Source organism: Crotalus tigris, unplaced genomic scaffold, assembly GCF_016545835.1.
Source record: "Crotalus tigris isolate CLP2741 ecotype Arizona unplaced genomic scaffold, ASM1654583v1 scf7180000017625.6296891, whole genome shotgun sequence".
Taxonomy (NCBI): domain Eukaryota; kingdom Metazoa; phylum Chordata; class Lepidosauria; order Squamata; family Viperidae; genus Crotalus; species Crotalus tigris.
In genome coordinates, this window is record NW_024096520.1 from 3,866,965 (window position 1) to 4,011,143 (window position 144,179).

General features: G+C 38.9%; 3 protein-coding genes across 8 annotated transcripts; 1 reads left to right on the forward strand and 2 right to left on the reverse strand.

Annotated features, from left to right (window-relative positions):
* Positions 1–1,322: 1,322 nt before the first annotated feature.
* On the reverse strand, positions 1,323–21,845 carry RBM5 (RNA binding motif protein 5). 4 transcript variants are annotated; one of them, XM_039333842.1, is made up of 25 exons: positions 21,694–21,845; positions 20,940–20,994; positions 18,748–18,958; positions 18,152–18,313; positions 17,132–17,201; positions 16,617–16,690; positions 14,554–14,637; positions 11,464–11,524; positions 11,247–11,312; positions 10,370–10,530; positions 9,866–9,963; positions 9,357–9,444; positions 8,672–8,749; positions 7,395–7,458; positions 6,917–7,008; positions 6,428–6,506; positions 5,935–6,026; positions 5,298–5,459; positions 4,739–4,885; positions 4,585–4,653; positions 4,252–4,431; positions 3,668–3,742; positions 2,865–2,962; positions 2,653–2,782; positions 1,323–1,959 (listed from the first exon to the last, which is right to left on the reverse strand). In XM_039333842.1, exons 2-25 carry the CDS (start codon positions 20,954–20,956, stop codon positions 1,834–1,836), a joined length of 2,484 nt encoding a protein of 827 aa, XP_039189776.1. In that variant the 5' UTR covers positions 20,957–20,994; positions 21,694–21,845; the 3' UTR covers positions 1,323–1,833. The 4 variants fall into 4 exon arrangements, with proteins under 4 accessions (XP_039189776.1, XP_039189759.1, XP_039189768.1 ...); XM_039333825.1 differs by having other exon boundaries at positions 18,748–19,015; XM_039333834.1 differs by having other exon boundaries at positions 21,667–21,823.
* Positions 21,846–33,558: 11,713 nt separating this feature from the next.
* Positions 33,559–119,966, reverse strand: RBM6 (RNA binding motif protein 6). Of its 2 annotated transcripts, none has more exons than XM_039333865.1 (21): positions 119,865–119,966; positions 114,135–114,217; positions 92,550–93,855; positions 91,848–91,937; positions 90,507–90,576; positions 72,576–72,649; positions 49,319–49,393; positions 48,177–48,252; positions 44,413–44,703; positions 44,128–44,288; positions 42,436–42,533; positions 41,684–41,726; positions 40,995–41,052; positions 40,319–40,410; positions 40,075–40,224; positions 39,698–39,787; positions 37,755–38,009; positions 36,315–36,389; positions 35,378–35,475; positions 34,623–34,752; positions 33,559–33,821 (listed from the first exon to the last, which is right to left on the reverse strand). In XM_039333865.1, exons 2-21 carry the CDS (start codon positions 114,176–114,178, stop codon positions 33,696–33,698), a joined length of 3,402 nt encoding a protein of 1,133 aa, XP_039189799.1. In that variant the 5' UTR covers positions 114,179–114,217; positions 119,865–119,966; the 3' UTR covers positions 33,559–33,695. The 2 variants fall into 2 exon arrangements, with proteins under 2 accessions (XP_039189799.1, XP_039189790.1); XM_039333856.1 differs by having other exon boundaries at positions 44,413–44,709.
* A 3,211-nt stretch (positions 119,967–123,177) lies between these two features.
* On the forward strand, positions 123,178–136,682 carry MON1A (MON1 homolog A, secretory trafficking associated). 2 transcript variants are annotated; one of them, XM_039333887.1, is made up of 6 exons: positions 123,178–123,692; positions 128,905–129,066; positions 132,122–132,589; positions 133,465–134,230; positions 135,997–136,144; positions 136,411–136,682. In XM_039333887.1, exons 2-6 carry the CDS (start codon positions 128,946–128,948, stop codon positions 136,549–136,551), a joined length of 1,644 nt encoding a protein of 547 aa, XP_039189821.1. In that variant the 5' UTR covers positions 123,178–123,692; positions 128,905–128,945; the 3' UTR covers positions 136,552–136,682. The 2 variants fall into 2 exon arrangements, with proteins under 2 accessions (XP_039189821.1, XP_039189812.1); XM_039333878.1 differs by having other exon boundaries at positions 123,180–123,692; positions 128,926–129,066.
* The last annotated feature ends 7,497 nt before the right edge of the window (positions 136,683–144,179 follow it).

Here is a 144,179-nt window from a genome sequence, read left to right on the forward strand (position 1 = left end):
TTAAATGTGGTTCAGTGAGTATACATGCATTCAAATGGCATGAAGAGTGCCACCAAAGGTTAAAGAATTTTTGTTTCCTCCCTTCTCTAGGGAATGCCTATGTAATGCTTATTAACATAGTCAAGCTGCCTAATTCTATTCCATTCCAGTCAGGGTCTATGCCTTTAGATTCAGCCTTGTTTTTTTATTGCAGTTTCACTGTGCATTTGAACATGGATCAAGCTAATAGTTACTTCTTGGTAATGCAAATACGCAGAAAAAGTTGAAATCTCATTTCAAAACCCCTATATACCTTAAACTAATTATTAGCTACATTTCACGACTGAATAAGTTCATGGGGGGGCAGGGGGGTAAGGGAGTAGCAGAGTTACCCAGAACAATTTTTAAATAAGAGTTTATCATTTTCTTTTTAGCATTATTAGGATTTGGAAAGTAAACAAAGCACAAAGTAAATAAATAAAATGAAACTTTTAGTTGGCATAAACCTGAAATGGTGATGTTCTATAGAAAAATATTTGCATTTTTCTTTCTGTGTCATCAAAGTAGTGTAAGCAAAGTAATTCTGATGTTTTGGGGTGTGCTGGAACATCAAGGGTCACTCAAATTGTTATAAAGCTAGATAGGATACACAGGATTCGTTTCTCCCACATTAACCATTGTTCAATCTTGTGCATATCATGAAGACCTGTGCATTCCTAAACCGGCTCAATACTGGAACAGAGCTTTTCCTGTACTACAGATACTACCTAGAGTAAAAATATTGTAGTTTATCATTCCCCTCTCAAAACCCAAATAATAAAACCCAATCATCCAGAAGCCAAAAGAGGCTTTCACCCTTCCGATAGGAAAATAAATGTAATTTTCTTTATTGAACTACAGTAATCCCTTCTAGCAACTGCATGTCAGGAAGGACCACACTATCTCCAAAAAGAGAGTGGGGATTTCATTGCAGACTCCAGCTCAGACTAAATGAATACCCTAAAAAAATGCTGTCCTAAATTTCCATCTTTTTCCAGAAGGCTATCATGCTGTGCCAAGCAGATTCAACCTATTTGGCAACCCTACATCTAAATTTTTCTACAGAGAAAGCAATTGTATCAGACTCTAAATCAGATCCCACACAGCTCAGAGGAAATACAATACATCTACTGTTACCGATCTCTACATGTAATTTTTTATGACTAAAGTTTCTATCTAGTTTTATTGGTTGAGCACTGTATTTTGTTGCACAGACCAAGCCAGTTCCCACTCATTCCTGATTTTCTACTTATGATTAAATTAAACTTATTCAACCCACATCACAAAATAACCCACATTCTCTATGAAGAAATCAAGCTTGGTTTAGGCTTTATTTCTTTTCAAAAGAAGTCTGGACTGGCATCTAGAATCAAAATCTTCAAAAAATCTATACAAATACGTATCTTACAAAATGTACAGGAAACTGCCAAAAATGAGAACAATACAAAGTAAGCAGAGAATAGCAGTGTCAAAATCATATTAACACTTCCTTAACTGCTCCACAGGACAGAAGTGGTTTTTAGAATACACAAAGCTCTGAACACAACACATTAATTTACACTATTTACATAAATGTATAAAGATGCAGTATCTTCTTTTTAACTTGTTGGGGTTCTTCCAACATGAAGCCACAGTGCTTTGCATTCTATGATCTATCATGTACCAAGGGAAGCAATGCATGCTGGAAGGAAAAGAAAAATTAAAATAGAAGTGATTCCAACCCACAACTAATATACTGCAATGCCTCCAAGGCCTTTGAGGTTTTAACAGTCAGTTTGGAAGAGTGAAATCTTGTGTCTCCAATATGGACAAAACTTATTCCATTTCGGTGAATCGGGCAAACATAGCTTTCCGTACGGCATCTTTGTATGAGTCAGCTGTAGAAACACCGTAAGAACTACCTTTTGCTCCAAGCCCAGCTCCCCTCATTCTCACTTGAGCCTGCAAAAGAAAATAGGTATTTTAGCAGTTTCAAACAGCAGTTGAACACTGTTAGTTTTATCTTGCAAGCTTCAAGACATCAATGTTTGAAGGTGGCATTATTTAAAGTAACTAGAATCTATTTTTTTCAACATTAAGATCTTGCTAGGTCAGTGTCTTCCAGCCTATGGTTTGGAGACCATGCACAGTTGCAAAAGCTAGCTTCTGATCTAGGCAAAAATAAACTAAATTGAAAAGTAACACTATCTAGCCAAATGTAAAGAAAATGAAATTTTACTAGATTTTACTGCAGTTATTTCAGTCACAGTACCTACAAGTGTTATATTGCCAGAGGCTTTGTCATATTGTGGCCATCTAAGCAAAGAAAATAAATGGGAACCACTATTCTAACAGTGCATTTAATGTGTGGATTTTTATCAAGTATCTGGAATTAGAAATCACATTTACTGTCAAGATGTTCCTAAAAATGGTATGAGTGAACAAATGAAAAGTACTCTTAAGAGTAGATTCTAGATTAGGTAATTTCACTGTTTTTCATGGGAATTAAAACATTTCTGTTAAATTATAAGACAATCTTCCACAGCAGTAGCCACCAATCTGGCCGCTGATGGTGGCACCCAGAAGCCAACAATTTTTTTTTTCTAAAATTTAGCACATAATAAATTCAGTGTTCCAATATAAATTTATGCTCACCTCAATGGGGGCTGTGATGCCTTGGCATTTCCTTCCTAATCCTGAACCTTCTCTCCACCCCATGGCCTGCAGCATTTTGTTGCCAATATTGCTATGGTCAATGCCATCTTTTGTGGGCTGTTCATAATTCCTGTAGACAAGCAATAAATAATTAAAGCTAAAAAATGGGAAAAATATTGCAACAGTAATTGTAGTATCCTTCGAATACATACACTGTGCCGGCATCAAACGCTTTTTTTCGCTTTGGTTCTGGTGGCTCTGGGATACCGTATTTCTCACGTCTTTCAGCTGCTCTATCTCTGTATTTCATCTGAAAAATAAATTCCATTTTATCATATTGTTACTCTATTGCTTTGATGTAAGAAAAACATACTGATAACTGAAGAGGGAAAGACCATGTTCGGTAACATTTACTAATAGGAGGAACTTATTAGTACACTAAAAGGGCTGAATTAGAAAATTTTGAACACAGCAAACACAGCTAAGAATAAGGTAAGGTATTTTTTATTGTCATTTTTTACTATGAGCACACTGGCCCACGTTAAAAATGAAATTCTGTTGCCTGCTCTCAAAAGAAAGTATATATCTACCCATACTCATACATAACACATATATACATGCTATATACATTATACACACATACACACATATAAATATTAATCACTGTCCATTTTGATTACATAGCGGAAAGAGGAAACTTGAGAGTTTATTCATTGCACAGTATATAGAGCAGTGTATAGAGCAACCACATACCAGCTTTTGATTGAATAGTTCATCTAACATCTATACCACAAAATACCAGAATGTGTGGTAATATTATCTTTTGCATATCCCAATCAATGCCTAATAGCTCTAAATGTCACAGGCAAGAAATCTTTCTTCTACTTATTTCATGTATATTTTAAGTTTCAGCTCTGAATGTTTGTTTTTCAAATCTATGAATTGTAGCAAAGTTTGTATGATTCTTATGCTTTGAAGGTAACGTCTTTGTATTTATGCTCTTTATGATACCAACCTCTCTCTCACGCATTTCCAAGGCTTCAAGTTCTTGCTCCGATAGCCTAGATCTCCTGTAAATATCCATATTTTGCTAGAGAAAGAATATAACCAATGAACATAAATTAAGACTGATTTAGATAACTAGAAACATTTCTGATGGAGAGTACTCAGACAATATAAACTTGTATTATAAATAAGATAAATTGAATAGTCAAGATCATTAATCTCCACCTATCTATTTAGCAATGTTTTCTTTACTGGTACAATACAATCACGTGTGTAGACTTCTGTGAGTTGCACCCAAAGACTTTCCAGAGCCACAAGCAGCCCAGGACTTCATATTGTGCATTTATAATATTCTCTTCATTCTATAAATGTTGCTTGTTCATTTTATATATTGAAGAAAACTGCAGGGACTTGTCCAGGCAGTGTTTGAGAATCGGAAATGATTGAACCTATCACCATCACTACTATATTCTAGCTGCCTAGTTGCTGAAGAAGTGGCACAAATATAAATCTGTATGTACATTAATAAATACATGAATACATAATGTAAATTTTCTGCAACATAGGATGTATTGATTTGAAATAAGACATTACCTTATGGAGATCAGAAAGCTGCTGATGCCTAACGAGAGCTTCCTTATTGGGAAACTGTCTTCTACATAACAAACATGCTAGCTTTTTCCAATCTGTTAACTTTTCTTCCTCACTCTCCAATCTCTCCAAGAAATCTTCCTCATTGTCACTATCCCCACTGTAAGCAGCAACTAAACCACGCTGTAAAATAACATTGAACATTTGCAGTTAATAAATTACTGAAAGAGCAGCAGAAGGTAAGTAGATTGCTTCAAAGAACAACACAATATAGGATTCCTATTTTAAGCAATTAAAAAAAATCACAAAAGTGAGTGTAGATTTCTGTACACTCACTTTTAATGGATTGTCATCTTCACCATTCTTTATCACTTCTGTTATTATTTGTCTCTCAGACAAGGTGCCCTAGAAAAAGAAGAAACCAGTAAATCAAAAATCTTCATATGATGGATTTCTCTTGCATTTCTTGAGCTAGCAGTCAACATTTTACCTTTTTCTCAAAGAGAGCAAAACCAGCATCTGCTGCTGCAGATTCTCTTCTTTCTTCTTCTCTTGAATTCAGAGGCTGAAAGCTGTTCTTGAAGTTCTCCTTCTGTTTGTTTAAGCTCTTAGCCCAACGTTCCATGTCCTTAGCAATCTGAACATGAAGAAGAGTTTTAATTCAGACTGTGTGTATATTAAACCAAAGTTAACATTTCCACTCCATATATTTCTTTTTCTACCATCATAGCATTTTAGGTTATTTCCACAAGTGTTCTTTGTAAATTATCTGGTGAAAAGACACATATTTGGAAATCTCTACCATAGTAAACTTTTCAACACATGGTTAGAAATAAAAACTATTTTCCTCAATTCAAACAGCAGTATATCTAGCAATTAAATAATATAGTGTCACAACTTTCTAGCTACTCATTGATTGCTTCTCTTTTATTTTACACAAATTTTCTCTTCCAATCTTTTATACTAAATAGCTTTCTATGACTCTTACATAAAAATGAGTGGCCAGTTATATCAAACAGAATATTGAACTTAGCAACTTTAATTATTACCTGTTGAGCAGTTTTACTCTTGGGTTTCTCTTTCTTTTCTTTTCCTTCTTTGGCTGAAGATGTGTTAGTTTGCTGATATGTTGTACCTTCTGCTGCAGGCATGTACGTCTCTTTCTCACCATCCCAGTACAGATACTGTTGTGTTACAGCATTGTAATAATACTGAAAGAAAAAGCAAACTATTTATCTTTCATGCTGAAAAAAATACTTTTACTTTCTAAGTTGAAATGAAGTTGTAAGTTACATTAAGATTGTAATTTGTAGCAGTAATATCTACACCTAAAATGCTACATGAATTCGTATTATTATCTCTACATAAACATGAATTCGTATTATCTCTACATAGATTTAAATTACTTCCGATAATACTCAAAATTAATTTGATGCTAAAGGTCTACTAGTTAAAATGATCACACTGCATCTTTGAACAAAAATATATATTCAGTACAGCAAACAAATATGTCAGAGTACATTGGTTCATGTACATTCTAAACTGTCCAGAACAATGACAGATATGCAAAGCAGATTCTCCCTATTACTAGATCATATAACATAATATATTGACATTTCTCAAGTTTCTGCATTTCCAACTCAAGAGTACTTTTATACTTAAGAAAAAATAAGGAGTGTTGTATACCTGAGAATTTGGGTCATAATATAATCCAGTCACAGGATCATAGTAGAAACCTGATGATTCGTCATACTGATATGTTGAAGTGTCTGGAATGGCTGTAAATTGAATGGATAAATTACTTGGATTAAACTATTGCTTTTCTAAAAAACCAAAAATGTTATCTTGAATTCAAGAATATGAGGAGATGTAACTAGCAGGCGCAACAATACCGATCTGAATGTAGGACAGAGAAACCATTGCCTTAGAATTCTGTAGATTACTGAAACAAATAAGCAATTTTTCTTTACTTCATCCCTCCAATGTCTATTTTACTTTTAGGAAGTAGTTTAATCCTACCCCCCATACTTTCCCCAATCCTTCAGAAAGTAAGAGTCACCCTTCTGGATTTACATTTCAGGGAAACAATAAACTGAATAAATACAAATACTGATTGGTAAAAGGAAGCAACAGTTATTTTCCACTATCCAATGCTTCATCTAGCAGTAGTTAATCTCACCATACTTGGTGCCAGGAATTATACCAGCTGGAGAAGTGGATGAAACTTGAGAACTAGTACTTGGCTGTGCAGCCTGCGTCTGCAGAAAGAAATATCATAACTTAGAAAAACCATAGCATTTATTCAAAAATACATACATTTCCTTAAAGACATTTTAAAGTCAGAATAAGCAATTTATGTTTGTGTGTGTTATTCAGACTTATTGACACTTATGCAAAAATCATTACATTGCAATAGATCAATAGTTTTTAAGTAAACTAGTTTTGCACACGTTAAGACCCACGGTTCAACTTCTACTCAATTACTATCTCAGGCAAGTCAATACATCTTATTCCACAAATCAATACCTGTGCCACCAAGTAGGCAATAGTTATAATTAGAATAATGCTAAAATTAATATGTACATTCATTAAAATGATTTCACTCTGTATTCATGCTTTATTGCTCTACACAACCAATATTTTTACAATAGAAGATGACAGAATTTACCGGCGTATCAGCTGAAGTAGTCTGTTGATTATATAACTGAGGACTCTGGGAAACAACAGCAGCTGTAGTTGTACCAGCAGTACTTGGACCACCTGCCAAAACACAGCTCATTGGATATTCAATGAAAACCTCAAAATCTAGAATAGTACTGCTATTCTAGAGTGCCTAGAGTGTTAGAGTGCCTTGCTAGTAACAGAAATAATAATAAATTTAAAATGATTAGCAATTTCAATTCCTGGGGGGGAGGAGATTACCATTAACTATTATTGAGTACCTGCCATAATACTTCATGCAGACAATTAAAATTAACTCAAATCCCTTAGTTGGGATTTACCTGAAAGATGAATGCTGCTCTAAAGACACTCATAATAAACTATCAATTTACTATTCAAGCCAGAGCTGAATCAAGCCAAGATGCCCGTACAAAATTATGAAAAAAAAACATGTTTGTTTCTGTGACACAAAGAGGAAAAATTACCAGAAGTTGTAGTTGTATCTGTGTCCAATGTTCCCGCTTGATTCTGATAAAACTGCTGATAATCCTGTGAATGTCATGCAATGAATTAAGGTAAAGTTATTGTTTCATGACATGGGATCCTTTAGGAAGTGGGAAAATCCTCATCCCCAAAACAAGTTACACACAAGAGTTAAGAGAAAACATAAAAGCCAAGCTATCCATCTAGAGAGAGGGCAGCAGAGCCCAGGAAAATCAGATGATAAACAACCAATCAAAATAACCCTTCTAAGGTGAGCTTTTAAAAGGAAGGAAACCAGTATAATTTTTGACTTTATTTATGCTTTTCTCTCAGGTGAGAAAAGTTGACTCAAAACATGCAAGCATGCGTCAATTTCTAGAGACTTGGGAACTGGAGATCCAAGAAATATATAGCAACTTAAGAACTACTGTAGTGGAAGTTCAAATTAGACATTTCTCTCTTTTCTAAGTGACAGTTTACCTTGTAATGTTTCCCCAGGAGACGTGGAATGGTAGAAAAAGGTTTTAAAAGGCAGATCTGCAGCACCCCTCATGGGCATGAATATGTAAGCACATCCAATTAAGAATTCAAATCGAGAACAGAAGGATAGTTTCTCCCCCCAATAGATCCTCCTCTTCCAATCATTTTTTTTTTTTAAGTTAAAAGGATGACTATCAGAAAGAAGGCCTTTTTAGTTGTGATCTTCTGGACATATAAATCCACATAAATTCACAAAATACCAACATCCCATTCATGTCAAGCTAAGAGATCGTGATGGTCATCATCATCACCACTATCATCTTGCCTTTTACATTTCTATCATTTCAACCTATTTTTGTTCCATCTAGTTTAGCTTTTTATTTTGACTGGCTTTTATATTGCATTTTTTCATGCTGACTTTGTACTGTTCCTTGTTGGTGGATTTAAAATGTTGTGTATTTTAATAGTTAATACATTTCCTCTGTATTAGTTCTGTATTAATAGCTAGTGCACTTCTGAAATTAACAGAATTCGGCAATCATGTCATACATATAGCAAACAAATAAAATTACTCTGCTAAATTCTCAAAGTTATTGCTATATTCTCATTAGATTGGATACAGGAGAAATTATTTTAAAACATTTGCTCAATTTTAGGAAATTTTACATTGCCTCATCTGCCCAAATTTTCACATGTCGCCATGTTATAGTCCAATCCTCCTAAGAGGTAGTTCAAAGTGTGCAAAACTCTTTCCTCCCGAGAACTTCAAATCCTAGTTTCTAATACTATTTACACATACCTGGGTGTATTGATTGTAACCATCCTGCCCAAGTTGAAGGTAGTTGAAGTCAACAGAGCCACCTTCTCCACTCTGAGGCTATAAATGAAAGAAAATGATTAAATAGTAGATGGAGCAAAGAAATTGTTCACATGGATGCTGCTATTAGTACTGAAATCTTACCTTCCACTAGCATAGAAATTCCTACGTTTTAAGATAGGCACATTTTTAATTTTGAAAACACAGTCAGCATAAAGCCTTAAAGACACCCAATTCTTATCAATTAAAAGGCAAACTGATGAAGCTGCTCTCTAACAACTAGTCTCTCAGGATGCTGAGACCTCAATTTAGCACTTCTATTTCCCTTTTCTTTTCCTAGATATATTTGTAAACAAGCACTGAGCTACAACCCATTACCATATTGACTAAAAAAATGAGATATATTCATATTCAAAGCACTGGTGGATATAATGTCCCTGAGCGAAATGGATGGTTTAGAAATAGGAAGAATGAATGAATGAAATTGTATGTTTGATTTTATCATTCTGTTTTATAGCATGCTAACTCTCACTTTTCAAAAGAAAATAACTTTTGAAAATTAAAATGCAACCAAATAGACCTCATGGGGCCTGGAAGGCCAAGAGAAGAATCTGTAGATGCTATACTGTAGACTCAGGAATCAGGAACTTTATAAACAAATTCCTACCTGGGTTGATGACCACTGAGCAGCAGCAATAGCTGTGCTAGCAACAGAGAAAGCACTGACACGATTGCCATCTGGGAGAAGCAAGTCCCTGAAGAGAAAAAAAGACAGTTAAATCCATTTCATAAACCACATTACTAGAAATCATGAGGAGCTTCAAAACAAAATTACAAGCAAATTACAATGTGCCTCAACTGTTGATAAACTCATTGCACCAGTTTTCCCACTCTATATTTTCTGGCAATCAGAATAGTACTACACAGAATAAGATAAATTGAAGATTTTTGATTCCATTACTTATCCAAATAAATGTTTAATTCCAAACACTTAGCTGAATTTAAATGCTATTACTAAGAAATAGGATTTATACTTTTTAATGAATACACACACAGAAAGACATAAAACTGGTTTTCTTTTTAAAGCTTATTAAGACTGATAAGCAATAAAGCAGCAATTTAAATTCCTAATTGTATTCCATCTGAAGATTTGAAAGACAACTTTAGTATACTCACTTTCTAGCACTTTTTGCAAAATCCACACCAATTGTTTTGCCATCTATTTTCAGAGGTGGCTGAAGACTCTGCAAAATCTGCAACAGCTGAGAAGCATCCTAGGAAAAATAATTGTTGGTATGAGACAAAGTTTAAATTGTTATCTACAACCATTGTCAAAAAGGAATTGTAAGAAAAAAATTCAACTACCAAAAATTCATAAAGAAAAAAACCAGTATAATGTTCATTTATTCATTCAATTCAGGTAAGATTTTGTATAAAGGGAATTCAGAGCTTGACACTGAAAAACACATCAAGATATTAACAATTTTATGATCATAAATTAATAATTATTACACCTATTAAATAATGTACTTATCTTTATCAGGACGATAAACGTTAAGATATTTGATTTCATTACTTATGCAAATAAAAAAGGCGGCACACATCTAAACTGAACTTGAATGTTACTACCAGGAAATACACACAAAATATAATAATGAAATACAATAAAATATACCTCACCATGGCTGAAGACAACTGTACAAAAGCAAAGCCTCTATTCTGCTGGGTCTGTTTGTCTTTAATAAGACGGATATTATTTACTGCCAGTGAAGCATATGGTGACAAAGCTGTCATAATTGATTCCACTACTGTATGAGGAGCTATATTTCTCAGAATAAGGGCTGTGGGAAGATATTGTAATCACTTGTTTAGCCATGATACAATAACATAGAACAGATATACATAAAAGTCTCTAATGCATTGTAAGTAAAGCAAACAAAAACTACATATTTATGAAATTCTGAAAAAGGCCAGATTTACTGATATAATGCAGTTATGTATGTTAGATTATCTACCATAATTCATGGTAGTGCAATCTTTTTTCACACTTCTGAAAGCACAAGTGGGGAAGGACAATCATTTCAATTTAATTAAAATTTTAAAAGAATTAACATGTAACTTTCTTCTCACAAGTTTAAGGTAAATAAAGATGCTCAAAAAACAGTAAACACTAAACACTAAAATTATAAGGAAGGCCTATCTGGTGCAGCTGCTGATTGAAAGAGGAACAAGAGCAATGCTGGGAAGAAATGAAAAATATACTCCAAGATGTGATAATAGAAGCTAATCAAAAAAGAAAAACAAGAGGAAAAACAGATGTAACTGCAGAATTCAGGCTGAAGAGAGAAGTAGGATAAATCAATGTTCTTCATAGACAGAAGTGTCATACTTCCCATAGTCAGGCTACTCATTTCTCCAGCAGCTTTAATTTGATCTTTATCTCTTGTGAATTTGAGTTGTAAATAGCCCCTCTACAAAAGAATCTGGGTTGATTTTTGCATAACACAAAGACATACCTATGGTAACCCATTTTACAATACAGTAAGAATTAACTTACTGTCACAGTAGTAATCCACAGACTGAACAGCTTCTGGTCCTCCAGGTGGCACTTCCTGCTCTGAATCTTCATTGCAAAACAGGTGGAAAAACAAGCTTAATAATCAAGACCTTTGTGTTATGACATCAATAGACCACTACCATGTCAGAAATAGAATTACATGCAGTTCAATTGTCAAATAAAAATGTTTAATATAACTTATTCAAACAGAACTTACCAAATTTATCTGCTCCACAACGGAAGCATTTTAGTCGCCTCCTGAAGTTGTAAAGGCAGCACTAACAAATAAACAAACCCATTACATTTTAGATTATACACCTGATCAAACATTTTGTAGGACAGACCATACCTATATCACTGTTTTTAAAATACCCCATGATGGTGGTTTCATGTCATTACTGAATAAAACTATTAATGTCCATTACCCAATAAGAAATTAAAATAAAGATAACACATTTGGAACTTAAAAGAGAGAGTTTGCTTTGGCACCCATGAGCATGATATCAATTCAACCTCAGTCATATCCAGGACAATAGAAAGAGTAGCTAAATAAAATTAATAGCAAACACCATAGTATCTGGGAATGCTTCCATTCCCGGAGCTACAATTTTAAATATTATGCTCTGCATATTTTTAAGGTCTTCATTACCCAGGAAGCATTCTGAGATATGAGAAATGGTATTACAAAACTATTCTATTTCTAAATTCAATACTCTGAAAACACCTGCAGTATTAAAATAAAATTTCTGCATAAATGGAAGGAACTGGTGTAATGAATTTTAAAGTCTCTCAAGGTATTACTGATTCTAATGTTTTAGACCTTACCAGACCTTAAATATTAATGGTGAGGAAAATGGTGAGGAAAGAGAATTAAGAACTATAACCATGACTTTGATGGAAAACTGGGTGTGAGCTGATCTTTAAGCAGGAATTTATACTTGCAGCAGGAATCCATGCAGCAGAAAAATGTTTCATTCCTGGTTCAAAGTTCAGAAGCTCTTTTTTCTCTACCATTGTTATTCAGTTGCAATACTGTTCATTTTAACTGAAGGGTAATGGAAAGGCTGATGTTTCCCTTCTATATGTGAATGTAAAATTCTAAAATGCTGACCTTTGTAAAAATGTAAGTTATTGCTTATATCTGCTGTACAGGAAACTGAAAAGTTTCTTCTATTCCTTTTTATTTTTTTTCTTTATTGTCAATTCATAAATTTGGGATCAACATTAATCCTATTCATTAAAATCTATTTAAAAGTATATTTAAAACTCTAAGCATTTTTCCAGTGTTCTAAGCTTATAGGTGGGGGAACTTTGAGCTCAAGACAAAATAAGGCACTTCTCTGAATGCCATTTCAAATGTTTTAGCATCTTTTGATTTGCTAAAAAAATATTACAGACCATAGGACGACATGTAACTAACAGAGCAAGTTAAGTTCCATCTTTGGTTTCATTAGCTAAGTAATAATGAGATGGCTCCATTATTGTTGACATCCTTTGCTTACTTCTTACTTTAGCCCAGCTTTTAATAGTTTTTGATACTTTGTTAATAATTACAATGGTTTTTAGGTATTTGCTGATTGTTTAATGTTTTATATACTGCCCAGGTCATTTATTTTGTAACCAGTGCCTTTGTAATTAGATAAAATAAATAGACAAAGGGAAAACCACTTATCCCTATTGCCTATTCATCCACAAAAGTATATTCATACAGGGTGGCAAAGGCCAAGGCAGTCCTTGGAAAAGGCTGGCAGACTGTGTAAATTGGAGGAGGCCAGGGAAAAAAGCTTGGTAGACTTGATGCAGGCCAGAAGCACAGGGGATGGTGGATGGCTCAAGACAGAAAGTGCAGAAACACCCAGGATGAATGGCACGACACGGCACAAGCACAGGGAGGCTGGTATGTGGATGTCATGGTATGAGTGCAGGAAGACCAGGGGATGGATGATGTGTAAAAGAAAGCCCAGGGTGAATGGCACAGCACAAGTATAGGAAGGCAGGAGGAAATTACCACAGCAACTTGCGACTCTCGCTGCCAGCTTCCCCATTGATTTTGTTTGTAAAAAAGTCAGCAAATAACTATCATGATTGCAGGATGCCAAAACTCTAGCTGAGAATAAGCCAGATGCCAAGTATTACATGACCCTGGGGGCACTAGACTGGCTGGCACTTCAAAAACCAATTTTAAGTATCACTTGCTCAGCACCATCAGTTAATTAACAAGCTATTGATAAGCAGGGGCCACCTGTAGGCAAATTTACGGAATTATTTTTCCTCCACTGCGGAGAAAATAGTTTGTGGGTTATCCTATTTGTTGTACTGATTTTACTGATTGATTCCCAAATACATGTACATTATAGATACTAAGATCTGCTGCAGTTTTCAAACTGCCAAATACTACAACTTTGCTTTTTCAGTGTTGAAGACAAGCCATGAGTATGTAGATTTAAGAAGATACTTCAAGTCAATACAACGAGAAGTGTGCTTTTGTTATAACATCACTCATGGGCTATAATGAAGTAAATCTATTGCTGTTATTTTAGATCTGCCACTATGCAGAAAAGCTCTCCAAGCTAATAAAGGATATTCAACTACTACATCCGTTGATGTTATGCAAAATGTAAAATGTTTACAATTTATTTCATTTTTTTATTTGAATGTATAAGCCACCCATCTCCCATGGATTTTTATCTTTTGTAAATGTTTCAATAGTTGACTGGTTAGGTAGCATTATGCAAAAGAACAAAAACAGAACAGCAATTGGTTATTTCAAATTCAGAAGATCAGCATCTTTACTCTAAATTAGTGGTTCTCAACCTTGCTAATGCCGCAACCCCATAATACAGTTCCCCATGTTGTGGTGACCCCCAACCACTTATACATCACCGGGTGCCAGGGGCATGGCCAAAGAAAAGGGAGAAAAAATGGCGGACAGCCTTGTTTGGCGACCCCTGTGAAATGGTCGTTCGACCTCAAATGGGGTCCCGACCCACAGGTTGAGAACCACTGCTCTAAATGAAAAGTTCTTATTATTTTAAAATATCATGCTACCTATAATAATGATCACAATGGCTATTTCCACATTGACACACGTTTTTGTTAAACAATATTTCTTTTCAGCACTTCTTATAAATTGCTTCAGGCTAAGTTTTTTAATATCTGAATTTCTGATATTTTATCCGTTAGTAGAAGTGAATAGTATAAGAATGGCTAATTACAATGGAATCTGTTAAAGCACATTGAGGGAGATGGGCAGTTAGTAAAAGTGTGTACGTGTGTTAAAAAAACACTTTTGCAAACACTACCATACCTTGTTACAAAGCCAGTCTTCAAATTTAGGTCTGGGATTGCTGTAATGCATTGCAATTTGTTTCCCTTGAACCAGCAGTTTTTTCTGCAAAAAAAACACATTTAGTTATTCCACTATCACAGAACATGTATCGATTTTCCCATGGTAGAGCACACTTCGGAGGATTCAGTGCTCATGAACTAAATGGACAAGATATGGGGAGGATGCAGAGAACCAACCACCGCCTCCTACACTCTGCCCATCCAATCCTGCAGGACATGGGCAGTAAGAAAATGGGATGTGCAGTGAAAGCAAACAGAATCAGGGACGGTTGATCAAGCTGCCAAAACTAAGTGCTGACATGGAACCAGGAAGTGTCTCTAAGGAGACTAAGATTTTTAAAGACATAGCAAAACACTGTTTTAAAGTATTAAGTGATTGCTTCACTTCTTTCCCCAAGACTAGAATTTTATAACTTCAAAACATATGAATTGTTTTCAGTTGTTTTCTTCATGATGTGCTCTTGAAAGTAAAATAATTCTTGTCAAGATGCCCTTATACTTCTAAGAAGCTAAATTAAGTCAAGAACTGAACATGTGTTCAGCATGTTTTCTGACTAACATATTGTACAAAAACTTGTTTGGAAAAAACTACCATGCGAATATGAAGATACAATATCCTAATATTTAATAACCAATTTGGACTGCCACTGACTTTTTTGCCAGTACAGTAATGGTTTGTTTTGCTTTTGGTGCCCTTTCATACTTAGCAGAGTACTGGATAAGCTACTTAAATGTATAGAAAGAAGCCAAGTTTCTGAATTCTAAATTTTGTTCCTAAATATCCAAAACCTGTATCCCCTCTAAATCCTGCAAGTCTTTTACAGCTCTTCAGAGAGATGCACCTTCAAATGTGTCCAGGGGTTGTGTATGTTGAGGAAACAATGATCTAATCTTAAAATGAGAGCTGACTTCAGTAAGTCAAATTCTAATAGAAATAGTATTAAGAGCTTAAAAAGATAGAACAGGCCTATGGTGCAAATTTCAACTTTTATTGCTCACTAGGAAAATGAGAAAATGGCCCAAAACTGGAATATGCACACAAACAAAATATGTTGGCATATTTACAATATATCATGTTTGTCTGACAGTTAACAGCAACAGGGCCAATAGGGAGGCTCAACTATTTTTTTCCCTAACACTAGTGTGGTTATGTTGGAGTGGATTTGAAACAGGATTCAAGATGAAAATTGACATAGCTTTGTATATATTAAAATTGTGATTTCATAATTTGCTACCCTAATTTGTCCAGGCATTCATTCATGGACAATTGCATGCTATATAAATCATACAGAACACTTGTTGCATGCAACAATTAATTATTCCTTCAACTTGTATGGTTGGTCATGATATGAACTTAAGAAAAAGACAAAGTCTGAACATTTAATAATAAAAAATAGTAAAATTCACATTAAAATCTTTTTCAGATTTTATAATAAAATAGCTAGTTTTGCTCCTTATATTTTTAGTTTGGTCCAGCAGCAATTCTAGCTTGATAGCAATGTAGTAAAATAGTACTTCTGCTATGAACTGCTGAATTAAAATACCAATATATCAATATCTTGGAAATATACATTTTAATTCTTTAATAATGTCCATGTTTCTTGTTTAGATTTTAAAAGCCGTCCAATGCCTTTTAGAAACATTTTTGTTACGTCGTACTGAAAATGTCTTTCCAGTTAGTTATCTCTATATAATCTGTAAGTTTAATTTTATAGTTATTGATAGCATACATCAGAAAAGTCTTTCTGGCTCAATGCATAATAGGTTTTAAAGAAATAAGTCAAAGATCAATCAATTAGAGATAGCAAACTTTTTATAGAAGGTAAATGGTCAAACTGTAGTTTGGAGCAATGTTATATAATTTTAACAAAATTTTAATATACACAAAGCATTCCATTTTAAGGAAGTTATGATTTTTTTTAAATCAAACCACTCCATTCAGTTTTTTATTTATTCCTTTTTAAAAACTGTACAGACTTGTTCCATGTTCAGGAATTATCTAGACTTTGTGAGTGAAGCAACCTGATTGGCTTCCATCCAGCTGGTAGCATCTTGAAAGTGATAAAACTCCACGAAGGCGAAACCACGGCTTACACCTAGAGACAGCATTCAGATATAGACGGGATACTTGTGTTAGTCAGTTCCTTTAAAACAGGTGAATCTCTCTCCAACTGCTTCATTACTTCATGACAAAGCAGTTTTATAAATGCGACGTCAACTCTGAATTTGCTTCTTGTTTTGCCATGGCAAGGAAACCAAGCTGCATTAATAGGCTACTTGAACGAGATAAGATAACCATGCAATGGATTACTAAGATTTAAGAATCAAATTCATGGTGTTACTTACCGACATGTTTAAATATATATAAAAAATGAAGACTTCTTCTACTACCTATAGCCTTTCAAAAGGCTAAATTCCTTATCCATGGCAAACCTTTCATTTTGTTTTGTACTTGCAGGTGAAGGGGACTTTTGGAAAATGTTTTAGGCCTGGGGAAGAGGAAGGCTGTGCCAAAAAACTAAGGTTAATGCTCTCACCTGTCTTTCTCTTCATCAATCTCACATCTGCAGGCCGAGGGCCTTCACAGGATTCAATGATCTCTCGTATCTATATGCAATTTTAATAATACCATTACTACTGAGCAAAACTACAGAGAAGGAAAACAATGGCCTGGTATTAACATGACTTCCAAAATTTATAATTATTCTAAGTAACTTAGAATCTGAGTTAAGAGTAAGCAAAGATTTCAGAATTAAAATAATCTAGAAATTCTTAGGAAACAAAATCTGTTATGCCATTGTTATATGGTTCAAGATTTATAGGTGCCAATCTTCAGCTATGTAAACTTATCCTTTTATATAGATCATAATCATGCTAAGTGACCAAGTTCAGTATAGTAGTTAAGGAATTAGGCTAGAAGCCACTAGACTATGAATTCTAGTCCCACCTTGGGCATAAAATCGATTGTGTGACCTTGGGCCAATAAATTTTTTTAGTCCTATGAAGCTGGCAATGGCAAATGACTTCTGAGAAAGTTCATCAAGATTACTACAGGCAGTCCAAGAACAGGACACAGCTGAAAGGGGGGGGGCACATGTTGTCCATCAATTTCTAAGATATTTTTAAACAGAGATTTTAGATTTTGACCATATAAATTAGATGAATAAATTCCAGAATGTATGATGCAATGCTCTTCTTCTGAACTTCAATTCACAGCTGCCAAAATAAAAACTTCTAAAATGAACAATCCTGTGAAAATATTGGGAGTGGGGGACTATAATAGGATTCGCACAAAGGATTTCAACAAAACTCTTCCTTTTAATCAGAGGAGTAGGTACCAGCAAGTCTTCAGTTTGGGGGAGGGGAGGAGAGAAGAATCATCATACCTCCTAACTGCAAAACAACTATATGCAAGGCATGGATACTACTTTAAATAATAATTGTTAAACACTCACTTCTGAAATATGAAATAATAAGACACTTTCAGTACTGTACAGACTCTTTAAGAATTATTCTGCAAGTTAAAATGTTAAAGTTAGCAATAAAATGTCACTTACATCATAGTCTGTAACAGTAATAGGAAGTCCACGCAACATGATGGTCTTGCTTTCTTTTTCATCATTTATGTCATTTCTATAATCATGTTCTCCGTAGTCTCCATCAGAATGATAACCATCTTCTGATTTATCGCTATTACGTCGCTCACGTTCATGCTCTCTCTGTTAAATAAATCCAGCAATTATAAGATAGTAATGTAAAACTAACTACATAACTTTATTTTAAAAAATTAAAGATTTAAATGTCGTTGTATCAATATTCATACAATCAGACTAATGTTATAATTAGAAAATATTGTTTTGGTCTACAATGTTTTGTAAATACTTTCTATGATTCATTTAAATATAAAATTTTGACAATGTCATTTCTATACAAAAAGTAAAAACTCCCTAAACTCAAACATGATTGCTAGTGATTATATGAAACATTTCTGTGTAGTCTACTTGGCAACAAGGAGATAGTTTTGTCACTGCTTTCTTCTTCTACTGCTTTCTGGTTAAATCCAACCAGGAAATACACAACTGATAAATTTAGCAAAATAAGGGTATATACTTATTTAACCAAAGTAAAAAAACATAGTAATCAGCTATCTCACCTCAGGGCTGTCATAATCTCTACCATCATAATCTCGGCCATCATAATCCCGACTATCATAATCCCGATAATCATCGTATCTGTCGTTTCTACGCTCCTCACTAGATCTTTTATAGTCAGAATCCCGACGACGGCTTCTGGAGTCCCGTTCATCCCGATCTTCTCTATCTATAATAGATCCATATCTTCCACTCCTTTCAGTTCTGCTCACGCTGCACACAGAGTTTGTAAAGTCAAACAACTCGAAAATTGCAACATCCATGCAAGGACTGTATAATAAAAACAGACAGTCAAAGAGTACTGTATGGTAAAATGAAATCATCATATAGTTGGAAATATTTGCCATTCTTGGAGTATTTAATTATATTTTTCTGTGTTCTATATAAAATGTTTAGCTTTCAAACAACCAAATATGAAAACAGTGTGAATTGTACAAGTATGTGCATCAGAAATAAGCCACAAGCTTGAGAATCTATTTTGTCCATAGTTTTTATCACAATTATTTTATTTGTATTAATAAAATTGCTGATTTCATTAATTTGCATGGGATTTTTTTAAGAGGCTCAAAAAAGTTATTTCCTTGGCCAATTTTTTTACAGTCAGAATGGTTAAAAGCACTCTTCACAGATTATCAGCTCATTTACAATTTCCTAAAAATGAAAAATGTAGGACAAGACACTTATTTATATTTTCTATTCTCATGACTAGGCATTCCAAAAGTAGGAGTGACTTGCTCCATGTTCTGAAGAATCTTTAATATTTTTTAATTCATGCCTTGCTGAAATGGTTAAAATCATCCAGTGAATTTTGTTTTACTGAATATGTAACAGATATAACATTAGCTGGCATTTCCTTCCTAAAATACATGTACCTGTGATATTAAAAGCTTTAGTCATATTTATTAACTGTCATGTTCAAAAGGTATTAGTGTTCTAAACTGCCATGTGTCAGGAGCTTGTGGGAATAAATTTGAAAAATAAAATCCCAAATGACACTTGCCATGTATTTCACTGAATATATCAGAATTAATTTCCAAACATCGTAAGTCCATAATACTGAAATATTATTTGGACAAAGTATCAATGAACAGTCAAAATGATTCTAGAAAAAAACTCAAAATGATTTTGTTCATATCCTTTTATACTAGTTTCATATAATTCTCATAGGCTCATAGTTCCTTGTTAAATACGTGGGTGTGAAACTAAATATATCATTTTCTGTTATCCCAAAGTAATTAGAGGTAGACCTTGACTTACAATCATTCATTTAGTGACTATTCAAAGTTATAATGGCACTGAAAAATAACTGATTTTTCACATTTATGACCACTGCAGCATCCTCATGTAATAAAAATATAGACACTTGGAAACTGGAATGTATTATGATGGCAGCAGTGTCCTAGAGCCATATGATCAACTTTGACAACTTTCTCACAAGCAAAGTCAATGGGGAAGTCAGATTCATTTGTCAGTAACTTAATAATTATAGTGATTCATTTAACAACCATGGCAAGTAGGTTTATAAGGGTCATAAAATGAGGCAAAACTCATTTAACTGTCCTAGCAACAGAAATTTTGGGCTCAATTGTGGTTGTAAGTTGAGAGCTATCTGTACATACATCCTTAGCCAGTATTTCAGCAAGTATGAAATATGCATCCATTTATCAATAACAGTATTACCACTTTATCTTATTTACTCCAATGTATAGATTATCAGCTATTTGTTCTCTTTACTTTTGCGAGATCAATGACGTATGGCCCAAAAGTATAAAAAGCTTTCATTTTTTGATTTATTAAAAACACTTGTCCTTTCCCTAACGCTAGCTCAATGATCTGAGAAAAAAAAACATAAGGTGCTCAGACTGAGAAGAGTTAATGCTCATCATTTCAATGGGAAACATGAAGGAAAACTACTCACTGATGTTGCTTCTTTCAGACTAAGGTAAGAAAATGGGCAGGATATGTTATACTTTTCTCGTCCTGAATTTATTAATACTGAGCTCCTCAATAAGGCTAGAAAGTTTGAAGAATTAGAACACTATAATCGTGTTGTGATGGGAGGCAAACAAATTTAATAAAAATAAAACAAATAAACACTGCAGTGCAAATCAGAACATCAATGCTGAACTATAAGATTCCAATTTTATTTACCAGACTGCCTTCAAAATATAATCTTAAGATCAGTATTACATACCGTTTGTCGGAACCCATCCTCTCGTCTTCAATTCTTGATTAATTAGAATATCAATCTAGAAGTTGTTAAAAAAATCAATGAATAATTCTTTACATAACCTTGCTTTGAAAAATCGTCCCTATAACACCATATATGCTAGTTAAAAATGGCCGTCCATACTTTAAGCCTATGCTGTCTCTACGAAAAAAAAACTTAAGTCAATGAAACAAATTGCCTATATAAAGCAAATCCAGATATGCTCAACGTTTACTTAAGAAGCAGAAGCTCACATAAAAACAGACACTGAGCAAATTAACAGAGAAACAGCCTGTGGTATTACTTTCTACACAAAGTGCAGGGGGCATTTAATGGTGGCTGATTCTCCTCTGCCAAAAATACAAAACCAAAGCACCTAACAAAGACTGGTAAATGGGAAGACAAATATGCGACTTGGAAAGTAGATATGCCCCCCTAGCTTCCCAAGCCCCGAACAAAAGAGGATGGGCGAATCGCCCTACCGATGACTCATCCCTACTGACGAGATCGAACAACGGCGGGACCCGCCCTCTGCAGAAAGTGGACGCGGGCCTTCTTTAAGCGCCCTGGGCTTCTCCGAAATAGCTTTTTTAAAAGGGTCCAAAGCTAATTAAGAATCCAATTGCGTTTTAAGAGCAAATTTATCGTCATCGTTTTGCCAAACACCAAATACCGATTCCTTACAACCTTAGTACTGAATAGCCTTTCTCACCTCATAAGCTTCAGGTTCGGGACTCACCGTGAAGAGAATAACGACTCACTGCCACCGCAGCAGCCGCAAAACTACAACCAAAAAGCGCCACAGTCTCTCGGAAGAGCTGTAAAATGGCGCCGGCGTCGAGCTCACCGTCTTCTACCCACAATTCTCAGCAGCTGCTACCTCCTTCTCCTCCTCCTCCTAGAAGCTTCCAGCAAGCAGCGTACGCAAGCGTCAATCTTTCATTTCGCGAAGCATTCTGGGAGATGTAGTACTTTTGTTTTACCAGCACACCAACGACTGCTAGGGGAAAAGGAAGACCCCGAGAGTAATTGTGATGTTGGTCTTATGTTTGTTTTTGTTCCGTCGGCATAAATCCTTGCCCCTTCATTCTGTCTCAGTATCTGTGCGGTCGCTTGCCAGAGCCGGCCAGGCAGACAACCATCTTATGAGACTGATCTTGCTGGCAATCTCGGCCATTTCATAAAGTTGGCGACGTAATATGAGAGGCCCTTGTGGTAAACAAAGGCATACAGTACTAGGGTGTGACAGATTCTCAACTTGCTGGTTGGATGGTTTGGGCTGTAACTTTTTTTTTTTTATTACAACCATGCGCATTATTATTTGATGCCCGTTTCACCAATGTTGGAACCTCGTTTTGGTGAAAATGAAGTGGCCAACTTTTGCTCATGGGCACAAGCGTTTTTTCTGTTATCCATAGAAACTTTTTAACTGCGTTCAGTGTGGCTGGTTTTTACTATTGATAATTATAACTAGAGCATGACTGGGGTTTTAACATTTAAACCTAGGTGCAGAAACATTTTTTAAAAAAAGTCTGAAAAACTGAATTAATGCCACTCCATGCTTTTGTTACGTGCTCCTGGCTACTTTCCTTCGTGACCAGAGGCAAGCTCGCCTGACCAATAACCAGCCAAGACACAGTGAAGGCCTTTTGTTTCGTTTATTGCAATAAATGGGGAGAGAAGCTATCAAAGCTTGGTTCTCTCCAAAGTTTTAACCCAAAATATCTCCTTCTTTTATTCATCCCTATCACCGGCCATTACAGCCCTCCTCTTTCCCCATTGGCTGAGGTAGTATGAGGTTACACTCTTTCCGTCCGCCTATACACGTTTCCTGATAACACACTAAATCATATTCACATATACAATAAGAATAAGAAAAATTATTTTCTTATGGTTATTTTAAACTCAATATATTTATGTCCCTATTTTAAACAATAAGTTCTTTTCCTGCTTTTCAATTCCTCTCTTCTTATCTTATTTGGCATGGTTTCCTGCTTTCCTATACTTTCTGGCTAGCCATTTCCTTAAAAAACAACTATTTATCCATTTTATTACTTCCCTCTTCCTTTCTCAGACCCAACTATTTTTACCTCTATGGTTTATCTTACTTCCTTAATGTTATCTCTTTCTGACTCTCACCATCTGTATTTTTCTTATTCAATTAGTTTCCATTGTATTGTAGGTTTTAACTGACTGAAGATTTATCATATTGATGTATATTTATCAATCCCCCCTGTATTTCTGTATACTCTGATGAATCTTCATTTTTGGCTATATTAGATAACATAAATTGAATCTGTACATCTTCTCCAGAGATTTTTTTCGCTACTGACACCAATGTTTTGGTGCAAAATGAAATACAGCAGGGTATACATTGGAGACAGACACAACATATAATACCTATCATAACTATAAACACTAGTCCTATAAATATTTGTTTTAACCATCCAAAATTGGGAAGCCAATTTGTTAACCAACTCCAATCACCCCACATATTTTCATACTTTTGTTTAGGAGCTTTGGCCACATTCCTGATTCCTTTTGCAATATCCATTCTGCTTCATGATTGTCATTTACCTTTAAATCCCACAAACAAATTTTTACCTTTATTTCCCAGGCTGTTCTGGTGTGTTGTCTTCAGTAATATTAGAAGTAGAATCCACCCCTCATGATTATTACACAGTATTTCATACCCACAAATTGATCCACAATTACAACAGTAACAATAACAATAATCACTAGCTATTACAGAGGTAACACATCTACCACCTAATTCTTACAATGTACAATTCTACATTTTCAGTTTCTAATGGTATGACTTCTGACTTAGTTATTCATTTTATTTGTAACAAACAACTTTTATTTCTCTGATGAGTCACCACCAACATCTTTGTTCTTCATCTGGGGTCACCTGAAATTCTAATAGAGATATTCAAAATAGATAGGGGTTCTGGTCCACTACCCATTCAAGTCCTTTTAAATGTGGCTTTCAGTCCTTGTCCTGGAATAACCGTCCACCCTTTTTCAGGTCCAGTCACCACCTTTGCTCATGTGTAGTGAGTCCAACCCTTCTCAGCCCTCCGGACAGCAGATTTAACATCAGGAACTTCCCTTCTTTGGTTGTAGAAGTTCCTCCTTCCATTTACGATTCAGCACACACTGTCCCGGCTGGATCTTATGGATTGGAAATTCCAAAGGAGTTGTTTGCGCCATCAAGCCTTCCTGTCAAAGAGAAGACAGAGACCCCAGTACTTGTTCTACATTTAGCTATTTGTCTCCCTCCTTTGGGAGCCTTAACCCTTTATTAACCCTTTTACATATCAAACATCCCTCTGTAGCCCTTTGGGCTATCCCATAAATTCCAAGGGTAGCATAGAATTTCAAATACATTTCTACCTATGCTTTAATTCCCCAATGTTTCCCCTCATATAGTTTTTGGATCACCATTCTTGCAGTACCTTGTGATAACCACAGAATCCCCTTAAGACCATTTTTGTTGTTTGGTAATTATAAATCTACTATCCTTAATCCTTTTACTATCTATTTTCCTTTCCCCTTCAATTATAATATATTCTAGATATTTTACCTCCTTTCATACCAATCAGGCTTTATTTGCTAAACACCCTCAATCCTTTCTTCTGCCAAAAAGTTGCTTTCCCATTTCTTTATAATTCCCAGAATAAGTTCTTACAAACCTGGGAAGCTACATAAAAATGTATTTGCTTTCACATCTTAAAAGGGGAGGAAAGAAAAGAAAGAAAAAAAAATCATTTGTCCTGTATCAGATAGACTACACTTGTCCATGGAAGCTCTATCAAAAATTGTCACATTTTTCTTTCTCCTCCCCCTTTCACCCTGATTAGATACCATGTTACAAAAATATAACTCAATAAACTTATTGTAAATAACATATTCAGGATTCTAAAAGGTAAAGCTCATAGGCTCACCAATTAGCATTGGGCCAACATTTCTGGAATGTCTTTTGTCTCAGGCAAATAACATTCAAATCACTCTTGTGGCAGCACATCAAAGAACACCAGGATAGCTAAGAAGACAAAAGATTGTCTCCCCCTTCCCCCATTCACTAAACCAGACAGAGTAAAAATTTATACAAAACTTTTGCTTGAAACAGCCCTCAGGAGGAAAATTGCCATAACATTTACAGAAGTGGCTTGCCAATACCTCCCTCCTAGGGCTAAAAATAAACCAGCCCCAAAACACTCAACCAACCCTCATGGCTAAAGCAGGATTTGAACTCAAATCCAGCCTTGCAGCCTGTGGCTATAACCCTGAAACCAAACTGATTTTCAATAAAGATTTCCCTTCCCCTCCTTGGCTCCAAGGAAAAGGAAAACAAATTGGACACACACAGTATGCAGCAATTAATCATCTTTTCTGCAGTAGCAAGGAATCCCAAAGACACATATTTATCAGATGTTAAGTAAAACATCATAAGATTGTTCCTTTGACAAGAATACCCTCAAATGCATTATTAAGGATAAATCCAAACTAAAATGCAAAGGAAAATCACTGAAGCATGCCACACATACAAAACAGAATATCAGAGTTGGATGGGACATTAGAGGTCCTCTAGTCCAACCCCTTACTGAAACAGGAAACTCTATCCATTTCAGACCTTATCAGTTTCTAACCTCCTCCCAAAAACCTCCAATAATGAAGCATCCACAATTTCTAGAGAAAATTATCCCACTGATTAATTATTCTTACAGTCATGAAATTTTACCCAATTTCTGTTCTTTAAAAAAAACAACACATACACACAAACAAACATGCAGACAGAAACTGCCTCCCCCCCCCCTTTTTTCTTCTTCTTCTTTCTTCTTCTTTTTCTTCTTCTTTCTGCATCTCTTACTTTTCCAAGGCAGAAATTCTTGGGTTAAAAAAGTAATAAACTAAACATGTTTAAAAGGATTGCTCAAAAATTTCACCCCCCTTCAATAGCCCTTCCACCATGGGCTTTAAATCCATTCTTCCTTCCAATGTAATGTTATACTGTTTCTGGTGAATTACTTCACCAGGGTTCTTTAAAGTCACATTTAAAGGATCCATGAGTACCCCTCTTCTATTGCCCTCTTGGGCCCATATAAGAGGGTCCATTTTTCCTTGAGCTTCCTCACTGAAGGTCATAATATTTACCATTATTTCCCTTTCATTTCCCATAATAACAATCCCCAATTTACCAATTAAGTACCTCCTGGCCAAATTGCAGCTCCCTTTAACCAATACAAAGTTCAGGTCCTTTTACTACTGTCTGGGCCATAGCTGATTTAAATATTGTTGCTTCTACTTCATGTCCATAATTCCCTGATCCTTAATCTTCCCTTTCCCAATTTGCATTCCTGGAGGTAAAAGTTCAGGGTAAATCTGGTGGTCCAGAATCCACCAAGTACACCCTTTCCTCCTCCAGGGATCCAACCTTTAAGGTTTATCAGGGGTTCCTAAAAAGCTGAACCAGAAAACAGATTAGTCCCCTGACACTTCTAATCCTCAAAATTCACCAAATTTGCTAGTTCTTCCCCCTCCTTCCTCTTAAGGTACCGTACTCATTTTCCCAGTGTCCTTCCTCCTTACAAAAGACACATTTTTTATTTATTTAAGGACTGGGGAAAATTTTTTTCTCCTAGAGATTTATATCCCCTGGTGTCAACTGGCTGTCCTCACCCCCAGCCTGCCTTTCCTAATTACTCTTCCCCATCCTCTTTGCTGGCCTGTTTGCAATAATTAAGCCATGATTTTTATCTTATCTTACGTTTATCTCTCTCCTCTTCTCACTTCGCATATACTTTCTGAGCCTCTTTTACCGCTAATAAATCTTCTATTGTTTTAGTTTTCCATCTGTCTAATTTCTGCATTTGTACCCTAATACCTTCTCATGCTTTCCATTGGTCCTAAAAAAATTTCTAACCTGTTTTCCTACTTCAATAGGATCTTCTATTAGTTTGGGCAATTCTTTCCTAGATTGCCTGATTTCAAAAGCTGTTAGGGGGGACAATTCCCCCCCCCTTGTCACCTTCCAAACTATAGGAACCTCAAGAAATACATAGCTTTCTACTTAACTCTTTCACACAAAATAGCAGATCAGAGTTCTCGCCTTTCATCCTGGCCAGGCATAAAACTTCACACAGCTCCTTTCTTTCTCTCTCTCTCTCTTTTTCCCTCTCTTCCATCTGATTATTTCCATTCTTATAACACCTTCCATTGTCCTTCTAATTACTAAGAAACTACCCTTCTTCACCCTTTCTTGCTTTTACACCAGACACAAAAAATTCCAAATGCTTCACCCCAGGCAAAACAATCATTCTTATTTTCAAGGAACTTTTTCAAAGCCAATGAGCTCCATTTCCCAAATTTTCCTTTTGGAATAAGACCTTGTTGTTTTGTATATTACTGTTAGAGGGTCTCTCCCTCCCCCCCCCAGGTCTTTAGAAATGAGTCAATACAATCCCCAAACACACAGACCATTAAACATAATTTCCAGACCTTTCCACTTTTACTCTTTTTAGGGCACTTGTAGCTTGTTCTCCAGGCAGTGGAGAAATGCAAGGAGCGTTTCTGATAGACTTTAACCATGCCTATCCATTCCCCATCGCTCTAAGCTAAGCTGAGAAGCCCAGTTTAATTTGTTGGCTGGCCAAACATGTACTTAGGCCAGATATATACTGTAATGTATCATCCTTTTCTTTGTTCAAATGCCTTGTTTAAAGCATTGACTTAAAACACTTCAACATTCTCCCTAAGGGATTCCCATCTCCCTAAGGGGGTTCATTCCAGAATGTAAATACCTTTCCTCTTTTTCCTTATTGGCCGTCACACTGGCCGGGGAGGCGTCCCTCCTCTTCAAACTCTTATTGCCCATTAACACCTCTCTGATATACAGATACCCCTCTGGTATCTTACCTGTCAGGCTGAGTTGAAGTCCTTCCTTAGGTCGGCCGACTTTCCCTTAGGTTTTCACTGGGTCCTGGCTTTCATCTCGGGATCTCCAATTCCTCCTTGTTTGAGCAGGGGCAATCCGACCTTTAGGGCTGGGAAAAACTTACCCAGGTGCGCACTCCCCTTTCGAATATCCCCGGCTGCCAAAGATGGAACGGATGCAAATCCCGGACGAGCCCCCAAGGCTGTTATGTGCTCCTGGCTACTTTCCTTCATGACCAGAGGCAAGCTCGCCTGACTAATAACCAGCCAAGACACAGTGAAGGCCTTTTGTTTCGTTTATTGCAATAAGCGGGGAGAGAAGCTATCAAAGCTTGGTGCTCTCCAAAGTTTTAACCCAAAATATCTCCTTCTTTTATTCATCCCTATCACCAGCCGCTACAGCCCTCCTCTTTCCCCATTGGCTGAGGTAGTATGAGTTTACACTCTTTCCGTCCGCCTATACACATTTCCTGATAACACACTAAATCATATTCACATATACAATAAGAATAAGAAAAATTATTTTCTTATGGTTATTTTAAACTCAATATATTTATGTCCCTATTTTAAACAATAAGTTCTTTTCCTGCTTTTCAATTCCTCTCTTCTTATCTTATTTGGCATGGTTTCCTGCTTTCCTATACTTTCTGGCTAGCCATTTCCTTAAAAAAACAACTATTTATCTATTTTATTACTTCCCTCTTCCTTTCTCAGACCCAGCTATTTTTACCTCTATGGTTTATCTTACTTCCTTAATGTTATCTCTGTCTGACTCTCACCATCTGTATTTTTCTTATTCAATTAGTTTCCATTGTATTGTAGGTTTTAACTGACTGAAGATTTATCATATTGATGTATATTTATCACTTTTTAGCAATGGTATTACTGAAATGAATCGCCAAAATGGGTGTTTTAAATAACACAGTACTGTGAAAGGGCAGTCTGAATCAACAGTGGTTCACGAGGTTCTCTTATTCATTTATATAGCAGCTCAACTAATAAATATGACTGCAGTAACTAATAGAGAATGTAATGAACAAAATTAACATACCAAATTAAAGCAATAAAGCCAAAATAAGATCAAAGACAAACTACAATCATATTTACATTCTCAACCATTGCAAAATGGGCTAATCCAATGCCCTTGCCCAATGCCTGCAGAAGGAGCCAAATTTTCAGTGTTGTACAGGCCAACAGGATTGGGTCCATCCAAATCTCAGATATGCTAATCCAAGGGATAGGCATCATTACAGAGAAGTTGCATCTTTTTTTTCCATATATTTTATTGTTTTTTTAAACAAATCATTTAATAATTGGTAAGCAGTGTGTTGTCTGGGTTTACATTTGTAAAGAAAAATCATTAACAATTGTTTTCTATAATCCATAATCCACGTAGTAGATTTAGTTGATTTCCCTTTTTCCCCAAAATGTCTTTGCAAACTTTGAATTAATACAGTTATTATTTTGATAAATAATAGTTACATATATGATTTTTACAAATATTCCTAAAAATAATGATCACATCAATATATTTCTTTTCTATCTAATCATTCTGGTTGCCTCATCTTATATCCTGTTACAGTCCTTATTTAAATTGTTTCTCCCACAAAGTTCAAAGTATTCTTGCTGGTTAAGATTTTCTCAACAGTTAATTACATTTAAAGATTTAAATCCATTTTTCCCATATAAACCATCTCAACACTTTTACATTTCTTAAAGAATAGGTAAAAACAGTAAGAAAAAGAGCAAGAGTAAAGAAACATAAAAAGTAAAATACTACTTAAAATATATATTCCTCCTAAGCTAATATATATTCATTCCCAAAATTTCTTATTTTTTTTAACCATAATTAAAAATATATTTAATCTTTAAATATTCCATTTAATGTGTCTGGTCATCTAATCCTTTAATTCTTATTCAAAACATTTTCTTTTTTATACATTATAATTTCCCTAAATTCAAACACATTTAATTATCTAAAACATCTCCATCTAAGTCATTTGAACAGTATTATATTACTTATATCAAGAAATAAAATAAAAAGGGGGGAAAAGCAAACAGTATTATTTAAGGAATTTATCCCTCTTAGAATGACATATATACGGTATTCAAAATCTTTACTATTTCTTTAACCATATTCAAACAAATGTTTCTTTTTTAAATATTCTCTCTGGTAAATCCCATCATCTATTTTCTTAATTTTCACTTTAATCTTTTTCCTTTGACCAGTGTCTTTCTTGATCAATGTGTTTTGCTGAATCAAAAAGTTTTTCCATATATTCATGACTGTTGCTGTAGGTATAAGAAGTAAATCGAATGAAGTGTCTTTTATGAGTCCTTTGCCTTTCCATGTTTCTTGAAAATCTTTTTTTTCTTCTCTGCTTCTCTTATCATTTCCTTTCTCTCCGATGCTTTCAACATCTCTAAATTCCATTTTATCCAATCTGTTTTTTTTTGTCCTCAGATTTATTTTGTAGTCTTAAGGGATGAGTTGTTTTTTTTTCATTTCTTGTGGATTTTTTACCACTAGGATTAAACAATGTTTTCTTGCTTTGTTAAGTTCCATCTTTGAGTCTCTATTTTCAATTTTATGCCCACTTATTTGTTTTGTCTGCTCCTTCTCTGTTGTTGTTTCCTGGAAATTTTTTGTTGTAGAGTTAACTTAGAAATAGATTGATTTATATTTTCACATTTATTTTGGATTTCTTTGTGATTTGAACTTGTTGTTTGAATTAATTGCAATATACTATATATCTCCTCCTGAGAGGTATTTATGTTTTCTTGGTGTGTTTTATCTACATCTCTGATCCATGATGAGCAAAAGTTGAAGTTTTCCTTCTTTTCTGCAAATAGCTTTAGTCCTGGTTAAATAGATATTAGTAATCCAAAGAGTTCAAAAAAGATTTTTTTTCCCCTAAAGTTTATAATTCTCTCTTTGTCTGCAACCCAGATTGTTGTCTTTTTTTTGTCACAACTGTTCTTTGTTATTAAAGCTTTTAAGGTCACAAACACAGATTAGTTTTTCCCAGGTTTTGGCAAGTTCTCTATGGAGATCATAACTGTCATAATCTTCATCCACCACTAGGTGCCAGCATCTATTTAGTTTTCAATATGAACAATGGTCTTTAAAATGAGAGTCTTAACCATTCAACAATTTTAAACTTATCCAAAATTAAATTTTAACTTTCAAGTTTATATATTTATTTCACTACATTTGATCCTCCATGGAAATTTTAATTCGCCACTTCCATTAGTATAAGGGTGGGGCGGAAGACCCTCTCCTTCACTTTCGGAGGTATTTTGCTTCTTGGGGATTTTTTCCAGTAAATTAAGTGTAGAATAGAAAAGGGAAAATCAGATTCCTCACCCAGTTTCAAGCACGCTGTTTACTATTGTGTTAGTTCTTTTGGACTTCGGTTGCAAGTAGCTTGGGCTGATCGGTGAAATACACCCATTCTTCTGTTGGGTTAGAAGGCTTTCCCCAAAATGAACGGAACGACCACCGTCATTCCAGAGTTGCCGGGGCACCCTTCTTTCTTCGCCGCCTCTCTGGGGCAGCTTGGACCCATTAGGGTCTCCAGGCAGGAGAAAAATTAGCTGCGGGGGTGCGGTGGTCCACAAGCCTGTGACCAGTCGCTACCGCGCAGGACTGGAAGTCTCAGAAGTTGCATCTTCTGAGACCTACTAAATGACATAATATCTGGAACATGCCATCCGTACTGAATCTTGTAGAATGAGCAGAAACCATTTTAGATATGCAATCCCTAAAATAACCTGGCCATGTCATAAAGAACTTTATAGGTTGTAGATAGCACCTTGAATTGCATCCAGAAGGTAACTGGGAGCCAGTTTTTGAAATAGAAGTGTTACATGAGTGTATTGTAATGCATTTTAACTGTTCTGGGAACCAACTGTAGCCACCAAATATTTTCAAAGACAGCACATTACACAATTTCAAGAAGCTGATCAACGTATAAGTGACTGAGAGTAAGGCTTGTGATCTATAAATGGCCACAATTAATGCACAAGACTTGATTTTTGCAAAGGCCCCTATTGGTCACAGCTTTTCCTTAAGGAGAGACTGAGGGTCTCAGTGCCCCCCCACACACAACTGCATAACCATTTTGTCTGGAGGAGTATATATAAAACTAAAGATGGAAGGGGTTGAGATCCAGGAGATCTAAAACTCATCGCTATTTAGTCTTGCTAGGTTTAAGTCTAAACTTGTTTTTCCACTTCCAGCTTCTAGAAAGTCGGAAAGTATATTGACAACTTTGTTTGACCAGGAGTAGTTTAGCTGAGTATCATCAGTGCATAAATTCCATGCAAATGGATGGCTTCATCCAGCAGTTTCAAATAGAAATTAAATAGGAGCAGAGAGAGCTCTGACGGATCCCACAAAGAAGAAACATATAGTTTGAGCTTTCTCCTCCAACCCACAGCAACTGAAGCCTACCCTGGAGAAAGAATAACCACAACACTGTGCTCTCCCACCCTCAACTCTGAAAGTCAGTTCAGAAGGATACATGAACAATATTATCAAACATCACTGAGAGATAGGGAGAGGCAGCAGGATGGATGTACCCCCCCCTTCAATCCCACCACAGTTTATTAAGCATTATCATTGGTATCTCAGTATTATATCCCAGTCATCCCAAGTGAAAAGCATCCAGATATTATCCCTTTCTTTGTTATAGTATTTTTCCCACCAAATGTATGATTGGTGGAGATAGCAGAATATAAACTGAATATAAAACATATCTCTCTCAGCATCTGTTGACATCATCAGAGTTCTAGCCAGGATTGAGAATCACATTCTTATAGTCTCTGTAATGCCAATTGTTTGGCTAACGAGCATGTTACCGGTCTGTTCGGCTCCTGTCCTCCCGTAGTTAATTGCTGTTTCTATCGCGCTTGTTGATAGCTGTTTGAATTTCGGCACTCTGCTCCTCTCCTCGCGCCCCGCCCATGTGGAGTGTGCGTTCTGCCGCACGCAGTCATCTCGTCGCTTTTCTGACGTCTCCATACATGATGCTGTCATTTCTGCTGGTTGTTCTTTCTTGCTGTCATCATCCCTATCCATGTTGGTTCCAAGTCTTCTGCTGTCACTCATCGGCGCCATCTGCCTCCTCCTGATCATTTTCTATGACACTAAGTCTGTTAAGGAAGGGTTGTGATCCTGTTGACCTGTTCATATCAGTGGGGATCTGTGGCTGTTTCATCCTTGCTGTTTTGTTATTCAAGGATATCTGCCAACAACCAGCTGAAATGACAGCATCGCATATGGAGATGTCAGAAAAGCGGCGAGATAACCGCTCGTGGCAGAACGCACATTCCGCATGGGCAGGGCGCGAGAAGCAGAGTGCCAAAATTCAAACAGTGTCAACGAGCACGACGGAAACAAGAGAGCAATTAACCACAGGAGGGTGGGAGCCAAACAGACCGGTAACATGCTCATTAGCCAAACAATTGGCGTTACCGAGACTATAAGAACGTGATTCTCAATCCTGGCTAGAACTCTGACGATGTCAGCAGATGCTGACAAAAGCTAAGTTTTTAAATAAATTATTCAGTCTCGGTGATCTGTGTTTTAGTTTTTTGAATATGAATATACTCGAGACTCGTATCTTCAAGGCTATTTTATGGAAAGAAACCACCAAGAAATGGGTTTGGTTTTTTTTTTCGGTTTTATTTCAAAAACAAAAAACAAAACACACTTCAGCAGCAAAAAAGAAAATAATTACAAAAAGAACACAAAGAAGGGGCTGGAAGATACAAGATGTATGGTGTGATTTCTTTCCACATTTATTCAAGTTCCTTGTAACGGGCAAACATGACTCTCCGCACTGCATCTCGATAGGTTTCATTAGATTGCCTTCTACTGGGCCTTCCTTGGGTTCCTAAGCCTGCTCCCTTCTTCCGATTTTCTGCCTGAAAAAAAGATACGTGAATCTCATTGAAACAATTGTGCTTTTATTGCCACAGAAGAAATAGGTTTTTAAAATAATATTTCACTCTATTTTAATTGTCTATAATTATTACTAAAAAAAATTAGTATTACTTCCCTTGCCTACTTATCTGCAAGTGAGGAGAATTTTAACATATAATGATATTATGCTTGCTTCATTCTAGAGTTTATTTCTGACATGCGAGATCAATTTGGTACCTGCACTGTCACGCAGATTTTAACATAGCTACTCCATCTTTCCCTTCAACTAAGTCCTCAAGATAGCTATTCTTATTAAAACAAACAGGCAAAAACCCCAAAGACCCCAGAGCCATTAATCCAGAGTCAGCTAGATGAGGTATTTTCTAGACAGGAAGATGTTGCAGTAAACTGTACCAGATCAACTTCCTAGGGCAGTATCTTGGATGCTGCAATTAGGATGGATTTCATGTAAAGAAAAGAAAACTTGCTTCCTGACCTCAGTGATCGGGAAGTAGGGAAAAAATCCTTGAGATAACCATGCCTTAACTAGTTACATGGGACCAGTTGCAAACAAATCCATAGAATTCAATATCTTTTTAGGAAATGAGGCAGTGAGATTGCATCTCATATGCTCAGGTTATGAAAAATAACTTTTGCTACTTCCACTTTATAACTATGCATATTTCAAGTAATATGCCTAATTTTATCATGATGCAAACAGATTACTTAGCTCTTTGAATAAGCCAAAGTTATCTAGATGCTGCCTGTTCAGTAAACATTCATTTGTAAAGACAGGAAATTACCTCTACTGGTGATGTCATGCCTTGTTCATTGCGCCCTAGCCCTGAACCTTCCTTCCAGCCCATAGCCTGCATCATTCGGCTTCCTTTGTTATTGCTCTCCATTCTTCCTTTATCTGTGGGTTTATACTCGCTGCAAACAAATACATGTTGGGACATTTTAAGCACATGTACAGCAGTACATTTTGTATACATGCTTATAGTTAACTAGAATCTTAGGAGCCAGGCTGTCAGGTATATTTAGATTTTTCTTTCAGCACAGGCATTTGCAACTTCAGGCTGAAAGACATGCATCTGTAATCTAGTGTATTTTAAATTTACATAACCAATATAAGAGAATCGTAATGCTTAAGAAATAACTTATGTTAAATAATTTTGGGTATGCAGTTTCTTACATGAGTTACCTTGGATCAAGCTAATTTTTGCATCACTGCAAAAAATCCAGTAACTAAAAAGGCTATGTAATAAATACACATTTTCTCTCAATGTTATATTTTCATTTTTAAAGTAAAGTAACACATTAAAATATCATTATAGTCTACCTTTGTGCTTTAGTTGTTTGTTTTAAAAACATATATCCTGTTTTATCATTAAAATTCCAAAGCAGGGCTACAATTATCACAAAAACAATCCCAGTACTTAAATTATATAATTGTAAAATATATTAATTTCAAATACTGATTTTATCACAGTCTCATGCCATTTAAATAGACACAGAAACAGCTGCAAGGACTTATTTCATGAGGCTGTATCATTACCTGTCAGAACTTCTGAAGTATTTTGGCCGTTTTCTCTCTGGAGATTCTCGTTCCTCAAATCTCTCTCTTCGGTCATTTCCCTTTTCTTTAAATTTTCCCTTTTTATTAGAAAACAGAATTACTAAAAATACTCTTACTGATGTTCCCTTCCTCCATGGTAGGGAGCCTTAACTGAAAGCCCATGTACGGCCCGTTTTTTCACCCTGTGGCTGAGGCGCTAGTACAAGTGTTGCCTGCATTTTAGGATAGGGCTTCACTTGTTGCACGGCCCAATTTCTAGCATGCTGTGGACCCGTGCCAGTCCACAGATAGGGGGTTGGGGATCCCTGATCCAGGTCATTTATGAAGATGTTTAAGAGCATTGGACCCAAATCAGAACCTTGAGATACCACACTGCATGCTTCCCTCCACGAAGATGTAGTTCCATTGAGGCTACATGCGGAGTGCACTTAGTCAGCCACCTGTGAATCCATTTTGTGGTGATACTGTCTATCTAACATTGTTCTATCTTACCAAGAAGTGGGCTGTGATCTATTTTGGCAGTCCAAATGCTATATTCAGAGCATTTCCTTGATCTATTTAGTCAATTTAACTAAGAGGACAATAAGTTTTATCAGGCTGGCTTTTAGTGACCTCTTTGTTCATTTCTAGGTGCTCAGAAATCTGTTGTTTGATTATCATTACTATCCTCATTACTGTCCTTATTACAGTAGTGGAGGGGAATGGAGGCAGCTTAATTGATCACTCTTTAGGTGCACTGGCACCTACAGTAAAAACATTAGATTTACACAGTGGATGTTCCTGCCTGCATCTAAGGAGATGAATACATCCAACAGATGGGACACACACAGATTTAGTGTTTTGTTCATTTATAAAAAACCTGTTTCCTCAAGCCATGTTGCAGCATATATAAGGCAAAAATAAGTATTTTACTCACCTCTCGCTCTCGCTTCTCCAAATATGCCAGTTCTTGCTCTGATCGTTTTATTTTCCAGTGAATCTCTAAGTTTTGCTGTAAGAAAAAGCAAATCCCTTAGAATGTCTCAGCATTAGGATTAGCAATAGATATTTGAGAATAATGGAAACTCAAGAGCAAATTGTAATACCAAAGGCTACCAAAGTTCTACAGAATGCATAGGACAATAAGAGGAAATTTATATCAAGGTATTCCTTAAAGCAGCTATATTTTTCTTTCAAAAAGAGATCTTAGTCTGCTCTCTTTGTATTTAGCTGTTAATTTTAATTAATTGAATTATATGAATGTTTTGCTGGAAGGAGTCAAAATCAGCTATTTTGGGATTCTCTGATAAAGAGCCCCACATATTTCCATCTAAATATTCTGATTTTCTTAAAAACTCAGATATCTCTGTAGAAAAAGAGATAATTCTTTGTCATACTTTAATATTTTGTCACTTAATACTGAAAACAGTAAGAAGCAATTTGATTCAATTTACCAAGTCAAGATGTACATACTACATCTGAAGGAAGCATTTGTGAAATACGGAACTTCATTTTTTCCAGTTTCCAGTAACCATTTAATGTTCCACTAATGTTCTACTTCTACTACTAAGAAAAAAATTCTTATAGAAAGTCCGTTTTCCCAGTCATTCTAAATCTTGTGTGCAGGAGACAGTTTACATTTCTTAATTTTTTTAGTTGACATAATAAAAATATCCTCAATTGTGAATAGTACAGCTGTTTTTTTACTGAAGGTTCTACGTGTTCCTATATGGCAGTGATGGCGAACCTTTTAGAGACTGAGTGTCCAAACTGCAACCCAAAATCCACTAATGCATCGTCGAGTGCTGGGTGGGTGTGGCCCATTGGCTGGGCGTGGCCCATTGGCTGGGCGTGGCTGCGGTGGTAACGGCAGACTGAGTGGGATTAAAAAGTTCAGCCAATCAATTCCAACTTTGCAAGATCTTTTTTTTCCCACGAGAAGTTGAAATTGACTGATTGAACCTTTTTTTTTTTTTTTTTTTTTTTGCACACGGTGGCAGAGGCCTAAAGTAAAAAGATTTTATAAAACCCAGCTGAAGGCCTAGGACTGGGGCAACGGCACACGTGCCCACAGAGAGGGCTCTGAGTGCCGCCTCTGGCACCCATGCAATCCGAGTTTTTGCTCAGTTATCAAAGCCATGTTCTTAACAAATTAACTAGAATAGTCCAATCTATTAATTTTCAACTGCAGGTGTTTGGGTAGGTTCCTTCACTACTTGCAATGTTTGTGTGGTAGTATGGTTCGGAATTCAGAACTGATATGCTTTATCTGAAAAATTGTTTAATGTCTGGTTGTACTTCTGTCTAACTTGCCAACTAAAACAAAATTACTAAATGTACAATAGAAGCTCTCAGAATATATTGCTTCGTTTCTTACTTTGTGAAGGTTGGATAGTTGTTGATGTTTAATCAGAACCTCTTTATTTGGAAACTGCCTCCGGCAAAGTAAACATGCTAATTTATTCCAGTCTGTCAGCTTATCTTCATTGCTTTCAACCTTTTGGGGCCGTTCCTCTTGCTGGACTACTGGCCTTGATGGCTGTGGCTGCGGCTCCTCCTCCTCTTCTTCCTCATTGTCACTATCCCCACCATATTCCCCCAAAAGCCCTATCAGAGGATTCACCACCTTCGGCTGTAGAAAAGGGATAAAAGAATGAGAGTCACATGTAGAACTGAAGCTAATCCAGTCACTGTGTTTGGATGCCTCAAATGACAGCAAGGATAATATGCTTCAGTCTGAGCATATAATTAATGTATTATATAGAGTAATAAATAAATGATACATTAGAAAGAAGATCCAAATTCAAATTTTACTTTACCATGAACTAATCCAATGGCATTTCTCTACTATTTGTAACGGATGTAGTCATAATGACTTGAAATCTGAAGTGATTATGCAATTATGTAAAAACAAATGCAATAATTTCTAAAATACAAAAGTTACCTTTTAAATAAAGCAATGCAATAATAGAGTTACAAATAAACTTGCAATAGTACCATTATTTACCCTTTACATCTTAATATACTAGCTATGCAATTACACAGTGGGGGTCGTGTTATCATACTACTAAATTTGAATCCAGATCTTTCCTATTCATTAGTCGTCAAAATTTATCATTTTACCCGTTTGTTCTCAAATTTATCTGTATCACTCTCAAAGCTGAAATTTCACTGTGACTTGTGTGAAAACTATGCTAATGTTTCTCTGTGTAAATATCTTTTGATAGAAAAACATGGGTTTTTGCTTTTTTATGGGTTATTCAAAAGGAGCATATTTTAATAATTTCTACTTTATCTTATTTTACCTTAATCTGTCAACATCAAGTTGCCTATAGTACCATATAATATTGAATAGATTACAAAAATAAAAGGCAGCTCCCTTCTTCAGTAACATGCAGACATTATTAAGCTATATAAACTGAAGAGATGAATGAAGCTATTCTTCTACTAAACGTCTAGGTTAGATGAAGGCTACCATATATGAGCTGCAAAACAAAAGGTGATTATCTGGAAATGGCATACAAAATATACAAAACTGTATCTAGCACCATCTGGATTTTTACAGCCCAGATATAATAATCACAGGCTAGATTCAGTAACTTGTGTAATGTCTCCAGGGTCTCTATTCCTTAAATATACTGAATCTGCCATAAGTCCTGGACTGAGAGCACAACCAAAATTCAACAACCAATTCAAAAAAACTAGGCCTAAAAGGACAACCATATTAAATTAAGTCACCATTCTTCCTCGCTCATTTTTCTTAAATTCTATTAGAGGTCTGTCTGAGATGAGACATGAACCATGCTTTACATTTAGCATCTCAGGAATGAACACTAAGTGAGAGTCCATTTACAAGAAACAATAACACAAGGGTTGACGTATCACTACATAAAATAGATGGGTCTTTCACCACCTCTGTACTTTCTGACCATTCCACTATTACAAGCAAAAAGATGAAAAATTCAGACAAACTACAAAAAGCCTACCGTACTTTCTAAAGAACATATAGCTTTAATGAGAAAACGCTTGAAGAATTCAAAGATTTTTCTTGCTTTCTAAAATGTTTTGCTTTGAATGTGCTCTGCCATAAGCCAGACAGTAAAATAGTTATAAAGTGTACAAATGTTGTTACTTCACTACACCCAGAACATACTACAGCCAGCTCTCCTGAACTCTTAACTCTATCCAAAAGCATGATGGAATAAAGAGTATACACTAAAGAAATATGTATAGGGTATTGTCAGCAGCATACTTTCTAAAATTTAGATAGAATTAAATTTTAAGATAAATTATTGCAATAGTTAAGTAATAAATTCTTACTGGAGGAGTACTTTCTTCTTTTTTCAATATTGGAGGTAGTGGCTTTTTAAAGACACCTTCTGCAGGAAATCTGTCCTCTTGATGCTCATTCTGAATTAAGTGACAATTAAAAAACTTGTTTACAATTCCATTGCTTACATAAATATTTTTGCTTGCTTCTCTTTCTCTCCATTGTTCCTACTTACAAAGACAAGTACAAGAACAATATAGTTTGTACTTGGCTATTTCATTTCCAAGAAAAAAGACAAGCTGGGCAAGTCTGTTATTAATCCACATTGGCTGAGTAGAATTCAATCCTTTTTCACTTTCAGCATTTTATACCTTAAATATATGCAGGTCACAAAATTCATAACAGTGTTCTCATGACCAATAACTACCTTGGCTGATTTACTTCTGTGTCTTTCTCTTCTCTCTCTATTATCTCTATTGGATGTCTCATCTCTTTCACTTGTCCTTTCTTGGCTTTTATAATGCCTCATACTAGATGGTGGTGGTGGTGATGCTTCCCGACCCATTGGTATTTCTCTCTGCATAGGAACAAAACATGATTTTTTTTTTTAAAAAAAAACAATTCATAGTAATGAAAAGAGAAAAGAAACTCATTTATGCATACAATCTCACCTGAGTATTCGGATCATAGTATACTCCACTTATGGGATCAAAATAATTTCCAGTATCTGGATCATAAATGAATGTAGACACATCAGAAGAAGCTGAAAGATGTAAAACATATCAGGGCAATTGTTACAACTTATATTTGCCTAGAATTACTTGGGGATTGTAGTAGTTTATAAGTAAACAGACAGATAAATAGATAATCCTTTAAATAATACAGTTATAATCTAATATATTCTGGTTAATGAGATTGAAGGTCCCAAAGATTCCATATAAGGTAATAAATATATTTTAAACTATTAAAATTATAATTTCTTGCCCTTTACCACCAACACTTGCCAGTTGAGATATATTGGTCAACCTTAAAAAGAAAAAGATGTTCTAATTTTAAGTGAGCTATCAAAAAATTCCAAAATATGAAAAGATACTATAGAGAGTAGATGATTCCTTCAAGAAAATTGAAGTCTATTTTCTATTCTCATTTATGGTTGCATTTTGGGTTTTTAAGATATTTATTACTATGGTTTTTATATTTGGATTTGCTATTTTTATTATTTATATTTTATTTATTGCTTTGTGTTGCCCAAAGTCACCTTTGGTGAGTTGGGCGGATACAAAAATTTGGTTAAGAAATAAATAAGAAAAATATTTTGTACTACAATCAGATTAAAAGACAACCTACACTCTGATTTTCGTTTCTGTATGTCAGTGCCTCTCCTGTCATTCATGCCTCGTTTGCCCTGAAATACAAACAAGATTTTAAAATAAGAATTATAAAACACAAATTTGCACATACTAAGTGATAAGACCTAATAAACTATTATCAGATATTTATCAGCCTAAGACTCAGAAAAATACATCTGTTGAAATCAATGCACTCATTCACAGAATGCCTAAAAAGGTCTAGTTTTCTCATATTTGCAAAAGGCAAGGAATGCCTTGTCCTTTATAAAGACAGCAAGAAGAATGGAAACTTGAAATCAAAATCACAGTGTATTGTAATGGCATCTTATGGTAATGGTACATCTATCCTAGATTTATCACCATTAACCTAGGAATCTTATTAGAACTTAGGATATAGCCATTATTCTTAAATTTTGGAAAAGATTATTTCTACCTATACACTTTTATTTTTATCATTTAAACACACGCACATGTCGGACAGTGGTGTGTATATAACTTATTTATTGTTTTGAGTTGGAGGAGGAATCAACTGTGAAGTTAACTGATCTTGTATATTCCTTTTCTGGTTACACTCACTGTCATAAATTAAATATAAAAATATACCTAAGTTTAGGCAAGTAAACATTTGAAATGCTGGATGGAAGCAACCAATTTTCTTCAGGTGCTGTCATAGATTACAAACATTACCTGGTTGAAACGAGAAATATCACCTTGGTCTCCATATTCATTTCTAGCAACAGAAAGAAGACCACCATCAAATCAGTTTAAATGTTCCAAAAATACTACATGCAGTTAGCTTAGTATGCTTCACGAAAACTCTCACAATTTCACGGGACCTGTTGTACTATTAATAAGCTGAATAAAAATACAGTATACTGAAGCTTTGTTTTTTGAATCATAGCTCAGTGCACAATTTGTGACCTTACATATCTTCCATACAGACATTAACTCAATAATTAATCCAATATGTCTCGAGTTGACCATTTTAATTTAAATTAATGTTGTTACTACATCATCTAAAGCCAGAATTCATTGTCAGTATTACGAATTACCCAGAGATTCACATAGAAAGTCCAGATCAACTTTTTGACTTTGCTACAGAGGATATTTTGACACGAAATTTCCGTGAACAAAATAATATTGCCATTAGAGTTATATCTAATTTTTCATTCAAGCAACTCTATTCTTTTTAAATTTACTCTCAAAATAGCTTAAATGTGTTGTATGCTCATAACAATTTCTTAGAGAGATATTATGGTTTAAACATAGCACCACTTGATAAAGACATTCAATTCTGCAAAATCATAATGTAAGTGTGCTAATTTATGAAAACTTGATTGCCTAAACTTTCTTTGTTTGCATATTAAAGTATCTGTCAAAATGACAAAATTCACAAAATGAAGTCATGTCAATAAATGTTTTAATGACATCCCTATTACCTCCTCTTTCCTGTAGCTAGGTTTACATCCACAGCACGGCCATCAATGCTAATTGGTGGATCTAGGTCTTGTAACACTTTCACTAACTGGCGTGCCTCCTGTAATAAAAAGAATCCAAGAATAAGTAAAAAAAGTAGGGGTCTGGATGGGGACAATAGGTTTCAGCTGAACCCTGACATAACAGAGTGGCTGTGGGTGCAGGGGACCTCAAAATCCAGTTGTTTATCATCTTTAATTCTGGATGGGGTTGCACTACCCCACACAAACCTGGTGCACAACCTGGGAGTTCTCCTGGACTTGCGACTCATGCTCAAAGACCAGATGGCAGTCATGGCTAAGAAGGCTTTTTCACAACTTTGTGTTGTGTACCAGTTGCGCCCTTATCTGGATCATGAAGACCTGCATACGGTCACTCAAGTCCTAGTCAATTGTTGGTTAGATTTCTCCAGTGCATTCTGCATGGGGCTACCCTTGAAGAGTATTCAGGAATTACAGCTGGTGCAGAATGCAGCAGCGTGCACAGGTCTAGAGGCTCCTAGGGTGGCACATGTGGCATTGCTGTTATACGAGCTGCATTGGCTGCCAATGCAGCCAATGGTTTGCTTCTGGGTCCAATTCAAGGTGTTGGTTATTACCTTTAAAAGTCTTATATGGCATGAATCCAAATGAGCAATCTCACTCCAATGAGATTAGTCAACCTCTCTCGCACCAGCTGAAAAGGCCTGCTATGGGCCTTCTGCTAAGGAATTCCGGCAGGTGGGGTCAAGAACAGCCTTTTCTGCTGTGGCCTCATCCCAGGCATGTCAAACTTGCAACGTCACACGACGTATCAGGACTTTTTCCCCATTGCCAGCAATGGGGTGGGGGCGGTTTCAGTGTGACGCATCCGGCCCATGGCCGGCAGTTTGACATGTCTGCCCCAACCCTTTGAAACACTCTACCATACACTTGATATACACTTGGTTTGGGATTAGAACAGTGCATAAACAAAGCCATTTTCTTCTTTATTGATATTACATCACATCTAAATGTTAGTAATAGCACTAAGCCAGGGGTAGGCAACCTTGGCTCTTTTATGACTCGTGGACTTCAACTCCCAGAATTCCTGAGCCAGCATGGCTCAGCTTGGAAACGTCTCTCTTTCCCCTCAGCATGGCTGGCTCAGGAATTCTGGGAATTGAAGTCCACGAGTCATAAAAGAGCCAAGGTTGCCTACCCCTGCACTAAGCCTACCCAGTCAATTTGAGTAAGTTATCCTACACAATGGCCGCAATTCAGCCACAATTCTTTGTGCTTTTTTACTCCTTCCTCTCCAGTAAAGACACAAGAAGGAATTTGAAAATTTTCTTTTCAGTAATTTACTATTACATCTAAGCAGTTTAGGAAGCAGGTTTATAGTTTGAATGTAATACTGTGCTTTAGGAGATGGGAAGGAGAAAGTACAAGCCTGAAGCTTGCAGAGGCTTAGTCTTACAATGCTAAACCATTGTTAAATGTTAGGTGCAAATGTAGCCAGTTTGATAGCTTTGGATACAGAAGCATGAGGAATACATTTTAAAAATGTAAACTCATAATTACACAGGACACTGTAATGAACATAGACTATCATAAGAAAGTAACAGCTTAACATTTCATCAACGTTAATGTTAATTAATGAAGCTGGGAAATGAAATAAGGAGAATGTCAACGTACAGCATGAGAGTCGAGCTCAATGAAACCATAGGTGTAGCCCATCCGACCAGCTTTGTTCTTCATTACCCGCACACTTGAAGTAGAGAGACGGACATATGGTGCTAAAAGTCCTACAATCACTTCTGGTGGAGTGAAGCGAGGAATGCGTTTTAACATAATTGCTGTGAAAAGTATAGCATGGAGAGAAAAAAATATCATCTATGAACGTCTATTCAGCTTACACAAATTTAAATCACCGTTTTAGAAATAAATTAGACACTAAGGCCATAAATACCATCAGCTTACTTTTACTCTCATCCTCCTGACGCTTATTTTCCACAGTGTCTCTCCTTGAACTACGGTCTTGATTTTCTTTCCGGGGTGGATACATTTCAGGGTCCCTCTTCTTTTCTTGTGTGAGCCACTCTTCTCTGTTTTTATCCTTCTTCTTGGGTTCAAATTCTTGAGGCAGGCATTGCAGCTCAGAATCTGGCTTCTGAGATGGCAGCTCTTGGGGTGGAGCAGGGTCTTCAACAGATTCCCCCTTTGGGTTTGGTTCCTCAGGTGACTCTCCCTCTCCCTTTTCAAGTTTTTCTTCTGTTACTAGGAAAACAAATTTAATGAAGTCATTTCAGAAAAAAAACACTCCACTATGTTAACACTATTTTTCCTTACTGCATTGTACAAGAATATTTAAATAACTTATTTAGATGATTATGCATTATAAACTTTCCACTTGAGAACACACAAATTTTAGACTTGTACTAATCCATGAAATATGTAAAAATTTGTCATTACCTCTCTGGGTCCCTACTTTCTTTCTTTTTTCATGTGGCAGTACTTCCCTAATACTATAATATCACTGAAAAGTTTCTAGTGGTCACAATATTATTCTTTTAGACCAATACACAAAGAAAAGCATCAAGAAGAGACATGCAGATTGAAGAGCTGTTACAAATCCAATCCAATGGACTATGAAGGTCCATTTTCGTCAGCAAAATCAGGATACCTGAAAGTGAGTGTTTTCACTAATTCCTGAGGCATTGTTTAGAGCTCTTCTGGGACAGCCCTTTTGGCAGGAGAATGCTACAGAAAATAACTCCTATTTGGAATGGTTTAGCAGTCTTACAGGTATCTCCCGGGAGAGTCTTTGGGATGAAAGTGCCAAGATGATTATGTTTTGAGTGAAGGAGCCAGAATTCATCTGCCATCTTGTGTCTACAATTTTATTATCGGCTGTTTTTTAAAATGGATAATTTTAATGTTTTTCAATGTTTCTATGCTATAAGCCACCCAGAGTCATTGGACACAAGATGGGCAGCAAATAAATTTTATAAATAAATAAGATAAACTCCCTATGAAGGAGGTTTATTCTGTATCTTTTAGCTAATTTTGATGCATGTGTTAATCCACCTGGAAAATGAGGCTCTGCAGCCTGGATGAGGTGACAAAAATATACTAGGAGGCTCTCAGAACTGTTGCTCTAAACTCTCCTGTTCTACTCAGGAGATACTGACAATTTGCCTGACATCTAGTTTGCACGTTCTTTTTTAGGCGAGTTTTGGTTTGGGATTACTTTCTGCACAAAATATAAATCAGATTCAGCTTGAACATAAAGGTTTGTGCATGGTTTATGGTTGGGTGATGCCAAACTTCTTCCTACAGACAGCGCTTCTATTTCTGACACTTGCCTGGCTGTAGTAAGTTCAACATGGTGTGAAAGCAACAAGTCCCTTCTTTTGGAGATCATTTCAAAAGCTATTACCTTGAGAGAATTTTCTTTATTGGATCACTTCATTGCCTCTAGCGCTGCTGATCTGGAATCTTGCTCAAGGTACTGAGTTTGTCCAAGTTATCATTTGTCTTTGAAGACTGTCAAGGATCAAGAGATATGGACGGTTGATTCAAAGAATATATGCAATTAGTTTTTAGATGGTTGCCTTTCTTTGTTTTGATGAGATCAGACCATTTTCTGTCTCCATAATTGATTCCACGTCTTATAAGATGTGCACTAGCTAAAAACTGTTCTTCCCTACGTTAATCAGAAACCCAGATTCTTAAAAATTAATATCACGGCCAAACATCTTTCTTTCCCCTACTCAGTTGAGGACATAAAATAGGGAACCATCCAAGAAAGTGCTTGTGTGTATTTCCCAGGAAATCAAATGGCTGATTACGGTCACCTCCATGAATACACTGGGAGTCAATGGCAGAATTAACGAAAGGACATGTACTGATAGAGGACATCCTACAATTTGAATCTCAGGAACTTCCTCTGTGAGTGGTGATTCAGGTGTGTTCCTTTCTTAGGGGAATGCAATGATAATTTTCAGAGTTTCAATATGAGTTTTCCCACTTGAGTTTCAGAACAATGCATCAACCTTTGTTATTCTTAGGAACGATGGAAAAGTAAACCTCTGGCCTCACATCATGAGACGTGTTTGATCACTGTATGCTCAAGAGGTAGTTATTGGCCTTCAGTACTAGTCAATGTTCAACTCATTTGCATGAACTACAATCCTATCAGATTGTCTTTAAAATGCATGTATTTTAACATGACACATTCAGCTATGGGCATTTTTATTAGCCTTTTGACCAAGAATGATTGTCTATTTTTTATAGGAAAACATTCGCTTTTGGTTGGAATTGAGGATGCCATGGTTTGTCCTGAGATCTCTGCCTCCAAGATGCTCTGGATTACATATAGTCTTATGCTGCTGGCAAGTACAGTGGGGCCTATAGGAATGGCAGTTCCGGTTCTTCAGGCCGAGAATCTTGCAGACTCTCTTGATATGCCTGGTGGATTCAGGACTGGTTGTCATTTCTCTTTCTCATGTAGGGATATCTGTCCCATCTTTCTCATTTATTAGTCCTGAAGGGAAGTATCTGAGTTGTATGCCAGAGAAGGAAGGAACTGGGTATTTCTCCCCTCATTTGTTGGTATGACACTGTAATCCTGGTCCTTATTTTCTATAGTAGAAACAGGAATTCTCTAGAATAGAGGGACCAAGAATGGATGTCTTTCTCAATTCTTCCTCCTCATTCTTCCAACACTGGCTGTCCAGCTGGAAAGGAGAGCCGAAATTGGTAGCATTTCCTGTCTCTCCCCCCCCCCCCCGATAGGGTACATAGCCAGTGTATCAAGGTTCAAAACCTAAAGGGCATGGCTTGACTGTTATCCTATGGTTATCACTGGAGTTCTTTCCTGGCATGTGAAAATGCATGCGTTCCTCAGGGGAGAGATATTGCCTGGTACAGCCAGTAGAATAATTCTTGTGCTACAGTTCTCATGGAAGGGCAGTGAGGGAATGGAAGTCTAGCAGCATCGACTTCTGCTCTTCTTGTGACAGGCCATCTAGCCTATGAGAGAAGAAAAAATGAGCCTACTAGAGGCTGCAGGCAACTGGCACCAGAGTCTCAAAAGAGATAGCATTGGTTGTATTTCCATGCTGGCTCTCTTACATGGTCTCAGATGTCACAGAAATCTTCTGATGTGTCCATGAACAGCGTTTCTTAGCAAGGTTTTTTAGAAGTACTTTGTCACTACTTCCTTCCTAAGGCTGAGAGAAAGTGACTGGCCCAAGGTCATCTAGCTGGCTTTGTGCCCCATAACTTATGGTCTCCTGATTTCTAGCCTAATGTCTTAACCATTACACTAAACTGCCTCTCTATGACGCCTCTAAATTCTACTAAGTAAATTAAATAAGCTACTAAACAAATTAACAAAGATCCATTTATACTATGATAATCCTGGCCACATGACTGGCTGGTAGAGCTAGTGGTTATTTGAAGTAAGAGCAGAGTTGGAGAAGAGGAAGTGGACTCAGAGGAGCTCTAAGCCCAATCTCAAGAGCTAGTGAGAGAGATACTCATTTCAGATGCTGTAGTTCTGCTATAGGAAAAGATTCATTCATTCTCTTGTTTATACCATTTAAAGTTAATAATTTGCATTAAAAACAGAATTTGATCTAGTACTAATGAAAATATATCGCTGTATACACCAAAGATCTTTATTCACTGCAAATTAACACATTTATTTTGGTACCAGACAATAACAAAAGTAGGCTCACCATCTCTTGGGAGTTTACAGAAGTAACAAGATGAACGATACCCTTCTGAATGAAACCCTACTGTGCGCGCTTTACACTGCAAAGAAAAAAAAGATTATATAACCTTTGTCTTTTGTCCCTTCATGCAACTCAACTTATCAAAACAGAAGCAGAAAGGAAGCTTAGTGTTTTATTAAGACTCCAGCTATGTGTTAATAACACCATGTGAGCCACCCATTTACATCTGCAAGATAATAAACTGAAAGTAGCATGCCATGACTTCAAATCAATGTTCCTAAATAATGGAAAAGGAAGGAGGAGGACAAAGACATAGATTTTCAACTCGTATAAATACCTCTGAATTGCGTGATTCAGAATTCTCTATTCAGGTAGACTCTACTTTATGAACATACCTCTCTTCTACCAATGGGACACATGCGACTCCAAGATATTGGTTTGGGAAGAATCTACATTCAAATCTTTAACTGAATAAAATTCAGTGAGTTGTATCTAATGTTAAATAGGCAAGACTCCCTCTGGATTGAGGTTGGGGTAAATCTCATAAATAAAGCAAAACAAAATTAAGCTAATTAATATACAACAAACAAACAGATTTCCCTATATACAGTGGATCTTCCATGTGGAAATACAGAGGGCAAAATATAGCAGCAAGTGCAGGGGACAAACAAATCCATATCACCAATGGTTTCAGACGGAAAGAGAGTTGACTATGACTTATTTTATCCACAAAGGTAAGCTGTGTGCATCCCTCAAGAAATCTTAGTGCTATGAGAGTCCACTTGAAGAATCAGCAAGTCAATTAGAAATATTTTCATTAAGCTATTCCATTTCTTTCAAACTCTCTACAACAGAGGTCCCCAATCCCCAGGCCGTGGCCCACTACCAGGCCGTAGCCTGTTTGGAACCAGGCCGCACAAGCAGCAGGTAAGTGTCTGCACACGCAAAGCTCCATTTGGGCAAGCGACAGGCGCACTTGCTTACAAAGCTCCCGCTCACACAAATGGAGTTGCACTTGCTCATGCATGCACTTGCCATTCACACGGAACCACCACCCCCTCCCAGGCTGGTCTCCCAAGCTGGAAAGGTTGGGGACCACTGCTCTACAAGTAACTTTTCATAAAGTTGTTCTTCTACATACTTACACGCTTGCAATACCAAAACTCAGGGTATGGACTATATTCAAGTGTGACTTGTTTACCACCAATCATAAGATGTCCCTGTTGAAATCAGACAGAGAAAATTATTAGTGTTTTTTTTTTAAAGCAAAGCAGAAAAAAATAAAGAGGGACTTACTAGGAATAGTGTCATCTATCTGACAAGTATCTGAAATACTGGTAATCAATGAAAATGCCAAAGAAAGGGACTCTTGCATTCTAAGCACATATGCCTTGGATTGCTACGAATCTGTAGGGCAAAAACCCAGGCCCTTTCTCTGTAAAAAAGGTCAAGCAACAAATTGCCTTTTAGAATAAAAATACATGAAAAGCTTACTAACATGTCGGAAACTACTGGGAAACTGGAAATCAGGTTAAATTTTAGATGTATGCAGATTAAGCTAAAATACAACAAAATTAATGACAAGGATTATGTCATACTCTCATCTTAAATCATTAATGTATATCTGCTTAGATTTGATTTCACTGAAATAACATTGCAATAAATGCTTGCATAGCAGGCAATGCGTTTCATGATATAGGGCTGGATTATTAGTATTCCTTATTCTAAATTTATCTGCTAATATAGTGAGCTATTAGGTTGTTTGTGTAAGTATTTTCATAGACTTTGATGTGTGTAAGTTATGTCAGTATCTGGTATTTGGCTTCCCTACTTAGTCTAAAATGTGCTCTTCAATAACATCATCATAACCTTAATTCACATCTGTAATAAAACATTATTATTCTAATAAAAGCAAAAATAAATTATTAATTTTCCAGTTTACAATTGTTTTCACTTTTTCTTTATTAAGCTTACACAAAAGAAATTTTTTTAAGGTCAATAACTTACACAAGATTTCCAAGGCTATACGAACTAGGTTAACAAAATTAAAATTGTCCACTATAATCCATAAAAGAAAAGGGGGGAAAGTAAAAGTACTGTAAGCAAATCATGATTTCCTGTGAAACAAAATTTCCTAGTACTCTGAGCTATCACAATGAAAAATCAGACATATAATAACTTAATGGAAATATGTATTCACCCAGAAACCAACAGCCCTTTCATTATCTGGCAGAGATACAAAAATCTGATTCTCTAGAAAGCTCATTTTAGATGAAAATAAAGAGGTGGCACCCAGGTAAGCAGTAGGACGTATCCAACCTTAGCTGATTTCAAAAAGGAGATTTGCACTTGGTTAATACTCAACCAATGAAAAATCCAGGAATAGTATAATAAAATATTTTTAGTTCAAAATTCCAAAAGCAAAATAGATATGAAAATATCCATTGACACTATAAGAAAACAGTAGCCACAAACAAGCAATATTAATTTTACTCACTTCAGATGTATACAGATATACTAATAAATATATTTCAACTTGTTGGCATAATCCTTCCCTTTTCCAATGTAAACCCAAGGAGAAGTATTAAAGCAGGAGCTTTGGCAGATACATGGGAAGCAAGTAGTGGGGGCTGAAGAGAAGGAAAATATCCAAGCTAGGGAACAACATGGCCATCACACTTTTTTGAGGGGAAATGTGTTTTTACACCCCAGTTATTGCTTAATATACATAAATAAATTCCATTAATTTGAATATATTCCACAAACATTTCTGTTCATTTAGGAAGTACTATGCTCATGTCCCCCAATAATATCCCTTGCTAGACAATGATAGCATTAAACATTATGTCTAGAATATAATTTATTCTGTAAAATAATGCATACTATGTTAATTTAAGATAGGAACTCTTCTCCTTACAGGTCCAAATAAATATATTAAGCTTTCACTTTCCAAAATTCTTGACTCTCTCCCCAAGACTAAGAAACCAAGCAAAAATCACTTAGTAATATTATGTATCATCAATCATGCTCCCATAGGCTTGTGAAGAGAAAAATACTGATTTTTTAAAAGTAGTCCTTGGAACTAAAAAGTACTATATTAGCAATTCATGTTTCAATAATTATTCATTTGGGACAAAAAAAATCAGTAGATATTTCTGGTAATATGGTACTACTATATTACCAGTTTACATTTTTTCCCCAAGAAATGTAACTGGAAGTAATGAGAATTTAGGCAGTCTGATTATCAACTAAAGCTAATTTCCCAACTGGGGCTTTGCTTCCAGAGATCTGATATTTGTGTATACAGATATATATAGATATAGATCACGCATAGACATTTCAAAGAAAAAATTAATAAATAAAAATGAAATAGGAATGTCATATCAAATACTGTGCTCTCAGCTCCTGAAAAAAGTCTGCAAAATTAAATATATTTGAGAAGCAAATTTTGATCAACTTTAAAAATAACTTTCTAGCAAGTACGCTTAAAATTAAGCAAAGATTGGAGAGGGAGGTAGAAGGGTGTGTGTGAAAAAGAAAGCTGTCAGGAAACTAAAACTGAGCCTACCAGAAATGTTATTCTGGATAGTTTTCAAGTTCAAATTGTGCATAAGGTGTTTAATGTTCAAACTTGCAAGATTTTTTTTAGACTCTACCTTCCTATTACTCCACAAGAACTACTAAAATGATTGTATGGGTTAAATGTATTAATTTATTGATTATTATTTTATTAAACCAGAGTACAGGCATAGTCATTAATACATGGTTATCTAAAATCAGCTCCAGCCACCATGGCCAATATCAAAAAAGGAGTTGCAGTCCAGCACCTTGACAGCTACTAGACCAGTGATGGCGAACCTTTTAGAGACCAAGTGCCCAAACTGCAACCCCAAACCCACTTACGCATCGTCGGGGGCTGGGTGGGTGTGGCCCATTGGTGGGGCGGGGCCCATTGGCTGGGCGTGGCTGCGGTGGTAACGGCAGACTGGGTGGGACTAAAAAGTTCAATCAATCAAGCAAGACTTTGCAAGATTTTTTTTCCCGCGAGAAGTTGAAATTGACTGATTGAACCTTTTTTTTTTTTTTTTGCACACGGCAGTGGAGGCCTAAAGCAAAAAGGTTTTATAAAACCCAGCTAAAGACCTAGGACTGGGGTGACGGCACACGTGCCCACAGAGAGGGCTCTGAGTGGCACCTCTGGCACCCATGCCATAGGTTCGCCGCCACTATACTAGCCATTCTTGTAAATTTTATTACATTTTTCATAATTTATAAGTGGTCTATTGTAACTGCTTTCTACCCAAATAGATATTCTGACTAAAAAAATACATATAGCCAAATTCAAAACTATCTTTAATTTATGTCTATGGAGATTCCCAGTCATCCAGGTCATGGTTGTCCTAAAGGTGCTTTTTCAAGAGGCAACTTGCCTCTGGAAAAAGCATCTTTGGGACTATCTTTGACTTCCTACCAGTATATCAGAAAGGGATTAAATACATTGCCCACTTCAACTTGTTAAGTCATTTCTCCCAGTATATCTGAGAGTAACTGTTCGCTGTCAAGTCCTTGGGCACTGCTTAATTGGCTATTTCGGTCATAATCCCAGGCTCATGTGACTAAGTAATTAGATTTATATACCCACTAAGGTTATTGAATGAATCCTTCTTCTGTATGGAGTCTTTTATTCAAACCCAGTAAACTTTTCAGATTTCTTCATTAATTTTTCTCACTGCCACCATTTTAGAATAATTATACTTTCTTTCACAGAAAACATTTATTGGGCATTCACAGTAATTTAGTCTAGTGTGCTTATTGAAGGCTAATGTTCTACTTAACAGAAAAGGAACAAACAGAAAAAGGCTCCTGAAGCAAGAGTTCGTATCCTGAAGCTACAGGCAAACATGTATCTATATCCCCAAAGTAATGAATGTGACCTCCAAAAGTTGCTCAACTTCTCATTTCAAATGCAGTAGAAAGAACTGTTACATACATGAATAATTACCTAAATATAATTAATTTTAATTTCCATTTGTTTTTATTGTTTGAATGTGGGATAGGCACATCACTCTCAGTGTGGTTCTCAGCCTTAAAATAAGTACATATTTCTTACCCAGAGTATAATCCACCACAAATCAAATCAAATATGCCAATACAGCCTCAATAAAATACAATACCTAAGATATTTTTTTCTTTTCACAAAATAGAGTAAATTGTGAGTCTTTTTAAGAAATAAAAATTTCCACGATGGGTATCTTTTCACACTTTCTGCTATATAAGAACTATAATGAAACCTAACAGAAGTAATTTCTTTGTGATAGGACTTAAGACTTATATACCACTTCACAGTGCTTTACAGCCCTTTCCAAACAGTTTATACAGTCAGCATATTGCCCCCAACAATCTGGGTCCTCATTTCACTGACCTTGAAAGGATGAAAGGCTGAGTCAACCTTGAGCAGCTCAGAATCGAACTCCTGGAGTGAGCAGTAAGTTAGCCTGCAGTACTGCATTCTAACCACTGCGCCACCACGGATCAACATTTCTCAGTTAAAACTGTAAATTCCATCTTCATGATGTGGGAGCAAGAATACTGCCTTTAAATAACTAATGTAAATTTGAAAAAATAAATCAAATATATCTTTTTACCAGCCAATTTTATTATCCAGCTATTCCAACTCAATAAAAAAGTAGGAGCACTTCTTTGTAAACAGATTTTTATTGAAATAAGATCAAGGCATATCATACATAGGTAATCTACCAAGATTAATGTTGCTAGTTATCATATATTCATGTATTCTGTTTCCATGTTATTTTTATACATATTTAAACTGTGATGTGCCAATTTAGTTTCTTGGCTTTTTGATCTTCATGTTTTCCTATATGGGAGGTGGTTTCCAACCTTGAAACAGCCGATCTCCTGAAAGACAAAAAATATTAGGGATAATATAGCCATTTTGTATATTAGCTTATTTTAAGTTAGTTTGTATTAACAATCATAGTTACTACTTACCAGATGGCAGTCACCAGCACCAAGCTTTTCTTTGTTTAAAAGAACTAGCTGTGTAATCAATGCTGTATTGCTCATGGTTCTCACATTTTAAGAAGACATCAATTCCATTAATCACTCATCAATTTCTCACCATAGTGAGTAGTCCCAAAGTAAAATACATTTTTTATATTTTGAAAATCATTTACTAGTTTTAGATCAGAAAGTTAGTTAAATACTTATTTCAGCAGTTTAACAATTGACCATGCTGGTTAAAGTTAACATTTTTAAGTTATATTTTTATATAGCTTTCTGCTTCTACCACTAACCTAAGGAAGCAGATTTTTTCTTGGTTTTTCTTAGTTCTCTTTCCTCATTTCCAGAATTGTCTCCAGAGATTTTTGAAACATATTTCAGAAACTGTATTTTGCTTTTAATTTTCAAGTAAACATTTTGGTAATGATAATATTCATGTACATATTTCATCAAATGGCAAAAATAATTACTAGACAGTAGGCTAATCTCTAAATTGTCAAGCATTAGTCTTCATACTTCACTGCAATGTATTAATGTCAAAATTTATCCTTCTCCCATATTTTAGAATTCAAACATTAAAAAAGCTAATCTTCATATGTATTTCTTTGTATTTGTCATATGCCATCCTCCTTAAAGAGACTATAATGATTCTCAGAAAATTGCTTTCTTTGAACCCGTTAGACAGATTCCTATCAACATCTTCACAATTAAATATGTTTTCAGTGATCATACTTTTAGTCAGAAGAGCTAAGAGTGTTCTCTAAATGCAGAGAAAATATGTGATTAAAGAAAGGGGAAACAAAATATTGCATCAGAACTGAATTTAAAATATATTAGGCAAAATATTATATTCTTTCTATCTACCTACCTACCCAATTTCTATACTCATCTCACTTGCATGACTTTGGGTAGTTTACAAATAAACCATAAAATCGTATAACCAGGTCCCACGGGCTTTAAAGGTGATAACCAACACCCTGAATTGGAGCCAGAAGCAAACTGGTACCCATTGCAGCTCATACAGCAGAGGTGTTACATTCACAATTTTAAGGTGCCCAAAACTGTTCGTGCTGCCACCTTCTGCACAAGCTGCAGATTCCGGATACTCTTCAAGGATAGCCCCATGTAGAGATCATTACAGTAGTTAGTACAGTAGGAGACTACAGCATGAGTGACTGAAAGAAGATACCCTCGATCCAAGAAGGGGCATAACTGGTACACAATACAAAGTTGAGCAAAGGCTCTCCTAGCCACAACTGCCACCTGCTCATTAAGCAGGATTTGTGAGACCAGGAGAACCCCCAGATTATGCACTGGATCTCTCTGGGGCAATGCACTCCATACAGGACCAAAAACCAGGATTGAAGTGATAGGCAACCACAGCATCATTTAGTTCACCAGAAATGAAGATGTACAATTGGATATCATCTGCATACCGTGTTTCCCCAAAAATAAGACCTATCCTGAAAATAAGCCCTAGCTTGATTTTTACATGTACACCTAATAAAAGCCCTACCCCAAAACTAAGCCCTAGTTAAGACCATGCCCACTCTATCCCATGGTCCGGTTGTAGGAGGTGGGGCAAGATGCATGCGTAAAAATCAAGGCAGGGTGGGGATGGGTGGGGTGGAGCTGTCCCAAGTGTGCCGTACCCGTTTACCTCAGGACCCCTGCAGCTAAGCCTCCCACACCCCAACACCTGCCTTGCCTCACAGCGGCGGCAGCAGCAGCCCCGTCTAGCAGGAGCCTGCATGGCGCTGGCCCACTTCTTCTGGTTGCTGGTAGCTGCTCGCAGGAGGCTACATGTGATGCATTACACCAGTGCTGCTACTCGGGGCAGGATGCCATGTGACGCATTGCACCAGTGCCATCACTCACAGTAGGACGCCACGTGGTGCGTTGTGCTGGTGCTGCCACTTGCAGGATATCACATGGTGTATTGTGATGTGGCACACGTGAGTGGTGGCGTCCTGCCATGAGTGGTGGCGCAATACAACGGGTGGCATCCTTCTGTGTTGTGCCATGGTGTGTGCAAGCGGTGGTGATGCAATGTGCCACATGGCATTCTGCCGTGAGTGGCAACACCAGTGTGATGCGACATGTGGCATCCTGGCGCAAATGGTCAAAGTTGGACGGCGGCGCAACAGGTGTCGAGGCATGGGAGCCTGGCTGCAGTGGTTCTGAAGTAAGCAGGTAAAACATTCCCCAAAAATAAGTCCTAGTGCCTCTTTTGTGGTCAAAAAATTATAAGACCGGGTCTTATTTTCGGGGAAACACAATACTTATGATACTTCATTCCCTGGTGACAGATAATCTTGCCCAGCTTCATATAGATGTTAAAAAGCAGAGAGCACCAAGTCCTGTGGCGAACCCACAAAACAGGGGGCATGGGCTGGACCTCTCGCTCACTAACAGCACCAACTGGGATTGACATTGAAGGAAGGCAATGAATCAGCATAGAACCATGTCATCCTCATCGACCTGAAGCTGATCCAAAAGGATACTATGCTTGATGGTATTAGCAATAGCAATAGCACTTAGACTTATATACTGCTTCACAGCCCACTCTAAGCAGTTTATATAGTCAGCATATTTCCCCTAACATTCTGGGTCCTCATTTTACCCATCTCGGAAGGATGAAAGGCTGAGTCAACCTTGAGCCGGTGGGAATCAAAATGCCAGCTGGCAATCTGCATTCTAACCACTACGCCACCACAGCTCCTAAAGCCATATTGAAATGATAGCCAGAATAGATGCACCAACTCCATCCTGTTACCACCAGAGGTCATCCCAAAGAATGACTAATGCTGTTTCTGTCCCATATCCAGGCCTGAAACCTGATTGGAAGGGGTCAAGATAATCTGTTTCATCCAAGTACCTCTGGAACTGCAGCACAACTACTTTCGCAACCACCTTCCCTAGACTGGATGAAAAATTGTCCAGAACAGTGGAGTTCACCAACAGCTTCTTGAGGAGATGGTGCACTAGCATCTTTTTAAATGGTGCTAGGAATAACTTCCTCCCTAAAGGATGAGTTAACCATCACAAGGACCCACCCATATGTCACCTCCCAGGTGGCCTTGACTAACCAGGAAGGGCCTGGATCTAATTCACAGATTGTTGAAATTACGGACCCAAAGACTCTGCCCATTTCTTCAGGTTGAAAGGATGAAACTGTTCCCAAATAACAGGGTAAGTCCATTCCCCAGGCATTTCCACACACGTCCACGCTTTGTATCCAACTGAGAAAGATCTGAGCAATTTCATCTATGAGGTACAACGAAAATTCCTCAACACAATCCTGAAGGTAAACCTCCGAGACCCTCAGGAGGGTCCGAGTAATCCTAAACAGGGCCACCACGTGGTTCTCTGCAGATGCAATAAAAGCAGAGAAATATTGATGTTTCACCGCTTGCATTGCCAGGAATTAGCTTCAATAGTAATTATAATTTGTGATTGTTGGATTCATCTTTCAACTGCTTTAGACATCTCTTGACTTGTTTCAGCTCCCTCAACTCTTCCATGAATCATGGGGAGGGCTGTGCCACGATTGGCTACCCAGGCACGATACTATCCATGCCTTCCACCTATACCAGGCAGCAGCCAGGACCTCAGCCAGACTATGCAACAGACCCTCAGATAAATTTACTAGCTCCCTTTGGAATATCAATGGGACCATCAGTTACCAGAGGCAGACCAATCTAATAGATCCTACCACCCTGCAGAAGGAGGTAGCCTAATACTGATCACCCTTGAATATTAGTGTCACAACTCCAGCTGATGATCCCAACAAAGCAAACACACTTGAGACACTGCACTCTCTAATGTCAGACTTTATTAGGATATGCATGCCGGCAGTAATGAACTCCAAGTCTGCTCTGATTAAATTGGTATGAAAGCAGTATATTCAAAGCACAGCAACTCCCTTCCCCCCAACAGTGCAGGTCACATTAGCCAATTAAGCATCAGACAATTATTATGAGAAAGAACCTTCAGTTTCCAAAACAATCCCTACAGCTGCAGATACAACCCACATTCCATCCTTTCCCTCCTGTCTATTGGCAAGTCAAGGAAAGAAAGAAAGAATCTGAAACAGCATGGAGGTTTTTTCCCCGAACTTGACAATTAGTTCCAACAATTATTTTCATTATTTGTATATGACAAATTGATGGTAACCTGGACAAAGATGTATCATGAAAAAGATATTAATGGCGTAAAAACTGAACATTTTTTTCTTTTTTGTGATTTCAGAAACATAAATAGATTATCAGATAAATATTTTCAAATTATACATAAAAAAAGGAAAAATCCAAATGATTTCTTTATACAGCAGACATGTCAAACACAAGGCCTGCGGGCCAGATCCAACCCGCAATTGGTCCACATTTGGCCCACAAAGCCGTCCCGGAAATGGCGTGGGACCGGCCCCTATTGTCACACCCAGCCAAGGCTGCCCAGGCCCAGCAGAGATGGGGGAATGAGGCATGTGATCCTGGCTGGGCCTGGGTGGCCATGGCGCAGATGGGGATCCGGCTTTCCCCGCTCAGGGTGGCCGTCTTTTACCTGCTGGGCCTGGGCATGATCTACCACCTCTACTCAAGCTTACTAGCTGGGCGCTTCACCTCCTTCATGCTGGGCGGGCCTGCTGATCCGAGAGAGCCCTGGCAGCCCTAGTGGCAGCAGTGGCCCACAGCAGGGCCAAGGTATGTCAGGTGTGTGAGGGGAACACGTTCCACATGCAGGCCAAGGGCAAGACCCACGAGGGGATCGAGGAGATGACCAGCAGTGACCTACTTTCCAACAAGCCACAGATGGAACAGAGTAGGCATACCCGGTGGTCTGCATCACATGCCTCCCACCCTACTCCGCCTGCTGCTGGTGCCGCCACTGTGCCTGCTACTTGGAGGGCCAGCCCGGTGGTGGCAGCGGGCTGTGGAGCCCCAGAGTGGTCAAGTGGCCGGCAGGCTGTGACTGTTGACGGACACTGTTGGCCCCCATGCACTCACTGCCCTCTGTGCACAGGGCCCAATGGGGTCTGGCAGCAGCCGCCCCATCTCCTACCTGACCTTCCCTCACCCCGTGGTGTCGGCACCTACCCCCTGCCTCACCTCACCCCACTGGACAAACCTCCTGCCTACCACTCCATCTGCCAGAGACTCCTGGATCCCAATCCTGCCCAGCCCCCACAGGCCACATCAAGGTGGCCATGCCCACCCCATAGGCCACGCCCACCTAGTCAGCCATGACCCCCCCCAACCCCCCCAAGGGCAACCACAATGCTGATGTGGCCCTCAATGAAATAGAGTTTGATACCTGTTATACAGTTTCCCCTATGCCTGGCATATCTGCCCCCCCACAATAGATTAGAGAAGAAGGGATTGCAAGAGAGTAAGCAAAGATAATTCACTGGCTATTTGTGAAATGTACTTGCAGTTTACAGACCTGAGCGTGCTCGGGGCTGTCAGAGACACTGATTTCCTTTTAACATGTATGTCAATAGACAAAACAACCAGCCTTAGAACTGACAATGAAGTTACTGAAGCGGTAGATAGTTTCTGCCTTTGGGGATCAACCATCAACAGTAAAGGAACAAGCAGTCAAAAAAATATACTGCAGAGTAGCATATAAGACCAGTTGTTAAGGTCCTAGAAAGCATATTCAAATGCCCTGATATACAGGTAATTCTGGAGTTACGAGTATTCACTTAACGCTCATTCAAAATTACACATTCAGCGCCCCCTAGTGTTTACGAGAAAATACCAAAATTACGAATGTTGCAGCACCACTGTAGTCATTCACCCTTACAAATGACTGCAAAGGCTCTGCAACATTCACTCTATTCCCCCCACCACCAGCTCCCACAACTGCTTCCCCCTACTTTACTGCCGCGCAGACTCACTTTTTCTTTTTAAAAGAAGTTTTATTAATTTTCCAATTTTACAAAGCTCCAGATATTAAGGAAGCAACATGGTGGTTGGATAATCTATAGTCCAATAACAAGATCTTTCATACATGTCAGATTACATCATCAAAAATTTCCTCTCTGTTTCCCTTGGTTATTATATCCTATTCATATTAATACATTGCTAGTTATAACTCAATCAATTGAAACATTTATCAATATCTTTTGATTGATATGCCTCCATATCCTGTTTTTAACTTTTACCTGATTTCAGTTACAGTATTCCAGTTGGCTTTATGTCCATAGTATTTAGGTTTCTGATAGCCCACGGTTCCCTTAGTTCATTACAAGATAGTTATCACATCTAAAATACACTTATTATTTATTCAGATAAATTCTTACTTTATTTCACAATCATATTCTACTTCTCATCCTAGTATCATCACTTACTAATAAAATAACCTTTATCATCTGAATCTACCTTCTATATTATAATTCAAAACTATTATTCTAGTAACTAATTTTTATTTCCCTTATAGTCTAAGTTCTAAATATTAAATCAATTAATGTCTTTTAAAATCTCCTTAGCCCATTAAGTGAAATTTTAGGCTCTTCCATTAAAGGTCACATTAAAAAAAACCATTTTTTAAGTCTAACTGACCTTCCTTTTGTGCCAAACAGGCTTCCATAGCAGAGCCTTTAAATCCTCGGGTGGATCTCCCTTCATTCCTACATGCCATTTGAATCAAGGGAGACCGTCCAGTTATCAACTTTTCAAGGAAGCTAGTCCCTTCATAGTCATTAGATTGTTGGCCTAATAATTTGAGTCTCCATATTTGGCTTAGTATATTTGTCGTGAGTTCAGGCTGGTCTTCTTCTTCTGGTTTCAGCTGGTTTAAATAAAAAGTCATATTCAGTGTTGTAGTTGTTATTTGGTCGTCTGGGTTATCTAAATTCTCAGTGTACTGTGTATGTAAGTCTTCAGCACCTTCCGTCTTAGTGTTGCTTTCTTCAGTTTCTATTGCTATTAGAATTGCAGATTTTTTAGATGAAATCAAGGTTTGGTATCAGGGTTCTGAGTAGGTTGTAGCTGGTATTCTTTAAAATCCACTTTAGTGTTAATTCCTTCTTCTTATGTTGCCTTTTGAGCTGTAAGTTCATCGGTTGAAGTCTAGGTTGCATTTTGTAGCTTTAAGGTGGCACCTTTATCTTTCAGTCTGGAATTTATTAGCTCAGTAGCCTCTAGGATTTTTTCAAGTATAAGTTTGTAGTTAAGTTGTGGGTGGTATTCCTCCATTTTTAATAATAGTCAATAAATGTCCACCTCCACTATAGAGAGTTATTTTCACCACCCAGCTGTTTCAAGTTCTTATCTTTTTTGATAATGTCAAGGGCAAATCTTAGTCTCACAAGTCTCCCAGTCAGAAAAAAAAATAATTCACTTGCTATACCAAATTTCGCCATACGATGTCCCCGTAACATGTAAAGTTAAGCTTTTATCCAGTTCAAAGAAGGAAGGAAGAAATATTCCCCTTTTTTCCCCAGCTTAGCAAATACGTAAAATAATAGGTCTCTGTAAGAATAAAAAACCTTTTGGGAGCCCAGGTATCCAGAAGTCCAAATATTTAGTCGTTTAGTTTAGTTCAGTGGTTTTCAACCTTTTTAATGCCGCGACCCCCAATCGGCCGTAAGTCGAGGACTATTCAACTGGTGCAGCACCGTTTGCAGAATGGGACTTTTGGAGGGCTCAGCAGGGCAGAGACAGCCTGGACAATTCCTATTGACTTTTGAAAGCCAATAGAATTAGACTCTATTCAAGAGAGTCTATTCTATTGGCTTTCAAAGGCCAATAGAATAAAAGGGAGTAGCACAGCTAAGGAAAAGGGGGAAAAAATGGCGGACTGCATTGTTTGGCGACCCCCGTGAAATGGTCATTCGACCCCAAATGGGGTCCCGACCCACAGGTTGAGAACCACTGGTTTAGTTGTTCTTTTTTTTCCCCTTAGCTTTAGATTCACCATACTACTCTAAGAATTTTGCAGAAGAAATAACAGATCAGATGGAAGAACAATAAAAGAAATAAAAAGACTAAGTGGCAATGGATTTTCTTAGTTAAATTACTGACATATCCTTCTTTGCACAATGAAAAAGCATACAACAATTAATTCAATAATGCACCAATGTAACTAGATTATAATGTTCCTTTCAAAAATAGGTATTAACAGACCTTAACAGATCCCTCAACCCAACTTGGCAGCTTTCATCATCATCATCGTCATCAAGATTGAAGGGACCTTGGAAGTCCCCTAGTCCAACCCCCTGCTCAGGCAGGAAACCCTATACCATTTCAGACAAATGGCTGTCCAGTCTCTTCTTAAAAACTTTCAATGTTGGAGCATTCACCGCTTCTGGAGGCAGGTTGTTCCACTGATTAATTGTTCTAACTGTCAGGAAATTTCTCCTTAGTTCTAGGTTGCTTCTCTCTTTGGTTAGTTTCCATCCATTGCATCTTGTCCTGCTTTCAGGTGCTTTGGAGATTAGAATAGAATAGCTTGACTGCCTCTTCTTTGTGGCAACCCGAGATATTGGAACACTGCTATCATGTCCCCCCTCATCCTTCTCTTCATTAAACTAGACATTCCCAATTCCAGCAACTGTTCCTTGTATGTTTTAGCCTCCAGTCCCCTGGTCATCTTTGTTGCTCTTCTCTCTACTCTTTCTAGAGAGTTCTAGTTTGTGGGATTGTGAACGGCATTACACAATCTTGGTACTATCAGCTTTTAGTATGCATCTACCATACCACAGCATAATACAGAGACCAGCCTCCCATACTTTATAAAATATATTCATACCTTTAAGTATTCTATGGGATTCAAAAAATACCAACTTGAATTAGCCCAAAAATAGCTAACTACAGAAGATAGTTCCTGACCTGAGTTCTAGCTAGTGTCAGATTAATAACAAGAGGCACAAACAATTAATATAATGGAAGCCAATACAGATAGTCCTCAACTTACAACAGTTCATTTAGTGTCTGTTTGAAGTTACAGTGGCACTGAAAAAAGTAATTTATGACTGTTTTCACACTTACAATCGCTGCAGCATCCCTGTAGTCATGTGATCAAAATTCAGATGCTTGGCAACTGACCCATATTCATGAGAGTTGCAGTGTTCAGGGCTAATGTGATCACCTTCTGCTATCTCCTGATAAGCAACAGTCAATAGGGAATCCAGATTCTCTTAACAACTGCAGTGATTCATTTAACAACTGTGGCAGGAAAGGTCAAATTCGCTTAACAACTTTCTCACTTAGTAACAGAGATTTTGGGCTCAATTGTGATCATAACTCAAGGACTGTCTGTATCTTAAAGCACTGCCCTCACACTATGTTTAAGCCCACTGAAAAATGTATAATGTATTCATAAAAGATTTTAATTCTATCAAATAACTTGTTTTTTTCTCATTTACTTTCCCAAAAGCCATCTGTTACCAGCTGATTCATCTAATTAGCTTATTTCAGAACAGGGGTTCTGAGCTTCATAAAGATTGAGAATAATTTTACCATTCTTTACCTCATCCTTAATTTTCCACCTTTCAAAGCAAACTAAATACATGTTCTTTCTTTAAAGAGGCTAGAAAAAAGAAAGTTTCTAATATTTCTTCAAATTTATGTTTCTTCAAAAATACTATTATTTTTCTTCCATTGGATATTTCAGTACAAATAAAACCATTTATGCTTCAAATTCCTCAGGACATTGAAATACTAAGCTAAATACAAATACGATGCATTGTGTCTATTTAATAATTTAATACAAAAATTAAATTATTTAATTAAAATTAGTTCTTCTCAGTGTAAAATGAAGTATGTCCACTGGATATGATAGTATAGTAATGCTCCCATCTGGATGCCAGCTAAATATGCGTGCAATTTAATGCAGGCAGTTTACAGAACTCATGTTTGTTTTTCACTGGTACTGCATGTATAGAACAAATCATTCTTAATGATGCATTTTCACAACTGCAGTTCAATATGATCAAAATATTCATGTCAATACATACACACAAAATTAGAACTGGAGAAATGTTTGCTATTTTTATGCTGGAATCTAAACAATTCCAATATCAAGTTTCTAGCTAGATATTTATTATCTGTAAAGTACTTTTTTCTCCTAATAAATGTCTTTCAGATAAAAAAAATAGATCATTTTTATTTGGATAATAACAAAAAAATATGTGTTTATTCCAGAATGTAAATACATGACATCAAATCTATTTGAAAAACGGACACATCTTTAGGAAAAAAAATGTGTGAAAACTAAGTAAATTACAGAAGTAATTTCCCACTTTCCCACATACATGGAATCCCAAATATTTCCTTGGGCCTGAATCTTTGGTGCATATAAGACGAGAAAATCTACAGGAGCTGCAGCCAATCCTTCCACTTCCATCTCCTTCCTTGGGGCTCTTTTTCCCTTGCGTCATGATTGGCTAAACATGCTCTTACTGAATCAATAATCAATAAACTCCAATTATTTTATTGAAAAAAATATTATCCTTGCCCACTTTGGGGTTGGTATTCTATTGGGCTGACAGAAACACAAAATAAACCTAGCAAGAACAATGACCAACCATTTCTCATAGTTATGAGGAAGTTTTCATTAAAAGTCTTCTACTGAACCTTTATGAATTATGATTCAAAGACATTCAGTAACCCTTACTTATAAGCCACATTTTCTAATGCTATAGATGGCAGAAAATGCTATTTACTGAATGTATATGTCACATAATGAAAAATGTGCAATGAATCAAAAATGGATCACCCAATCCTACGATATATACTCTACCAGCAACAGAGCTACAATTTCATCTACTGCATTTTGGCAAGTTTCTCGAGGCCTATTTTCAACATAATATGTACCATGACCTATAAAAACATCCTTCAATTCTTGTAAATTACAATTAATTTGGACTTTATAACATAGACTGAGCAATAAAAATGAACATAGAGAAACCAATACTGGAAATATTTTCATCTTCATGCATTCAGCCAATTATGAAGTTTCAAGGACTGAGCCCTTGAGAAGAAAGATGTTTATAAACAGCATGAAATTAAAAGTAGTCTTCAACATGGCAGGTTGTTAGCGATCATCTGAAGTTATGATAGACTCCCAAAAGGTATTATGACCCAGCTCTGAAGTTCAGAAAGCCAATCCCCACCCCCACCCCATGGACACATAGCTGCATTTCAGGCGCTTAGCAACTGACCTGCATTATTTTATGTATTACAGTAGTGGCCAAAATTGTGGAAACCTTTTGGAAAAAGTGTATTTTTGAGCTTTGATGGCTAATAACACCACTTTTTTTGGAGTAGTATCATAAAATTATATATCAATGGAAAGATAATTTAATAAAGAATGTAATGCAACATAGTTTGTTCAGTTATCTGTACTGTATTCTATGAAAAGTTATAGCCAAATAACCAGAAAAAGGAAACACAACTTGCTTAGGTTGATATCAGGTAGCTTTCCTTCATCTGATTGTAGCCAATGAGCATGAGTGTTTAGAGAGCCAATCAGCTGTCATCTTGTTTTGGCAATGAGCCAATCAGATCACAGTAGGATTCAGTTATTGATGTCATGTATTGAAGCTGAGAGGAGGACATTTGTCAGTGTATTATGTCAGCGCTATCAAGTTGGTTGGGTTTTTTTTTTCTTTCATTTAGTGAGCTTGTAAAACATAATAAAATTAAAGTAATGGTGCAAAGACTTGACTGGTTGCCCAGAAAGCGATGTAAAATAGTATTATTAAGTGAACAAGGCTACAGTTATAACCAAAGGCAGCATTTCTACTGTACACGTTTCCCAAAGGGTTTCCACAATTTTGGCCACTACTGTAAACTGATGTATTTATTAAGTTTGTTTGCTGACTATCTCACCATGAAGAGACTCTAGGAGGCTTACAACATTAAAACAATAAAACCATAAAATACATATATATATTTAAATGCAATTAAAATATGGATTATGGTTAAAAGGTTGGGAGGGAGGGTGCAGAACATATGAGGGTGGGATCAACTTTTAATCCATCAACCACCTCCAGCATGATCCTGCCCCGTTGGGGCTCCAAGCCAACTGGCAGAGCCAGGTCTTTGGGGTCTTGTGGAAGGTCAGAAAGGAGGAGCCAATCTTACATCAGGGGGTAAGATCTTCCAAAGGGCAGGAGCCACGGCAGAGAAGTTCTTCTCCTAGACCCCGCCAGAATTCCCTGACCGATGGGATCGACATCATGCCTTCTCTGCCATTTATGGATATTTGCAGCATCCATGGTCACATGACCACAATTTATAATGCTTTTGCTTCAGTGTTTACTTCTAGTTTTCAGCAAAAATGCCCTGTAGCAAACAATAGGTTCTCTTAATGACTGTCGATTCCCTTAATAATCATGGTGATTTACTTAACGACTGCCACAAAAAGAGGTTTCAATATCGGATTGATCATATGATGACCCACTTTACAATCATAATGGTTCATGACTTAATAGGCAGGCTCTTTTAGTAGAGGATTATATGTACACAAAAGGAATAAACAACTAGTTAGCTTTTTAAGTCTTATGTTTCCATCCATTATCTTAACAAAAATACATCAATGACTTGCCTAGTCATATTTTTAAAATCTCATTGTGGGAGTTAATGTTTTTTCCTAAAGATAAAAAAAATCACATGAAAGAACCAAATGCCTTCAGAAAAAAAAGCATTCAATAATATTAATTTTAATTAAGTAAGTACTATTAAGTATTTCATTTTCAGAGCTGTTATTTAGCAAAGAATTGAAAGAGTTAGATATTAATAGGTGAAATTGCTTACACGAAACATGAATTCCACTTAATACATATTGAATCATACAATATTCTTGTACTTTCTCCCAGTAATTGATTTTAAAAACTGGTATCTTGCAAACATATTGATACGGAAAAGTAACCCCCCACAACCAAGTAAGAGACAACTCAAACAAGCTATCCAATGATAAACTTTGTACAAATCCTTACAAAGAACACAGGATGCTCAGGAAGTTTGGTTGAACATAATATATGTATAACAATAAAGGCACAGATACCATTTAGAGTTTGTACCATTTGCTTCTTCACTCTGCAACAAATGATTATACTATTGCAAATATCAAAGCCTACATTTCAAATAATTCCCTCTATTCAGCATAACAGTAGCTCAGGAGAAATTTATTATTTTTAGGTTTTGCATTTCCTTCATTGCTACCTTTGTTAATGTAGCAAAACACTTTATAGGTTTCTATCACTTGAAAAACATTTCTACAATGTTCTAAAATGCCAGGGGAAATTTCAAAGCTCAGTTTTAATTAATTCAGCTAAAACACACCAAACTGCCAGAAAAGTTTATATTAAGCAAATTTCCAGAATAAAAAAAGAGTAATAAATATGGGGAACAGAAGTTTTATATACAAAATAAAATCCCCAGGAATCTAAAACATTCATATATTCATGGAGAAAATCTATGGGTTGAAAATGACTTGATGGCATATAATTATAATCACTCCCTCACTCACTTCAGGGTCACTGAACAAAATCAGGATGGACCAGGTCAATTGAGTTAATAATCAAAACTCCACAAAATTTAATGGCAATACAGTACCCCAAAAAAGTGCTTAGCTGAAATGCTTATTCCTCCCACCACCCTTATCTCTGAGTTAGTTATTAGAAAAAGATGGATGAACTTCCGGTTCCGGATCGCGGCGTTTTGAGCCGTGCAGAGACTGCTCTCTTCGCCGGCTGATTCTCCGCTGCCGGTAAACCCTTAATCGAGTCGAAAAGGAGGCCCTCGTCAACCGTGGGAGAGCGGCAGCTTCTTCCACGGCCCGAGATTGCTCCTTTGGGCCGACAGTGGAAAGATTGGCCAGTAAAATGGCCGATCACTTTGCCGCTGTAACCAGAAGTCAGAAGAACATCCAAGCGCAGGAACCACTATGGCTGAGCCAGGTGAGACTTTTTTCCCCCCTCTCTTGGTTCTCCTTTCTTTTTTGTTGCCTGTAAAAAGCATCTTTGAAATTATTTCCCTGCTCTAAGAAAGCGGCATTTGTGAGTGTAGGAAAAGAAGCTTAAATGGATTGAATTAACTTAAACTGATTTTTTGTTTATTTTTATTTTTTTCTTTATTCACTTTGGGGGTATTGTAAAAAACTTTTAATATTGAATTTACTACTGGACTTGGTTTACATGTGAAGAATTTTCTCTTTTTTGCTTTTTCTGATCTTGTCAACGTCATTCCTGATGTCTGGGAGGAGATTTTATAGTCTACTGAGGACATTTTGTGGAGAAAGTCAAAATTGCAACTGTCTTTTTTTTCTGATGGTGAGATTGATTTTGACCTTCAGATTACTTTAAAAAGGAAAAGACAAAGAAACTTCACAGCTGTACTTGTGGGGGTGGATACTGACTAAATGTTTTTTGAACACAGCCTCTACTAAAAGATAACAGACTGTTTCTAATTATTATTGAAATGGAGAAACCCTATTCTATAGTAATAAAAAAGAAATTCTGCTTTGAACCTACAAACTGACCTCCAGATTCTATCTGAGCATTCTATAGACCAAAAAACAACAGAAGCCAAACCAACCAATATTAAAAAAAATTCTACTTTACTTCATACCCAACCTAATGAGATTTCTGAGGAACAAAAAAGGACTGTAATTAAACCATTCATAATTTGAAAACCAAGAGAAATGGATATACAAGCTCAACTAATCAAGAACTATGATAGCTTGGATAAGCAACTATTAACTACAAAGTTGGACATAACTGAGTCTGCTATTCAACAGATCCAAATGTGGAGACTTGACTCTTTAAAACAACAAGGGACTATTTACAAAGGAGTCAGATCTCTAAAACAGAAAAGGGGACACTTTTGCTTGACCCAAATGACACTACAAGGCACAAAAAGAGACTTGTTCATTGATTAGAGGCGTTGGTATGGAAACCTATCTGGCACAAAAAGAAAGGTAGAATAAGATTTAAGAGTGTGATTCAAGGCTCTATATAACGAGTTTAAAAGGCTAATTAGATATGGATTGATTTATGGTTTAAGATAGTTAAATAAGATGTTAGATTGAATAAAAATTAAAGATTTGAATTTAATAAGAAGATGTTTGTTTGTGTATTAACATGTTTGTTGTGGATAGTAATTTTGGGAGGGGGTTAAATGAGTTTGATATAGATATTGAGGGATTGATAGATCATAAAGTATAATAGAGTAGAAAGGTTTTTTTTTTAACTAATATTCTTGTTATTAGAAATGATAGTTATTTTATAATGGAAGAAGAATAAGAAAAAAGAAGAAATGATATTAATAAATGATTATTGATTATGTTAAGGAAAAAGGGAATGGAGAGACACCTGAAGTGTTAATTTTGTATTTACACTAGCAAAATGGAATATAATAATTGAAATAGTAAAGCTTAACACAGGATTTGAACTTATTTAGATGAAATGTTATTGATGATTGTTTTGATTGACTTAGTTGTATTGAAATACATTAATTTGAATATAATATATTATCAGAGGGAATAGAGAGGGGGTTTCTAATGATTTAATCTGAACTATATAAATATGACTTTGCTTTTGGACAATTGATTACCCTGCCACCACGTTGATTCTTAAGCACTTGTTTGTAAAATGAAAAAACTAATAAAACTTGTTTTTTAAAAAAGAAAGAGATGGATGCAATATGTTTGTTCACTTGCAAAGGAAGCTTAATAGGCTATTGTTAGACTATTCAACTGAAAAGAAGTCACATATTAAATATTATTGATAACAACTGGTTTAGGCCATGCCTGAATAAAAACTCAAATATCTTTTAAAGTGTTCTTAATTTTTCTTAATTTCTCCACAGAATTAAACACTAAGCTCAATCTTTTTAGAATTCACCTAAAACAGAATTGCTCACCATCAATAAATCAAGCAACAAAAGTTATTGTTCAAATTAATTATGGCTCCAAAACCATCAAATCATAAGCTGCAGATGGTAGAAATACTTTCAGGTTACTAAAATGAAGTGTGTTATATCAGTGATGACGAACCTTTTAGAGACCGAGTGCCCCAAAACCAGATCTGCCCCTGCCTTGCCTGCTCCATCATCCTCTGCTCCGCCCGCCCGCAGGGCCACTCACTGCCTCAACAGCCTGCCACAGATTGCCCAGATTGCCCAGCAGTGCCATGGCGGCCATGCCCTCTGCCCGTACCCCACAGCATCAACTGCATGTGACGGAGGGTGAGAGCAGAGTCCTGTCCTTGGCTGCCATGTCCTTGGCTGTGCTCCTTCGCGTGGGCCACACTTGGGGGCAACTCTCCTCCGGGGAGCTGCTGATTAGGAGGGGGCCGCAGGGCGAGGCGGGGCTGGGGCGACGGTGCGCATGCCCACAGAGAGGGCTCTGAGTGCCGCCTCTGGCATGCGTGCCATAGGTTCGCCACCACTGTGTTATATCATAAACTAGAAAGAAAATGAAGGAAGAAGAGGCTGCTTCCATTTTTTGACAGTTTGGTGATAAAAATGGGTACTGAATGCAAAACTTTGTTAGTTCTTATCAGTGAAAGTTTTACAAAACACTGTCACATTAAACATAAGACAGTATTTTCTTTGCTGGTATTTATATCACATTTTAAGAGTTCATAGGCAATTAGCTGATGGTCAACTGAAGTACATTATACAATTATTTTGTATTTCTCAACATTTAAACAAGAGCCAATTTGGTGTAAGGCACCAGATGAGAAACTGGTAGACTATGAGCTCTAGTCCCACATTAGGCATGAAGCCAGAGAGATAACTGTGGGCCAGGCACTCTCTCTCTCAGCATAGGAAGAAAGCAATAAGAAATCAGTCTTGAAAATCTTGCCAAGAAACCTAAGGGCCTAGTTCAAGCTATTGTCTAGACTCAACATATGCATATTTAAACAAACAAAAACACATTTAAACCCAGTGTATGATCAAGAAGAAATTAATATTCCACTTCTTTTACAAAGGAAGCTTAGAATTTCAGTGTTAAGTTTCTTTTCAAACTGCTTCAGAACTTTTATACATGGAGAAGATGTAAAAAATAGGATGGGCATTTCATCATTTTAACTGTTTGAAATTAAATATAACTGTGTATTTTCTTTTAATTCTACTGAAGAACTATATATTACAATAAATGAAGAAGAAAAACAATATGCCCATTGAAAAATCTAGCTGGATTTCATAATCTATAGGAACAGCAACTTTATAATCTACCTTTTTTTAAACTACCAAATCTAAAATTCTATTTTAGTTTTGATCATTTGAGCAATATAGGGAAAAACTGTGTTAAAATGGGGTAAAAATATTTAACACTGCAATGCTTAACTATATTATGATTGTTTGCAGTTGATGAAGTTTCAATGTGGACAGTGATAAAATTGAGATGTATGTTGACAAAAAGATACTCTGACAATGAAAAGCTGGTCTGATTTATCTCAGTCACACTTGATTTAATTATGAATCTGAAAAATATTAATATTAACATTGATTCATTTTTTTAAAAAATGCATCATTTCTGACTAATAGGAATCTTATGAGAATTGTTATCAATTCAAAAATGGGCCTAGCTAAAACAACATAAAACATTAGATAATAACGTTCATACACAGTTTCTATATGTGGAAAATGCTGGGCTCATTTTTGAAAGACAGACACCTGCACAACTATCTTCATTTATTATTTTTACTTATAAAATTGCCAACATAAGAATCTAGCCCCCATTATCACTGAGTATATATGGGGGGGTTCCAATCCCCCCCCCAAACCACTGAAGATATTCAGATTAACCAGGTACATTTGCAGTATGCTAGACTTCTTTTGAATAGCTTCAACTTGCACAGAGTTAATACGAATGCAAGCAGACAATATATCTGCATCAAATAAAATCACATAAAGAGATGGAGCATGCAAACAAGATTTTTCACTCAAAACTGAATATTAATGACTAGCATAAAACCAAGACAGGTGCAAGTGTATGTTCAAGTATATAACAATGTTGCTAATAGAGAAGAGAGTTTGCAATACAGTCAAGATTGTCAGTTTGTTGTACGCAGTCAAGAAAGTAAAACACCTCAGACTGAATGCTTATCTTGAAATCCACTAGATACGCAAATTCACAAGGACAACCACCAGAACTGGGAGCATTTTCCTTAACTACCACACTTCGAATCTATCAAGCCTGCAATGCATGAACTTGTGAGTGTAGTTAATTCAGGAAAACTATGAGATTTTGTAGTGAAAGATTAAACCTGCTTGCATTTCTGGGAGATGTGAGGATATTAGCTGCCATAAGGTACATTTTGGAATAAAAACCTTTCTCTGAATTTTTTTTTTAAACACTAAGTGTTCTCCACCCCACAAAAATATTCTTCTAGCAGCATTTTCGACCGAAGTGTAAAGCAACCTGGTTGGCTTCCATGCAGGCGATGGCCTCTTCCAAGAGGGAAAACTCCACGCAGATATAGCCATAGTTGTAACCTGGGGACAGCATTTAAATACAGACGGGATTTGCGTTAGTGCCAGAAAGCCATATTTTTAGCATCCAATTCCCCCATTCCCATTGCATAACCCGATTATCACCACCCTAGACTCCCCACAAAACAAAAGCAACAGTTGATTTGATGTTCTTTATAGCTAAGCTTCAACTCAGGTTTGCTCTCGATAGTATCATAAACCTACAGTATAGTCATTTTCACTTATTCTGAATTTCTCTAATATTGTACTATAAGCAATTTGGACTTCTATTAAAAAAAGTATAAATAGACATATACTCACAGAAGTAAGTTAGCACTTCAGAACTAATCTTATTATAGAAACAATTATCTATTTCACAAATTCAGGTTACTGGAATCAGCTTCTAAACCAAGACATTAACCATGTGAACCAATAAAACCGAAAGTAGTTTTTAGCTTGTTAACTTTTCTGTTGTAAGTAGGAGTCCAGAAATCTATTTTCATTCAAAGTGCAGAATAAAATCCAGAAATTGCTATCCTATCTTTGAATTATAATCTGATTTAGTCCAATGTTCAGATATACTTTTAGTATCTTAAAATACTCTTATTCAAATTAATCCAAATTTAAAGTCAAACAACTATTGGATTTTTTTATGTGTCTTTCCTAAAGAAATGATTAACCATTCTGTATCTTTTTGGGTAATGAAAGTTATTGTAAAAAGGAATAAACCTATCTGAAAGAAGAGTCAGACAGGAACATAAAAGCATCCTTACCTCAAAATTATCAAGGACTCATAATCATCTAAATTAAAGCCAAGGTTTACTCAAGGGAAGATGTGCCACTCAAGGAAACAATGCAAAGTTTTCATGGCTGAAACTGCAAGAATTTGTTTGCACTAATACAATTATAACAAACCAGAGACTATTATGTGGTGGAAGCTTCAACTATTCAGGCCCACTTTTCCACAAAAAAATCAAACGATAAATATGATGTGTTCTGTCCTAGCTCAACTATCACACATGAATGCAATAGAATTAAAGTCAACTTGTATACAAAGAAGTTAAATGAATCCAGCTAAAGTGTGAATATCGTTAGCAACTCAATTTAACATGATGTATCATGTATTTATATTTCTCAAGAGATAATGTGTCCATATTGCATGCATTCACTATATTTTTAATTATACTCAAATTTATATGTCTGTTTAACCTAAAAAAATCTAAGGGACTAACAATTTCCTATTATAGTAATTGCATTTAAAACTACAATACATATATCAAATACAATAAAACTAATCCATTCTGCACCTCCTAACCAACTTCAGGAACATGGAAAGCATTATCCCACTCCATCCCCAACAGTCTACGAAACAGCCAGATCTTGACTACCTTCTGAAATACAAATATAGATGGACCATACTTATTCCCAGAGATCTGGAAGAAGTCCATGACAGAGAAGGCTCCTCTCAGAAGCACTCCCCAGGAGCATACCTTCAACTGTCCTAGGCTGTAATAAGGTTCACAGATTGAAATGAACATCCTGAACTGCTACCAAAAGCTTATCAATGTACTTCCCACAATAACTGTGTCATATGGGTAAATTGGGAATTGGGAAATAACCTACTATCATGTAAGCAACTGCATTTTGAACCAGCTATAGCTTCTAAATCAGTGGTGGCGAACCTATGGCACAGGTGCCAGAGGCGGCACTCAGAGCCCTCTCTGTGGGCACGCGTGCTGTCGCCCCAGTCCTAGGCCTTCAGCTGGGTTGTATAAAACCTTTTCGCTTTAGGCCTCCGCTGCCAAAAAAAAAAAAAAAGTTCAATCAATCAGTCAATTTCAACTTCTCGCAGGAAAAAAAAAGATCTTGGAAAGCTGGAATTGATTGATTGATTGAACTTTTTAGCCCACCCAGTCTGCCGTTACCACTGCAGCCACACCCACCCAATGGGCACACCCAGCCAATGGGCCACACCCATCCAGCACCCAACAAAACCTAAGTGGTTTTGGGTTGCAGTTTGGGCATTCAGTCTCTAAAAGGTTTGCCATCACTGTTCTAAATGATCCGCAAATTATAATAGTCTAGCTAGACCATGGGCTGCATTAACTAAATAGGAATTATTTTGGGTTGCATGTAAAATATAATATAGTTAATATACACAAATCATATAATGTTAAAATTTTACAATCTTCTGAGGCCACATTACTAGCCATCCAGGCTCTCACGCAGCCCATGGACCACGGGTTGGACATGCCTGGTATAGACATAGGTGAAAAAGATCAGTAACTGTTAATAAAGCTCTGCCCATTCCAGAAAATGTCACAACTAATACCCATGCCAAACCTACACAAACTTTTCCAACCATAGGTTTCACTTGTACTTCTACCAAGAGCTATTAATTTCTAGATTATGAACCTACTTTCTACATAGGAGCATAATCCTTCTAGAGAGTCAAAGATAGACAAAAGCTTCTGAATAAGCAGCCACTCCACCTTGCAGAGATTAAGCCTCAACCTTTTTTTCCCTACACAGACTCTTAATAGCCTCTAGGACAGGGATTTGACTGCATTTCCTGTTGAGCCTCAGATGGAGATATACAGATTTACCATAGGCTGACACATGGTTTCCAGATGTTAAATAATTAGGGATTGTGTTGATTTACGTGCAATGCCAAAATTTCCCCAACACTTGGAGCAGAGTTTCCTATTAAAAGTGACACAGAAGTGCTAATGAAAATAAAACATCAACGATGCCCTAAATTACTATATATATATATAAAAAAACAACATTTAAACATATAGATAACAACATTTAAACCTATAGGGCAGTGATGGCGAACGTTTTAGAGACCGAGTGCCCAAACTGCAACCCAAAACCCACTTATGTATCGGCGGGTGCCAGGTGGGCATGGCCCATTGGGTGGGCATGGCTTCGGTGGTAACGGCAGACTGGGTGGGACTAAAAAGTTCAATCAATCAATTCCAACTTTGCGAGATCTTTTTTTTCCCTGTGAGAAGTTGAAATTGATTGATTGATTGAACCCCCCCTCTTTTTTTGTACACGACGGCAGAGGCCTAAAGCAAGAAAGTTTTATAAAACCCAGATGAAGGCCTAGGACTGGGGTGATGGCATGCGTGACCACAGAGAGAGCTCTGCGTGCCACCTGTGGCACGCGTGCCATAGGTTCGCCACCACGGCTATAGAATGACCAAATTCTATATGCATGTTTATCCCTATTCTACATTGTTAGTTTATGCTGGAAAGAAATGTACATAACAAATGTAAATATTGTTTCATATTTACAAGAAACAGGATGCATCATAGTAGTGTCATTTTAATAGCATCCGCAGACTGTAGTTCTGCTAATAATATTGCTATGCTCCAAATTAGTTAAATTTCAGATAAAGCAATAATCACATTGAAAACAACACAAAACTAGAAAAATCACTGTAACATCTGTGTGAAAATTTTAAAATTAAAATTTAGTTGTGAAGAAGTGATGATTATGACATATGCACCATACTCAACAGAAAGAAATCCCATGTAGGTATCAAAATGATGGAAACATTTAAAATTACTCATGGTGTGGTGAACTTCTCTTGTTCATAATATTACAGCTTACTGAAGCAGAAAGATGGGAGATGGGAGATGAATGGTGTTTAGGACCCAAGCGTCTGTGGTGGTGGCCTCCCACTGTTGAGTGAAGAGGGACAACCTGCCCCCTATGGGAGGGACAGTCCGAGAATCAGTTAGACCGCCGGAATGGACGATCCCCCCCAAAAAAAGGCCGTTTGCCCTGAAACTGTTGTCTGGGTCTGGGACTCGGCCTGTCAGCCAGGCGGTCCTGCCTGGCCGTGAATGGGTGGTGGGATTGAGTATAGCTGGGACTAGGACCTGACCGAAAGGACTGTCTGCGGCGTAAGGGTTGGCCCATCTGTCAGCACGTCTGGTAAGATGGCTAAGTACCTTGCGTTTGTCTTTGTTCTCAGTCAGGTACAGTGCCAAGGCTTCCACGAATAGTTTGCCACCCTGGTACGGAGCTGCTGCCAGGCGCCATTTGGACTTGGCGTCAGCATGCCAGTGCTTTAGCCAGAGCATGCGACGTGCTGTCACGTTGGATGCCATGGCCCTGAAGGAAAACCTGGCAGCGTGTAGAGTCGCATCGGAAGCATATTCCATTGCCGCTACTAGCTTGCTCAGGTCCTAATGTGTACAAACATCCTCCGAGGGAATTCTGGCTTGGAGCTGTCGGAGCCAGGGGAGAGAGGACCTTGTAAAAAAAGATGCTGAGGTGATTGCCCTAATAGCCCACGCTGCCGCCTGATGGGTCCTGCAGAATGTTAGTTCCCATCTCCGATCCTCCGCCTTCATTGCCTCAGATATATCTCCTGAGATTGTGGTGGGGAATACGAGAGGGGCCAAGGGGTCATCCACCAAGGGCACCTCCAGCGCATCTGCTAAATCTTGAGCAAAGCTGAACAGCTTTTTTATCATTCCCACTGGGGAGGGGAAAAGTGCCAGGGAAGACCCACTGTTTCCAGATCGCATTGAGGAATAGGGGCGGGCAAGGTATATGATGTTGTGTTGCTACCGATTCGGTGAAGACAGGGTCCGCATCTGAATCGGATGTTGTTGTTGTCACTGGCGTAGACTGATCGGGACCAATGTGAGCTGTAGAACTGGCCTTACGAAGCAAGGGTATGAAAAGAGAGGGATTAAAAAGCCCGCCGAACGGTGACGGGTCCGGGGAAGGCTCCTCCTCCTCCGACCACAAGGCATCTAATTCCTGGTCATATTCCGGAGGGGTTGAGGCCCTGCTATATGAAGAATGGGACGGGGAGGGAGGTTCGTGATATCCTGTGGTTGCTGATTGGGGAATCGGGAGGGAAACAACTGAATCAGCCCTGGCCATCTGTGATCTAGCCGCAAGAGCCCAATCCACCGCCTGAGCAATTAACGCTTGAAGGCGGTCCTCAGGGGGGGAAGGCGTCAGCTTTGATTACCCTGAGTCCAGCAGCCGTGGGGGTGAAGGTAGCTTCTGGGACCAGACGCTGGACCTGTGGTACCGGTACCGATTGAGGAATGTAAATGTCCCGATCTGGTCCAGGCGGAGTGGGAGAGGTGAGTGGCTCTCCTGGTGACCAGACCCCCTGGGCAGAGATAGAAGGACCTAGTGGTAAGTCAAAAAGGGGGGCTTCAGCTTGTTCAGAATCAGCTCTGGCCTGTTTTTGTGCTTTAGAAAATTCTTTCTCCAGAGCCTGGTGTCTCCTGCTGGCCTGCTTCTCCACCAATTTTGAGGTCTTTCCCGCAGAGATGGCCTTGGCCGAGATTCTATCTGCGGCCTCCTGGTTGGAGGATCTGGGCCGTTTCCGGCCCGAAGAAGGAGGTAAGGCGTCCTTGGTCTGGGAGGCCGGGTTGTCCTCCATCGAAATCACTACCAGAGGGTACCCCTGGTAGTGATTTCGATTGGCGGGTGAGAGTGAAGGTCAGGGGATAATGATCACCCTGACCCCCTGGTCACCAGACCGACGCTAATGACTGGTGGCATCTACAGCTGTGGCAAAGTCAACGAGGTGACGACAGCCAGCCTGCTCGTAGGGTGTACTGTGTTGCCAGGCCAGCAAGGTTATAAGTGGCAACACGGTTTGCATGGTGGGCGGAACTGTGGGATGGCAATAATTCCTTGCGTGCTGACCACAGTCCTGTGGATGACCCACCAGGAGGTGACCAGGTATGGAGACTCCAGATTAGGGCCTATAATTTGGGCCCCGTGGACCTTGTTCTCCAGGAAAAAAGGACAAAAAAATAAAAGGAAGAAAAAATTATGACTGGAGTGGTATGAGGAGGCTTTAAAACACCTCAGGGGAAGCCCCTTATTGCAGGCCCCAGGGAATTACTACAGGTGCTGCACGGGTGCAGAATGCACGGCCTATAGGCCAGTGAAATGGAGCATGAGGCTCGTTCAAAAAGGCGGCCGCGGCCTGGCTAATTCTCCCTTTTGCAGAGAAAAGAGAGCTCTGAAAGCGGAATCCGAGGAGCGCAGTGCTGGCCTACTCCCCTGAACCAGGACCCCAAATGTGCCTGAAATGACTGTGGAGAAGAGGAGGATCCCCTCCCCCAGTTGTGGTCCCTGGTGAAAGAAAGTCAGCAGCCATGCGGTCCGCATGGCGGTCGCAAGGTTGAATTCCCCCCCCGATCGATTTTCGGAGAGGGCGAAGACGGTCCGCACGCCTGTCTAATTAGCCTTTCCAGCGAAGGGAATGATCAGCAAACCCCATAGGAGGCGGCCACCGAAGCGGAGAGAAAGAGACCAAAAAAACAAGGGGCTTCGGTTTTGAAGCGAAGGAGAAAAGATCGGCCACACGTGAGTGAAAAATGGACGATCCGACTGACACACAGCTGCTGAAGCAGCAGCGGTAATCACCGCCGAAGGGGCAAATGAGGGGGATGTTAATAGCCCTGAGGGAAGGGAAGGAAAGGAATTCTGGTACTTAAGCAGTCAACTGAAGCAGCGCTGATCCCAGCGCTGCTCAGGAGACTGAGGCAATATGGAAAAATCACGAATGGGAACTGATGAGGAGGATAGCAATGGCACTGAGCCCAGTGCTGTTTGAGGGGAAGAAAGGAGAATGAGAGCCTCCATTCCGTCTGAATCACAGGGGGAATTTAGGTATTTAACAGCCAAGCTGAAGCAGCGCTGATCCCAGCACTGCTCAGGAGGCTTAGGAAATATGGAAAATCCACCAATGGGACTCAATCTACCTACCTATGAGCCAAATTTGCACATCTGTCCTGGGCAAGATCAAGTCGAGACTGGGATACCCTAGTCCAGGACAGGCGTAGCAGGTTTGGCTGACTTGATCTGATTGGGCAGGAACACAGTCTAAACCCATTGGTGGATTCTCCATCTCCTGTGCTGGAGAATTGAACTAGAAATATGGGAGCAGGTGAAGAATAAAAATGAGCAACAACTCAAATTGATAAGATAGGGACTGAAGAAATACATTTATATGTAACTTGAAATACTTATCGGTAGCTAAATCACACATCTGTCATAATCTGTGAGGATTATGTTTATTATATTAATACTCAATCTTGTCAGATAAAATGTCTCAATGAATAATTTTAAAGACTAATAACAATTTAATTTAATCTTTATAATTTAATATTTTAAAGACTAATAAAAATTACCCAAATAGATGGATCAGATTCTATGCAGAATATTTTTTTTGAATTTTATATGTGTGTGTATGTGATGATGATAATAGGGCTTTTCAACCAGTTGTAAGGGTACCACCTATGGTACATTGGCACCTGGCAGGTGGTTTGCGAACATCCTAGAAAAGTGGTTGTGGGGGAGGGGAATGAGCTGAACCAGTGGCAGCACCGCACAAGCCTGAGCGAGAGATGGCTGGAACTGCAGGGCTGTCAGGGCTCAGTGGAAGCGCCAGGATCAGCGCCGGGCTCCAGCTGGAGCTCGACACTGATCCTGGCACTCCTGCTGAGCCCAGAAGAAGCACCAATCAGCTGGAATGTTGCAGCATCTCCAGGGTCTTGTGATTTACATTCAAATGCTTGGCAACTGATTCATATTTATGACAGTCAGTGTCTCAGGGTCATGTGAAGTAACCAAAACCTGCTGCAACCCACCCAGCAGATGGGGGGAATAAAAACCAAACACCCCCACCCCACCCCCGCTGCCAATCCTCAATAGAAATGCTCACAACAATGGAAACCTCAGACTGGAGGAAGAGCGCCGCCGGGTGGGCAGGCAGATGTCTTGCTCGGCTGTGGCTTGGGGGGCACTTTTTTCAGTGCCATTGTAACTTCAAACAGTCACTAAGCAAACTGTTGTAAATCGAGGACTACCTGTACTTTATCACTTTTTTCCTTGGCGGGGGTCATCACGTTTTTGACACCTTGCTAGGCGACTGGTAGTACTCGGATATTGCCATATCCTAAAAGTGGTATAATGGGTGAAAAGATTGAAAAGCCCTGATCTAGTCCAACCCCCTGCTCAGGCAGGAAACCCTATACCATTTCACACAAATGGCTGTCCAGTCTCATCTTAAAACTTCTGTTCTAACTGTGAGAAAAATTCTCCTTAGTTCTAGGTTGCTCCTGTCACAGGTTCCGACTAATGAAGCACTTCAAAGAACTTTCAGGCATGTTTCCTAAAGTCTTTATTACAGAGCTACAATTTTGCCGGTCACCATCATGGACGTATTGATGCCAGAATCTGACTTCCTCTCGCTGGCATCAATCTTTTCTTGCTAAACCCCTCCCTTGTCTTGCAGTCACAAGTCACATTATCCAATTAGTGTGAAGGTCAAAAGTTTACTTCCTCTTTCTTTCCCGGGCTTCCCCCTCCACTCTAAGCTATGTATTAACCCAGTAATTATCAGACAGTTTTGCATATTGTCAAAGAAAGAATATACAGTATTTGCAACATTGACATCCGGCCCCCCTTACAAGAAGGACAGATCCTGTAAAGTAAACAAAAGCATATGTTAAGGGTTATCTTTCGGTTTGCTGGGATGTTTCACATGAAACCTTTCGATCAATCTGTCAGCGTTCACTTCACTAGATTCCACCCAGGTGGCTTCAGACAATGGGTATCCCTTCCATTGTACTAAGTACTGTAATTTCCCTCTAAAAATTCTGGAGTCAAGAATACGTTTCACTTCATAGTGGGTCTGCCCTGCCACTACGAGGGGTCCAAGTGCCTTCTTTGGAGGAGGTCTTAAAGTGGAGCCCCGATAAGGCTTCAACAAACTACAATGGAAAACTGGATGAATTTTCCCTAACAGTTTAGGGAGTTTTAGTTGTACTGTGACTGGGTTGATGACCTTTACTATGGGGAAAGGCCCCAAGAATTTTGGTCCCAATTTCTTGCTGGGCAATTTGAGGCGTAGATATTTAGTTGACAGATAGACCTTTTCCCCAACTTGGAATGTTCTTTGGGGAGCCCTCTTTTTATCAACCTGCTTTTTATAGGTTTCAAAAGTCTTTTTAAAAGCAGTTTTTGTGTTTTTCCAAACTTCTTCCCACCCTCTCACACATTGATCAAGTGTCTGTGAAGCGGAGGGCAACTGAGGCTATTCAGGTATTGGGTTAAATTCTTTCCCTGTGGCTACTTTGAAAGGCGTGTAGCCGGTGCTGCTGTGCACGGAATTATTGTACGCCACCTCCGCAAAAGGGAGGAGATCAGTCCAGTTCGTCTGTTGGTAAGAAACGTAGCACCTAAGATATTGCTCCACCATTTTGTTAGCGGCTTCAGAGGCCCCATTGGTGGCTGGATGAAAAGCAGATGACAACCCTTGAGATGATCCAATCAATGTAAGGAAATTTCTCCAAAACTTCGCTGTGAATTGCACCCCCATCTGAGATTATTCACTTAGGGGCACCATGCAGCCGGTAGATATGTTTCAGGAACAATTTGGCCAGTAGTTGGGCAGATGGGAGTCCTTTGCAGGCGATGAAATGAGCCTGTTTCGAGAACAGGTCTATCACAGTCCAGATGACAGTATTTCCCTTACTTTCAGGTAGGTCCACTATAAAGTCCATAGCTATTTCTTCCCAGGGTTGGGAAGGGTCTGCCACAGGTTGCAGTAACCCAGGAGTTTTCCCCGGGATTCTTTTCATTGTGGCACATACAGTACAACTTTTTACATAGTTTTCCACATCCTTTTTCAGCCCCGGCCACCAGAATTGCCGGCAGGTGAGGTGTAGGGTTTTCAAATATCCAAAGTGTCCGGCCTGCTTTACATCGTGGCTGTGTTTGAGAGCATTAAGATGGAGCGCTTCTGGCAAATATAACTTCCCCCCTTTGTAAGCCAAGCCATCCCTGCATGTTAGGGACGCTTGATTATCTTTGAAGCATTGGTCAGTGAGGAGCTCTCGTTTTATTTTCTTCACTCCAGGGTCATCAGGATTGGGGACCCTGCGAGGTGTAAGTTGAGCAACAGTTTGTGGATTGGGAATAATTGCCTCGTTAACCTGCTCTCGTTCACTTTTGTACTGGGGCAACACGGGAAACCTCACCCGGCCCGGACACGGAAAGGATTGACAGATCAATAGCTCTTTCTCGATTCTGTGGGTGGTGGTGCATGGCCGTTCTTAGTTGGTGGAGCGATTTGTCTGGTTAATTCCAATAACGAACGAGATTCTGGCATGATGTCACAGGTTCCGACTAATGAAACACTTCAAAGAACTTTCAGGCATGTTTCCTAAAGTCTTTATTACAGAGCTACAATTTTGCCGGTCACCATCATGGACGTATTGATGCCAGAATCTGACTTCCTCTCGCTGGTATCAATCTTTTCTTGCTAAACCCCTCCCTTGTCTTGCAGTCACAAGTCACATTATCCAATTAGTGTGAAGGTCAAAAGTTTACTTCCTCTTTCTTTCCGGGGCTTTCCCCCCCCCACTCTAAGCTATGTATTAACCCAGTAATTACCAGACAGTTTTGCATATTGTCAAAGCAAGAATATACAGTATTTGCAGCATTGACATCTCCTCTCTTTGGTGTTTCCATCCGTTGCTTCTTGTCCTGCCTTCAGATGCTTTGGAGAATAGCTTGACTCCCTCTTCTTTGTGGCAACCCATGGGATATTGGAACACTGCTATCATGTCACCCTTGTCCTTCTCTTCATTAAACTAGACATTCCCAATTCCAGCAACCATTCCTTATATGTTTTAGCCTCCAGTCCCTTGATTATCTTTGTTGCTCTTCTCTGTACTTTCTAGAGTCTCAACATCTTTTTTTACATCATGGTGACAAAACTGGATGCAGTATTCCAAGTGTGGCCTTACCAAGGCATTGTAAAGAGGTATTAACATTTCACATGATCTTGATTCTATCCCTCTGTTAATGCAGCCTAGCACTGTGTTTGCTTTTTTGGCAGCTGTAGCACACTGCCGGCTCATATTTAAGTGATTGTCCACTAGGACTCCAAGATCCCTCTCTACTATTGAACAAGGTACCACCTATACTGTACCTGTGCATTTGCTTTTTCTTGCCTAAATGTAGAACCTTACCTTTTTCACCACTGAATTTCATTTTGTTAGATAGTGCCCAATGTTCAAGTCTGTCAAGTTCCTTCTGTATCTTAAGCCTATCTTTTGGAGTGTTGGCTATTCCTGCCAGCTTGGTGTCGTCTGCAAATTTGATGAGTTCCCCATCTATCCCCTCATCCAAATCATTGATGAAGATGTTGAAGAGCACTGGGCCCAGAACAGAGCCCTGGGGCACCCCACTACACACTTCCCTCCATGTAGATGCAATTCCATAGAGGACCACAAGCTGAATACAGCCGGTCAGCCAGCTACGAATCCATCTGGTGGTGATGCTGTCTAACCCACATTTATATTACATACATACAAACGTACATACATACATACATATATATATATATATATATATATATATATATATATATATATATATATGATTTCTGAGGTTTTCGCGGGTGTTTGTATGTAGGTCTCTGGTTATTCGGGTTTTCTCCCGCGTCAAATTGGAAGTGTCTTGGTGACGTTTCGACGAAGTCTCATTCATCATCTTCAGGCTAGTGCTTGCTCCTAGAAGCACGAAGCCAAAAGCACCAGCCTGAAGATGACAAATGAGACTTCGTCGAAACGTCACCAAGACACTTCCAATTTTGACGCAGGAGAAAACCCAAATAACCAAAGACCTACATATGTATGTATGTATGTATGTATGTATATACACACACACACATTGTGTGTGTATATATGTGTGTATGTATATATGTGTATATATTTGTGTGTGTGTGTGTGTCTACAACTACATATTCTATTATATCATAATGCAACTTTAGTTCTGCAAGCATTTAGTTCTCAAAAATTACTTAAACATAACTAATCATTTTCTAGATCTGGAATCAAGATTTTTGCCTCATGTGATAGAACCCTGTTTGGTTAGTTATCCGTGTGGCTAGCAATGAGACAGGAATAAGTTGTCAAAATGCCATTTTTGTGTTCTACAAATCTTAGGGAAAGAAGTGAGTTGCTATCAAGTCTTGCATTTTAATAATTTTCTTCTAAGATACCTTAAATTAACTATATAAACAATTATTTAATTCAATATAAGCAGGTGCATTCTCTCCCATTCCCATTGAGATACTATACCAGTGGTTTTCAACCTTTCTAATGCCGTGACCCCATAATACAGTTCCCCATGTTGTGGTGACCCCCAAGTGGGTGTGGCCACCAATAAGAGGGAGTAGGTCAGCTAGGGAAAAGGGAAAAAAATGGCGGACAACGTGGTTTGGCGACCCCCGTGAAATGGTCGTTCGACCCCAAATGGGGTCCCGACCCACAGGTTGAGAACCACTGTACTATACCCTTCCTAAAGAACTGATCCTGAAAAATTATTCAGTGCACTATAAGACTATAGTGGAAAAGAATGACCAGAGAACATTCCTTTTCTCTTGTGTATATATATCTGGCCATTAAAGACAAAAACAAGCTGGATTTCTAAATATTGCAAAAAAAAAAAAAATGGGTAGGTTGCTTTAACATTTATAAGAAGTCATAAGTCATGTTTTATTAAGGAAAAAAAGGGCCTTATCACTTGATAATTCTTCTGATCAAACTAAAGCATCTTCAAGCTGCCCCAGTAAATTAGCAGTAAAACAAACACAGAAATTGTCCAGGTCTATAAAATATTTGACTTCTACAATACAGTGCATTTCTAGACTTGCTTTGCATTTATTACGCTTTCATTCCACCCGATATCTGAATATCTCTAAGTGGATTACAAATTATTTATAAACTTAAATGTTTCTATTTTTTTTAAAGCAAACAAAAGCAGCAAAACAATACAAATAATAATAATAATAATAATAATAATAATAATAATAATAATAATAATAATAGTAGTAGTAGTAGTAGTAGTAGTAGTAGTAAAGTTGGAAGGGACCTTGGAGGTCATCTAGTCCAACTCCCTGCTCAGGCAGGAAACCCAACACCATTTCGGACAAATGGCTGTCCAGTCTCTTCTTAAAAACTTCCAGTGTTGGAGCATTTACTGCTTCTGGAGGCAAGCGGTTCCACTGATTAATTGTTCTCACTGTCAGGAAGTTTCTCCTTAGTTCTAGGTTGCTTCTCTCCTTGATTAGTTTCCACCCGTTGCTTCTTGTCCTGCCTTCAGGTGCTTTGGAAAATAGCTTAATTCCCTCTTCTTTATGGCAGCCCCTGAGATATTGGAATACTGTTATCATGTCCCCCCTTGTCCTTCTCTTCGTTAAAGCAAAGTACAATTAATATTAGTTCAGGATAAATGTAAAATATAAATCTACTAGTTCACAGTTATGGCCATTTAATTCGAAGTACAAATGCCAGGGGAAAGAATAATGCCTCTCACACTGAAAATGTATTAATTCAAGGGCCAACCAACATTTCCAAAGGAGAGTAATCCAAAAGTCCCACAACCAGAGGGGAGCTACTGATTTCACTTCCCGTGAGTGATCCATCTAGAACAGGGGTATCAAACTGCCGGCCCACGGGCCAGACGTGTCATCCGGAAGCCACGCCCACCCCATTGCCAGCAATGGCAAAACTGTCCCAATACGTCTCGCGACGTCGCGAGTTTGACATGTCTGATCTAGAAGATGCCCACCAAGAATCACTGGAAAACCTGAGCAGGCACATATGGGAAGATATATTTTAAAGATATATTCTCCTGATGTCATTCAAAGCTTCAGCAAAGACACCACCAAAATCTTAAACTGGGATCAGAAATATATCAGCATTGAAAACAGCTGAATAATAGATACAAGTCACTAAACACAAACTCCTTTTCTCAGGGATTTTCATCTCAAAAGATTCACTACTTTGCAAGTTTCAACATGATCTAATTGATGTAATGAAAATAAGAATTTGCAAGTACTTGCTACACTTTTATAGATTATCCTATTTTAATACGCTATTGTATCTCCTGTACTTACTACTAGTAACTAAGTTTCCGTGGCAGCTATAGTATTTTAGTGGACAAAATCTTCCAAAAATAAACATTTTAATGGTTGTCTATAATTTGACCAATGTCATACACGTTAATATAAGGAAATGGGAATGCATTTGTTATACAATTTTGTTCAAATCTAAGTAAGGCGATATCACATCCTTTTGATACAAAATATGCAAAACCACAATGAAAATGACAAATAGCATTTTTAGTCCACATGCATCCAAAGGATGACATAGACTGAAGCTGCTGAGGCACAATACATAAACATGGTCTGACACTACTTAAAGCAGGGGTCCCCAACCCCCGGTCCCTGGACCAGTACCGAGCCGCGACATACCAGCAACCGGTCCACACACACAAGCAAACCCCCATCTGCGGGATGCAGGCAGCACACAAAACCACGCACCCTCCAGTCTGCAGAAAAATCTTTCTCCGTGGAACTAGTCCCTGGTGCCCAAATGGTTGGAGACCTCTGACTTAAAGCATGCTTATGCACTTTATTTAAAACAATTAGTGGCGGCTAAGACAGCTATGCTTTTTGCAGTACTATACAATATAATGACCTTATCTAGATAGCAATATTATAACCGTGTTTTCTACAGATTACTACTACTTATAATATAGTTCTCCTATATCATATAGTAATTAGAGCATATACTAACCATTTATTACACACCATATAAACAGAATATATGCTTACCCAAAAGATGACTGTCCTATTCTATTTCTTTACATATATATGGGACCTTGCTTGTAAAACTATGTTAAAAAAAGCTGACATGTGCTAAGGGAAACAGACCCAAACTTAGTAAGCCAGAGGTCCTGCAGCTTGGCAGCCCAGCTGGGGGTGGGAGGGAAACCAGGCCGTGTGAGCGGCGGTCTGACACGCACAGGCCCGTAGCTCCAATCACACAAGAAAGAAGCCTTTGGGGTATGTTCTCTGCTCCTTCAGGTTTCTCCAAGCCAAAAGCTTTTGCATAAGGATGGAAGGCCTGAAGCAGGGCGGGACTGCTCCCCCAAAGCCTTTGGTTCATTGCAAAAGCTTTTGACACCAAGAAATGAAGGCCTTAGGGGAGCGGTCTTGTGCTCCTTCAGACTCACCAAGGCTGCCCACGCTCCAAAAGCAGATCGGATATCCTGCGCAGGCAGCCTTGGTGAGTCAGCAAAACTGAACAGGGCATGCTTGTCCTACTCATCCTCTGCTCTCACCACTCCACTTTTGGAGTATAGGGACCAGGCGGCTTGGCAGCCCGTCTGGGGAAGGGGGAAGGAGGAGAGGGGAACTGGGCTGCGTGAGCAGCAGGCCAGCACGCATACACAGCTCCACGCACGCTAGTGGGGCTGCGCACGCACACCCCAGCCTGCCACTCAGGTGGCCTGGTTATAAATAGGCCAGGGCCTGGTAGTAGGCCATGGCCCACAGGTTAAGGACCTCTGTAGTAAGCTATACCCAAAGTAGTTTTTATTTCTATTTGCACAGAACATTTGCAGTGCTGTGCATCAAGTGGCAATGTGCACATCAAGATTACAAAACATCAGGAAACACTCAGAAAACAGAACTTAGGTTTAACCATGAATAATATTTATTTATTTATTTTATTAAATTATTTTATTTTATTAAGTTTATATGCCACCCCCCTTAAAGATAAGGCAACTGGATTACACAGAACATGGTGGTTTTACTAGAAGTTTGACATTATTAACAGTTACAAGGGCTCCAAATATAAAATTATAAATAATACTAGTCAGGTATGTTACGTAAACCAGACTTTAAACTAATCAGAATATCATGCTTGAGAAAAGTGATATAAAAGTATACATTTACAGGGGGAAAGATTTCCCACAATCTACCTTCTAAAAGTCTTGCTCATTATTCAAGACAGTAAGGGATTAGCTCATGGCTTTGTGTTTCATAAAAGTCTCTGCTTTCAAATAATGAATTTAGATTGAAAAAAAGCTTGTGAAGATGAATATTTTAGTTCTGAGAAATTATTCTCTTTTGTGCCTAGAGCAGATACACGTAACTTAAATACACAGAAATTTGTGGGATAATAACAGAATTCTGTATTGCCAAAGATTTTTCTCTGTGTACATTTTTCTGCATGTCACAAAATGTCTAAAAAGCAAGCTCTACTTAGTGCTGAAATATACATTAGTCAGCTGACTCCAATTTGTCTTCCAGATGCTTTCAAAACAGATCACAGCAACAGGAACAGACAAAAAACCCCCACAAGAGCAGATTTTGCCCTATAAGATCTGTAATATTTGTATCCCTTATTCTACATCATGTTGAACTTTATGAATATTTATTCGATGCCAGCATATTACAAATGTTCCCTAATGAAAGTCATCTGATACCAGTAATTGACATAAGAATTGGAGCCAGGAAACTGTCAACAAACCATTCTCTGAAATAAAAAGATAGTCACCCAAGTATTCATAAGTAAAGATTTTATTGATCAGTTTAGAATTATTTGCACCTGATGAGTCTGATGAGAGGAATCTTTTAAGGATAATATAGCAAACATTCAAATACATCTTCAGATACATTAACAGGAACAGAATCCAAATCACAGAAAGTTGTTTACTTTGATCTGGTCAGATCCCATTTTCAAAAAGAACAATGATAATTGAAACAGGTTCATCAGAGAACTACCGAGATAGGATCTGAAAACCGAGCAATATCATGAACAATCAAATTATCTGGCTATGTTTAGCTTACAGAAAAGAAAATTGAGGGGAGGTTTGACGGCTGTCTTCAGATATCTGGAAAATTCTTGAATGGAAGAGGGAGTGGTCTTATTCTCTCTGGTCCCAGAACAGAGGACAAGAGCCAGTGGATTGAAATTATGAGGAAGGAGGCTGAGGCTAGATATCAGGAGGAACTTCCTAATTGTACAAACTGTTTCCTAAGTGCAATGTACTGCCACATTGCACGGTTAATTCTCTTTCACTACAGGTCTTCAAACAGGGGCTACTATAAGGTTATCTAACAGATATTGTAATATATCCTGAACATGTTCCAGGTGATTGGGCTAGATTCCACGGTCCCTTCCAATTCTATGACTGTAAGACTATTTTTATTGAGATTGCTATAGGAAAAGGATTCCAGAGACAATTTTTTATTTTTTTTTTAAGTCACTGAAGACAAACTTTTACTAGTTCTTGAATTTTATGTTAGAACAAGTTTATCTTCTGTCTTTCAAAAGTACCTAACAATATTAATGCAGAGCTAGAAGGGGTGATTTGCAACAGAGTTTGCTAAACCTAATGCTGAAAATATCAAACCAGTAAAAAGACAAGTGAATAGTCCAGTGGTGGCGAACCTATGGCACGGGTGCCAGAGGCGGCACTCGGAGCCCTCTCTGTGGGCACACATGCCGTTGCCCCAGGCTTGCCTCCCCCCGCAACCCTTTCTTCAGCAGCCCCCCAGAAGGAGAGTCGCCCCTGAGCGTGGCCCACGCAGAGCAGCACAGCCAAGGACATGGCAGCCAGGCAGCATAGACAAGACTCTGCCCTCACACCCCATCGTGCACAGTTGATGCTGCAGGGCGCGGGCAGAGGGCGTGACCACCATGGTGCTGGTGGGCTGCCTGGCCGATCTGTGGCGGACCCTGGAGGCGGTGAGTGGCCCTGTGGGCAGGCGGGGTGGGGGATGGGGGCGGGGCAGGGGGTAGAGCAGGGGCGGGGCCAATTTTTGGGCACTCGGTCTCTAAAAGGTTCGCCATCACTGGAATAGACCATATGCCCCAAATTCCTCTTAAAATCAAAATTATAATGCTAGCAAGAAAAAACTGTACTGATAAGGCAAAATAGATCACCTGATCAATAATTATAGAAACATTAATGTAAATCTAACAAACTTAAAAAATTGAAAAAAAATCCCACCTGTGGTATAATCTTTTAGACGCAGGTTTTTCACTGGTGTTCCATCACAAGCTTGGAAAGCATTGAGAATCTATAAAAACAAAGTGTCCAGTTAAGTGGTAAAGCCTATATTATACTAACCATTTTAACACTGAATATTCATTCTGTTTGGCCCCAAAACAAGTAACAATGATTTCATATTAATGGAAATGAAAATGGAAAGCACTTGACAATGTAAGCTAAAGTAGACCAAACACTGTCACAATAAATTCACTTTTGCTACATATTTTTGGGGGGGAGGGTGTTCCCCTTCAATTTCTCTAATATAGTGCAGGTTGACCTCGTTCAGCAACCATATTTTCATCCATTCGAAGTTACGGCAGTGCTGAACAAAGGGATTTATAATCATTCCTCCAACTATTGTACTTTCCCTGCTAGTCATATGATTGCAATTCAGGCATTTGGGAAGGGCTCATCATTATGAAGGTTGCAATGTCCTAAGTTACACGATTACCAGTTGTGTCCTTCACTGCCAGCTTCTGACAAGCAAAGTCAATGAGGAAGCCAGCAGGACTTCACGAATGGTGACTACATGACCAGGATACTGCAACTGCATAGGAGTCGCCTAACAAATGCAAGTGCAAGTGCTACAACTTCTTCTGTCACAAGTCAACACAGTCATGTGATGTCACGATTTATGACATCACTTATCAATTACCAATCTCAATTACCATCCTTAAGTGAGCACTACCTATAAAGCTTTGTTCTGCCACTGTACCTCAGATTATAGTGTTCAGAAAAAGCTGCTAACTGTTTAAGGATATTAAAAAGTTAATCTGTTTTAATTGTAAAATAAATACAGATTAGACATTGAAGGAATTTGGAACAGCCCAAGAAAAGACAAAGTCTTGTGATCAACGCCAAACTACCCTGCTGAGAACCTAATCCTCCTTTTTGTTAAATCAGGGCAAAACAAATGTATCTTCTTCCTATTAAAGCATTCCAGTATTAAAAGAAACATAATATATATATAACTGGCACATTTCAACATTTTAAGAAAAGTGAACATGAACTAGCTTTGAAACTACATTAAAATTATGCAAACTTGTCATAAATCACTATTAAATCAGCACAGATCTATTTTTCCAAATACAACTCTATTAACATTTTTATAGAAACTATCTTAAACAGTCAAAAGCAAACTGCAGGCGTTTTTTTCCTTTCTCTCTACAGTCCCTGAAACCCCTTCTAACTGCATTGTTAAATTCTGTTTTTCTATTATTTGGAACTGAGAAACACAAAGCTATAATATACAGTTAATGTATCATCTATTACTAGGTAAACTTCATAAACACAACTTACCTCATCTTTTGTAGCAGTTTCAGGGACTCTTCCTAGTCGAATCAATTTGCTTGGCTTGGTATCTTTGAGACAGGTTCTATAATCCTGGTCCTTCAAAATAAAATTCAAAAGGGTTTTAAAGTCAATACGGAAGCAGAGGAAAGATGCAACAAGTCAAACATAGCTGAAAGTGTGTAAATTCCCCTAAAAAGGTACACTACAATCCTTAATTATTTATATTTTATAAAACATCTTATCATCAAGGTGCTAAGATTGCATGTAAAAGACATCAATTTATAAGAAAAAATTATAACTAAAGAAATTAGGCACAGAAAGCTGTACGGAAGACTCAGTGTTTTATTGATTAAAATGTGAAGTAAAGGTTTATAGGTTCAAATCCACCTTCAACCACGGATTTAGGCTGACTATTATCCCTCATACCAATCAGATTGTTTTTATGAGAAAAACTTGGAACAGAGAAAACTATGCCTATCAACTTAAACTCAAGCAAAGGCAAACTATAAACCCAATTAATAAATAATCTCATGTTACAATACCTACACTTCAATTTACAGATTTAATTATGCAAGGAGTGAGGTGTAATGGACCAAAGGAGAATTAATTTCATTACAGCTCACAGCTTTTATTTTTAAAGTGTTATCATCTTCTAGTAAGCATTTTATAAATGTGATTAAGATAGAAGCTTTACAATAAATTGCGTACCTGAAGGTCTGGTGAAGAATCTTTACAAGATTTCCCATCAGCAAAAGATTTGCCGTGTTCATAGTCAAAGACCTGACATCCTGGAAGACGATGATCTACATCTCGATACTCAATGCCCCTGTAGTCTGTATCCTGCCTTCCAAGGAAATCCAGATCACTTTTTTCTTTTAGTCCAGGTAATTCAGTTACTTGCTCTTCTTTTGCAGAAATCTCCTGATTGCTAACAAAGCCCTGAGCGGGCTTATCTTGGTCCGGAAGATTGGGAAGAAGATTGCGGCTATTTTGGAACTCTAGGGAAGATTCAGTCTTAAGATTTTGTTCTTGGGGTTCTTCTTCTCTGGCTCTTGATTCTGAATGTGGCAAATCCTCATTCTGAATACTCAATGAAGACCTGTCTCTAGCAACTACAGTCTCTTCTATCTTGCATTCTCTATCTGCTGATTGTGCTGTAGATTGACCGTGATGGAAATCTACGATGTTTGAGTCTGCTGAGGGTCTCTCCCTTTCTGCAAAATCCAGCGGTGGTGGGGCATCCCTACCTCTAAAATCTTGATCAGCCTGAGGTTTTGGCCTATTTCTAAAATTTGGGTGGGGTACATCTCTGTCTCTGAAGTCTGAATCAGCTGCACCCATATTTCTCAAATCTGTATCAGGTACATCTCTTTTCCTAAACTCTGAATATGGTTGCTCTCTGCTCCTATAATCTTGTTCAGGCATGTCTCTTGCTCTAAAGTGTGGGTGTGATCCGTCTCTATTTCTGAAATCCAAATCAGATGTTCCCCTAGCACGACACTCTGATGAAGTATCCTCTCTGCCTCTATAGTTCATTGTGTGAGCTTCCCTATCTCTATAGTTCATTCGGAATGTATCTCTATTTCTATAATCCATAGGAGGAATATCTCCTCCACTATAATCCACAGACTGGCCTTCTGTATCCTGAAAATTTCCAGGATACATCTCCCTACCCCTAAAGTCTGGAAGGAGAGGTACCCTAGCTCTGAAGTCCAACTGTGAATCATCCCTACTCTGAAAATCTGAAGGCGAGTAATCTCTGTTTCCAAAATCATGCATATGACCCTCCCCACCTCTGAAGTCACTACGTGGTCCATCTCTACCTCCAAAGCTGAAAGTAGATTCCTCTCTGTTTGCAAACTGAGGATTGAGGATGCCTGGGAGTCCCTGGATATCAAAAGGAAGTGATTCTCTGCCAGAGAAGTTGCCAGAGTGTCTTTCTTGAGCAAGACTATCAAGGGGAGGAGAGTAATCCCTGTTCCACCCGGGAGCAAATCTTTCTTCTTGGCTCCCACTGTAGAAATAAAGACAGTGTTATTCATAATGTCCTTCGAGTTTGTAATCTACACATCAGCATGTTCTTCTCTAACTTTAACAGAGCTGTTCAACAGTAAGATCCGCAGAAGATAGTGAAGTTTGGTAGTTTAAGAGGTGGTAGTATACGACAGACGTGATAAGTAAACTTGAGCACTCTTATGTCACCATAGTTCCCAGAAGAACTCAACATGGAATACCTGAAATATTAATGAGTTAAGGTAACAATCTACATAGTCTCACAATAAATTAAGTTGGGAACTTTAGAGAGTTTAAGAGGCCACCATAATTATCTTGCATGCTCCTTCAGCCAGGGAATATTCCTTAAACCTGGTTTTATCACAATTTTAAAAAGGAATTCTTTTAAGCTCTCCTATATAAAGAATTCCTTGTTCAACATTCAAAGAAACAGTTATTAATACAAGGCACTATTTCAATATATGTAAACTTCCACATCTTGTCTTTCCAATGTTATGTTCTACTTATTACCAGTTGGAAGGGAACTAAAAGCATACTATACTATTTTACAGCAAAATTACATTTTGTAAGTTATTTCACAATTGCATAAAGATAGAAACAATGATAATATTCTTGACAGTATTCCTTTGCTATTATAATTTTTCATTAAAATTGTTTATTTTGGCAGTGGTCTGAAGAATGTTATTTTACTCTTAACATAACATGATTTATTTAGGACACTTGACTCCTTTCTAGAGAAAAGCACACATAGAAAATATGTTTGAAATTAAGGCTCAAAACTATCTCTAGTAAACTTAGTTTGCAAGAATTTGAGCAATTATATAATTTACTCAAACACACTAAAAAAATAAACATAAATATAAATGTTTTGTTGTTTCCTTTTATTCTTCTAGTAAAGGTGTAGAAGAGTTGGCCCTATCCCAATATAGATGTTTTGTACAATTCCTTATTAGCTGGCAGTTCTTGGAAGGATACAAATTCATAAAAAAAAATCAATTCAACCTTAGGGCCAACATCACTTTTTTAGTACTGACATTCTTTCTCATAAATAGTTAGTTCTCTGCTCATCCCTTACCACAGGTATGGAAACATTTATTTTTTGTCCCTTCCATTATCTTGACTTATGTAGCGGGATACTACAGAGACAACTTAGGAAAGAAAGTAATGCATATGAAGGCTGAAGCCTTGACATTAGATCTCTTTTACCCCTGTTCAGTTGTATACATCAGAGGTCCCAAACCCCAGGGCCACGTTACAGTCCATGCCTGTTAGGAACTGGGCCACACAAGCAGCAGGCAAGTGAGTGAAGCTTCATCTGAGCATTCACAGGATCTAGGTTACCCATGAAACCATTCCCACCCCCTCTGGTCCATGGAAGACAATTTTTCTTCCAAATCTGGGCCAGAAAGATTGGGGACCATTGGTATATATTATTAAAAAAAAACAGGGATAAAACAGCATCAAATAATTTCAACCTTTCATTTCCCTGCAACAGTCAATAATGTAATATTCTTTCCTGTGTACCTATTATATTGAAGAAAAGTTATTTACACTAATAGATATAACCCAATGATCAAGGAAATGCAGCTACAGGTGGTCCTCAACGTATCACAACAATTGGGATTGAGACTGTCATTTTAGATTGGCATGGTTTTAAAGTGAGATATCATATGACTACAAAAAGCGAGATATAACACTATTCCAATAGCAATCCCAGCACTCCCCATTGTAGTCATTAACCAAAAATTGTGGGTTGTTAAGTGACCAGTCAAGGCATTCCAGGCTTGGTCCCTCTCAATACCAAGCCTCAATAAGGTAAAGGACTGCCTCCAATTTCTTCCACCCACCTACAATATTTCCCTCCCATCTTTGCTCCTTGTTAGGTGGCAAGAAACCCCAGAATCACATGGTATTGAGGCTTCTTGCCACACCCTGGGAAGCTACAGATGCCCTCACCATTCTGTACTCTGACACTGCTCCGCTGCCCCAAATGACCTTCCCCATCTTCTTTCTCCTGCTGCTACTGAGATATGTCCAACCCTTTGCACCACAAAGCCAGCAAAAGAAAGTCCCTTTGCACCACACTGCTCGGCCCAGCTAGAATGGGGCTTCCTGGCACAGCATGGCTCTAGGGATGTTTCTTGTTTTCCTGCTTGCTTCTTACTTCTGCTTCTTGCAGTAACCTGGGCTGTGGCAGAGGTTCCTGGTGAACCTCAAGAACCAGAAGCAAGCAAGTAAATAAGCCAGAAACAGTGTCATATCCACAGAAGGTCAGGAAGCTCTGGCCCAGTCTGGCCCAGAAGCATAGTGAAAAAGGGCTTGCTTTTGCTGGCTTTGCCCAAAGGGGCTTCTTGGCACAAAGAGCTAGGCTGGGCATAATTCATCAGCAGCATGGAGCACCCAAAGGTCTGTTGAGGTGGCAGAGTATATAGGGAGGCATGGGACCAAAAGGGCATAGATGTGAGGATGTAGGCGGATGGGGGAGTTAAAGCAATGGATTGCCAAGTGCCCAAATTTTATCATGTGACCTCAATGGCACTGCAATGGTTGTAACTTTTGACACAGGTCATCTCTTTGTTCGGTGCCCTGGTAACTTCAATCATTGAACAAATTACTGTAATTTGAAGACTACCTATATTCAGTTTGAAAGCATAAAAGATCTTTCAGATCCAACGTAAATATACTTGTACAATTTAGTGGCTCCTTAAACAAGTTGCATCTTACCCATAAAAATTAAAGAGACATTAATTTATGGGATCTGTGCAATCCTGGGAAAAGGTGTAGCTTTTTAAGCAGTTTATAAACTCTCCAGAGTATATGCATATGGTTGCACGGGAGGTGCAGAGAGAGAGAGATGGCAAAAAGCTTTTGTCCCAGAAGTGATCATCAGAATGTTTAGACCAGCGATTCTCAATCTTCGTGTGACGGCGACCCCGCCACACGAACGCGCCGCGCATGTGCGGCATGGCGTGCATGCGCAGCAGCGCCCCCATGCGCGGCGCACATGCGCGGCGGCGCCCCCATGCGCGGCGGCGCCCCCATGCGCGGCGCACATGCGCGGCGGCCCCTGGGGGAAAAATGGCGGATCGCGTTGTTTCGCGACCCCCGTAAAATGGTCGATTGACCCCAAATGGGGTTGCGACCCATAGGTTGAGAACCGCTGGTTTAGACGAAAAACAATTCTTCACTAGATCATTATTACTCTTATGATTGCTTAATCCTGCAGAATTGCACTGGTCTTTTATAGCAGCACATCCATAAAAGATGTACATATTCACCACTATCACTCACTATACTTTATACTGAGAACCTCAGGTACTGGTTAACACGTTGAGAATGCCCTTACTTAGAAACAAGTCTAATTCTAATAGGATAATTTACTTTCATATGTGTCTATGGAATCTCAATCTTTTAGGGCAATAATTTTTCCCAAGGGCCACATGAGAAACTGGGATTGTTGTGGAGCGCTGAACCAATGTAACTTGATTTGATGTTCTGAAACTCCATCACCTCAACTCCTCAGGCTATTCCAGGAGAGGGACGAGCGCTGGGCAGCATAGAAAAGTGCTTTCTGAAGCTGATTGAAGGAATGCAGAGCGACTGCTTAGAGCCAGACCTGACTCGGCTTCTTCTCCTGCCTCTTGCAGAATGCTTTTTACATTTGATTTCTAATTTCCGATTAACTTCATTGAGTGCCAGACAGTGACAGCCAAAGGGCCAGATATAGCCTGAGGGCTGTAAACTACCCAGGTCTGATCTAGGGTCTACAAATCTTAGTGCTTTCTTGTACTGGTTTAGAGAAGTTTAAATCTAAAACTATAAGTGGAGTTTTACAGTTAACATTCCACAATGCACAAATGTCATTGATCAATAAAGATAGTCCTTACAGCCATTCATCTGGCAACCATTCTAAGTTATAAAGGCACTAAAGAAAAGTGACTTACTATCCATTCTTTCACATACAATCATCAAAGCATCTCCACAGTCACGTGATCAGAATTCAGGCAATTGGCAACCAGCATGCATTTACGATAGTTGCAGCATGCCAGGGTCAAGTGATTGTCATTTGCAACCTTCCTAGCCAGCTTCTGACAAGCAAAGTCAAGGTAGGAAGCAACTGTGGCAAAATAAATAAATAAATAAAATCAAACACAACTCCCTTAACACCCACCTTACTTAACAATGGAAATGTTGGTACCAAATGTGGTTGTAATTTGAGGACTACCTATAAAAGATGTAAAATCATTTTTCTTCTAGAATGTTTAGAGAAAAAGGGCAAGGGCGATCCCTATAGAAAGTTCAATGAAAAAGGCTGGGAAAAGCCTTTTTTGATGAACTGAATACAACAATATTGAAATTTATCTGGCAAGAAAAAAAGCTAGAATTAGAGTGAAAATGCTACAAGAAGCGAAAGCAAGTGGAGGATTTGGACTACTGGACTGGAGGTTATACTAACAAGCAACTATTTTAACATGGCTTAAAGAATGGATAATGCTTAGAGACAAAAGACTATTGTGCCTAGAGGGGCATGACCTACATATTGGTTGGCATGCCTTTCTGTAGTATGGGAAGAATAAAATACATAAATACTTTCAAAACCATTTTATAAGGAATGCACTTCTTTCAGAATGGGAAAAAATAAAAGAAAAAAATTATATTAAGATACCTGAATGGCTTTCAACAATGGAAGCTTTTGCTTACCCAAATTTAATTAACTACGATAAAGTTGTGACTTATAAAGATATTTTGGACAATGAAAGAAAATTGAAAGACAGACAAGATTTACAAGAACAAGGTATTATCTAGCATGGTGGCCATATCTGCAAATTCAAACGAGATATGAAAAAGATGTTAAAACAATGGGATTTTATAAAGGACAAAATTTGATCAGATACTGCTAAAAACAGATGAAAAGTTGATTAAGAAACTCTATAGATTTCTGTTAAACTTAAAGATGGAGGAAGAACAAGTAAAAGAAACAATGATAACATGGCCAAAGAACTTTGGATATAATATAGAATTAGAAGACTGGCAAAAGTTATGGGAAAGAAATATTAAATTAACTAAAGCAGTAGCATATAAAGAAAACTTATATAAAATGTTTTACAGATGGCATATGACACCAGTGAGATTAGCAAAAATGTTTAAAAATACTTCAAACAACTGTTGGAAATGCAAACAAAGACCAGGTACTTATTATCATATCTGGTGGACATGCCCTAAAGCAGTGGTTCTCAACCTGTGGGTCGGGACCCCATTTGGGGTCGAACGACCATTTCACGGGGGTCGCCAAACCACGTTGTCCGCCATTTTTTTCCCTTTTCCCTAGCTGACCTACTCCCTCTTATTGGTGGCCACACCCACTTGGGGGTCATCACAACATGGGGAACTGTATTATGGGGTCACAGCATTAGAAAGGTTGAGAACCACTGCCCTAAAGCAAAAAGATTTTGAGTTAAAATAAATTTATGGTTAGAGAAAATGACTAAAAAACAAATAGACTTTAAACCAGAATTATTTTTGTTAGGAATAATAGGAGCAAATGATGAGAAAGATTGCGGATATTTAATACTACACATACTAACGGCAGCAATAATTGTATTTGCCCAACATTGGAAAAATGAAAATTTACCAGCTGAAGAAGTACTAATTAAGAAAATTTTAGAGTGTGCAGAAACGGATAATTGACTTTAAAGATAAAAGAGAAAGAAGACTCAATGTATTTTAGAACATGGGATCATTTCTATCAATGGCTAGAAAAATGAGTAAGAGAGAAAGGAATGTGATATGTAATTTTGAATATATATTAACAAGAAGGCTATTGAGCGATTAATTAACATATTGTTTATGATAATTGTTATCTATTATTGTTTGTTAAACCCATGAACCCAGACATGCTATTTGCTAAATATTGAGAATGTTATTTGAAAAATCCCCAACCCCAACCCTGTCTATAAGGGAATGGGGATTACTTCTCCACGTAATTCGCCAGAATTACAAAAGGAATTCTGCTGCAGGAAAATTTTGTTTAAAACTACACATCTCTAGTGCAAATATCAATGCAGGTTTTGCAACTGTATTAGTAACTATATTAAAACTATTGCAGTTTAACGCTCAGAATATATGGAATCAAATATCTACAGTAAAATAACCAAACTGTAAGAAGCAATCAACAAATAAAAGGTTAGGAAACTTAAAGCTAATTGACAAATACATTTCCCTAGACTGGATTATCAGCACAGCAACTCAGGATGAAAGTAATGAACAGCAAGCAACAAACCCTTATTTTTTAGAAGCTTGAAATAAGCATGCACTTTCATTCATTAGCTCTGTATGAAGCAAGTTGGTTTATATTAGCAGTGCATAATAGTATTGGAAATGTTAAACCAGATGTATATTAGAGCTTTGTTTCAGACTACCATGTGGTAACAAAGGTGGCAAAATGTGTATATATATTTTCACCCTTATCACATCTATTCAGGGCAACTTGGCAGGATGGAATTTGATGGGCACCTGAAGTACCACTGTGAAAAATATTCTAAACATCTGTTATATAAAACTGATCATATTTCCTCTAAGTTGGATGTGGCTTTCTGGCAAGTCCTATTGATTTGACAGAGGCATGTCTGGCTCTGTTACCTGGGATGGGTTTGAGCCTTTTAAAGCAAGCTATGAACTTGGCCACTGTATATTAAATGCATGTCCCTCTGGTTGGCTAAGATTTCCTAGGATACATGTCTGCATCCAGAGTGGTGAATTCATACTTGAGGAAAGGTGGACACTTTAAAAAGCAGTGTTCCACTCGCTTATTGAGAAACCATCACTGGTCCCAAACACAATGTACAATTTTTGTGCTGCCTCCATCATATTCCTTTTTAGAGAAGGTCATTGATAAGGTGGCTATACTACAGCTTGAGAAAGCCCTGATTTCCACTTCAAATGTGGAAAGAAGGTCAAGATGTTATGAAAATGAAGAATTACAAATCAATCTCATTATTAAACAAAGACTGTAAACTTTTTGCTGCAGTTTTGGCAGAAAGATTAAAAAAGTTTTATAGGTATATTTACAAAGATCAATCTGGCTTTCTGCCAAAAAGACAGTTAAAGGATAACATGAGGTCTGTTTTGAATATTCTTGAATATTTACAATACCATAATGAAAAACAGGCAACTTTAATACTCTTAGATGTAGAGAAGGCCTTTGATAATCTAAATTGTGCTTTTATGCTTCAAGCTCTGAAAGAAATGGACTTTGGAGAGAATTTTATTTTATTTATTTATATGTTACAGCAAGCAAAAATTGTTATTAACGGTGATTTAACCAATTCATGTGAAATTCAAAAGGGTAAGAGACAAGGATGTCCAATGTTTTTCCTGTTATTTTGGTGTTGGAAATTTTAAACAGAGATATCAAACAAGATGAGAAAATAACAAGTATAACTATCAAAAGAAAGTTTATAAATTGAGGGCATTTGCTGATGGTTTGGTTATATTCTTTCGAGATCCAAAAAATAATATAGAATATTTGATGAGGAAATTAAATGAGTTTGAGGTTTTAGCGGGTTTTAAAACAAATAAACAGAAAACAACCAAGGCTTATTAAGAATATGATTCCACAGGACTGTGATGTATTGACTAAAAGTCTGGCTTTAGGACTGAGAAAAAGGTGAAATATTTGGAGTCATATTGACAAATACAAACACAAAACTGTTTCAAAATAACTATGTGCCATTCTCTGAAAATATGACCCGGTCTTATTTTTATTTTTGATTCCAAAAGAGGCACTAGGTCTTATCTGGGGGGAGGGTGTGTCTTTTCCACTCATCTCCAGCACCCACAGCTTCACCCAGCCAGCCCACTTCTTCTGCAGCCGAAGGAGCAGCTTCATTCTGCAGATGAGAATGGAGCTCCGGTCTGCATTTCGCAGTCAGAGGCCTTTCCGGAAGATGAATCCTTAGCTCAGTTCTCGGCTGCAGTGGCCTTCCAGAAACGCCTCTAACTGCAAAATGCGGGCCTGGGGATGCTGCAGAAGAAGTGAGCTGGCAAGGAGAGGCCTGGCTGCAAGGTAAGTGAGTGTGGGGCACAAGGGGAGCTCCACATCCCCACCCCAGCTTGATTTTTAGGTGTGCTACGGCTTATTTTTGGGGTAGGGTTTACTTTTGGGGAAACACGGTAAAACGTTATTGAATTTGAATTTGGAAAGTGAATATGTAAAACATTGTATGTCAGTGGGCAAGGAATTTTAAATATAATGTAAAGCTTGAACAATGGGAGAATATGTGGACAAAAGGTTTAAAATTTACACTAAATTTCAATTTAAAAGAAAATGTCTGTAAGATTATGTTATTGTTGGTATTTAACACCAGATAAGTTATCAAGAATGTATAAAGGTACTTCAAATGAATGTTGGAAATGCAAATGTAAAGAAGGAACTTTTCTATCATTTATAGTGGACATGGGATAAACCAAAGAAATATTGGAGTAGGATTCATATTCTAATACAGAAGATTCTTAAAGTGAATATAAAGATAAAACCAGAAACTTTTGAGTTTAATGGAAAAAAATTGGAACTTTGATGCGATATATGTTGACAGCAGCAAGATTAATTTATGCACAAAAATGGAAGGACACTTTGAATGCCCACAATGGATGATTGGCTGCAAAAGTTGATGGAGTTAGCAGAGATAGCTAAATTGACTGCTTTATAAAAGAAAAAAAAAACAATTACTTTTGTTTCTATTTGGAAACAGCTTCCAGACTTTGTGCTTAAGGTGAAAAAAAAATGAAACTTTGATGTTGGGTTTTACCAATTAAATAGATTTGTTGTTATAGAAATGGCTAGTTTATACTATTATGTAAAAGTAAAAAAATGAGGTATGATGTTACTATCTTATTCTACTGCACCAAAGGGGGTCAGAAGTCAATGCCTTTTCTTTCTTTTTCCCTTCTTTTCTACACTTTTCCCTTCCCTATTCCCTCCCCTATTTTTTCTATTATTTTTGTACTTTATATTATAAAGTAATAAAAAGGACAACTTGAAGGAAATGGTTTATCTGCAAATCTTTCAGCTGGCTTTGAGACCTGAGTAGGGGATTGAAACATTATTGACTGAACTTGCGGATAACCTCTGCTGAGGGTGAATGCCTACATACTTGGTCTCCATCTCTCAATGACTTTCACTAATGGTCACAGTATTCTTCTTAGCAAACCCAGAGAATAGAGAGAAGGGGTGTTGGTCTTACCTGAACGCCTTTTCTCAGTACGGAGATGGATAATCCACGGATGGGTTTTCTCTGTCTGCCTGCTCTTGAGACCAAGTAGCCAAAGCTTGACACGCCCCCACTTCCTGTGGAGTCCATTCTTAACGAGGGCGAATTGGCTGATGATTGACGAGGTATTGGCTCTCAGCTCCCTACTAGCGGCCTGCTGGCCTTGGGGTGGGTGTGGATTATCCATCTCCGTACTGAGAAAAGGCGTTCAGGTAAGACCAACGCCCCTTCTCCAGTACAGGAGATGGATAATCCACGGATGGGACGTACCAAAGCCTCACTGTCCCAAGGGGTGGGAAACAGATAAGGCCGGTAGATTGATCTCTGAGACAACTTGCTGGAGGACCCTCCTACCAAAGGAGGCGTCCGCCGATGCAAAGCGGTCTATCTTGTAGTGTCGTATAAACGGGGAAGGCGAGGACCATGTCGCGGCCCTGCAAACTTCCTCGATTGACGCCTGGGTAGCCCATGCCGCCGAAGTTGCAGCGCTTCGGGTGGAATGGGCCGTGAGATGACTTGGGGGCGGCAGGGATGATACATTGTAAGCTTCTGCGATACAGCTTCGGATCCACCTTCCAATGGTGCCCGCGGAAACTTTCCGCCCCAAGGTGCCCGCTTGGAAGGACACAAATAGGGCCTCCGATTTGCGGAAGGGTTCTGTACGCTTTATATAACGCTGCAAGGCTCTGCGGACGTCCAATGTATGCCACTGCCGCTCCCGGTCATGTGTTGGATTTGGACAGAAGTTTGGGAGAATTACTTCCTGTGTCCTGTGAAAGAGTGAATTCACCTTCGGTATGAAGGCAGGATCTAACCTAAGGACCACCCTGTCCTTGTGGAAAATGCATAGGTCATTTCTGACTGACAGTGCGGCCAGTTCCGAAATTCGTCTGGCCGATGTGATGGCAATCAGGAACGCCACCTTTAGCGACAGGTGTCGCAAGGAAACGGTCGCCAATGGTTCAAATGGTGACCGAGTGAGTGCGTGAAGGACTCGCGGTAGTTCCCAGGACGGGTACCTGTGAATTACTGGAGGTCTGGTGTTATAGGCGCCCTTGATAAAGGCGCGGATCCTGGGGTGGTGAGCTAAGGGAACCGAATCCGTGCAGGTGAGGAGGGTGGACAAGGCCGCCACTTGCCTGCGGATGGTCGCGGGGGCGAGGCCTCTGTCTAGTCCCTCCAAGAGGTAATCTACTATCTGAGGGATGTAGAGTTTGTGTAAGTCAAACTGCCGTTCCCTGCACCAAAGGCAAAAATTTTTCCAAGTGGAGTCATAAATGCGGTTTGTTGCCGGACGGCGTGAAGCTTGAATTATGGTAATGGCCCCGGGAGAGAATAGTTCCTGTGCCATTATCTGGCGCTCAAGTGCCAGGCGGTCAGTTGTAACCATTGGGGTTCCGGGTGACTGATGGTTCCCTGGTGTAGGGACACTTGATGAGGGGGAATGTTCCATGGGGGCGACTGAGACAGGTTCATCAGGTCGGCGAACCACGGTCTCTGTGGCCAATATGGTGCTACTAGGATCACTTCTGCCCGCTCCTGAATCAGCTTGCGGATGACCGCCGGTATGAGTGGTAGTGGGGGAAAGGCATAAAGCAGACCCTGAGGCCACTGAGTTCTCAGAGCGTCCGTCCCCTCTGCTCGCGGGTTGAAGTAACGAGAGTAAAATCTGGGGAGCTGGGCATTGTCTGATGATGCGAACAGATCGAGGATCGGGTACCCGAACTTGCGGGAGATGTCTAGGAACAAGTTCGGGTGTAGCCCCCACTCCAAAGGGTCCACTGTGGTGCGGCTTAGGAAGTCCGCTTGCTGGTTGTTGACCCCCGATATGTGTTCCGCTTTTAGTGACTTCAGATTGGGCTCTACCCAGCTGAATAGGAGTCGTGACTCTGTCATCAGGGTTTTTGATCTGGTCCCCCCCTGCCGATTGATGTGCGCCTTGGCTGCTACGTTGTCTGTTAGGACTAGAACGTGGTGGCCTCTGATTCTGTCTTTGAATTGTTGCAAGGCTAGGTGGATAGCCCTGAGTTCTAGCCAGTTGATGTTGTTTCTCAGATCCGTGGCGGACCAACGTCCCTGTACAAACTGGGAGTCCAGATGGGCTCCCCAACCATACAGACTGGCGTCTGTAGTGATGGTAACTCTGACTGGTTCCTTGAAGGGTGACCCCTTGGTCACGGCCCGAGAGCACCACCAGCGTAGCGCCCTGCGGATTTGTGCCGTGACCCTGACTAGGTGGTTGGATGCGCTGGTGTTCTGCCGTTGGTACGGGAGCAGAAACCACTGTAGTTCCCGTAGGTGGAGCCTGGCCCAGGGTACAATGGCTATGGCCGATACCATCTTGCCCAATAATTGGGAAAGTGTTAGTATCGGAACTGAACGTTGCCTGTGAACCCAGCGAGCCAGTTCCCTGATGCCGGCCACCCGGTCTTGGGAGAGATAGACCATACAGTTGGTTGTGTCTATCATGGCCCCCAGATGCAGCAGCCTGGACGAGGGAACTGTCTGGCTCTTCTGAAAGTTTACTGAGAATCCGTGTAATTGGAGGACGCGAATGACGGTCCTTACGTCCGCCTGAGCTGTCTGTAGGGATGTTGCTTGGATTAGTATGTCGTCTAGGTAACATTGGACGCGTATTGGGATTTTTCTCAGTTTGGCGGCTACCACTGCTAGTATCTTGGTAAATACCCTGGGTGCCGAAGATAGACTGAAGGGGAGAGCTCTGTATTGGAAGTGTTTTCCCCCGTAACAGAAACATAGGAACCGGCGGTGGTTTGGGTGGATGGGGATGTGAAGGTAGGCTTCCGTGAGGTCTATCGATGCCAGGAAGTCTCCTTCTCTGATGCTTCCCAGGATGGACTGAAGGGATTGCATCTTGAATTTTTTGTATGTGATGTAGCAGTTGAGGTTTTTTAGGTCCAGGATTGCCCTCCATCCTCCTGAAGTCTTTGGAACCACGAAGAGGATGGAGTAAAATCCTCTGCCTCTGTATTCCGCTGGGACCGGTTCTATGGCTTGAATGTCCAACAGGTGTTGGATGGCCTCCTGCATGAGTTTGCGTTTGGTGGGGTTCCTGGAGACCGAGCAGTTGATGAGTCGGTCTGGGGGTGTGACCAGGAACTCCAGGGACAGCCCGGACTGGATGGTTTGTAGTACCCAGTTGTCCGTGGAGGTCTGCTCCCACTGGTGGAAGAGGTGAGCTAGTCTTCCTCCAATGGGTAGGTCTATGTAGGAGTCATTTTGTCTTCCGGTACGGACGACCCGTTCCACGAACGGGTCGTCTCGACTGGTTTTGTTGTCTGGGCTGGAACCCCGGTCTGTCGTAGGGGTGGCCATACGGTTTGTTCTGCCTGGGAGTGAATGGCTTGGGTGCCTGACTGATAGGCGTGGTTGTCGGTTGGCGAAAGGACTGCCTACGAAAGTAAGGTGTGGTACGTTTGTCTGACCTTTTGTTCAAGTGTGCCATGACCTTCCGCTTGTCTTTGTTCTCTACAAGATAGGGGTCCAAGGCCTCCCCAAACAGACCGTTGCTTGAGTAAGGGGCGGTCGCTAGCCGCCACTTAGCCTTGGTGTCAGCTTGCCAGTGTTTTAGCCATAGCATTCTCCTGGCAATTATGTTGGATGCTATGGATCTGGATGAAAAAATGGCCGATTGGAACGTTGCGTCTGCAGCGTATTCCGTGGCTGCTACCATCTTAGCCAGGTCCTGGTGTGTTCGTATGTCCTCCATAGGAACTATGGTTTGTAGTTGTTGCAACCAGATGAGGGTGGCCCGGACAAAAAAGGAGGCCGAGGTGGCTGCTTTGATGGCCCATGCCGCTGTCTGGTGGGTTTTGCGAAAGGCTTGTTCCCACTTTTTGTCATCTGCCTTAAGGGCCTCCACTAGGTCCCCAGCCATGGCTGTCTGGGAGACCAAGGGGGTCCAGGCTTCATCTACTTTAGGAATTTCTAAGGCCTCATTGAGGTCTGTGGCAGTGCTGTATAATTTTTTGTCCGTACCACTCACTGATGGGAAGGAAGCGGGAGAGTCCCATGGCTTCTTGATCCCTTTCAGGAAAATGGCGGGGCAAGGTATATGGTGTTGCGTTGTCACCTTTTCTACGAATACGGGTCTGGATGTGGTGGCCGGTGTCGCTTGCGGCTGAGAAAACTGATCCGTCCCCATGTCCGCAATGGCTGTGGCCTTGCGTATTATCGTGAGGAAGCGGTTGTGATTAAATAATCCCCCTGAGGGGGGCTCAGGGAGGAGTTCCTCATCCTCTGACATAGAGATCCCAGGTTGATCCTCCTCTTGTGGTGAAGAATAACCACTCATGGAGGACTGGGCCGGGGAGACGGGTTCCTGAATGCCTGAGGACTCTGAGGGGAGTTCCGAGTGTGGCATGGCTGAGATGGAGGGCCCCTGGTCGTGGTGGGCGGAGCGCTGTGCTAGGGCTCGGTCCACCACTTTGGTTAATAGGGCCTCTAGCCGTCCATCTGCCCAGATGTCCCCTATGTCATTACCTTTGGGTGTGGTGACCGCAGGTGGAGAGTTGGACTCAGTGGTTGTGCCTGCCGCCGTGGTTGTTTGTTGGGCTGATGTAGATGGCGGATCCAGTGGTTGCGGTGTTCCTGGAATGGACCACGCGCTCTGGGTTGATGTGGATGGACCCAATGGTAATTCCATCTCGGTGGCCGCTATTTGAACCAATTCCAATTGGGCCTGCCTCTGCGCTCTGGAGAACTCCTTCTCCAGGGCCTGGTGCCTACGGCTGGCTTGCTTTTCCGCCAACTTGGAGGGCCTCTTGAGCGAGTGTTTTGTCTTCGCTTTGCACTTGCCTGCCGCCTTCTGGTCAGAAGGTGTGTTGCAGCCGTAATTGGGAGATGGAGGGGTCGTGCTCATGGATTGAGGCAACGAGGGTCCCTCCATTCCGCTTGAACAGTCCCAGAAAAACTGAGAAGACTCTCAGGCAGGCAAGTATTGGCGGGAGCGAAATTGGAACAAGTACCAGGACTATTCCCCTGATCACCCGACCACAACAAAAATATTCTCTCTGGGCTAAGGTCACGGTAGCTGAGGGAGGTACCGAAGGCACGTTTGGAACCACTCTTTGGGTTCCGCCCGGAGGCCTTAGGTGACCAGGCAACGTGCACCAGTAGAAAAAGGAAAAGGGAGGCAAAAAATATCAGTGGCGACCTCAAAAGGGTCTGTAGGCCTGACTTAATACACAACAGGTATCAAATGGCGGTCACCTAGAGCGGAATTTATTCTTATTAATACTATTACTATTATACTAATAATAGGAACAACAACAATAATAAAATAATAATAATAACAACAACAATAATGGTGATGATGATAATATTGTGTGTTCTGCCTTTAGGCCTGTTGGCCCTGCAGTCGCTTAATTTTTAGCTTTAAAAAAATTTTTTTTTTAATTATTATTATTATTATTATTTAAAATTTATGTATTTATTTTTATTATTATTATATTTTGTCCTATTATTATATGTGTGTATCGGGGGTGGAGCGCTGGCTGTGCGCTCCTATTCCGCCTCTATCAGTGATTCCAGATATGATGTGGAGCTTCCTTAAGCTCGGTTTGCCTTTCTCTGGCAAGAGATGGCAGCCGCAGCTCGTTTCTCCCTGAAAACGGGCTTTGCGGATCCCAGGAGGGTTCTCTAGCCTCCGTTTCTTGGTTGGGGCTTACTCCCTTCCTGTGCTTCGGCTTTTTAAAAAGGAGGGTGGCTGCGGCTCGTTTCCCTCTGAAAATAAGCTCCGCAGCCTCCCAGAAGCTGCTTGTGCCCGGGGATTTAAATTTGGCGCGCTGGTGACGTTTTAAGGGAATCCCAGTCAGGGATTGCCTTTGTTGCCTGAAAACGGCAACTAAAATGGCGCCCGCGGTTGCCCTGGGCTGCTAGGGAATCTCCGATGATCCGAATTCAAGTTTGAATCCGGACCTGGAGATTGTTATTTTTTCCCCCAATTTGAGGAAAAAATCCCTTGGAAGGTTGGGGAGAAAAGCTCAGCAAGTGGTCTCTGCTGATGCCTTTCCCCCCCCCCTTTTCCACCTCCAGAGCCCTGGGGCTGGCTGGGATCCGTGGGGAGTTTCCCCCCCCCACACCCCCTTTTTCAATTTTAATATAGGATCAGGGATGATCCCAAGGAAAACTTAGTGGTTGGGGAAAAGGTTCAGCAAGTAGTCTCTGCTGATGCCTTCTTCCCCCCCTTTCCACCCCCCAGAACCCTGGGGCTGGCTGATATCTGTGGGGAAGTTTCCCTCCCCATCGATCCCCTTTTTAATTTTAGGTTTGAGATCAGGACTGATCCCCAGAAAATTTTGTGGTTAAATTCCTATAGGTGGCAATTTTTTTTTTTTTTTTTTTTTGGAAGGGGAAGCCAATTATCAAGGGATAATCAATCAATGGATTTCTTGTCTAACCTGATAAGCTGAGAGCCACGCCAAAACGAGTCTTCTCGAGCAGAGACCAAGTTAAGAATGGACTCCACAGGAAGTGGGGGCGTGTCAAGCTTTGGCTACTTGGTCTCAAGAGCAGGCAGACAGAGAAAACCCATCCGTGGATTATCCATCTCCTGTACTGGAGAAAGAGGCAGGGTTGCAATGATTCTCCTTCTTCCAAAGTTGATTTCAATCAGTGTTGTTAGTAAAGGAGAGATCTGACCCAGACTCCTCCTTTGTGGGATCCCTCAAGATTCTATTGTCTCCCATTCCTGTTTAACTTTAACGTAGAGTTGACTGATGAGGTCATCTGCCAGCACAGGGTTAGGTATCATCAGTATGTATGAATTCATCACAGACAGTATTGGGAGATACTTGGTCATCTTCTGAATGGATTGCTTCAATATACTCAATATACAGCTGCTCTTGAAGGCCATCCAGAAGTTTCTACCGGTCCAGAATGCAGTGGCATGGAAAATTATGGGAGCAGGGGCTCCAGAAGGCTTCCAGATGCAATTCAAAGGACTGATTATCAGCTATAAAGCCATATTATTTGCAAGACTATCATTCTCCACTTGTTTTTGCTTGACCCACTAGATTTAGCAGGTTGGGCATGTTCTGGATGTCATCTATTAAACTATGCCATCTGGCATTATCTTGAAACTGGACTTTTTCTTTCACAGTTCCTGCTGGTTATTGGTACGCAATAACAATGAGATTTTTTTTGGCTCTGACCCTGTTTGTATTTTATAAATCCTTGAAGACCTGGATGTTCTCCCAGGCATAAGGCCTATAGATTGGGTGAGCCCATCATTGTAACTGTCTTTGGCATCACTGTAGCTATGTGCTTTTGTTGAACATTCTTGAGTGCTGCTGTGTTATTACTGTATCATATTATTAGTATTAATATTCATTATTTTAGGTTAGAGTTTTGATTCCTATGTTCATTGCCCATAGTCATGATTTCAAGGTAAGCAGCTCTATAAATTGGTAGAATAATCCTTTGCCAGTGCAATTTGATCTCACTACCACCTTGCCCATTCTTAATCTCTCTCTGACACTGTTGAACATTCACAACAATCAATAGACCAGAATAGGACCAGGAAATGGCAAAAGGGGAAAAGAGATATTGTTCACAAGGAAAAAAAAATACAAATAACATTTACAATTATTTATATGATCTTACATATGGGTAAATGAAGCAGGATGGAGACCCAGTCACAAAAGTGATTAAAATCTTAAAATGTGTAAACAAAGTTAAAGACTGAAATGCTATAAAAAGAAAGAAGGGATAGGGTGACAAGAAAAGGAGTGTAATGGAAAATTCAGTTAACATTGGAGGTTTAAACAAGAATGGGAATGCAGATGATTACAAACTAAATCTAATAGTCATAGAAAATTCTGCAACACACACAAACATACAAAAAGAGATCCTGTGAAAGAATGAAATATGATTACAATGATAGTCAATAATTAAATCTTTGTCTCCACCTATCAACGGTCACTCAGATTTGAGGACTGATTTGTCAATTCACCTTCCCCTTTAAAGACACTGATTTTAACAATCCCCATTTTTAGATGTAGTACATCTTTCTGTTCTTTCCAGTAAACCAAACCCCTATACTACATATCCAAAGTAGAGCACGTGGAGAATTCTGCATCAGTGACAGGATGAGTTAAGACACAAGTTTTCCCAACTCAGGTGATTTATAAAAGAATGTGCATTTCCTTATCCAAGTTGTATTAAATCACTAAATATAACACTAAAAAGTGTAGAAGAGGAATGTTTGAGGCATTGAAAATAACATGGTATCAGTGCAAGGCAGACTTCTGTAAACAAATTATTTCATTAGTAAGTCACAATTAAGAAAGCATCTCCATTTGTCCAACTTATCTGATACATCCACTCATAAGAGGGCCTCCAAAAATGTCAAGAAATTTTGTCTTTAGTCTCTGAAAATTGGTATTGAAATTAGGATAAGATATGCTACAGTTCTTACAAATGATATCATTTTTAGAAGTTCTACATTTTCATATTTCTTGCTTTGATGTTTGTTAAAAAACTATTGCTACTATATAAACCTACTCATCTAATGATCTTATCTCTCATCAACTAACATTCAACAGAAACATACTTTACAATGCTGTATTGTATGATGAAGCTATGACAAACTTTGAGAAATATACTGTTCTGAGAAATCCTTTAAGGTGTAGACAGTTTAATTTGCTTTTAGCATTTTAGTCCCAAATGGAATGCATCCGAGTGTTCTTACTGCCTCATCTATCTCACATTGTTGGTAATAAAGTTTCTGCTTTGTTTAATCTTCCCGAAACAAAAGACTGCAGATTTGTTATATAGATCTCAAACCACATACAAACCCTCCCTTCAAGGGCCATGCAAATAATATTCTACAAGATGAGAAGGTTTGACAAACAGTCAAATTTTAAGCTGATGTAAAAAAAATACCACTATCCAAATCTATTTAGAACAGCATTCCATAAACAAGGCACTATAGGTAAGAAAGCCCTTTCTCATATTTATACCTCATAGGATGTTTTGGTGCTATGGTGGGAGATGTGATGTTTTCTTTGTAGCATGGAAGAGCTGTTTTATTTTTGTGTTTTTATTGGCTGCTGTTGTGAGCCAGTAAGATAATTGTGTATAAAATTGGGTCTGAAATATCATCACATCACTTTGAATGTGGATTGAGAATACACTATAAATCAGTGCAGTAAATAAGTACTTATCTTATTAAGTTATTTCAGATTGGCTAAAGTAAATCTTAAATAGAATCCATTTGCACAATGAATCTTCTTGGGCTTGCTCTTTCTTGCAAGAGCTGCTGTTGAGGATCATCAGGTTGTCTGAAGATGGACTAGGATGTGGTACACGAGGAGGCAACTAATGGGGAAATTTGATGCATTTCGTAGGGAATGGCTGCAAAAGCAGAAACACTTTCCTGCTTTTACAAGTAATCCCTGAATTGAAGCCACCATCAATATTCTTGTGTGAACTAGAAGTATAATTTTGGGGAACGTTACAATCTACATCTTATCACTATCTCTGATTCACACTTATTTTTCTTTTACTAAATTCATTATTAAAAAAGCAGTTGATGAATTCATGTGCCTGTTCAAATTCTAACAAGTCACATCATACTCATGAATCTGTGTGGTAAGATTTTTTTTGCCAATAAATATTTAATATAGTTGGATTCTTAATTAACTTGAGTCAGTACTGATCAAAGAAGGCTTTTATAGAACAAGATCAATATTCTGCTTAGGTCTTATGTATAGCCTGAGCTATATATAGCACATGATAGTTTTGATCTATGCCAATCCATCCTGGAGCTACTTCATAGTTCATCAGTGCCTCCATAGATTTGTGCCTATCTTATGTGCATTTAGTAGGCACGCTATATGCATAAAGTGTAAATACATCTTCTTTATCTGCTTTTTAATTATTGTACATTAATATTTTCAATTTATTTTTTCCAAAATTATTAATGTACTTTTCATTATTACTGTTAAGTTTCTGCCTTCAGATTCCCATTCTGTGATATAGTGAAAGAATAGTTGTTGTCTTATGTTTTATTAATTAAATTGTAACTAAATTGAGACAACATAGTATGGTAAGATATAAACTATGGTTTATCACAGTTAGGTTCACACAACATATTAAAACCAAACAAATCTTGCTAGAGTACAGGATGGTGTATGAACTCAGCAAATATACAGTAATTTTAAAAGACTCTATAATAGTGTAAGGTAAAAACTAAAGAAAGCCAAAGCAAAGTACTAGGTAGCCTCAAATTTATGTTGTCAAGCTAACTGCTCTTTGATCATATAAAAAATGAAATTATCTCTTATTTGACCATGCATAATGTCCTAAAACTAGCTGAACACTTCTTTTCACATTAAGACTAAAAGCAACTCAGAAAAGGTTTTAGATATCTCTATAATATGCAATACTATTAATGGCATGGCAGAGAATATTCTAAATTTCTCTTTTATCTTTTTAAAAACAATTTTAAAAACTGCACTAACATATATTTCTCTCAAAGGGCATTCTGATTACATTTTTATTATGGGCATCACATTTTTGAGTTGCACACAATGTAATTATACTGAATATATTCATAGAACAAAAGTCAGCTACACTAGACAAACCAAGCAACACAAATGTTAAGCTATTGAATATTTCCTTTTGAGTCTTTCAGCCATAAACACATCTAGAAACCAGGTCACATATTTAACTTTTCATTTTTTAACATTTTAACATATTTTAAGCACATAAGGAGCTATGTACAGAAAGAATCTAATTTGCTGTTACTATACATAATCAGGATGACCTGCAAAATGTTGCTATTTAGATTGTTCCCATTCAACATTTCAGCTAGTTCTTTCTTCCTTTATGATGTTCCATTCAATTTCTCTTCACTTATCTCTTTTCTGGAGAGGCATCAATTCCTCCTCCATCCTATTTTTATCCAGTTGTAGCATTGCATGGTGCACAATGTCTATGTAGGAAAGTTATCATTAATAAATATATTTCATATTGAAATACTTACCGGAAAGGACCCATTCTATTAGCTGAATGAGGGTGTCCCCACATTTTGTTCCAACAGACACCAGATAGCAAATTCTGAAGACTCTATGGAATAGAAGAGTAGCAAGAACAAAATGTAATTATCCTAAGTAAGCTATATAAATTAGCAGGCATATTAGCTGAGCTACCTATTTAAAACCTTTTATATTTTCTTGAAACATTCAGGTAAAAGTAATTCTGAGAGTTTATTTGAAATAATAAGACTAATTCAGAGTTTCTCAGATGTATCTGGTTCACCACTACATTCTTCTGAAAGTGACCAGTGATCCCTAAGAATTCTTATGTACTACCGTGTTTCCCTGAAAGTAAACCCTACTCAAAAAGTAAGCTCCAGCTCATTTTCGGGGGGGGGGGGGTTATATAAGCCTTCCCCCAAAAGTAAGCTGTAGCACGGGATAGTGCGAGTTGGCCCAGATCTTCCATGGAACTGCCAGAGTGACCTCCCGCTGCCAGTCTGCCAGGGCCCTTCGCCAGCGGCTGCTGGTAAAACCACACCACCCACGCCTCTGCCTTTGGGCTGGTGGGTGCCGTCAGCCTCCCTGCCTACCCCCCCCCCCAGATGCTTCTCAGCCTTTGCCGCATGTTTGTGGGGCAAAAAAAAAAAAAGTTCAATCAGCTAACTTCTTGAGATCTCGCGAGACGTTAGAAAGTTTTTTTAGTTTTGTATATATATTTTTTGTCCCACAAACACGCGGCAAAGGCTGAGAAGTGAACAGAGACACGCAATGCAACTGAAAGGCAGGTTAGTAAAAAAAAAAAAAAAACGCTTGGGGAGCCAAGGGCATCTGGGCGGGGGCAACCTTACCCTGCGCAGCTTCGGCAGGTGTCCGGCAGGCAGAGGGAAGCAACTCCACCACCACCACCTGCTTCACCTCCTTACCTCATGGTGGCAGCAGCAGCCGCCGGCCGAGCAAAAAGCGATCCGGCGGGAGCAGCGGGTAGAGGCCAAAATTGCCCAGCTGATATGAGAGGTGCAGCGCCTGCCAGGGCCCAAAGAGCGCCAGGTTCAGCCCTTAGGCCAGCGCCTGCAGCACCAAGTAGGCGTGTAGGCTGGCGGCACTCACCAGCCCAAAGGCAGAGGTGTGAGTGGCGCGGTTTTACCAGCCGCTGCTGGCGAAGGGCCCTGGCAGGCCGGCAGCAGAGGGTCACCCTGGTGGTCGCACAGAAGATTTGGACTGACTCACCCTGCGCCAGGCTCGGCGCCCTTTCCGCCGCTGCCTACGACCACACCAGTACCGTACCTGGTCCGCCACCATGCTCTCGCCGCTGCATTGCTTCTCCACCCCATGCACAGAACCTGCACCATCCCCGCGCTCTTGTGGCCTACTGGTGCCGGTACCAGCAAAAAGTAAGCCCTCCCTGAAAGTAAGACCTTCTGCTTACTACAGAGCCCAAAATAAAGTAAGACAGGGTCTTACTTTCAGGGAAACACGGTAGCTGTTGTGTCTTATCTTACTCAGAATGCTCTAATTGAAAGATATAAAAGTCCTTGATGCTCTCTGAGCATGATTGTTCGCTTGCAGACATCTCATTACCTGACTAGGTAACATCATCAATGCTTGTGATTGTGGAATTTGTCCCTATTTATATACAGTAAGTTGCCCTGCCAGGGTTTGTGGGTGTTTTTTCCCCTTGGTAGTTCCTTTATTCGGGTATTGATTTCTGCTTGATTGTTTGTCTGGTGTTAATCCCTGTTTATCTTGTTGTAGGCTGCTGGAGAGTATAGGTATTTTTGTTTCCTCTTTTTTAGTGTCTCCTTTCAATGGTGTGTAATTGTGGTTTCTGTCTATTGATAGCTGATTTGTATATTAAAAGATATAACCTAGAAAACAGGCCAGCATATTTCTCACACAATTGCATCTTTTGGGCTTCTTCCAGTGTTTATATCAGCCTCTCCAATTTAATGATTTTCAAATACATTGGCTTATTTCCTTATTACCACTAAATCAAACTGAAGACTAGTATATATTAAACAGCTTTTATATCCAGTAAATGCAAAAGTGGAAAACACCTCCTATTTTTGCTTCATCACAAAAGATAGCTAGTTTGCCATTTTCACAAACAATTAAACTCCCATTTAATTACACTGTGTTGTATAATAGAAACCTCTGTTTAGGGCAGGCGTAGGCAACCTTGGCTCTTTTATGACTCATGGACTTCAACTCCCAGAACTCCTGAGCCAGCCAAGCTGGCTCAGGAATTCTGGGAGTTGAAGTCCACGAGTCATAAGAGCCAAGGTTGCCTATCCCTGGTTTAGGGCAAGCCTCAAATTGCTTTCTATATGGGAGATTTCTTACTTACATAGAACTTTCTTTCTTATATACAGTAATGAAAATCCAGAAACCAGACATTAGAAATATCAACAGAGAGAAACAAATACTTCTTTCAGTTTATGTGCATTCTATCTTGCCCATAAGGTCACATTCTAACCAAGAAAAAAAAAAACCTTAAGCAGTAAGACTACACAGCTACTAAGTAGAATTCAGTGACAAAGAACAAAGAACCCCAAATCTCCTTAAGTTCATACAGCAAAAGTGAACTGGAATATAGAACCCAAGAAACAGAGCAGGGGAAAAAATAATCACAGAGTCTAAGTAACAGTAATAAAATTATTTCAGAGATTCAAAAACATTACCACATTAGGGAGGCCCTTTTTTTCTCTCATCAGCCCATTACTATTAGCTGAAACACATTTAATTTTGATTCTAGTATTTCTTAAGAAAAGCTAAGAAAATTAACATTGATCCCTTGAATAGAACCACACATACTATTTTAAAGAAAATCATTCCAAAAACTGCTGTTCGGGCTGTCTCAGTCAGAAAACCAAGGTTTACAGATTTGTGGACATGATGTTCCTAAAGTTGAGACGTGTTTTGTTTTGTTTTTTACCTTCCCCTCCAAAAGCAGATATAGCTATTTGAAAAATATATTTGATGACACCAAACATATATTTCACAATATTCTAAAGATGGGCAATCAGATCTTGGGGCCAAGGGCACATATGGGTCGACAGAAACCCACCAAGTTATTTTTAATGATGTGAAATGGAAACTTTCCTTAAGAAAGTTAGTCTTGTTTCCATTAGAAATTTTTCTGCTTGGTAACATGTTTTCAGGGGAAACAAACAAAATTGATTTTTTAATAAGTTCATTTTAAAATACCATCTTGTTTCCTCAGAAAACTTTCTATTTTGAAATTCTATCATATCACTACAGATAATCTTTATTTAGCTACCCAACTGGGGCCATCAACTAGTCTAAGTGAAAGCATGATAATGCTTATGATCATACTTAGCTTTCCTTTGCATTATGCAAAGATCATAAATGTGAGGATAGTAAAGTTACATTGTTATCATCATTGTAATTTCAAACTGTTACTAAATAGATAGCTGCTAAAGAAGGACTATGTGTATTTACTCTTTTTCCTTTTTTTAAAAAAAATCCATTAATTTAAGAAAGGGCTGTATTTAGCATTATTTTTATTATCAAAAATTTCCTTGAAACCTTATAATCATAATACCCATTTTAGAAAATGAAAATAGTGGGCGGCTGCAGCTCAATATTTTGTTTAGAAATCCAGTAAGGGGATAGGAAGCATACTGAATGACAGGAAGAGGGGAGAGTTACCTCATTGCTTAATCTTTTAGTAAACAGGTGCTTTGTGAATCTCCCTAGACTAGAGCAATCATTTTGTGATTAGACACTTCCCCCATCCAAATTATCCGATAAATAAAAACATCCACAACAAGCTCAAGATTCTAATGCAGTGGTGGTGAACCTATGGCACAGGTACCAGAGGCGGCACTCAGAGCCCTCTCTGTGGGCAAGCGTGCCATCACCCCAGTCCTAGGCCTTCAGCTGGGTTTTATAAAACCTTTTCGCTTTAGGCCTCCGCCGCCATGTACAAAAAAAAAAGGTTCAATCAATCAGTCAATTTCAACTTCTCGCGGGGAAAAAAAAGATCTTGCAAAGTTGGAATTGATTGATTGAACTTTTTAGTCCCACCCAGTCTGCTGTTACCACTGCAGCCACGCCCACTCAATGGGCCATGCCCACCCAATGGCCCACGCCCACTCAGCACCCAATGATGCATAAGTGGGTTTTGGGTTGCAGTTTGGGCACTCGGTCTCTAAAAGGTTCGCCATCACTGTTCTAATGTATTTAGCAAGAAAAAACAAATTGCCTAACCTTTCTACAAATATTAAGTTTACTTCTAAAATCTCTTCAGCAACTTCAGTTGATTCAACTTCTGGAAGTATATTTTGTTTTTTGTTTTTTCACTTGCATTGGCTTCTAGTTTGTTTTTATACCCAATTCAAAATATTAACTTTAAAGGTCTTTATAATTTAAACCCAAGATGTTCTAAAGAGGCTTCCATTAGAGCCTGAAGTTCCAAACAAATACACAGGATTCCATTACTTATCACTAACTGATGCACAACATTGCCATATAGGATAAGATCTCTTCAGCATTGTTGTCTAGATTCTGAAGCCATTTTCCCTAGAAGCACCAATGCTTTCAATGTTCAACAAACCTGTGAAAACTATCTTTTTTAATTCATATTTTAGCAGTATCATTTTTTTAAATGTTAACCAATTAAAGCTTTATTTGATTTCTTTGGGCAACAAATATACAAAACCTGATAAAACGTTTTGCACCATATAAATGTATTTGCAGACATGTCTTACTAGCAACTTTTACATTTTTTACCAATTATATTTAAAACAGATCTATCATAAACAATTTATGTTTGGTAAGTATTTTAACAACCAAATTTAATGATACTATTTTAATTTGCTTTGGTTATTTATTCAATTTGTACCTGAAATACAAGGATTCTAATTCTCGTTAATACAAACGTGCTGGCATAAATTTGCATAACACTAATTTTTTTGGGGGGGGGCGAGTACATGCAACAGTTCTCATTTTGAAAAAGAATTCTATCTGTCCAACAAAGCAGAAACCGGCTGACAAAACTATTTTAATTAACGATATGAACCGAACAGTTCTGACTGCATAACCTCACTAGAGTCCCAGTAGCCCTACTAAGCCCAGTTAAATATAACAGCTCTGTATAAAGAGGCTCAACAACAGCGATTTTCCTACAAGAGAACTGTTTCCGCTTTCTGTACCATTACTTCAAATTACTGTTCCTATTCAAACTGCGATGCCCCTCAACGACAGAAGGAATCATCGAGCAACAATAACACAGATCAGAGGTATAATATCTGGTAGTAGGAGCAACGGTTCGCAAGGTAATCGGGGAAACGACGCTGTGAACTGAAGAGACTTCTAGATGCGCTCTCTATCGATTCCAACCTGCTCGGGTAACCGCGGGAGATCTCTGTCGCCCCCCGTTCATTTTCAAGAAGCAACACTCTCTCTTCCCAAACTGTTTTTCTTGGCCCTTGATCCAACTCGCCTTAGGAAAACAAAGCAAGACCGCCACCCGCCTCTATTTGCTCCGAGGCGTCACTGTTAAACGTGCGGGAGGCTTGGCCGCGGCCCTGTCAGTGCCGAGCGCGTTTCCCGCGTATCGTTATCTCCCAGGCCAATTCCACCCCCCCCCCGCCGCCCCTCCCCACCTCCAGAGCGGACGATGCTCCGACGCAGGCGATGAGCAAAGGCTAAGGACGTCCCCGCCTCCCCTCCCCCCCCACCGGCGCGGATCCTGAGGAAGGATAAATGCCCACCAGGGAGGCTCAATCCAGCGCCGCTCTTGGGGCCTTCAGCAGAGCTGCAGCAGAGCCGCAGCGCCGAGCGAGACGGAACCGGAAGTTCTGGTACATCCTGCCACGTGATGCGTGGCCCCTACGTCTTGCGGGCGCGGTTTGGGTATTTTGTGTGTGTGTGTGTGTGTCTTTCTGACTTTTAAATCGACACATAATGTATTTTGACATTGCATTATGCATGAAGTGAGATCAAAGTTTTAGCAAATAATAATTGGGAATAATTTGAAAATGGGAAAATATAGTAATCTCCACTCTTAATCTGATGTGGCACTGAACTTCGACTAATATTTGAAAACGATCTCATCCCTGAATACATATAATTAATTTATCCACCCCTACCATTACAATCATTGTGAATATCAAAACTTTCTAAGGCCATAGCTTTATAAATGGGCTGCATTGTGTTAAATCGGTGGTTCTCAACCTTTTTAATGCCGCGACCCCCAACTGGTCATAAGTCGAGGACTACTCTATTGGTGCAGCACTGTTTGCAGAATGGGACTTTTGGCGGGCTCAGCAGAGCAGAGACAGCCTGGACAATTCCTACTGGCTTTTGAAAGCCAATAGAATTAGACTCTATTCAAAGAGTCTATTCTGTTGGCTTTCAAAAGCCAATAGAATACAAGGGAGTAGCACAGCTAAGGAAAAGGGGGAAAAAAATGGCAGACTGCGTTGTTTGGCGACCCCCGTGAAATGGTCGTCTAACCCCAAATGGGGTCCCAACCCACAGGTTGAGAACCACTGTGTTAAATCATCAAATCCTGAGAACAAAATGGCATCAGGAATTATATTTTTGATATGTCTAGGGCAACCTTAAACACTCAAAGAGCCACTTGGACCTGTTTCCCAGAGAAAATAAAATAAAATACAAAGCTGCAAAACTCCCAGTGTAGTGTATTTTTTAAAAAAAACTTTGGAAGCCACCCAACATTGGCTGAAAGATTAGTAACTATATAAATGTTAATTTAAATAAAATAAATTTTGGAGGTTGAAGTCTTCTCTATGTGAACATTCCTAAGGACAGAAATCTGATCTAAGCAATGACTATTGAAAACAGGTTACTTTGTAAGTAAAACAAAAAATAGATTTATTTAAGGGCAACTCGTCGTAAGGATAGGCAAAAGGCTACCACTTATATTTTACCAGAAGGTAGAATAACAGAGTTGGAAGGGCCCTTGAAGATTTTTTAGTCCAACTCCCTGTCCAAGCAGGAAACTTTATATCATTCCTGACAAATGGCTGCCCAACCTCTTCTTAAAACTTGCAGTGATGGAGCACCTACAACCTTTGAAGAAAAACCATTCCACTAATTAATTGTTCTCACTGTCAGGAAATTTTTTCTTAGTTCCAAGTTGCATCTCTCTTTGATAAGTTTCCATCCATTTCTTCTTGTCTTGCCCTCAGGTGCTTTGGAGAATAGGTTGTCCCCCTTGTCTTTGTGACAGCCTCAAATGTTGGAAGACTAGTCCTTTCTGTTAGACTAGACATACCCGGTTCCTGCAACCATTTAATCATATATTTTAATCTCCAGATCCCTAATCATTTTTGTTGCTCTTCTCTGCACTTTTTATTAGAATCTCAGCATCTTTTTGGGAGACCAGAACTGGATGCAGTATTCCAAATATGGGCTTACCAAAGCAGTATATAGCAGTACTAATACTTCATGTGATCTTGATACTATTTCTTTGTTGATGCAGCCTAGGACTGCATTGGCTTTTTGGGCAGCTGCTCATTCATACTTAAAAAGTTGTCTACTAGGACTCCTAGATCCATCTCACAGTTACTGCTGTGGAGCCAGGTACAATTTATTCTACACCAATGCATTTGATTTTTCTTGCCTAAATGTAAAATCTTACCTTTCTCACCAGTGAATTGCTTTTTGTTAAATAGGGTCCAGTGTTCAAGTCTGTCAAGATCTTCCTGGATCTTCAGCCTATCTCCAAAAATGTTGGCTATTTCCCCAACATTGGTGCTGTCTGCAAAGTTGATGAGTTTCCCTTCTACCCCATCACCTAAATTGTTTATGAAGATGTTGAAGAGTATTGGGCCTAAGGCAGAACCTTGGGATACTCCACTGCATATTTCTCTCCATGTAGATGTAGTTCCTTTGAGGACTACACACATTGACTGCAGTTTGTCAGCCAGTTATCCCACATTTTTCTATCTTACCAGGAAGTAGGTTGTGATCTACTTTGACAAATGCTTTATTGAAGTCCAAGTATGCTATGTCCTACAACATTTAGTCATTTTGTCAAAGAATGCAATAATATTTGTTTGACATGGAGTGTTTTTGATGAACCCGTCCTGGCTTCTAGTAATAGCTTTCTTTGCTTCCAAATCACAGATCCGTTGCTTATCTTTTCCAGGATCTTCTCAGGCATTGATGTCAGGCTGATTCATCCATAGTTTCCTGGATCCACTTTTTTTTTTCTTTTTTGAAGATGGGAAGCACATGGAACCGGGAACAAGAAGAAGAGTCCAAAGGCATACGCGTCATGAATACATCATTAGAAAGAAAAGCAGGAGGATATGAATTATGATTAGCAGTCTTTTAAAATAAGGAGCAGGCAGAGTGATATTACTTGTCTCAAGTTTTTAGCAGATCTTTTCCATTTTATGTGTTTTGATTCTCTGTACAGCCTATATTTATGTCAGTTCCTTGACAACATTTGCTAACCACAGTTTATTCTCTCTAATATCCTTGAGAGCATCCAAACTGAAACTTATTAACTGCTTATTTTCTTGTTTGAGTAAGCCATATCATAAATACCAGAAGCAATAACTCTACTATCCCACAAATATGCAGATAATGTCTAGGTATCATGGAAGGACACTAACTTGGACTTAGTATGAGAAAATCTGTAAGAGGCTTGCCTTATCCTAGGATTTTTTAAAATACTGAAATAATGAAATATCCTTTGTCATATATCAAACCAATTAGTAGGATATAGAATGAAAACAAAAATAGAGTTTTGGCATTTTAAATACAACTATTTAACTGTAATAAAGGATGATGCCTTGTCTTATGTTCCCTTTTAAACCGACACACAAGATCACAATTATATTTGTTTTAATTGGTGCGAAGTTTTGTAACAATTCTTTAGTATCTAAAGAATATCTTCTTTGGAAGCAACCCCAGAAAAAAAATTCTTTCCAAGAAAATGTGAATGTGGTGTTCAAAACATCAAAATAAAAAGTGATATAAGATTTTTTAAAATGTCCCTTTGTCTATTATATGAGGCTAAAAATCCTGGCCTCTCTTCCTGTTGTTGCTTTTTAAGATTAGAAATTATGTATTTGTTGCATGCTTAATCCCATATCAATTTTATTACATTTTCAAAGAGATTAAGAAATTCTGAACAGAAGGGTCGTTTAAATCTGTTTCAAATGTTGGCAGATGTGGATCGCTTTTTACTTCTACGTTAGAAATGAATCTCACTGTTTGACCGTCAAAACCGCAAACTACAGAATTGTGGACTACAATCCCCAAGATGCACTGGGATCTCTGGTATTGAGAAAGTGACCTTTGAAAAAAAGAGAAGTAGGTAGTGCAGTACTGGATGTTCCTGGATGTCGCTGGAGAAGACAGAATCAGCTGGCGAGATTGAAAGGCATGCTCTAGACTCCAATGGCAGAATTTCCTAAGGAGATCGCTGCTGACTGAACTCCTCCTCCTCTTCTTCCCCCGGAGCTTTACGTCCTTCCCCTTCTGCTCAGATTTCATCCACAACCGGAGAAGCAGACTTTCACTGACGTTTTCTCAGTCGGCAGCTTGTTCCTGTCAAAACTGTAAGTACCCTTTATATTCCTGAACTGAAAGTGTAAACAGGAAGAAAAATACAGAATTTAGGCCTGTTGATAGTTGTCCTCGGTTTTGCAAATATTCTCAGCGCTGTCCTAACTGAAACTTGCTACTGTGGCAGATGACAATGAAAGGCAGCTTAACTGAATTTTATGCAAATTCATCTCTTATGGTATCCAAGCGATTTACCAGAGTCTGGAAATTAAACAGAGGTTTAAGTTGTTATTGATGTGCTCCAATAGATTTTTCTCCAAGAGCAGTGACAGCTATGATAACACATGGTGGAAGGAAAGTGAAGAGTACACATGCACAAACCATGTATTAATTCGAACTCAAAGTATCATTTAGGAGGGAGAGATTGTAAAAAACGCAAATAATTCATGTAGAGAAATATCTAATTTAATTGTCTATCTTCAAATAATCTAAATTACCAAACTGGTTTTCAGGTTCCTTTTCATTTCCAGACAAATAACAATGTTATTCTGAAATATTTATAGAATGTATAGAATTATAGAACCTTTTAATTGGCAGCTCCCCCTCCTCCAAATTAACTGTGTAACCAGCTTTGGTATAAAGTGCAAACTGAAAGTGAAAAAAGAATTTGAACCAGTTCACATTCTTAGGGATACACGAATGGCTGTTTGTATTTAGCAGAAAGTAATGAAATGAAGGGTCCTTGATACTCTCTGAGCTTGCTTGTTTTCTTGCAGACATTTCATTGCCCTAACTAGGTAACATCATCAGTGCTAGAAGGAGTGCTTGTAAGTTTATATTCTGGTGTCTTGCCTGTCTGTGTGGGGGGGGGTTTAGGGATTCTTTGGTTGGGCTGTTTACTAATGGCAGTTTCTTGATTGGGGCATTGCTTACTTGATTGATGATCTGAAGTTGATCTTGGAGTTAATCTATGCTGAATTTAGTACTGATTACTAGTGGAGCAGTGCTGAAGTCTTTTTCTCTTTTGGATTGGTTGATTGTCTCTTTTGCATAGCCTATACAGATTGTTAATGTCTACGTGTCTATTGCTGGTTGATTTGTCAGAGTGCCAGGCTTCTAGAAATTCCCTGGCATTTTTGGATTAGGCCTTGTCTAGGATTTGTCACATTTCCCAATTGAAACTACCGGTATGGTTAAATCTGTCTATATGTTTTGAAATTAAAGAATTTTTGTCATGCCTTTTGACTGCCAGTTGGTGTTTATGGATGCATTCAGGTATAGAATTGAGAATGGGTTGATTTGCCACTGCTGGTAGCAGAGTCTAATTGGGGACTGCAATTCAACTGGTGACAAAAAATCTGTCATTCAGGGATTTTTTTTAAGCTACTATATCTGGGTTGCCAAAATCTAAATAAGTACTACATGGTAGCAAGATCTATATCACCTTGCTACCATTTAGTGCTTGCCCAGTTTTTTGCTGCCCTGATATGGTTGCCCTAATTCTTTCTCGCTTGTGTCAAAGTGTCAAATGACACTTCAGAAGAAGTTCAAGTTTAAACAGAGCTCCAGATTTGGTCTTCTAAATTAATTTTATTTTTGCTTTTCATAGAACAGCCTGTACTAGTCCATGGAACTAACTTCCTACAAAGAACTGGTATAGGAGCTATTTACTTGGTATGCCAGTTCTATTAAGATGCCCTGGCATAAAGAATATAAATGTGTTAACTGTGTTAACTGTGAACCCTCAGAAGCAAATACATATTAGAAGTCAAGAAGGGAAAAAAATCTGAATCATGAGGTAGGAATGAAGTCCAGGCTAGCTCCTGCAGCAATAAATATTTAGCAGTTTCTAGATAAGGCACCAGTTGGCCTTGAGAAAATGAAAAGGAACTTTACTAATCACAATTTATTGAATTACAGAGGGCTAGAGATAAATAAGAACTATAGTGTTATCCAGGAAGAAGACAACCCTGAAATTAAGATGACTACTCTGAAATGAAGGGAAATAAATTATAAATCCAGTTTTGCTCCCCCAATTGTTTCTTTCCAATTACCTCTTTCCTTCACACCTGTTTGTTTTTCTCCATACTGTTTGTTTTTTCTTTGCTGCTATATCTATATATTCTTGTGTGTTTTCTAAGGCTGAGAGACAGTAGTGGAAATGTGCTACAGTGGCTATACATCCTTTATTATAAATAGGACAGTCCTTTATTTCAGAAGTAGCTGGACAGGAAAGGAGAGAAAAGGAAGAAAAATCCCATTGAGGTATTATAAAAAGGATTAGTTTTTCCTAGAAAACTGTTCTAAGCAACTGCTAATGCAAACTAGAAACAAAAATTAAAATAAGCAAGAAAATGGAAAGAGAACACCTATTCAACCTTGACGAATATAAATCACCGGGACTCCACAGATTACATCCCAGAGTTCTGAAGGAGTTGGCAGATGTTATCTCAGAACCGGGGAAGTACCCGAAGATTGGAAAAGGGCTGATGTAGTTCCCACTTTCAAGAAAGGGGAAAAAAACAGACTCAGGAAACTACAGATCAATCAGCCTAAAATCACTACCTAGAAAGATCCTGGAAAAGATAATTAAAAAACAGATCTGTGAACATCTAGAAATAAATAAAGTTATAACTGGTAGTCAGCACAGGTTTGTTAAAAACAGATCATGCCAAACCAATCTTATTTCATTATTTGATAAAATGACCAAATTAGTAGACCAGCGAAATGCTGTGGACATAGTATACTTAGATTTCAGTAAGGCATTTGACAAAGTAGACCACAATCTACTGCTTGGTAGGCTAAAAAAAGGTGGAATAGACAACATTGCCACCAGATGGATTTGTAGCTGGCTGACAAACTGTACTCAACAAGTAGTTCTCAATGGTACTATATCCACATGCAGAGAACTAAGCAGTGGAGTACCACAAGGCTCCGTCTTAGGCCCAGTACTCTTCAATATTTTTATTAATCACTTACTGTAGATGAAAGAATAGAAGGGGAACTCATCAAATTTGCAGATGATACTAAACTGGCAGGAATAGCCAACACCCCAGAAGACAAGATCCAAAAAGGTCTTGACAAACTTGAACAATGGGCCTTGTTCAACAAAATGAGTTTTAATGTGGAGCAAACCAAAGTTTTACATTTAGGCAGGAAAAATCAAAGGTATAAGTCAGATTAGGTGAAATCTGGCTCAAAAAGAGTAACTCTGAGAGGGACCTCGGAGCCCTAGTAGACGATCACTTGACTATGAGCCAGCAGTGTGCAGCAGCAGCCAAAGAAGCTAATACAATCTTGGGTTGTATAAACAGAGGCATAGAATCAAGATCACATGAAGTATTAGTACCACTTTATAAAACCCTAGTAAGACCACATCTGGAAAACTATAACGAGTATTGGTCACTATACTACAAAAAAGATGTTGAGACTTTGGAAAAAGTTCAGAGAAGAGCAACTAAAATGAGCAAAGGCCTGGACACTAAAACATATGAAGAACGGCTGCAGGACTTGAGTTTGGTTAGGCTAAAGAAAAGAAGAAACAGGGGTGACATGATAGCAGTATTCCAGTATTTGAGGGGCTGCCACAAAGAAGAGGGCATCAAACTATTCTCCAGAGCACCAGAGGGCAGGACAAGAAACAATGGTTGGAAACTAAACAAAGAGAGAAGCAACCTGGAATTAAGGAGAAACTTCCTAACAGTGAAGACAATTAACCAGTGGAACAGCTTGCCTCCAGAAATCGTGGGCACTCCATCACTGGAGATTTTTAAGAAGAGGCTAGACAGACACTTGTCTGAGCAGGGGGTTGGACTTCCAACTTTGTTGTTGTTGTTATTGATATCGGTCTGTGATGGCGAACCTATGGCACACGTGCCAGACTGGGCACGCAGAGCCCTTTCTGTCAGCACACACATCAAAGGGACGCTCCCTTCACCCTCTCCATGTGCGCCTGACTAGTGGGAACTGGAGAGGGCAGAGAAACCGAATCCAGCAGCACTCTCGCAGGAACAGCTGCGAGAGATGGGCAGGGAGAGGGGAACCTGTAAAAGCAGGTTTTGGTGGGGGTGCAGTGAGAGAGCAACTGAGCGAGCAGATGGCCTTTGGAAGCAATGGTAGACTTGAGTTTGGAGAAGACAAGTAGAACACGATGTCCATTTGCGCTTTGCAGAAGGCTAGTGGGGGAAGGAGGACACGTAAGTTTGGAGAAAGAGAGAGAGAGAGAGAGAGAGAGGAAGGAAGGAGGGGAGGAAGGCTGGGCCTGCCAGCACCACTGGGCAGATGTGCGGCCAGGCCTGCCCAGATGATGCCGAAGCCAGCCAGCTCTTCTGCAGAAGCACTGAGGGAGGGGGGAGAGCGACTACCCCCGAGCACTACGCCTGCATCCCTTTGTCCCCCTCGGCCTTTCCCCTCTCCGGGCTGGGCTGGTCAGATTCCCTCCCTGGGCAGCGCTGCGCCCGTCCCCAGCCAGCCCTCCTCCTTCTTCAGGTGGACATGGCTTACTGAGCCAGGCAGCGCTTCTCCCCGCATGCGTCCTCAGGTGGAGGAGCCGGACAATTGCGGCTCTCGCTCCCCTCCAGCCTCCATCTGCCCAAGGCCCAAGCTCGGCACGCCCGGCTGGCTGGCAATGGGCTGGAGAGCACGGGACGGCGGCAGCTGCCCCAGGATGACAGGTAGGCAGGATGGGCACTCCCAATGTCCGTAGGGGAAGAAGCAGTGTAGAGGCTCTGCGCCCAATCCAGCCCAGCCCCAGCATGGCACGGAAAGCAAGGCAGCAGCCCTACGTGCGACCCCATGTGCGAGTGCACCCCCGCCCTGCCAGGCAAGCGGATAGAGGCCGGAGGGGAGCGAGAGCCGTGGCTGCCTGCCTGCGCTCTTCTGCCACAGATGCAAATACAGCTCTTACACTTACAGCTCTCACACTAGTTTATAGACCTTACATTTAGTTCAGTGTCTCATGTGAAATCAAGCAGTTGGACTGACAGATCAGTTAACATGGGAAAATGTTGTGTATAGTCAGACTGTTTCATAGATCTGTTGTATATTCCTGAACCCGAAATGATTAATTATACCAAAGGGTTTCTGCCCTAGCAGTGTCGTTATATAGTTAGTATGTTAGAATGAAACTCAAATGTAGTTGATTATTAATTCAAGCTGGAAAGTTCTAAGTTTTAGGGATTATTATGAGAGTTATATGAGATAGGCAGACATGCATCCTGTAAATAAGTAAGTAAATAAATAAATAAAGCCAATAAAGGTTAGTAGTTTTGATTTGTTTGCTTGCAGATCTCCACTAATTTCTAATAATGGCTGCGGATGTTTATAAGAAGAAGGATGGGCCGAATGGGTCCTTGGCCCCGACCGATGGACATCAGTCCGAGAGGTCAGAGAGTCCAACCCCAGGATTGACCGAGGGAACAGAACCAGGTGAGTCACAGTAGACATATATTGTGCATTTTGGGTGGAATAATGTTATTACACACAACACACATGTAGAATCCCATTATTCCTTTTTGGGATAGGGGATAAATAGACTGATGCCAAATGGGGTAAGAAATAATGAGCCAAAGAAATTAAGGCATGAGATAAGGAAAAGGTAATGTATGTAGTTTACTTGGACTAATTTACTTGGACTTCAGTAAGGCATTTGATAAAGTAGATCACAATCTACTACTTGATAAGATAAAAAAATGTGGGTTAGAGAACATTACCACCAGATGGATTCGTAGCTGGCTGACTGGCCGTACTCAGCCTGTGGTCCTCAATGGAACTGCATCTACATGGAGGGAAATGTGTGGTGGGCTGCCCCAGGGCTCTGTTCTGGGCCCAGTGCTCTTCAGTATCTTCATCAATGATTTGGATGACAGGATGGGAAACTCATCAAATTTGCAAATGACACCAAGCTGGCAGAAATAGCCAACACTCCAAAAGATAGGCTTTAGATACAGGAGGATCTTGACAGACTTGAACACTGGGCACTCTCTAACAAAATGAAATTCAAGGGTGAAAAAAGTAAGGTTCTACATTTGGGCAAGAAAAACCAAATATAAAGTACAGTATATAGGTGGTATAGTATAGGTGGTACCTTGCTCAAAAGTAGTAACTGTGAGAGGGATCTCGGAGTCCTAGTGGACAATCACTTAAATATGAGCCAGCAGTGTGCTGCAGCTGCCAAAAAGGCCAACAAAGTGCTGGGCTGCATTAACAGAGGGATAGAATCAAGATCACGTGAAGTATTAATACCACTTTACAATGCCTTGGTAAGGCCACACTTGGAATACTGCATCCAGTTTTGGTCACCACGATGTAAAAAAGACGCTGAGACTCTAGAAAGAGTACATAGAAGAGCAGCAAAGATGATTAGGGGACTGGAGACTAAAACATATAAGGAACGATTGCTGGAGTTGGATATGTCTAGTTTAATGAAGAGAAGGATTAGGGGTGACATGATAGCAATGTTCCAATATCTTAGGGGTTGCCACAAAGAAGAGGAGTCTCCAAAGCACCTGAAGGCAGGACAAGAAGCAACAGATAGAAACTATTCAAGGAGAGAAGCAATGTAGAACTAAGGAGAAATTTTCTGACACTTAGAACAATTAATCAGTGGAACAACCTGCCTCAAGAAGCGGTGAATGCTCCAACAGTAGAAGTTTTTAAGAAGAGACTGGACAGCCATTTGTGTGAAATGGTATAGGGTTTCTTGCCTGAGCAGGGGGTTGGACTAGAAGACCTCAAAGGTCCCTTCCAACTCTATTATTGTTATTGTTATTGTAAATTTAGTTGATGCTAATACTATGCACTATACTTAACCTTACCTTTCTATTGTCGCACACCATTGTTGTTTCTAACATGCCAATTCACTGCTTCATACATTGTGTTTGATTTTTTTTAATTTTCCTTTCTGAGAATCTCATCAACTCCATTTAATAACACATTTTTTAATCTTTCCTGTTGATCCATTCACTCTTTCTTCATATTAATATGATATATTCAGAGAATGTGGATATGCAATATAATCAGTTTTATTTTAGTTGATAGTAAGACCTTCCTCTTTTTCTGATATTTTTAATGAACATCTTTTTAGTGAGAGGGAAGAACTTTTATACAGTGGTAGTTTACTAAGAAGAATAGGCTGGCAGCCAGAAAGCAGCAATTATTCTTGCCTATAAAATCCAGTCAAGTGATCTATTTTCCACTTGGAATCCTCTGTGAGAACCATTACTAAATAAAAGCCTGCATAGAGAGCACCACAACCAGCAGATTGGGTAGAAATGTTAAATGTAGCACCCAGTCACACTAAAACGGCAACAAAACACTAACATTAAAAGCACCAAAACAATACTTCAGATGCCTGGGAAAGTAAGAGCTCTACCTGGGATCAAAATTATCATAACATAGATATCAGGCTAATTAATCTGAAGATAGTGTTTTATGCAAATCAGAGAAGAAAGACTTTTTTTGTTATAACTACCTGCTCTGCCTTACTGGAGAAGCTGCTTCAGACAGCCTGATTTCAAGCTGTTGAAGTTTTATATGTTAATGTGTGAACATTTTGTATTGGGCCCAGAAATAGATGGACAGCAGTGCAGATGGCGAAGTTATAAGTCTATGATTAAATCAACTCTAAAAAGCCACTAAATTGCTACCCAAAATCCTAGTCACGGGCTGATATTAAAAAGTGTGGTCACTTTCCTGGGTTTTATTAGGAAGAATAATAGTAACATTTCCAAGCAAATGTAGCAGAAATATCAACAATCATGCAAGAAAAGGGAAAAGAAACTACAAAACTGGGGAAAAATCATCCAGAATAATACATGAGCAGATAATCTAGATTTTAGACTCTGAGAATAATTACTCTCAAACCATATCTTTTCAGAGAATGAAAACCACTGTTTCTGCTTAATGGGCCATATTTCTGTCAATCTAAGACTCAATAGTCTGAGATTCTTAACTTGATTTCAGATTATTATTGGGAACTTAATGCTCAGTTTTTCTTTCACTGCTTTAAAATACTCGATACATCCAGCCTTCTCTGACTAATTTATTAAATGTACCTAAAAATATGCATGCCCTACTTAGAAAAGAAAGACAGATAATGAATTTTAAGTTCCTGGGTAAAAATTAAAAACTTTTGAGCTCAGGTAGTACAATTATCACATTAAAATATTAAAATTAAAAGATCTGCTTTACATTGTTTTCAAAGGAAGAGCATTCATTATGGTTTAAGAGTGGTATGGAGTGTTCATTAAAATAAATGCAATCTTCTAATATTTAAACGTAACCCCTTGTTCCTTAGTTAACACAAAGCACAGAAACAGAAATTTTAGTACAAGGTTTAAGAAAATCAAGATTTATTTACCATGTTATGTAGGCTGATGCATTGAGGAGCTTTGCAAGTCATTCTGTTCTGATGCCTTTGTCACAGTTTAAAATTGCCCTCTGTTCTGAAAAACTGATCACTTATTCTGGCATTGTTTATCAGGGGCAGGCCAAGAGGGAGCCATATTTGTTCACACTAAGTCTTATGAGGACCTAACCAGTACAGACAATACAGAATTGGCACCCAAGAGCCCAGGCGAGAGGGAAGAGTCTCAAGGTGATGAGCTCAAGATGGAAGAGATCAGCAAGGATTTCAGTGAACTAAGCACACAACTTACTGGTATAGCCCTGGACCTGGAAGAAGAGATAAGGCAGAACAGTGAGGGCAATTTGGAACTCTCGCCACAAGCTTCACGTCGAGGTTCAGTCCTATCAGGAAAAGAAGAAGAAGATATAACCATGGAGGCCTGGCGCATGCATCAGAAGCACATCTTTGTTCTAAGTGAGGCAGGCAAGCCCATATACTCACGATATGGGTGTGAAGAGGCTTTGTCTACTACCATGGGAGTAATGATGGCTTTGGTCTCCTTTGTAGAAGCAGAGAAGAATGCCATCAGATCAATTCATGCAGGTACTAATTCACACATTTCTTCCTGACAAAGTAGGTCTGTTGGAAAGTAGAATATGGTATGAGAGAAAGACAGAAGAAATGAGAGTGCAGAGTCTTCTGCAGAGATAATCAGTATGACATTGGCTTTAGGGCTAAAAGTGCTGATTTTTACACAAAACAGTAAAAAAATGCTTCTGTAAATTGTTTATTTTTTTAACGTACTCACTGCCCATCAGGCTGTCACTTGACTCTAGGCGACTTACAATACAATAAAACAATATTATAAAAGATGAAAACAGTAAGACAATAAATACATTAAAATTAACAAAGAAATAACTTAAGATGGATAGTGGGAATTTGGTTGAACTTAACAAGTTTAATAATTTGTTAATATGCCATTTATCTTCAGTTTAGCATCAAGTTAAGTTATAGACGAACAATTAAGATGTCTCTGTAAAAAGCAAAGAGCAAATCCAAAGTCAATTTATAAAAAAAAAAAACTGACCAAAATCCATGTTCAGACAGAAGAATATGACTAGATTGCTAATATGGCTGCTACTGGCCAACCTTTAGGTGGAAGAGAATTAGTCAAAACTTCATAAGTAACAACTTTCAAAACCTAAGAATAAGTTTAGTTAATTCTCATTACTTTTCACAGAACTAAGAAATCTATAATTTGTACCATTTTTGATTTCAGGTAGAGATTCATAAAATATCCCTTGCATGCAAAGACCAATAATTATCAGAAAACAGCTAGAGTATAATATGCAATTCCCCAGAATAACCTCCACTGAAGTAAAAAAATATTTTCAAATAGGGCTTTAGGGTTACCACTGTAGCTCAAAATATTGACGCACTTTCTCTCATTCTCTCCCTCTCCATTTTGACTCTGCCAGATGGATACAAGGTGGTCTTTGTGCGCAAGAGTCCCCTGGTGCTTGTTGCAGTGGCTCAGACTCGACAGTCAGAGCAAGAAATTGCTCAAGAACTCCTTTATATCTATTACCAGATAGTCAGTCTCTTGACACTGACTCAGCTTAACCGGATATTCCAACAGAAGCAGAACTATGATCTAAGGAGACTGTTAGCAGGCTCTGAGCGTATAACTGACAACCTGGTAGATCTGATGGCTAGAGACCCCAGTTTTCTCATGGGGGCAGCACGTTGCCTGCCTATGGCTGCTGGAGTCAGGGATGTGGTGAGTACTTGCCTTCAGCAAGCCAAAGCTAAAAGCCTGGTATTTGCCCTCTTATTGTCAAAAAACCAATTGGTATCACTTGTGAGGAAAAGGGACCAATTCCTTCATCCAATTGATCTCCATTTACTCTTTAATCTCATTAGCTCATCCTCCTCATTTAGAGAAGGAGAAGCTTGGACTCCAATATGCCTTCCCAAGTTCAATTCCAATGGTTTCTTCCATGCTCACATTTCTTATTTGGAACCAAACATTGACTTGTGCCTTGTCCTGATTTCTACTGATCGTGAGGACTTCTTTACTGTATCTCACTGCAAGCAAAAGTTCCAAGAACGCCTAAAGAAGCGTGGTGTTCATTATGTTCTCTTGGAAGCATTGCGTACTCCTTTCTACAGTGTCTCCCAGGTGGGAATTCCAGACCTTCGACATTTCATCTACAAATCTAAGAGTTCAGGACTTTTTACCAGGTGAGAGTCCATTCTGGGCAACACCCATCTTCCAGCTTCTCTCTAGAACTCTGCTGAAGGCAAGGATAGCTAGAACTGATTTACTCTCCATTAATGGGATCAATTTAGTCTATGTTGGATAGTCTATTTTAGGAAGATGAAATTTAACGTTGGGACATCAAGTTTCTACTGAATTAATAAAATAGATTAAATTACAAATTGACATGCACAATATGTCTCCAGGAAACAAAAATCAGCTCTGTCTTTAGAGCTATAGGTATTTGAATAATCCTCCTAATAATTCGTTGGTGTTTTATGCTGGCCAGATTTCAAAACTCTGTGCCCATCAAATCATGGATACTTATACACTAAATAGCCAGTTTAATGAATAGTAATAAAAGTTAACATGGGTAGCCAGCTGACGCTATAAATGAGAAAGGCAGTGGGGTTTATACCGTAATCCAGGAGCACCGAAGAACCTAATTTATTGCTTAGTTGAATAGTCTAATCATACTTTCAGGAGACTTTGTATGCTCTAGATCAGGGGTCCCCAACCCCTGGTCCATGGAGCAGTACCGGGCTGCAGCATGCCAGCAACCAGGACGCACAAACAAGCAAAGCCGCATCTGTGAGATGCAGGCAGCACACAAAACCACGCACCCTTTGGTCCACAGAAAAATCTCTCTCCAGGGGAACCAGTTCCCAGTGCCCAAAAGGTTGGGGACCTTTGCTCTAGAATCCAATCCAAATTACCTCTGCAATTTAATTGTGAGGAGGTAGGTAAGTACTGTAGATCCACTTTGAAAATATTTTTTGTAGAATCCATTTTCTGATCTGATGTGGGAGATAATGATCAGATCTGTCTTTCCAGTCCAACAGTCTCTTTTGGGATGAAACAAAAAACTTAAATGTTACAGACAAAACAGAGTACACTCTAGTTCCACCTAAAGACCATCTGTATACAAATGTCTACATCTAGTTTGTGCAAAGAGGTCTCAGGTTTGTTGGATCACAGGCCACACTTTACCTAGGAATGGTGTGCTGAGACCTATTCAAGAAGTAAATAAGTGGAAAAAGAACCAGGCAAAATCAGGAAGAATTGAATTTACATGTTTTTCTCTTCTTTGATCTCAAAACAACAATTTGGACACACACACACACACACACACGATCAATTTTTTTTATTATATAACAAATACTTTAATGCAAATTGGAGTGTGTTTCTTTTCTATTTTTATCTTTCGCAACATTATTCTTGACTTTGAATTGAAAAAGTCAAATAATTTTAATGCTGGATAATAACACTGATATCCTACATTGTAACTAATACTGACAGACTGTCTACTTTTTTATTTCCAATACTCTTAAGTTATATAAATTGTAGAATGCCAAGAATATGTAATTATAGTATATAAATATCATCGTATTGATATTTTTAAAAAATAATAAAAAATTAGCAACAGTTTTTGGACAAGTTCTGAGTCTCTACGGGAGACTCTTTGGGAGATGTGGCCCTAGAACTACAGGTTAAATGCTTACTGTCTAAACAAAGTCCTGATCTTAATTCTCAACAGTCTTTGGTATTAATAAAATGTCAAGCTCTTATATTTTAAGATTCTGTTTTAATGGTAGCTCATCACAAAATTGGGAGGGGGGACATTATTTAGTAAAATCACTAGCTGTAAATTCTGCTGAAGTGAGAAATTTTCTCCTTAGGCAAAAAAAAATAGTTATTTAATTTACCTTTATGACAAAAAGCATTATGTAATGAACGTGTGTTTTTCCAGCCCAGAAATTGAAGCTCCCTATATCACTGAAGAAGAAAAGGAAAGACTCCTGGAATTGTATCAATTCTTGCATAGCCGAGCTCACAACTCCTCCCGTCCTCTAAATAACATCTATTATACTGGATCCAATGAAAATCTCCTAGCCTGGGTAAGAATTTATTTCATTGCTGCACAATTGTAGTAAAAGCAGGACTAATCCCAAAATAACTTTATTATTTGGGAAATATATTAATTTAGTACAACTGAAACCTTGCACACTTCTTCACTTAGAGCAAATGGCCCAATGAAACAACTGGCAACAATTATTTGTATGCAATAAAAACAATAGGGCAATTTGCTTTGCATGTCAACAGTAACACGAGGAACGGTTTTGCCCTGATTGCATATTGTAATAGAAATTTAAACTTTTTCCAGGTGACCAGTGCTTTTGAACTCTACGTGTGCTTCAGCCCCTTGGGTACCAAAGCAGCAGCTGTCAGCGCTGTCAACAAGCTGATGAAGTGGATCCGTAAGGAGGAGGACCGGCTCTTTATATTGACACCCCAGACTTACTGACTGTTGTGACGTGGGCTGCCTGCCTTGTTCTGAACACTCCAAAACATCTTCCTGTGTCTGGTGGGAGTAGACATAGTCAGTTTCTCTCTCTCTCTCTCTCTCTCTCTCTCTCTCTCCCTCCCTCCCTCCCCCTCCCCCTCCCTCTCTCTCTCCCTCCCTCCCTCCCTCCCCCTCTCCCTCCCTCTCCCTCTCTCTCTCTCTCTCTTTCTCTCTCTCTCTCTCTCTGGGAGATTTCCTCCCCATCATAGATATGTGCATGGGGAGGGAGTTCTCTGGGTAGCAGAGCTTTTGGCTGACATGGTGCACACGGGTATCAGAAGAGTCCAATATTTCAGGATTAATTTTAGATATTGCATCTAGAATTGGAACATGGACCTCCTGCCATCCTGTAAGTATTATTTGATATCTGTTTCAGCCTAAAAATATGTCCTTTTTACCATTTTCTGCATATTTTGAGGCTGTGTTAAACAAATCTGTTTCTCCATAGCCTATTTTCTCTGCTGACTTTCAGAACATAGTGGCAGAGGTATTACGTTATCCCATCTCTCTTCATCTTGACTAGTTGAGGGAAAGTAGGTTGATGGCTTAGCAGGTGCCTTCTCATAGGACTTTCCATATATAGGGCTGGACAAATGTACAGAAGGTGAGGCAAATATGTAGATAGTGAGGGAGAAAACGTTTTTATGTCCCTTTTATAGGAAGATTTTAAAAAATCCCAAGGAGGTTTTTCTTTTTATGACTGCAAAATATGTTTTGCTCTTTGAGATCAAGAAATTTGAAGAAGTTCACAGATTGTCTTCAAATTGCTAGCGAAGGACTGAAGTGTAGTAGCAAAAGCAATATATAAATATTCTCAGTTAGAGGCAGTCGGAACCTCTAATAAGCGGCATGAACCTAGTAGTTTGGGAAAATATTTTATAAATTATTTTCATTCGTTTCTGTGAGTTTCTTCCTAGAACCCATTTATCTAATGCTTACTGGACCAAATTCCTGATTTTCAGGGACCTGATGAAACCATGTCCATCCTGTTATAAGCCATGTCATCTCTTTTTTTTTAAACAAGGAAACAAAAATTCAGGGAAAATGAAAGATTTGAATCTTTGTTAATATGTGAATTCTCAAGCCTAACAATAACATGTATTTGGGCAGGAAGAGCCAGATTTCACACCATTGTTTCTCAATCCCTGCAACTTTCAGATGTGTCAACTTCATTTCCCAGAATTCTGTTTACACCCATTCTTCAGTTATAGGAATTTTGAAAACAATAAGGCTCTAGACTCTAGTCCCTCAGAAAGTTAATTTGTCATATGGAATGTTTTTGAAATGATACTGAAATGGTGCCACCTCAGAAATAAGTTTGCCATTATCATTGTCCTTCTTCAGAACAGTTCAAAACAGTCTACTGTCACTTTTTAGAATAGAAATTTTCAATATCAATATGTAATGTGGTATGTACAGAAGTGGAGGAAGAAAAGCGTGCGGGGTTTTTGAATGTTAGAAAGTTTCTGACAATAAGAACAGTATGACAATGGATCCGGCAACTGAGAAAGATGTAATGCACTTCTTCACTGGACATAGCTTCATGGGGAAAGCTTAGACAGCTATCTGTTGGGATTACTTTATTTGGATACATATCTTAAAGGGTTGGATTAAATGGCCTTTTCCAGCTCTTACATCTGTATATGTTGATGTGTTGGGGACTGAGGAGGGAGAGAAAAAAATAATCCCCAAAGTAATGATAGGGTTCTTCCAGATACAACTGCATATCCATCCAGGGAAAATGACCCCATCTGCTACTCCCCACATTCCTGCATGTGTTCAACAGTGCCAGATCTCTGATTCTATTTGCTTTAGTATTTCTTTTTAGATTTTTGTCCCGCCTTTTTTTTTCATATACAACCTAGGGGGCAAACATACCAGTTGTTCCTCCTGCATCCTTTTTCTCCACAACAACAACAACAACCCTGTGAGAAGAGTTGGGCTAAGAGAGATGGCTCAAAGTCACCCAGCCAGTTTTTCATGCCTAAGGTAGGACTAGAACTCCCAGTCTCCTGGTTTCTAGACCAACAGGTTAATCGCTATACCAAACTGGCCCCTATTTTCTATTTTTAGTTGCACACTGTAAAGTGCCAGTAAACTGTAAGGTTAAATGAAACTGAGGTCCAGTGAAATTGTACATGTCCAGTGATGGTATCATTCTGGTCCATTCTTGGATCTATGTTTTCATCTGGAAAGGGTTATTAATATTAAGCGTGATTCAGGGGAAAAATGTTTTTAACAAGTACCTCTAAAAGAAACATAATTGCCACAAGATGGCAGCAGAACACCAGATTTTGACAGATTTCTTAATGATTAATAATTATTAAAATAAAAGTCATAGTAGATGCAGAATAAATTACTACTGACAAATGCATTTTCCATATTTAAAACCAGTGGATTCACTGTCATGTATACTGCTACTTCTCTGAATTTAATAAAAGTGTTTTATGGACCTTTTAGATTAACAAACGTACTATATCATAAGATTTTATGAACTATCACCCAGTTCAGCAATGCTAAAACTGTATTATGTGCTATAATAAATTAAAATGTGGAAAACTCTTTGTTGTTTTGCTTTAACAAACTAGCACAGCTGCCTGTATTAGTTCAATATGTAATGTGATGAGTATACTGTATGAGTAGCAATGAAATGATACATACGGTGTTTGGTAGAAGAAGATGTTAAGGACAATAGTCTGGCCTTCCTGGACTATGCAGTACACATTAAGGAAGACAGAAGCCTTAACATTGAAGCTTACATAAAAAAACCCCACACATGAATCAGTATTTAAATTTTGATTCTCACCACCCACTGGAGCACAAAAGGGGAGTTACCAGAACCTTACACCACCGAGCTGAAGGCCTGCCTACCAGCAAAGATGGGAAAGAAGAAGAACTAAACACATCAAGGAAGTCCTCAGAATGTGTGGCTGTCCCAAATGGGCCTTCATCAAATCCCAAAAAAGCAGGAGCTCCTCCATAACAGACAAAGAAAATAACAATAAACGAAGCAACGCAGTCATTCCATTCGTTGCAGGAATATCTGAAAAGCTCAGGAGGATCTTCAGCCAACACAACATATGTGTACACTTTAAACCCAAGAATACACTAAGGCAGAAGCTTATCCACTCCAAGGATAAAACTCCCAGACACACTGAGCAACGTGTTATGCAATACAATGCAGTGAGCCATGTGCAGATCTGTGCATTGGGGAAACAAAACAACCACTTCATAAACGCATGGCACAACATAGGAGAACAAACCCATCAGAACAAGATTCAGCAGTCCAGTTGCATTTAAAAGAAAAAGATCACTCTTTTGAAGACAGCCAAGTCGATAAGTGCTGGTTTGAAAGAGGGGTCAAAGAGTTGATCTATGTCAAAACTGTACAACCCTCTCTCAACAGAGGGGGAAGGATATGACATCTATCTCCAGCCTACCACACAGTCCTTTCAACAGTTCCAGGAAGGCTTCACACTCATTTGCACTACTCAGGTAACCCTGAGGACAAGATAAACCTCCAAATGGCCTCAACGACTCTCTAAAACAAGGGTGTCAAACTGTGTCACACGCAGCCCACCCCAGCTTCGCAAAGGCAAAAAAAAGTCATGATACATCATGCGACGTGATCACGTTTAACACCTGTGCTCTAAAAGAATGCAAATGACCAGCTGTCTGCAAGGAATATAAATCCTTCCATTCCCCACCATCCAGTCAGAGCTGAAGAAGCTTCTTGGATGAGAAGTGAAACATCTTCAAAAAAAAAAAAACAAAAAACAAGGAAGTCCAGTTGCCTCTTGAAAAACCAGCTTTGGGACAACAATAAGAACAGTTTGACAGTGGAACCAGTTACTGAGAAAGATGGTGGGGAACTGTAGGAAAGTATTTGAGTTACAACTCATAGAGATGCTGAAACCCTCCATAGATTTGCTGCCTTTAATTTATTCTTTGCAAGTTTTAAATTTTGAAATTCCAAGATAACAGAATTTCCATTATGAACACCTCAGTTGCCCAGTAGGAATTCATTTCCATATACTTTACATAATACTTAAATACTTAATGTATTATATATACTTAATGTATTATATAAATACTTAATGTATTATGTAGTATTTCAATTAATCAAGATATGCTATTTGAATTTTCTTATTGCCACAATGAAGGCACATTTCACAATCACATTGTTTTACTGATACTGTACTTGCTATATTACTAATAAAGGGAAATTGTCAGAACTCATTCTTTTCCTGGGGGGGAGGGGGGATCTATCTCATTTCTTTCCTCATTCATTTCTTTCTGAAGGTTCTGCCATTCTCCTGAGGAGGAGGGGGGAAGGCTCTGTGGTATGTTATTCTGCTTTGCTACAATGTATCCTTTCCGCTGTTCCTACATACTTACTCTTTGAACTGTCTCTTCCTTGATGCTACCTTGGGGTGAGAAAGGACTGTGCCTCGGACCATCTGGCTTATCTCTCGCTGTGGAAGGGAAGGTGCGAAGACCCAACAACGTCTTCACAAACAAGCATGGGAAAGGACCCCGTTATCAGCTCCTTTCCCATAGTGCAGGGGTGTCAAACTCAATTTCATTGAGGGCCTCATCAGCATTGCGGTTGCCCTCAGGGGGGCGGGGATGTGTGGCCAGGGTGGTTGCAGCCTACTGGGTGGGCGTGAATGGAGTGGGTGTGGCCAGCTTTACATCATTCGCGTCAAGGGTGCTTGTGGGGGCCTGGGCAGGAGTGGGACAGATCTGAGGGTCTCTGGCAAAAGGGGGTGGGGCCGGGGCAAGCGCCAAGGCATGGTCCATTTCTTCATTCCTCACAAAGGGTGACACTTCCCCAGCATGCACCCAGGGGGCGGGGCGGACGCAGCGGGCTTGTTCCTCGCTGTTTTTAGATGGCCTTGTGGAGCTAACACTGAATGCATTTCAGCATAGATGACCACCACAAAATTGTACATTGGCTCCCGGCCAGCCTGGGCCATAGCCAAGGCAGCGGGGGCCGTTCCCTCACTGTTTCCAGGATGGCTTCACGGGCCACATGAAACCACTTTGCGGGCTGCATCCGGCCCCCGGGCCTTGTGTTTGACATGTCTGCCATAGCGGACCTAACACCTGGGGATTGGCCCATTCAAGCTGACCAGATGAACTATTGAGGTGGGGTTTGCTTGGGACTCCTTTAAGATATTGATCTGAGCAGGAAACCCTCAGATCTTGCCTATCATGCCTGCTCTCAGCTTCTTCTAATAAAAGTTCCTTTTGGAAAGAAACTGTTCCAAGAGTCCTGCTTTCTTGGGATGAGGTTTTGAAGTGGGCCCTGACACTCGGGGTTGACATGAGGGATCGTTGGTGCTCTATGAGCTTGCTTGTTTTCTTGTAGGCGTTTCATTACATAAACTGGGTAACATGATCATCATCAATAGCACTGGTGATGTTGCTTAATTTGGGTAATGAAACATCTGCAAGAAAACAAGCAAGCTCAGAGAGCGCCAAGGACTTCTCACTTGCTATATTATTTGTACATTTAACATTATAAATACTTATTGCATCAGATGTCCCAATGCTTGCTTTATTCTAGCAAGTCAAGCAATCTTATTTTAGGGACTTAAGAGAGTTTACAAATACTTCACTTTTTGTTTGTTGGCTCTCTCTTTGTTTCTGTTCAATGTTTTTTTATTCCTTTTTTTTACATAGAAAAACTGTAAATTTAGAGGCAATATGCTATATATAAGACCATGTTAGCAACTGCATGTTTTTCCAGGTCAGTGTAATATGCATTAAAGTGGCTGCCTAACGAAACAAACTTTCAGGGGCTTTAGGAAAATATGAGGAAAATCCTGTCGTAGAACTCAGATCTTCAGATATCAAACAATAGGTTCACAAGCTATGCTAAGCCATACTGTGGTTTATCTGTTCTTAACTTAGCTAATGAAGTCACAAAGCCATGCTTTATGTCAACATAGCATATTCAATAAAACACAATTGAGCCCTGGTGAAAAAACATTTTGTTCTCTTCTGAAATTGAGAAACATTGCATGGGAATAGGGAGGTAGCATAATACAGCAAGTGTAGTTTGATCCTGGAGCTGCCTGTGACTGAAAAAATGTAAGAGGTCAGCCTCATCACAATGCCAATTAGAGAACACAACTTCCACCTCACTGAACAACTAAACATCTCATTTTAATCTTGCAGATGGAGGCCATGTGGTTCATTTATGACTCAGCATGTTGGGGGAAAAAATCAGAAATTGGGGAAGTAATGTGCCAACACAGCCTCTGCTGCTTTTGATTAAAAAAAGGTCTCAGAGTTCTTAGTGGTGAAGAAATTAATCACTTTCACCATTATCCAAATCGCCTGAAGGCAGGACAAGAAGCAACGGAAGGAAATTAATCAAGGAGAGAAACAACCTAGAACTAAGGAGAAATTTTCTGACAGTTAGAACAATTAACCAGTGGAACAACCTGCCTCCAGAAGTGGTGAATGCTCCAATGCTGGAAGTTTTTAAAAAGAGACTGGACAGCCATTTGTCCGAAATGGTATAGGGTTTCCTGCCTGAGCAGGGGGTTGGACTCAGTGATCTCCAAGGTCCCTTCCAACTTTATATATATGATCATCGCACAGTCAGCCAGATGTTCAGACTGGATTTGGCATTTTGTCTACCTATCGAGTCCTTACCCAGGACCTGGGATAGGCAGATGTGGATGTTTGATGGTATTACAGGTATCGTCGCAGGATTGAAGCAGTTCCTAATAAGGCCGCCTTTTGCAATTGACTAATAGCAAATTTGTCAATGCCAATGGTGTTCAAGTGGTGCTCCAGTTGTTTTGGGATTGCGCCCAAGGAGCCTATGACTATTGGTACTACCCTTGCTTGCTTTTGCCACAGTCTTTCTATTTCTATTTGTAGGTCTTTGTATTTTGTTATCTTCTCCAGTTCTTTTCTTCTATTCTGCTATCTCCAGGCACTGCCACGTCCACTATCCAGACTTTTTTGTCTTTCTTATCGACAATTGTTAAGTCTGGGGTGTTATGTTGCAAGTGCTTGTCTGTTTGAATTCTGAAGTCCCAGAGCATTTTAATTTTATCATTTTCTATGACTTTCTCTATTTTATGATCCCACCAGTTTTTGCTTACAGGCAAATGATATTTTTTTGCAGATCTTCCAATGCACCATTGTTGCTCTTTGTCATGCCGCTGCTTGTAATCAGTCTGTGCAATCTTCTTGCAACAGCTTACCAAGTGGTCCACTGTTTCTTCAGCTTCTTTGCATAGGCGGCACTTACTGTCTGTTGCTGTCTTCTCAATTTTGACTTTATATGCATTTGTCCTTAAGGCTTGGCCTTGTGTAGCCAAAATTAGTCCCTCGGTCTCTTTCTTCAATTTTCCTGCTCTTAGCCATTGCCAGGTTTTATTATTATCTGCTTTCCCAGCTATTTTTTTCATGTATTGGCCATGTAGTGCTTTGTCTTCCCATGCCTCTATTCTGTTCTTCATTTGGTCTTTCTTGTAGGCCAGTTTGGTCTCTCCAGTAGTTAGTAAGCCTTCCTGATATACTAATTTCAGTGCATCTTCATCATTGTTCTTTAGATATTCTTC

Excerpts from the sequence above, each read along its gene's own strand:
- RBM6 (XM_039333856.1), bottom strand. The coding sequence starts at position 114,178 with ATGTGGGGACACCCTCATTCAGCTAATAGAATGGGTCCTTTCCG. Across the intron at positions 93,856-114,134 it reads AATAGAATGGGTCCTTTCCG|TGGGAGCCAAGAAGAAAGAT; the intron begins GTAAGTATTTCA and ends TTATTTCTACAG. Across the intron at positions 39,788-40,074 it reads ACAGAAGTAAATCAGCCAAG|AATGAGCATCAAGAGGACAG; the intron begins GTAGTTATTGGT and ends CACTTAATTCAG.
- RBM5 (XM_039333825.1), bottom strand. Across the intron at positions 16,691-17,131 it reads ATTGATGAAGAGAAAGACAG|GTGTAAGCCGTGGTTTCGCC; the intron begins GTGAGAGCATTA and ends TGCTGTCTCTAG. Across the intron at positions 8,750-9,356 it reads CTCAGTGGTCATCAACCCAG|CCTCAGAGTGGAGAAGGTGG; the intron begins GTAGGAATTTGT and ends TTTCATTTATAG.
- MON1A (XM_039333887.1), top strand. The coding sequence starts at position 128,946 with ATGGCTGCGGATGTTTATAAGAAGAAGGATGGGCCGAATGGGTCCTTG. Across the intron at positions 129,067-132,121 it reads GACCGAGGGAACAGAACCAG|GGGCAGGCCAAGAGGGAGCC; the intron begins GTGAGTCACAGT and ends ATTGTTTATCAG. Across the intron at positions 134,231-135,996 it reads AGTTCAGGACTTTTTACCAG|CCCAGAAATTGAAGCTCCCT; the intron begins GTGAGAGTCCAT and ends GTGTTTTTCCAG.